Below are 144179 nucleotides of genomic sequence, written 5' to 3' on the forward strand. Positions count from 1 at the left end.
CGACTTTTTGTGGTCACAGCTCGACAACATCAGTATATCTGAGCTTTAGTTGCGACAAGATGGCGCTACATGCCAGCGCTCAAAGTTGTGATAGAAAAATTTGGCGATCATGCGATTTGGCACACGTCGCTTATTTTCTTTGGCGCTCAAATCCTAGTGGTGTGTTCACAGAGCACGTTCTTCGTTCTCCCATTCGTAATGCGCACTCTCATTCGTAATTAACTTCGAATTACTTAATTTGTCATACGCAGTTTTGAGAGCGAATTACCTCATTAGTAAGTAATTCAGGCCGCGGCCGCCGTAGCCGAATGAGTTGGTGCGTGACTAACATTCGGAATTCAGAGAGAGAACGTAGGTTCGAATCTCGGTGAAACACCAAAATTAAGAAAAACATTTTCCTAATAACGGTTGCCCCTCGGCAGGCAATGACAAACCTCCGAGTGTATTTCTGAAAAGGCTCCTCAAGGCTCTTCATTAAAAAGCTCCTCATAAAAATATCTGCCGTTCGGAGTCGGCTTGAAACTGTAGATCCCTCCATTTGTGGAACAACAACAAGACACACACCACAAATAGGAGGAGGAGCTCGGCCAAACACCTAAAAAGGGTGTACGCGCCAATTATATATATATATAAGTAATTCAGGTCGTTTTCGATTCGCCACTTCTCTGCTCGCTATACTTCGGCTCTGCTCGATGGACGAAAAATTTGCATACGAAAGCAACAACAACGACCACAAAGTTATCGAGCAGAAATCACTACTAGCGAGTATGATTATGCCCCATAAAACTCTATTTTCAATGCTGCCAACTCTCTTTTCTTATATTAGGCAAGCTTAATTGGGCTGTGTTCAGACACGACAATTTTTGTTGTAACGGGTCGTAACTTTTGGTAGAGAGTCGACGGGTAGGGGAGAGGGCACCGAGTTGCTCATTGCTCGGCAACATGCTTTGTGTTCTCGTTATTCTCAATGTTGTTGTCGATTGCAGACTAAACACAAAATCAAATGGAAGCAACTCGATTAGACGTGTCTGGACGCTGTTTTCCTAATACTCATTAAGTGCTTCCAACCAAATGCCATTTTTGGCAGCTCTTTTCCAGTGCTGCCAACGCATGCTTATTTATGCCAGTTGCTTCTCGCTAACGGATGGAAAATCGAAGAGGGTTTCAATCGGAATTATCTTATGAATTACGAACTAATAATTGCCTCTATAATTTTAAACGGAAATTTGTCGTTGTTACTCATCAAGTCAAAACGAAATAGTAAACCAAAAGAAAGAATGATAGTAAATAATTACCAGAAAAAGTATATTTTACATCAATGAAAGCAAAAAAAAAGAGAATTTGGAAAACGATTATTATATCGAGAAGGAGTGGAGGAGACCACCTCTATGAGAAGCAGTTCCAGTTTATCATTAAACTCTGAAAGTTTAACCTGGAAGAAAGTTAGATCTTTAAAAAGTTTATTTGGACTTTTGAATATTTTAATATAATATGGCGAGTTGTTTAGAAAGCAAGTTACGTGTGGTGGGAAAATAATAAAAATCCAACTACTTCAGACGAGCTAGAGGCCAACATTCAATATACTGTTGCCAATTCCAATTATTTACTTCTGGATCATAAATGAATAATTATAGTTATAGAGTATGTATATATACATACATACATACTTGCTATTTTTGACAAATGGTAGTACTTACATTTTTATGCCGCATCCGAACGGCAGATGGATTCGATGAGGAACTTTTTCATGGCATTGCTATTGCCTGCCGAGGGGCGATCGCTATTCGAAAAAAAAATGTTCTGTCATTTGATGCCTAATGCCCGGGGTTAGTTACATAATTATAAGCACCCAATATTCAGCAGCTGATGATCTAATTTTGGTTATATTAAGTTCAAAAAAACTTCCTTCATCACTCACTTAGAAGTTTTCTGGGAGTAAAAAAATGCACTTTAAAAATGAAAGTTGTTCAAAAACAGAGGTTCAAATATCCTAGCTTTTTTTGGCTTGTGCATTGATGAAATGAAAAGAGCCCCAGTGATCCCTAAAAGTCCGGTTGTTCCTCTAGGCATGTATGCTGTAACTAATGTCACAAATCCATATAATTTTTTTTCGGTGAAGCAGATTTCGAGATACCGATCGGTTTTGGATTAAGGAAATATAAGGAAGGTCATAAAATCTTCTAATACCTACATTTTCGTGCTTAACTGCCAATCCGTAATTAAAAAGCGAGTTTTTTCATACAAAATTTCTCTCAGATTTTGAGGTTATAAAATAATTCTATAATCTAATTTTCTGTGTAATATATCATTATTTTTACGAGTGTAAAGAAAAACGCCAAAGTAAGAACTAAATAAAATGGATACCGGCAAAGAAAACAGGTTTGTAGACATAATTCTAATAAAAGTGTTGTTAGGTATTATTAAGTATTTTAGTATATAACAAAAAAAGAAGCGTGTGTCCATAAATGTGTGCCCTCTTATTACTTATTATAAAATATAATATTTAAATTCGCAAGCGGATTGCTGCTATAATTTTTAGAAACGTCGTTTACGGATTTCCTCCATCTGTTTATTATTAGCAGCCAATTGCGCAAATAAATTAGCTATTCCTTCTCCTCGTCTTTTCTTCATATCGTTAATAATAATTAAACAAACCAAAAATACCGAAATATTCCACCAAAATAATTTCTATGAAGAAAAACCTTTCACAACAATATTGACAGCTGATTGTCAATTTTGCAGGTAATCTGCCGTAAGTGAACGGACAGATTAATTTGGTGGATTTATTGGTAATTAATGCATATGTGAACGTACTTTTAGGCTTTGTTTGCTCTCAAGAATCTACTAACGATATTGAATTATAGCGAGCTCGGTGTGAAGTCCTCTTTTGCAACTTTGTATATTATTCACAATGGTTTTCTAGGTCGTTGGCAATGCGCTGAAATCGTGTCGAACGTCAAACGCGCTGAATAGCTGAATGTCAAACGACAAGTGACAGCTGTCAGCTGTCCTTTCCTTTCTTTCCGGTGACTGCTACACAAAAGACGCTAAAGTATGTAAAATTTGTAAAATTTAATCGTGTAAAATCTATCTAATCGTTTTGGCAATGAGTGCAATTAACTTAAAAGTGGTTGTGAAATTTATTTGCATATTAAAGAGATATGCAGATTAGAGTGTTCAAAATATATTAACTGCCTTTTATCATTCATGTTCTCATCGGCAAAACGAATAACTAAAACTCAACCCATAGATTTTGGAATTGAAATAGTATTGTATACTTCATTGTTTCTCTTTGTGTACGTTTCAGGATGTTTATGCCAAAAGCTCATCGTGTCGCTATCTATGAGTACCTCTTCAAAGAGGGAGTCATCGTTGCCAAAAAGGATTTCCACGCTCCCAAGCACCCCGAGCTGGAGACTATTCCCAACTTGCATGTAATCAAAACATTGCAGTCATTACACTCACGCGGCCTGGTAAAGGAACAGTTCGCATGGAGACATTATTACTGGTACTTGACCAACGAAGGTATTGAGTACCTCCGCAGCTACCTGCATTTGCCTCCAGAAATTGTGCCGGCTACATTGAAACGCCCAGCTCGCTCAGAGACAATGCGTCCACGCCCAGCGGCGTCTACTCGCACTGGCGACTCTTCCAAGACCGGTGAGGACCGTACAGCGTACAGACGTGCGCCCGGTGGACCCGACAAGAAAGGTGATGCTGGTCCAGGTGCTGCCGATGTTGATTTCCGTGGTGGTTTCGGTCGTGGCGCACGCCCTCAATAATTTAGTTGTAAAACGATGTTACAGATGGAAGTTTTTATTTTAAAGTAAATAAAAAAAAAAAACAATCACGGAAAAAAGGGTTTTTTTTTTTGTTAAAATATAGTAGTGAACGAGTTTTTGTGCGATTGATATTCAGCTTCGAATGTTTACTCGTACATTTGGACACCGTGCACATTTTGAGAAAAAAGATTAAACAAAGTATGCAGCCATTTAAGAGAATGAAGAGCAAATCAAAAATGTGCATGATGGGCTACATCATCTACATACAGTTTGGCGCGCAATGTGACGAAGGTATCATATATTGTTTGTGAAATTGTGCACAAGTTTTATCAAGGGCGATAATGCAAATTCAATTACCTCACGACTAAGAGTCTTCTAAAAACTAGAAATTATTTTTTGAAGTGTAAACAAACGCTACTCATTTACACATTTTTTTAGATCTCGGGAGGGGGGGGAAATAATTATAGACTATGGCTGTAGTACCGATATTGAAATTTCACTTCGGGCACTAGCTGACTGCATTTAAAGTATTAAGAAATAAGCATACTAATTTTCCACAACAATACTGCGAGATTTGTTTTGCAGCGTCTCCTTCGTCTGGCCCGAGCTGGCATATTTTTTGCTTTTGTTTCCTCTCCATTTACCTTATCAGAAGTTTGCTTCGTATTTGTTTGTACATTTGTGCACATATCTACAGCAGCGCCATAGCACAAATGTCAAAATGTGGTTTGTTTTCTTGTAAACTTCGCCATTTCATTGAACGGATGTTTATCGACAAACGTATAATAATCACAATTGTGTAAAAGTCATTAAAAGAACAACATTTGGTTAAAATTATTATGAAAGCTCAACGCCGAGAATATTAATAACCACATTTTTAAACCACTAATACAACAAGAAGTGATGGGCCAAGTGCAGTCAATTAGCGATTGCACTATACCGGACACCGTAGATGCTGTGCATATGCAGGTGGTGCGACACGCCAAAGTTCTATCCGAAATTAACTCTCTGAGCTATGAGGATTTTAAAGCTTGCTTGGATAGCCTAAATGCGCTGTAAGTAAATTGCATCATTTGCTTTGCGATTCACTTTCTGAATTTAACGCTTGCAGCTCTCGTAAGTGCATCGATCCCAACGGCAAACAGCTTGTATTCCTTGTAAAACGTGGCACGGACACGTCACTATTGTGGAAAGCCACGGTTAAAATTGCTTGCATCAAGGTGGATCCTGCTACGCGGAAAATCGATAGCTATAAATTTTTGAACTTAAAGCAATTTTTGTGCGTATTTAGAACATTCCAATCACATTTGGAAAGTTTAGTGTCGAGTGAAAATCAAGTGGTAAGTAAAGATAATTTATTAACCAAACTCCGCATGACATTTAAATACTTCAACTTGTGCGCGTATTGCAGGATTCACGCCGTAGCTCACTTTCCCAAACACCCAACGACGATGATACAACTGGCGCATCTTCGGTTGGAGGCAGCAATTTTATTACAGCCTCAATTTTAATGGAGAGAGTAAACTCGCTTGTAAATAATAGGCATGGTTCAAGTAGTGAAACTTCAAGTGGCCTGAATAGTCCTACGTCATGTTCGCATGTCGCTCATGTTGATGAATGCTCAATTTGTTTGGATCGGCGTACAGAGGTCATATTGCCATGTATGCATAGCTTCTGTACACCCTGCATTGAACAATGGTTTGTGTATTGCATTGCAACCTGAGCAAAATAATTTAACATACATATGTATTTGTACTTTGCTAGGAATGTCAACAACAAAACATGCCCTATTTGCTCTGAAACACTGGACAGCACAGATGAAACTTGGGTTATGCCTGATATACCTGGAGTAGAAGAGATAAACGAGAAGATATGTGCTGAATTCATGAATTTGGCAAAAAATTAAAGAAATATTCCAAATGTGCGTCTATACATAGTTGAGCGGCATTTTTTCGCCAGTATTTTCGCTATTGACGAAAATAAATTAAGAAACAAAAAAGCAATTTTCAGATTGAATAGAAAAAGTAACTCAAAATGTCCAAATATGGAATGCATGCCAAACAACTTTCAATGGTCAGTCCCGTGCTACGAATTTACCAGCGATTTGAAATTAAACTGTGACTACCATTAATTTAACAAAATCTAAATCAAACTAATTTTTTTTTGTTTTGGAATCTTAAATGTTGTTTTTCTTGCACATCTGGAGGTGCAAACTATTCCCTATTAAGTATTTTGAATCCAATATTTAAACCATAACATTAACATAATAACCAGGTTGATTTCATTTAACTTTATTTTACACATATTTAATACATACGTATGCTCACCCTTGCCTTACCATCATCCCACAAAGAATTATACTGTGTAATGTTATTTGCTACACAACAATTTAATCATGTACTGCTTATTGACAAATTTGCATATATAAGTATTATACACTTGTGTTATAAACTAGTTTTTTCTCTTGTTGGAACAATAAATAAGATATTGCGAGACATACATTAATGTTTAAACATAAAGTACTACAGCTATAATTACACGCAATTAAAATTAAATATTTATTAAATTTATAACAATATCAACTATGTTGCTATTGTTACTATAGAAGAAGTGGTGCTCGGTTTGTTAGAATTGCAGCTGACTGAGCCGCATTTGGCGTTGGATCAGTTGGCGCGTCGTTTAATTGTAACTTTACCCTTAGCCAAATGGGACATGCTAATTTTAACTTTGCTGTCATTTGTTTTTTTCACCCACACCTTCAACAGATAAATAAAATGTTTGCTATAATAAAATTTTGTAAAACAGATTTTAACTCGAATGCTTACAACTTCATTGCCGATGGCTGTTATTGTTGCTGCAAATTTTACCAAATCCTTTCCTTCTACATATACCTGTTGACCTCGATGGAACCATCGGCGCTGATATAGCAATTTGCCATCTTCAATACGTGTCTCAACACTAGGACTGACATTCGAGTTTGTGGTTTCGGCTAGCATACCTCCGTGTTGTAGGCTACTAAATGGGCTGCCACCTATACCATTTTGTTGCGTTGCTATAAGTAATTAAGCAAAAAATCAATTTATGGGTTTATTCTATAAAGCACTCACTTTGTGCTAGTGGCTTGCCTCGTAGTATCGTTTTCACATCGATTTCGATTTCCTTTTCGTCCAACAAGTACACAAGTAATTGACCGGTTGTAGGTTTCCGCCGCTTCTCGACCACCGGTACTGGCTCATTTGGGCGCCGTCTTAGTTTACGTGTAATAGTGGGCTTTATCTCCGTCGAGTCATTTGTTAGTTCTAAATTATACCGTTCATTTTCGATAAGCTTCTTTCGTTCCTCTAAATCAGCTAGAATGTTCTCCTTTAAGTCGATCTATAAGTATGGATATTGATGCAAAATCATTACATTTTTGTTTTTATAATAACACTTTGAAACACTCTTCAAAATCTCTTTGTGATACTGATGAAGTGACAGCCCATGACCGGATATAAACGGGGTCTTTTCCTTAGAGTAGACCAGACTGTCGTGGGAATGCTTGTTTATTATATTCATACAATTTACCGGACAATGACTCTTACCTTCTTTTCCTCGTACTCCTTTTGCCCTGCTCGTCGTTCGGATTGGTAGTCCTTTTCCACGCACTCTTTTAAATATTCTCTGTAGATGTCATTGAGCCTCACACGTTCTTTGCATTGATACTCAAGCTTTTTCACACGTTTAATATAGTCGGGATGCGTGAGATACCTCAGTTCCTCCCGCTGTTTGTTTAATATGGCTAGCTTGTGTTGATACACTCTACATTTACAAAGAAATATATTAAAATTTTTAATGAATTTATAAGCAAACACCCTTTATATTAAATTTTTACGTACTGTTCCTTCAGCTCATGATTGCTGCCACCATTTGTTGTGTTTGTAGCATTGCTGCACCGACTATGATTTCTAAATTCCGTTTCACTCGCGTCGTCCGTGTCTGCAAGTATTTTTTAATTGTTTTAACACTTTTGCAACAAATATACATATCGTCCCCTTAGTATAACAATAGCCTATGTGCTCATAGGCTATTATTTTTTTATTGAATTTTTGGATTCTCCATCGTCGATTTTATAGTGGTCAAAATTTTGTCAAATTCTAGTTCCACAAAGTGGGTCAAAACGTCAGTCAAAAAATAATAAATATTTGCAGACATAAGGAGATTTGAGTGAGAGCTACTTTCGACAAAAAGTTTGAAATTCATTTTCACAAAACATCAAAAAATTTATAGGCTATTTTAATACTAAGGGGACGATATGTAAAATTTCTTTAATTACCCTCTTCACTATCATATGCATTTTGATCGTAATGGTTGGACCGCGAATCGTCATTATCCTCATAGTTGTCGTAAAATTGGCTTGGGTACCCTGGGAACGGCATATTTTCTACATTTATTCGCGCTTTCCTTTTATAATTTTTAATTTATATATTTTCCTTGGAGATCTTTAATAATCTGCAAATGTCTCACAAAGCATAGATAACTAGATGTGAAACTTATTCATTTTGAGAGAGAGCGCGCCCATGAGGACGTTTCAAAACTTGGTAGCACTCACACATTATGGGATTTTGAACAGCTGATAGGCGAAATGGCTGGCTACCAGAAGAAACGCGCCAAAAATAATTGACGAAAACAGTTCCTTTTTTCATAGTGGAGAAATGACGCGTTGAAATGTTTATAATTATTTGTCTTTAAATTAATTCAATTGAAACGTAATAATTTAAATTGAAGGGAGTTTTAGAATTTTTCAAAGCCTTTTATATCCTTTTCAACTTCTACTTTAATTAGTCTTATGCACATATGCATATGAATACATTTTACTCGTACATACATGTACTTTTATTGAAATCTGTATGTTGGTTTATGTCTGTAAATTGGTATATACGTAAATATTCTATGAGTGAAAAGCGTAGGTAAGGGAATTTAATTTGAGTTTGAGTTATTTTACGAAGATTAAAAGTAATCTGCTTTAACTTATTCAGTTCGTTGTTTGAGAATTTTTGTTTTTTGTTACCCACTTTCTGTGTTATATTAAAAAATCGCAATAAGTCATGTTTTTAATTATAACTTAGGTTTTTCGGGTTCATAACTTTATTATTATTAAATTACTTATGAATATCCGTTTTAAATAATTTCATTTACATATAAATTTTAAAATTTTTTGCTTATTTATGTACATATTTCATACGGATTGTGCTTATTTTTAGTATATGTTGGGGGTTACGAGTGATATAAGGCTATTGGGCAACCGCACACTAAATACTAACCTCAATGGTGGTATGGAAACTAAAAATTCCAGACCTTTGGTTCAAAAATACCCAATTCATGTTTCTACCGGTGTGGCAATATTGGAAAATGTTATAAAAAATGCACATTTTTCAGCGCTCTCACGAGAAAAAGAGTTTCACATCTAGTCATCTATGTCACAAAGCGAGAAACAAAAATACAACAAAATTGGCTGCCAAGCCTTTTTTTGACGTTTGCCTGTAAACATCGAAAGTAAAAGTTTATATCTTGATAGGCTAGGCAATATATTGCCAATGGAGACCGTTCATTACTTGTCATAAGAATTACCTGGTAGTTTGAAAGGCCAATATTTTATCTCAATGAAATGTTCATCCATAATGAAATGTTCATTGAAATTAGTCATTTGCTCTATCTTGTTTTCCGCTATTTTAATTGTTTCCAAATCTCTTTTGCAATAAAAACGGATTGACTAAAAACTTTGATTTTTTCTTGCGTTTGAGGCAGTGCTCATAAATTTGACATTTCTTCTCATTTGACAATCAATGTTGATGGCAAAACTTAACTGGCGGAATTTCACGGCTGTGAAGTTAGTACCAGCCTTAATTGTAAGTAGGGGCATTCCTGGGTAAGTGGGAGCAAGATGTATTAAATAATACGACGTTTCAATCGCAGTTTACTTTTGGGTATTTTGCTGCTAGCGTGTTAATACTATATTTTCACCAAAGACAAAATCAAGGTTTACAAGTTTTGGGTTCGAAAAAAATGTCAACTGTTTCCACTGCGTGTTTCATGGAGATTGTGTATAAAGTGTAAATAGTTTTTTTTTCAATCCTGTGTATGTATATATATCTACATTTTAGACACCGGCGGCCATTCAAATTGCTCCGATATTGACAAGCTGCAAAATATTGTTGCCATGTTTTGATAAGAATAGAATAATAAAAGAGAAAAATGACGGAAATGAAGTAGTGATGGAATTTCGATATGAAATTTGTATGTTATTTGACAAGTATCAAAATACTGGTGTGACTGGTGTTTGCCCTTAAGGGGTTATATACGGTTAGAAGGCCGAAAAAAGCGAATTTTCCAGAATTTTATCTGAGAAAACTTTTAAATTTATTGATCTCAAAATTTGTAAACATATTATGTTATCTTTTAACTGTACTTTAAGACTTAGTATTAGGAGCTCCTTTCAAACAAGACGTTTTGCGGTGGCCATTATATCTCTGAACTGGATCCTCTGAAATTAAAAAACCTTAAAGTAATAAGCAAAAAAAAGGCGCTTACTCAAAAAAAAAAATCGATTTTTAACCAAACTGTCGGCCTTAAATTGTTAAAAAAAAAGTTATCGGTGAGGAAAAATCTGCTATTAATTACTAAAACATATATTTAAGAAGCTCGTGTTGAAATTTGAGACTAATCGATTTAGCCGTTCTTTTCGAGTATTGTTGGTCAACGACTTTGAAAACACCATTTTGAGAAAAACGTGTTTAAAGTTTGAAAAGGACGATATACAATTTTCTGTGCGTATTTTTAAATATATGTACATTAAGAAAATAAAATTAAAAAAAATCTACTTTTTTTTATTCTAATTCTATTTAACCTCTTAAACACGCTGCCACTTAAACCCAAATGTACGAATGATTTTACCATATTGTAATGCAACGGAGCCTTGGGGAGAAATTAAATATTGCTTCACGCTGTCCATATTTTTCAATAATTGTAATAATAACTGTTTTGGAAACCATTTTGTCGACCAACATGCTGAAGTGGAAATTTCCCAATTGCTCGACACCAATCCAGGGAGGAAATATATGAATGAAAACCTTAATTATATAGTTAGTACGAATGCAGTGAACGCAATTGCCTGGCGATTTAATCCGCCGTGCGAGCACCCTCCACCAACCGATCAAATATATTTAGCTAACTAAAAAATCTGTAGTGTGCGGCGGCTTCAAATACATGATGGTAAGCGATTTTTTATTTCGCTTGTAGTGATGCCACCTATTTACGCACAAATAAAAGCAATGTTGCACTAGATGATGGTTCATAATAATGTATAAATTTCATTAGAAAAAATATAAAGAAGTATATAAAAATTCTGATAAAGAAAGTGTGGGAAAAAAATTTATATGCGCCGTTTAAACTAGTCCTGCACCCAAATTGAAAAATTTTTTTTTCTCTTCCTCTCCTCCCTTATTTGCGCTCACAAATAAATACCATACATTGCAATCATTTTCATCCACGTTCCATGTTCATTCACAGCGGACAACGTGAAACTAAAATCGTAAATCCACACGTGTCTGGCGAAATCAATTTAAGCCGATTGTTTTGATTTCTTTCTCGTCTGCGGTCTGCTTTATTTGAGTGGGACATTTCTTCGATTTTTTTCATGTGTGTCTCTCTATCGCAATTGCAGTGTTGCCTAGTTTGGATATAAAAAACACTAAAATGCTAATTCAAAGAAAAGAAAATACCAAATTTTTATTAAACTACTTAAAATACTTTGTATACGAGACAAATTGTTTTTACTTTCTTCGTTTTTTTAAATAAATGTGCTATGATTATGTACAATAGATTAGAAGAGTTTCAAAAATGCATTGTTGTATTTAAGATTTATGTTAAGAGAATTTCTTTAAAAAAAGACCCAAAAGACTTTTTTTATCTGGTATTTTATTGTTTTATTCTTTCACTATGACCTCTACGGCTTTACTTCATATTTATTTAATTCAAAGGCTTTTTAAAATTTATAAAAAAGTTTTAAATGTTAAGAGGAGTTGACGAGAAGAAGATCCAATATTCTTGCATAAGGAGCAAAAAAATTGATTTGCATTTAATTTTATAAGAATCAACAAATTTTCAACAGCACTGAATAATTCACAGCATAACAATTTTCTTATTTTAGATATAAAAAGCACGAAATTTATTCTTGAAACAAGATTGCGCCCAAGGCGAATTGAGTGAGTGCGTGACGACACACTAGTCTAGTTGTGCAGTGTTGCCAACCCTTTACTCTTCTTGAAAGAAGATTGCGCCCCACAGAGAGTGCATGACGTCCCATTGGCCGAGTTGTGCAGTGCTGGCAACCATTGCTCTTCGCAATAAATTTAGTGCTTTTTTATATATCAAAATGCAAAAATTTTAAAATTGATTTGCATTTAATTTTATAAGAATCAACAAATTTTCAACAGCACTGAATAATTCACAGCATAACAATTTTCTTATTTTAGATATAAAAAGCACGAAATTTATTCTTGAAACAAGATTGCGCCCAAGGCGAATTGAGTGAGTGCGTGACGACACACTAGTCTAGTTGTGCAGTGTTGCCAACCCTTTACTCTTCTTGAAAGAAGATTGCGCCCCACAGAGAGTGCATGACGTCCCATTGGCCGAGTTGTGCAGTGCTGGCAACCATTTGCTCTTCGCAATAAATTTAGTGCTTTTTTATATATCAAAATGCAAAAATTTTAAAGTTTGTGTTTGTTTCTTATTTTTAATTTAAATCTATTGAATCTACAAAAGAGTGTTAAAAAGGTCACTCTGAGATGAATTTTGTGGTAATGAAAATTGGTTGGGACTTGTTAAATTTGATATTTTGAAAGTGTAAATTTAATTTTTTGCTCCTTTTAAGGTTATGCAAGAATATTAAATGCCCTTCTCTCAACTCTTCGTAACATTGAAAACCTTTTTACACATTACACACGTTTGAATTCACTGAATGCGAATTAAAACCATAGTGGTGTAATCGCTTCATCCGGTCCTCAATCCTTAGTGGGATATAGGGCATCAAGAGGTGTATTCACAGTAAAAATAAGCATCAAAATACTACTGAAGAAACTATAACGGCATTTTTACAAAAAGAGTACCTTATCTTGTCACATGACCTCAAATTTAGCAAAAAAGTCGTTCACTTAACAAAAAATCATTAATTAAATTGTAGGTACCCATTGATCTAAAAATGAGCTTCGTCGCTGAGCACAATTTTTCGACTTTAAACTTTCTTAACAGAACACTCATTTTTATAATAAAATTCAATGATTTGTAAGACGATTCATGGTTAAATTATACTGGATTGCCCATATTCGACGGACCCATGTGTTTTTTTTAATCAAAGAAAAACACAATTTTTTTGATGTTAACGATAATAATCATTTTATTTGGTTCAAGTAGATTTGTTGACATCACTTTTTGAATATGATATCTCTCAAATGGCCGCCTTGAGTCCGTACGGCGTATTGTGCCCGTTTTGCAGCATTTTTCATAGTTTTAGCTAACATTTCGGCTGGAATAGCGGCTATTTCCTCACGGATGTTGATCTTGAGCTCTTCTATGGTCCTTGGCTTATTAATATAAACCTTTGATTTTAAATATCCCCACAAGAATAAGTCAGGTGACGTTAAATCGGACGAACGTGGTGGCCAGTCAAAATTGCAATTTTTCGACATCAAACGACAAGGAAACAATTTCTTCAAAAAATCGATTGTGGTGCGAGCTGTGTGTGGTGGAGCGCCGTCTTGTTGAAACCAGAATTGCCTCATACGCTTTCGACGAATAATTGGCATCACAAAAGTGGTTATCATATCGCGATAACGCTCTCTCTTCTTCTTCTTCTTCTGACTTCTTTTGTTGAATGTAAATTTCAACAATTTGGGAGCGCTCGCGTGCCGTGTACTGTTCCATGGTAAAAATCTGCTTGGACTGACGCTTTCAACGCGGTATGCAAGGCGAATTTATTATAGGTGACAGCAAGCACATACATACATTGTGTAAAATAAGTACCCGGAATTTATAATTTAAACTCTCCCGGGAATACCTGACACTTCAAATTTGGTTTTTTCATGTTGGTACACATGTCCTTGAATGCACAAGCCTTATTAGAACGGGATCTATTACTTAGTGTGTTTTATTCTGCAGTCAAAGTGAGTTGATCTTTTGTTTACTTGGCGAATTTTACTATGGATTTTTGCAAGCATCGGAAGGAGGTCTCTGAAGACATGGTTTCCCGAGCTAATACGGACCCTACGTTCATGAAACGCATAATAACTGGTGATGAGACATGGGTCTACGAGTACGATATGCAAACCAGTCAGCAATCGTCTGAATGGCGCTTCGAGAACGAGTCGTATCCAAAAAAACCACGCCAAAGCCGGTCAAAAGTGAAGGTTATGCTCACGGTTTTCTTTGATTACCAAGGCGTGGTGCACTCTGAGTTCCTTCCAGAGGGCCAAACGGTTAATAAGGAATATTATTTATCCGTTTTAAGGCGTTTACGTGAAGCCATTCGCCGTAAACGGCCCGAATTGTGGAAGGACAATTCGTGGATTCTGCACGACGACAACGCGTCATCGCACCGAGCCTTGATTGTACGCGAATACAAGACCAAAAACTTAATAAATACTATCGAACAGCCACCGTATTCGCCAGATCTCGCACCCTGTGACTTTTTTCTCTTCCCAAAACTAAAATTGCCACTTCGGGGAAGGCGTTTTGAGTCGATTGAAGACATTAAAAAAAATTCGCTAAAGGAGCTGAAGGCCATCCCGGCGCCGGCCTACCAGCGGGCCATGGATGACTGGGTTGTTCGTTGGAATATTTGTATCGGCTCAAAAGGAGCCTATTTTGAAGGCGATCCAACAAATAATGATGAATAATATGAAAAAATGTGTTTTTTTTTTAAATTCCGGGTACTTATTTTACACAATGTATAAGTAAAACCCTACATGTATTTGTTGTTGCGTTTGGTCCAAGCAACACGTCAAAATCAGCAAGCAAATGTAAACATACGAATGTAAACATACCAATACATACAAACAAAGCATATCATTTTGACGTAAGCCATACCTACGGTGAAAAATTCAGCTGGGTGAATGCTGTTACCTATAATAAATCCACCTTGGCGGTATGTCATTAAGCGATCTGACGTCTTTGTCAAAAGATACAGTGTTGCCAGATGGGTCCGTCGAATATGGGCAACCCTGTAGACCGAACTGAAGATGATTGACAGTGAAACAAAACACGAAACGTGCGTCAGCTGTTTAAACCAACTGTTTAAAAAGATAATAGCTAAAAAATCACCCATTATTTAGTTTGACAGTAGTCACGCGTGATCTGTCAAAAAACCACATTGGAAAAAGTACCTCCAATCTATCACCTTTTATTTTACTTTTCCTCTTGACCTTTTCAAGGCACCATTAGAAATTAAGAAACGCACAGATTTTATATATTTTCTTCGCATTTTATTATTTTGCATTTCTTAGTTCAAGTACATTTTAATACTTTTCTTGCATTCTAGTTGCATTTAAATTTATAATCATTACTTTCTAACTTATACATACATACAAGACTTTTGTCGAAGAATTTCCACCGACAAAGCAGTGCAATTTCGTGCGCTTTATTCATTTTGAATACGTCTTATTGTAATTAGTATTCATTTTTTTTAAATTAAATTTGAAAACATTTTATTTCTTAACATTTTCACACACTTGGTCCATTTGAATCCATCATTATGCTTAGCCTAGTCTAACTATGCTAATCGAATTAATTTTTGTTTGCAGCGCATTTTTTCTACGGGTTAAAAAATAAATAGTGCTTAAATTTATATGAAAGTGTATTGATGTTTGTCACTCGGCGTCGTCATTTCACTTGAGTCCATCTGATACTGCGTTTTGAGTGATTTACTTCTTTTTATTTACTTGGTTTTACGTACTATTAATATCGTTTGCAATTTAAAGAAGAGTAGGCAGAGAGAAGGCAGTATAAAAATAATAATTAATATGGAAATGTTATATATTTCAAAGATCAGTTTTTTTGATAACTAAATGCAAACAGCAATGAGCGTAATCAACTTTTTTCTACGTAACTTTTACATTTGTTAAAATCAGTATTTGTTTAATAACATTAATCAGTCGGTTGAAGTGTGACAGTGTTTTAATGCTTAGAAAGTACGTGTGTATGTATGTACCTATGCATTTATTTACATATAAATGCAGATAAATTTGACTTTTGAACGCCTCTCGAATTTAAATTTAGTTTTAAATTTTAAGTTTTAAAATTTAAATTTTAGTTCCATGATTATGAGTTTGAAGGCCATTTAACCAATTTACATGTGCATACATATATATGTATGTATGTTTCTAGGTATGTTTTCTTGTACATAGTAAGTAGGCATACACTTGTTAGGTTTTTAGAAAAAATATATTTGCGTGGCCTACGTTCATGGCTCTCAATGTGTGTGTATGTGTTCTTATATAAATACATCTATGAGAAATTCGAAAGTTTAACGTTTACAACATTATATCTAGCATATCATTTGCTTACTCACATTTATTATATGTTTACGTGCTCTTATGTGCTACCATAATACTCATTTAATTCTAAACTCGCTTAGTTGCTTTCGTTTGTTTCTTTTAATTTTAATTTCTTTCAGTTTATTTGTTACAACATTTTATTTTACATACGAGGATTGCATTCACATCTGTAAGTTGTATGTGTGTGTGTAGGTATGTATGAAGCTTGATTTTTATATGTGAATGTATGCGTGTACATATATCTCCCTATGTGTGTGTGTATACATACATATATGGCCCTAGAGATTTTACTATAATTTAATTACAAAGTAAAGAATAACAAATTTCATTCAAGTAAACAGCTATAAAGTGAATACTTCAAAATAATGCCGAAATATAGACAAATAATTGTATTAGATATATTAAAATAGTACAGTACCCTATACAAATGCCAACAGATTCCATTGGAATGCGTCGAGAGATAATATAAAAGCATAAGTATAGTTAAAGGTTCACATACTACTTCGTACATATGTAAGTAAGTGCGAATGTATTTTGATGATTTCGCGGTTAGCTACAACAATTTTTTCTAACACATAAAAAACAGTAGAAGCGAAAGCATCTATACTTAAGATACACTTATCTATGTTAGTCCATATACATATGAAAAATTATGTAATGACAATAAAAGCACTTGGCGAACATACATATAAACTAGAGATGCACTTTGTGTGAAATTAAAATTATAAAAAAAAATTATTATATTTCTTAACGATTACTCGTATTTACAGCTGCCTAAGTCACTAAATTAATGAGATTACATTCACTTAAAAATATATGCCAATCATTTATTAAAAAAAAAAAATAAAATAAAAAAATAACTAAGCAGCAGCACATTAATATTAATAGACTACATCATTGAAAGATGTTTTGGCCTAGCTTCTCCTACAATTTGTAGTGTGTGCCTTGATATTGTTCTACAAACGAAGGACACTACAGAATAAATGTGTTCTGCAGACCTTTTGTTTTTGAGAAGCTTTTCATGGCATAAATGCACATGGAGATTTGCTACTTGTCTGCCTCAGGCAACTGGCATAGAAATAACTTTTTGTGCTTTTTAAACGAAATGCGCATAGTACCAAGCAGATACTCACGCATGTACTACTGGCATGTCACGCAGAAATGGCCAGCAACGGCGACCGCCTTGCACATTACCTGTACATGCATAAAATATAATATAATATAAAACGAAAATACTTTACATACTTAAACTTGAGCTTAGATTACTCTGCTCATCGGAGTTCGGTGACATGAATGAAATATTTGCAGACTGTTTATATAAGTATATAGTTACATACAATATATTTTTAACTTATGTATGTCAAATAAGGCTCATTCTTTAATCGCTGCCATGCAAGAAACGCTTAAATGAAAAAAAAAATTTCACATTTTACTGAGTTAAGTTTGTTATGTGGAAAAAAGTTTCAAAAATATATTTAATTTACTTTTTTTGTTTAAAAAACTATTTTTATGTATCAGACTTTTATTTGAAAAAAATTCTAAAATATTAATAAAAAAAATTTTACTAATATATGATATATTATTAATATTATATTGGGTATGAAAATTAGTTTCCGCCCTCGTAAAAGAGGTGTCGCTGCTGATACTATTTTTCTGTTCGCTCTAGTAATATACTGGTGATTTGAAGGTGTATATGTAAGGTCTCGATCACAGTAGTTGACATGCGTTTGAAGCGTAAAGACCTTTTTTTATCTGACGTCAAAACTGTCTACGTTCGTCCCGAACAAACAGCATTCCCGCATCATGCTTCATTATTACCTTTTAAAGAAAAATGCAGCTGAAACGTGTCGTATATTTACGTGTCCAATATTTACGGTAATCACGCTGCATCAAATACAACTAGTAAAGAGTGGTTTCGATGCTTCCAAAGTGGCAATTTCGACGTGAGTGATAAAGATCACGAAGGGGTACCAAATTCGAAGATACTCAACTACAACGATTATTGGATGAAGACGCATGTCGAACCCTTGATGATATGTCTAAAGAGTTGGATGTTGACAGATCAACCGTCAGGAAATCTTGGCTCACCCGCCCTATTTCCCAGTCATTGCACCTTCGGATTACCATCTGTTCCGATCAATGCAGTCAGCCCTTATTGGAGCGCGGTTCACTCCTTACGAGAGCAGCGCAAACTGGCTCAATGAATGGATCAAGTTAAAAGAATTCGAATTTTTCGTCAAAGAAATCCGTATGCTGCCTGAAGCATGGAGTAAAGTTATAACGTTCAATGGCACATATGTGCATCACATAATATCAAGTATTATTTACAATAATTATTTAAATAATTCGTAACTTTGGCTAGGAAAGGACGAAAACTTGATCACATACCAATATGATTATATAATATAAATTTAATATTGATCAAATTTTTATTTTATTTGTAAGCCGTTTTTTCAACCCTAGCGTTTTATCGACACATGGAAAATACCTTTTCTAATTTTTTAGAATTATTTTAACATTTTTATTTACGTTCTTGTATGGCATGCAATTTTGAAATTTAAAATTTTTGCCTTTTGCCTTTTAAAATGCCTTTAGAGCTATTTGTTATACATACATATTATATATGAAAAAAATCAATGACGTAAAACACTGAGGGTGAAATATCAATACTTCAATATTTAGCGATGCTGTTAGGTTTGAGCTGAAGTTACTATAAATTTATGGCGTGTAGAAGCTTTTTGGTTCGGTTTCTAATTTGCGCACATATTCAAAATTATAGAGACCAAATCTTAAGGCCACCACAGCCATAGCTTAGATATTGGTTGTAATTAAGTTTTAACTGTAAGTACAACTTTCTTAAAAAAAAAACAAGAAAAATATTGCTGTTTTCTCCTCGTCAGCAATGCCAACAATCGGTGCATTTTTTCGACAAGAAAAACATGTTTTTAAAATAAATATGCTCTCAGATCGTTAAAATTCTCAAACCTCACCCACCACTATAACTCCCGTTTGATTTAAAATAATTTAAAGTCTCTAGAGAGTAGAAGGTCTATATTATCACTGTATTTTGCTTTTAGTGTAACTCAAGCAGAAATTGATTGTTCATCTCTGTTACGGAGCATCTCTGTTACTAGAGCTTTACGCAACTCTCATGCATTTCATCTTAAATTGCTTAACACGAATTATGCGCGTTTGCTCCTATTGCCCGCGCACTAATAGAGTTCAACGAGATCTCGAGTTCTATTCCTTCACTTTTCGGAGTAAAGAATGAATTTTATGAATTTCTAATCACTTTTTTTAAATAATTTATTTAACTATCTGTAGAAATTGAAGCTCATATTAGCTTTAAGAGGTATATAAAAGCTATTATTATGTTTTAGACTTGAATTAAATGATATGATAGGAAAATTATCTGCTGTTCCAAGGTGAATTAAATTGTAGGATGCTGCAACTCCGTTTATAAATTTATAGTCAGAATGAGAGGTTTAAAGTTTTTAATATCTTTCTTAACAAAAAAAAAAAAAAAAAATATGTGGAGTGTTTCTTGTTATAAAATAGACAGTTTTTCCCTGGAACTGCTTATGCTATGGTACCGAAATTCCATACAGTTCGATAAATTATGCCACTTCAGTCGTATTTCCCAAATTTTTATGGGATGTTTAGCTGCTACAATAAAACGAATGCCGTACTACGGGTGAAAACCAATAAGTAATGGAAACGGTGGCGTGGCATTTCTCTTAACCTTTTTGCATCACCGTTCGAAATGCGCGATTCACTCAAAATACCTTGAGTCGCCCCGACTTTTACTGTTTGTTCTAATGGAAAGGAATGTTATTTTCCTTATCTATTTTCCTCAAACTCAAAAAACAAAAAAAAAAAAAAACAATTTATTGCGGATTATTCTGTTATTGGTGATAAGAGAGAGTTTCTGTTCGCGGATTATTCCGTTGAATGATGCAAAGGGGTAAATCTCAAAATAAATGAATCAATGGATACTTAAAAATCTTAGTTCTTCTCATGGATCTTTACCAAGGTTTGAAAAAAGAAATTTACATATTTTATCAATAGAAGCAACTGTAATTGGATGAAACCAACTACTTACAGCGAGCATTGCATCGACTACGGGCGATTCTATTTATACATAGGTATAGTAATAATAATTACACAACCTTCAACTGCAAATACTTAATTCATGCCACTCCCTCCGACCTATTGAGTTTGATTTTAATATAGCATAAGAAACCTTGTCTAACCTTCACTTAATTTTAATTTTTTTATATGTATTTTTATTAACTTAAAATGCAAAGTTACGCTGTTATCACAATTTATCATTAGAGTTTTCTAAAATATATGTAGTTAAATTCTTCGATTTGTATGCCCAGCGTCGTAATATGTTATGCGGGGAGCAAATGAGAAGAGCTAAAGCAATTATGTAGCGCATTACTAACTACATATTGATTTTACTATTTAGTGGTACTTTTAATAAAATAAATTATTGTATCAAAAATATCGGCGGAAATCAACTTATTTATATAAATAGTTACACAGTTTCATTTGCACACAGAAGCACATCTATTACACGAAGCCTAAATTAAATGGTAATTTAAAAATAAAATTAACAAATAAAAAGTAAAAAAAAACTTAAACTACATAGTTACACAAATTATGCTATACATATTAAAAAAAACGATTAACTATGAACTAATTAATGCTACACTTTGCTTCTTACAAATTAAAATTGTCGGGTCACATGAAAACTATACAATTAACAGTTAAAACTGTTGTTTCAAAACACTTTCAAATTGCAACAGACCAGTCAGTTTCATTACGCATACATAAAATTTAAAATACCTTAAGTAGTCTTTTAAGTTTTTGTTTTTGTTTTATTTATGTGTTTTCTTTTTAATAACTAGTTTCTTGTGTGTGTTTGATTCAAAAGTGTTTTAAAAAACAGTGCACTAAATACACACGCTCAGCTTGTTTTGTGAGTTGATCAACACTTTAGTTGCCTATTACTTTTTGCTATTTGTTACTCGCTATTTTAATAATTTATATTTAATTTTTAATTTAAAACTCCGTTGATTGTCAGACAAAGGAGGAAAAGCCAGGCAGTGGAGCCCTCGACCTGGCCATATTATTCACAATAATTTGACCACCATTGAGACTCATCACTGCACTGCCTTCCGGTTCCGAGTCGGTGTAGCTGGAGTAGTTGCGCACCGGTTTCTGTTTCTTCCACGATTGTCGCAGCGAATCATTCACATTGGCATAGTGATTGACGAACGAGTGCGGATCGGAGCGCACGCTCTCGTTCTCACTCTCGGAGTGCTGCAAAAATATAGATCAGCAAACACAGAGGTGCAAGTGTGCGAAAACGACGTCGAAAACAAAAGCATTGTTAATGAGGTGAAATGAAAGGAAAAGAAAAGAAAATTTAAAAAATGCGTTAAGTGGCGTTCTTAAACAAATATATATTTATAAGTTATTTGAATGAAATGATTCTAAATTTTCTAAAAGCCAAAACAAAAAAAAAATAAAAATTAAATTTATAATTCGGCAAATAGTCGCATTCAACTGTAAAGCTAGTGAAGTTGGGCATTTGTTGTTGCCAAAGCTTAAATAACCTAAACCGCATATGTACATACTTATCTGATTTCCAAAGGATTTATCAATCTCAGCTTGAAAAATAAATAGATATGAAGAAAGTTTAGTTGAATGGATATTTCATGCGAGGAGTCCAGTGTATTGGGCAGGTGAATGCTAGTTGATCGTTTTAAGCTCTTTTGTGATCATATTGTAAATGTTTTCAAATAAGGTAATACTTTTTTTTAACCACATATCAAATGTACGTTGAAAATCACATTTTTAAAAACGTCAAATATGAGTGACGCATAACTTCACATTTGGGATAAGAAATCAATTTCTATCATTATTTTTATTTGAGACTAATTTATGTAAAAATACGCGACTTTCGTAATTGTTTCCAATAAGATTTATCACTTAAGAATTTATAACTTGTGGCAAATTTGTCTGAAAACCCTCCTTAAGTAGCTTTGATAGCCTCATTAGACCAACAACATAACACACAGACGGACATGTCAGACAAAAATCACTTAAAAATAAGTGCGAACTCTTTCATAACTCAATCCTAAGCTGCGTTGAAGCAGAGTATCTTCTACAAAAAACAAAAAGTTGTCACTTCTAAAAACTTACTGTGTAAGCACAGCTACTTATCAACTAATCAAACACTACTACTTCCTTTAAATCAATGTGTAATTCTCACCTGTGATGCCTCGGAGGAGCTCACCTCTGACGGCTTCTCCGTAACGCTACTATCATCGGGATTCTCATCGTAGCACTTCAAGCTCTCCTCATCGCTGTGGTATGCCACAGAGGCCGGCGAAGGACGCGGTGGGCTTTTTCCAAGTTGTAAATTTGTTGGCGGTCGATTAGAGGATTTTTTACCCAGTGTGCCCAAGGCGCCACGATTCAATGTGCCTACACTATTTAGTGTACCAGTGCCGACACCGTGCCGTGAGCGATACAATTCTAGCGCTAATTCCTGCCTTTCATCAATCGACATGGCCATGGACTCCTCGAGCGTTTTTTGTGCCTCCTCTGTAGGCGGAAAACATTGTTTTATTTTATGAAAAATATATTATAAAAAAATTTATAAAACTTACGCTTATATTTATAACTTTTGCTCTTCACACATAGCACCGCAATGACCATAATGATGATGACAATGGAAGTCGCCGCCAAAGAGACCATAAACCAAGTTTGCCGGTAGAATGGTTTGTGTTGTAAATAACCATATTCGAGATGCAGTTTCGATGGCGTCAAAATGGAATCTTTGGAATAGGCGGGGAAAGAGATGCCATAACGATTGTAGGCAATCACGCGGAATGTATAGGCGGTGGATGGCAATAAGATTTGATAGCTGATTGTGAAATCTTGTATGGTGCCGCTATTCGTTTGTTCGATTGTCTCCCAGCGGGAGTCGTCTGTTAGGGTAAAGAGATTTTTTGTTTTTTATATAAAATTGATGATAATAAATGCAGCTTTAAGTGATGGTTTGAAAAATGTGTATTTAAAGTAAACAACAAACAAAAAATATATGTTTCAGATTAGCACTAATAAGATATGTACAAGCATATGTTATGTGAGATTGGTGTGCGGAAGTAAGAAGAAGAACTAATTATTTTGTATTTATCTACAGCAGAATTCCGAAGTTAGATAGTTACTATTAATAGAACATACTAGGTTAACGGGAAAGTCGTTCTAGATACTTAATTATTATGTAGGTACTGAACAGTCAAAAAGACCTACCACACAAACTTTTGAATTACGTGAAGTAGGAAGCACTAAGTGAAAAATCGTAAACCCAATATTTTATCACTCAGTAAGTTTAAACTGTCATGGTTTGATTCTAATTTTACTCATGATTTTTATTACTTGACATGCCCTTTAATTCAAAATAGAGAGTGGTCGTAAGCAAAAAAAAAAATGTATAATCTTTTAAATTGAATATCTCGAAAACAGTTGAGGTATGAACATCATGTCATAAACCTAAATAAATAAAAATGACCTAAATAATAATGTGTTTAAGTATCTAAGACTCATTTCCGGTAGTCCTGTATAAAAAAGCACATTTAAGAGTTTGAAAACAAACAAAAAATGTATTATTATTTATAGAACTTATTTCATGCTAGCTCCTGTTTTATCCTTGTACACTAAAACTATAGCCGAATGGGTAGGTGCATGACTACCATTCGGTAATGAACGGGTTTGAAACCTCAGTTGGACACACCAAGTGAAGCCAAGTCCTTCTCCACCTGATCTTTCCAACGCAGAGGAGGCCGCCCTCTTCCTCTGCTACCACCAGCTGGTACCGCATCGAATACTTTCAAGGCCGGAGCGTTTGTATCCAATCGGACGACATGACCCAGCCAACGTAGCCGCTGGATCTTTATTCGCTGCGCTATGTCTATGTCGTCGTAAAACTCATTCAGCTCATCGTTCCATCGTCTGCGATATTCGCCGTTGCCAACGTGCAAAGGTCCAAAAATCTTACGCAGAATCTTTCTCTCGAACACTCCAAGCGTCGCTTCATCGGATGTTGTCATCGTCCAAGCTTCTGCGCCATACGTTAGGACGGGCATGATGAGAGTCTTGTAGAGTGTTAGTTTTGTTCGTCGAGAGAGGACTTTACTGCTCAGTTGCCTACTTAGTCCAAAGTAGCACTTGTTGGCAAGAGAGATTCTACGTTGGATATATATATACCGTTTTTAAATAATTACATAGAGGTGGTTCAACATTCGTTATTGTGGCACTGACTTATGGTATGAGGTAAAGTTTTTAACGGTTATATAAATGTTTCGATAACTTCAAACCACAACCAACTATGTGTGTGCCCATCGCCACCAAGCCGTTTCTCAGCCTGTTTCTCTCAGCCTATTAGCGTTTAGGTGACGCTCATAACAAACAGGCTGAGGTGTGTGGATTTTAGTTGCCTCATAAGGCAAGCATACATTACCGCGGGTAAATTCTAACTCCCTAATACGCTGGAGGTCTCTTTGTGAATACCCTAATAACATTTTTTTCATAAGGAATTTTTGGTAGATTTCATTTTACGTAAATATTTTGTAAGCCGAATTTTTTGCAGAAATCGATAAATTAATGAAAATATTTACAAACGGTATTTCATAGAAACGCCTATATGTCAGTAGTGAATAATTCCTAGACGGTATCTTTTATTGACATTTTCGAAGTATACAGACATACAATTTTGCAGGATAGAATAATTAAAATTATTGAAACTTATTATGAAAATGGTCGATCTTTAAGGGGTTAGGGTTAGTTAGAATTTTCGAAAAATTGGATTTTCTTAAAGTATAATATCTTAAAAATATTGTGTGAAAATTTGAAGTGAATCCGACAAACACTTTTCGAGTTATTCAACAATTAATAAAGGGCGCTCCGCAGCGTTCGCAAAACTTTAAATGCGTTTTACTAAAGTATGTTTTTGAAACTGGTGATCACTGTAACTTAAAACCCGCTTGGTAGATTTGTATAAAATTTATACTGCTTTTGAAAAACATAAAAAACGCGTGCCCGATCGAACGATTTTTTTTTCAAAATTTCGTTTTTTTTTAATCAATTAATTGTCGGTCAAAAATCTGAAAAATGTTTCCTGAGGTCGCCACTGTTATTGAAAAAATTGTTAATTTTGAAAAAAGCTTATCTATTAATAAAACTAATTTCTCTTGTCCGATTGATTTTAGATGCATCTCCAAGGACTTGTGATGATCACCGCAAGGGACTTCTGCAAAACTTTACAATATAACTTTTATGATAACTTTTACAATTATTAAATTTTTTTTTGAAATTATGCTAAAGTCAAGTCGAAACATAATGTAAAAGGTGCGCCGTCTTTTATGCCGTTATGTAGACGCTGAATAATTTTGTCATTTACCAACAGATCGACTTCAACATACATATTTTCGATACGTCAATTCAGTACAATTTCAACCATGGATCGCTTTACACCGAAACAATCGAAATCGACACTATAAAACCCGAAATGCTTGACAAGCTGATGACAAGCGCACAAAAAAGATTGCAGTTTGTGGTTGCTAATAAAGGTGGCCACTTGATTGATATTGTATCCAAAAAATAGTTTTAATAAATTGTAATAACCAAACCAAATAAAAATATCTCACTTATACAAATCAGTTGTTTTTTTTTTCAAAGTTATTCAATGTTTTCATACCGAAATAAAATATGGCGCATCCTGTATTAAAGCTATATTTCTATTTTTGTCAAATAAAACAATTGACTAACCCCTTAAGAACAGCATATCGTAAACTTCGCGATGTTTTTGTTGGAAATAATAGTCCGAATGAGTCGACAATACAAAGGTTGGTGAAAAAATTCAAGAAATTGGTTCTGTCGAGGAGACTGGTTTTTCGAATCACAACATTCGGATCGAGATAGCTGACCTCAATTCGATAATGTGTGTGTGAGTCCATGGAAATTTCAATTCTCGTATGACAGCCTGTAGACGTGCTCATGGTAGACATTTAAATGATGTAATTTTTCATATAAAATTTTTAAGCGCCGTATTTCGAATTAAAATAGTGAAACCGGAAATAATCTACGTTTTTACATGTTTTATTTTAAAATAACGTCTAGGCCCGTCTTTTGTAAAACATTTTATTACATACACATTTATACCCTATATGAATGGAAGTTTGTTGAAAAAAACTCAGACCAGCTGGAATATAAGTTTGTGAATAAACAAAATGGGCTGCACCTAGTCCTCTCTCAGGACCATATACTAAATTTATTTTCTGTTGCAAAAATGTTGTTGGACAGATTGATTAATAAACAAAATATTGAAAATAAATAATATGACTTGAATTTAAATATTGTTAAAAAAGTATTGCACTTTAAATGAGAAGTGCTGATGTGCACTTTGTGATCGCAATGTTATGCACACACGCAGATGGTGATTATGAAAAACACTTACATAAAAAAGTTAGATACAAACAATTATTTCCGCGGGAATACTTACAAATAAAGGATGGTTCTCCTCTTTCTACTTAAGCGTTTCGTATAGGTTTCGTAGTAAATATTAAAGGAATGAGAGAATAGAATATTTGCAAATTAAAACCAGTTCACCAAATATACAAAATTGCTACTAATAAATTCTATGGAAAAATGTTAGTTAACATATCCTTAATGCAACTATGAATACATAATTTTAATCAACCTCTTATAAATAATTTCTTTAACATGCCATTTTTAATAAAATTATTAATGTTCCTGTTTGATTGATTATTGTATTAGTATATCATTATATGCATATCATATTTTTCTACATCATTACATTAGTAATGAGTCATGAGTCATGAGTATACCATATTTCTGTACTTAAAGTATTCACTATATGAAGTTGGTGATGCAGTTCGTTAGATGGTAAATTTCCAGTAAACTTTTACCGATCACTTTTATATAGACTAGACAAGTGCACGAGACTGAGGCATCTGTGTATAATTCAGGCAAGTTCAGGAAATGCTGTAAAAAATTTGTAAGCAGCACAATTCCCAACAGTATCGAATAACACTGTGGAACAAATTCAGGTTAGCAAAAATTAGGTCCATTCTGAGAGTGGCGGGTGAAAATAGAGGCGAAATTAGAAGACCCGTATCGCGCCGTTTTTTTATGTTAGTTCGAATTTTGTTTTAATCGGCCTTCGAAGTTTGCAGTCAAAAATTTTCGAAATCAATTTTTTCAAAAATTGTAATTGTTGCACAGGTCTCTAGCAATAATTTGGCTTTTACAGATTGAAAAAATATCAATTAGTCGACGAGTTATAGCCAAAAAACCATATAAACAATTTTGCTCCGATTTCGAACTTCGAAGGCCGATTAAAAAAAAATTCGAACTAACATAAAAAAACGGCGCGATACGGGTCTCTATTTTCACCCGCCACTCTCAGAATGGACCTAATTTTTGTTAACCTGAATTTGTTCCACAGTGTAATTCGATATTCAGTGAGCCTCACCAACTGAGATAAAATAGGTTTTCTTGTGAGGTTGCGGAAATTGTTAGACAAGTAACCGGCAAGTTGCAAAAATAGTTAAATTATATATTAGGTGCGCAACTAAGTTTTCGCTGTTTTTTAATGAAAATACAGCTTTATTCTGAAAAAATGGTTACAAGTGAATCATCTTTCTGGTAGATCTCGTATACCGTCGCGGTAAAACTGTTCATCTTTAGAGGCTATCCACGGATCAAGCCATTTTTTGATGTCTTCATATGAATGGAACTGCTGGTCAGCTAGACCATGTGTCATCGATCGGAGCAGGTGATAATCAGACGGCGCAATATCTGGAGAATATGGCTGGTGGGGTAGGACTTCGCATTTCAGTGTTTTCAGGTAGGTTTTAACGGGTTTGGAAACGTGAGGCCGAGCGTTGTCTTGCTGTAGAATCACTTTTTCATGCCTCTCCTCGTATTTCGGCCGCTCCTCTCGCAGTGCTCGGCTCAATCGTATCAATTGAAGTCGAAACCGATATCCGCATTAGTAACTTGCTCCCCCCAAATACATATCATAACCTTCGTAGCGTGAACATTCGGCCGAGGCGATGACGTAGAAGCATGACCGGGCAGTCTCCATGACTTTCTTTTCTTTGGATTGCTGTAATGAATCCATTTTTCAGCACGCGTCACGATGCGATGAAGCAAACCCTTCCTTTTTTGCCGCTGGAGCAGTTGTTCACAGGCGAAAAAACGACGTTCAACATCCCTTGGTATTAACTCATAACAACCCAAGTCCCCTGTTTCTGAATCATTCCCAAAGCATGCAATGCTTGGAAATGGATTGACTGGTAACTTCTAATGCTGAAGCAAGTTCTTCTTGCGCTTGACACGGATCCTCATTGAGCAATGCCTCCAATTCAGCGTCTGCGAAGGTTTTTGGCCTTCCTTCACGCGGACGGTAGTCAACATTAAAATCACCGTATTTGAAGCGACGGAACCAATCTCGGTACGTTGTTTCACTTAAAGCAGCATCTCCATAAACTTTTTGTAGCTCTCGATGAGAAAGAGGGAAATCACCACTTCCCGAAAATGACGATTATTCGGCACAAAATCAGACATTTTCACAAAACCCAAAGTATATGATACCAAAACAAAATCACTAATGTGTCGAAGCAGTTTGTTTACCATATGTCTAAGCTTGGTTTATGACGCTTAGGTTATGTTAGAATCGACTAGTACACACTGCTGGCGGCATCTATTGATAGTTGCGCACCTCATATTTAATTACGCACTGAAAATACGCAACCTATATCCAACACTAGTAAGGAAAAATATCGATTAATAATATACATATGTACTACTCCATACTAAATCTAACAAATGCCAATTTAATGATTAAACCGACGGAAATGGTCTTTTGGAATTCGCACAGAAAAAAATCCATAACAAGATGTATAACCTTATATAAATCAAATATTTCTTATCCGATTTGTATAAGTTGGGTATCGTTGGAAGTGCTATAAGGGGTTAGGGGTAGTCAGAATTTTCAAAAACTTGGATTGTTTTTTGCATTTTCTTAAAGTATAATATCTTAAAAAAATTGTTTGAAAATTTGAAGTGAATACGACAAATACTTTTCGAGTTATTCAACAATTAATAAAGGGCGCTCCGCAGCGTTCGCAAAACTTTAAATGCGTTTTACTCAAAAGTATGTTTTTTGAACTGGTGATCACTGTAACTTAAAAACCGATTTCTAGATTTCAATAAAATTTATACCGCTTTTGAAAAACATAAAAAACTCGTGCCTGATCGAAGGACTTTTTTTTTAATTTCGATGTTTTTAAACAATTAATTATCGGTTTTTTTCTCGAAAAATATTTCCTGAGGCCGCCATATTGTTAATTTTGAAAAAAAAGCATCGATTAGGCAGAAGATTATCCACTAATTTCTCTTGTCCGATTGAATTCAGATGAATCTCCAAGGGCTTATGATGATCACCGCAAGGGACTTCTGGAGAAATGGGCTCCACAACAAACAGCGATAACTTTTACAATTATTAATTTTTTTGTTGAAATTGAGCTAAAGTCAAGTCGAAACTTGATGTGTGTATTAATGCTATGTTTTTATTTTTGTAAAATTAAGCAATTGACTAGCAAAAAGAAATGATTGAAAGTCATAATTTTTTTGGGCCTCTGACTACCCCTAATCCCATAAGCCAGACAGTATTTCAGTTTTATTATCTTAAATTTTATTTTTCCCACAAAATACTTTTTTAAAAGGCTATACTTTTTAAATTCAAAAATTTCCTTCCATATTGAAACAGTATAATTTACATTAGATATTTTTCGAGGTGGAGTCTCGAAGATTTCCGAAGCTATGTCTATTTGAAAATACATTACCAAATCACAAAAAAAAAGATCGAATTTAAAGCAAATAATTTCCCGAGAAAATTAAGTTAATTCTAAATGTGATTCCAAATAATTTAATTCAAGCCTTCCATGCGCGCCTTAAAAATAGAAAATCCATTAAATATATTTTTTTAACTAACTTTTATGTTTTCTCCAAGTTGGAGTCTCAAAGCTTTTAGAAGTTATGATTGTTTAAAGATACCAAACACAAAAAGAAAATAAATCGAATTTAAAGAAAATAGCTGCGCAAGAAAATTAAACTCTTTCTTAATTCCATTTGAGTGTTTGGAAAGGATTTACTTTCAAATGTCTTAATCTAAAATCCTCCATTCTATCCGCGCTATTAAAAGGAAATCATTAGTAATTTTTTCAACTAATTGTTATTCAAAAAATAAAATGTAATATTTTTCCGGTTAGCAGATAAACGAAGTCTACACACTATCCCCATTTATATTCAAATTCGACCTGTTCCACATTATTATACAATATTTTAACTAAATATTTCTCCAATTTTGTGTCCAATCAATTTCTCCGGTGAGCTAGTCGTCATGCATACTTAGCTCCACTAATTCACAACAATTCCCAGCACAGGAAAAAAATCCACTTACCTCGTTTTTTCGCTTCAATATAATAACCAAGTATTGGACCACGTCCCGATGGACCATTGATCCAATGCATTTCTACGGCGCTTAAGGTCTTTGTTAGTATTAAATCGCGTGGTGCCACAGGTGACCCTTCCTGCGGGCCAGTCGTTACATTTTCGCTAACAGCCGGCCCATATTCTATCGTTTGTGCGCGCACTGTGAATGTGTAGGTGACTTCCTCCTCGAGATTTTGCACCTTCAAGCTTGTGCCGGATACTTTTTGTTTGACTTGTTTGCTGAATTCTGTAAGAATTTTAATTAGTTTTGATTGAATTAAAAAAAAAAATTGCAATTTCACTAAGAAACTCACTCTCGTTCTCCTCGGTGGTCTCGTAGGTGACCAGGTAGCCTAAAATTTCGCCATTAGGAAATCGCGGTGGATTCCAAGACACCTTCAAGCTTTGCATTGTAATCTCTTCAAATCGCAAATTGAGTGGCGCACTCGGTAGTCCTTGCAAGGTTTTAACAGTGATAGGTACCGAGCGCGGTCCATCGCCAGCCGGATTAAATGCTAGTAGCTGTATGCGATACTCAGTAAATTTGTCTAAAAATACTAAACTATGCGATGTGGCTGTGGCTGAGACCACCTCAATCTCCTCCTCCCACTTGCGTCCCTCTTCGAGCTTTTGTGGGGAATCGATGACCAAATAGAAGATTTTGTAGCCCAACAAATCGCCATTTTGCATGCTTTGCTTAGGCGGCTTCCAGCGCAAACGCACTTCTGTGCTAGATATGGGCGCAGCATCAACTGCACGTGGTTCACCGGTTGGTACCGCTTCGCCAACGTATACTGCTACAGGCGGTGAAGCAGGCCCGGGACCTTGTGAGTTAAAGGGCAGCACAACGATCTCATAATTGCGATCCTGTTGGAGATCTGAGAGTACCACATTATTGACATTAATACCCATTACATCAGTCTTGGGCGTGGCTTGCAGTGCAGTTGGGAAGTCAGCCAATTGTTGATAGAGAATGCGATAGCCACCAGTTGCTGCATCGCCATTCCACATTGAAGTCTCCAAAGCAAACCATTGTACACGTACCGAAGTGGTCGTGATGGGCACCACTTTCAAACCGGATACGCCCGAGGCCGGTGCAGCAGGCAATGTACGCACGACAATACTTTCTCGACTGAAAGCAGAGGGTCCCAAATCATTGGTAGCTTGTATCCGGAATTGATATGTCGTGTAAGGTTTTAGATTCGTTGCTGTGTAAGAGGTGAGTGCAGGATCTACACGCTCTGGTAATAGCGACCAAGGACCATCGTTCTCACGCATTTGCACGGTGTAGTAGCGCAGTGGCGCGAAGCCATCGCGTCCTGGTGTCCAACTGAAGGTAATCTGATGTGCTTGCACTTGGCTGCGTGAGATCTGTGGCATCGAAGGCGGTTGCGGGCGTTCGCGATTGTTTGTTGTATAGACGAGTGCCGAAGCGGTTTTACCCCAACCGAGGCGCGTCTGTGCTGTAACGCTAAAAATGTAATAACGCTCGGCGAGCAGTTGCGTCGCGCGGTATGTACGGTCCGAGGGAGGGAATTCGCGGCTGTAGTTTAAGTTAGCGCTACCATTTAGCGAATATGTAACCTGATATGCAAGAATTTCGCCATTAGGATCGTCGGGCACGTCCCAGATGATGCGCGCCGTCGAGAAAGAAACATCAGGGAAGCTGACATTTGATGGTGCGCCGGGTGTATCTTCAAAGGTTTGCACTCGTACTGGTGGTGTGCTCAAGGCACCATCACCGAGACGTGTGAAAGCGAGTACTTGTATGTGGTAGACGACGAACTTTTTCAATTCGGTAAGTGTGGTGGTGAAGGAGGCATTATTGGAGATAGTTTTGTGCAACACTTGACCGCCTCGATTTGTGGCTGCATAGAAGACTTTAAAACCATCGATCTGACCATTGCGATGTTGTTTCGGCACCTCTCCCCAACGCACTACGATGGTTGTAGAAGAAGTGGCATTAGCCTGTACATCAAGTGGACCATACGATGGTACAGCCTCGCGCGTACGCTCAGTAGCTATAGCGCTGTGCCTAGGGATGAAAAGATAATTTAAAATATAGATGTAGAAATATATAAGAAACATAAAAACTACATGCGCTGTTTTTTTACAGAAACACTACAACAAAAGACTGAAGCCATGTGTTTGGCGCATTTTATATACATAGTTCTTAAAATATACTACAGCTCATTTCACAACGTAAGAAATCTTTGCATATATAAGTTGAAGTTTTTTAATCCTTTACTGGAATATGTTTCAAGTGGTATCTAAAAATATTACTTACTTTGAACATCCCACATCGTTGCAAGCACTCATAACCACGTCGTATACCGTCCACTCTTCTAGTCCCTCCAAAACATGTGAATTGGCAGTGTGATCATCGATCATGACGCTCTTAGCTTGCACACGGGTATCACTCTCCACTTGACGATATGTGATATTGTAGCCACGTGGATTTCCAAACCATTCTGTTTGCTGTAAAGGAATCCAACGCACGCGAAGTTGTGTGGCACTCATCGCACGCACTGTTACATTGAAGGGTGGATGCATTGGGCGAGCTTGTATCGTCTGAAAGTCCTTAGTAGACTCTGAAGGGTGCGAAGTACCCACCACATTTGTAGCGCTCAGCCGCAAACGATACTGCGTGAAGGGCATGAGCCCCGTGACAGTGAGTGTTTCCGCGTCAGGATCGGATATTTCGCATACTGTAAACCAAGTCATATTGCGCGCAGTCTGTGCCTCTACTTTCCATTTTGTGATTGATGAGTTGCCATCGAAACCGGGTGTGAATTGGAGTACGACAGAGAAGGCTTCAATGTTTGAAAGTGCTAAATTCGTTGGTGGGTGTGGCAACACTGGTTCCACACCCGATTGAATAGTGGCCGTTTTAGCTGGTCCGGCACCAACTTTAGTCCAGGCGCGTATTTCAAACCAATAGTGTGTTGTGGCCTGCAATTGTGTGACTGTCAGTTCGGTGTCTTCGGCCGTGAGATTGACAGACTTTAATGTATCGGGACGATCCTTTACTTGGTAGCGCACGCTGTAGCCAGTGAGAATGCCGTTTGAGTTCTTTGGTGGTGACCACAGCACCTTCACCGAACGATCTGATACATCGTCAAAGTGCAATGCCATTATCTCATCAGGTACATCTTCCAGCGTCTTCACGTGCACTTTAAAGCTAGGCACACCATCGCCGGGATCGGTAAAGCACAGTACGGTAATGTTGTAGTCCGTAAACTTATCCAATCCAGTCATTATTGCTTTCTGTTCTGCCAGTGGATCGAGTAAACTTGGCGGTACTGTAATCATGCGTTCTTCGATATCGCGTGCCTCCCCATCAATCATTTCAATGCGCCAGGCTTGAATTTTATAGCCTTGGTTTATGCCATTTATTTGCTGCGGATTGGGTGGCGTCCAAGTGACAAGTACCGATGTCGAATTTATTGCGCTAACTTTAACAAATGTAGGTGGCGCTTCGGGCACACCCTCCTTAGTCTTAATCTTGGCGCCGTCTGTATAAATACCAACACCCATATTATTGTACGCGGCAATTTGTACGATGTAGTCCTTCCATGTAATGAGCTCTTGTATTAGGAAGGTCCGTTGCGCTTCATTGGTTATATTCTGATATGTCCAGGGTACATTGTTGTAGCCAAAAAGCCGATAACGTAGTATGTAACCAAGTATCTGTCCATTACGGTGCTCCTCGAGTGGTGGCTGCCACTGGGTAATAATTTCCGACATCGAACGCGCCGAACCGACGAAACCGACTGGCGTACCCGATGGCGCTGTGAGTGGAAGCGAAAGTATTGTAAAATAGTTTCGTTACAAAGATAGAAGTCATAGAGAAAATGAATTTTAAAAGTGGTTTATTTGATGTACCTCGGTGAAGCGGTAATTCTACAAATTATTTTACACAGCCGGTATTTTTTTAGGCGCATAACGACAAAGAGGGATACAATAGCGTTAATACATTAATGTTAGCGTTATTTTTTGAAAATAGTTATTTTTAAATCACACTAATCTGAATACAACGAACGGAAAATCTAATTTCAAAAGCGTATTTAAAAAAAATTAACAAATGAAATAAAAAAATAAAAATAAGTAAGACATTGAAAAATGAAGCGAGGATATTTCAAATTCTTTATTGCTTAATCTCCACCGCTAAAAATATTTTGGAGCAAATAAAAACTTGCAGCATGTTTTCAATATCAAATTTTCATTAAATCAATTATAAATATTATACTTTCTTCGTCAAAAAAAAAAAAAAATTATTTAGTGCTGAAGATTTAAAGGATGTTCAAAGAAATTTTTGTAAGTACACAAACTAAAGCTTTTGTGCGCCGAGGTCTACAGTGTTCTCTATATAAGCATTATACCATCAAATTTTAATCAAAATTTCATAGTTATATAGATAATTCTTAAGATTGAGCACAATTATAGTATTTAAATTAAACAATATTTTAATTTAGTTCACGCTTGCAATGGTCTGAAATTGACAGCAAAGTTTTATGTGAACTAAAATGTTTCTTATTTTCTAGTTTCAATATGATAAACTTTTGTGCCTAGTTGGTCGCTCAAATACCAACTGATATGCCATATGTGTTAAAGAAACTCGAAAAATGCCCAAGAAAAGCTGGTTGTGTAAAATTTTCTTATGTGGTACTCAGTTCTTAATAACTTTGCCACATTTATAACTACTATTTCTTTTTAAAGAGCACAAGACAGTCCAGGTTTTAAACAAAAATATATGTGTGCTTAAGACCAATCTATTACAGGTGAGAGCAGTAGACCCACTGATTTGTTTTGTTTCTTTCTTCTTGTAAATTAAGATGCCAGCACAAAATGCCATTCTATTTTACACTACATTACTTTCTTTTGTAGCAGCACTTTTATTTACAAAACGTTGTTGTTGATCTAGTGTCACCACCTTTAATATATTCGCCCTCTGTAGGCTTCATTATTACTCAAAGGAAAAATGGCATCGTTGCCTTTTTTCCTTTTTTTTTGCTTCCATAAGATTTTCAAATAACAAATAGCTCAATTGTTCTTGAGCATTTGCTTGAGTATTTCAAATGAATTCATTAATTTGACCGGCTTAGAAAAGTAGTAGGTTTTACAAAGTAATTCGATATTTTGCTTAGACAAAAAAAAATTCTAAAAATCTAAATTTGAAAAGTTAAAAAAACTAACTAATTTTTAAAACAACTTTTATAAAAACTTTAAAACAATATTTTTTATAGAATCAGTACTCGTACGGTATGTCACATAAGCACGTAGTCGTAGACAAAAAAATAAAAAAAAATCTTACATATGAGTATAATATACGGTATGTACCCAATATATTGACTTATCGATACTGAAATTTTATTGCAAAAATAGTCATATATGGTATATGTAGTAATGTCTCTATAAGAAACGAGTATTTCCTGTCATCTTCGATGTTGCTCTCCACAATTTCGACTCCTAGTTCTCTACAGAACTAAAAAAATTCTCGGCACTGTTACTGCACATTTCATGACCCACTTCACGAAACTTCAACTTGATTCGAGTCTAAAAATGTGCAATGGAATGAATATTCACTCAACAATGGCTGTTTGAAAGAACGCGTTACTTAACGCAAAATGCACAACTTCTCGCAAAGTTATTGGCGGATCATTTGAACTATGAGTCAGAACTATTTTTAGAAGTCATCGTTCTTATAAACCTATGCCCTTCATTTACCCACTTGTTCATAAAAAGCATTTCTGAAATTTTTCAGCAACCTCTAATTTTAGCCTAACACATTTCATCTAACGTTACTCTAATTTACTGATCCCTTCCAAATACGCTAATTTATCGAGGCCATCAAAATAGACATCTGTTTTCTATGTACATTAAACTCTATTTCAACGCCGAACCATTCCTTCAAGTTATGAAACAGGTTGCTGATAAGTTGAAGAGTGCTTAGTCTGATGAATATGCTGGAAAAAGCAAAACAGCATTTCGTAATTTGATTAAATCAATTTTCCCAGTGCGATTGCGGACTTGTTGCCAATGTATTGCAAGTGTTCTGGTGAACGATAACTTTTCCTTAGCCAAATGCTGCTGTATTTGAATCGATCAAACAGCTTCGCATAATATGCGTCAGTGGTTTTAATCCTGTTTAGGTAATGAAATTGTATAATACCTCGTGCATAAAAAAAATCTGTATCCTTGACTTTGGTCGTTGGGATTTCGGCTTCGATATTCGGTGTGCTCATTCTGCACCCTAAAAATTCACGAGATGTTTAGTTGCCAATCAAAGAATATCATGCCGAGGCCTCTTTCGACCATTTCTGGTGTGCGACCAGATCTTTCGGCGGTACCTGCGCATCGAAAATGAAGGCGAATCTATTAAAGGTGATAGCAGTAGATTGCTTATTTTTCTTGGCAGTATATTTGTTTATTTTCTTTCGCCGTGTACATTAGGTTACCAGCACAAAAGAATGACGAAAAGCTGTTCCATTCGCACTATTGCCGTACGTCAGCCGTTCAACGTAGTTTGACCTTTGCTTTTTCTTTTTTACTTTAATATGTTTTGAAATCCTAATGTAAAAAACGTTGTAGCTGGACTAGTGCCACCACCTTTAATGAATTCGCCTTGATCGAAACTGAGTGAAGCAGTGGTTCCAGACGACAGCGAAAGCTCTCCTTGTGTCATTTCCATGAAGTGGAAAATAGCGTTCGGGGGAAAATAGGACAACATAAGCACTAGACTTTCACTATTTTTGTTTTTTTACGAAAATGCTCGGCAGTAGCCGTTTGCCACATTTTGAGTTTCTTGGAATGTGAAAAAAAACTATCCTAAAGCGCAAGAAGCTCACAAATTGCCGAATCTGCCTTAGAGCTCTGTTAGTCAATGACTGACGTATCGCAGTCCCCCACCACAGCCCGTAGAGAATAGAAAATTGAGCAAAACTTATCCCGTGGGAAACAACTGCGTTCTTATAGTTACATATTTACACAATACATCGGTTTGTGTGCTTTTGTGTTTAGTTGTATTGACACAATGTCGCTATTGATATACACACTTTTTCACACATCCGCGTTATAAGTTAAAATTTTTCATTGTTTAATAAACCAAAGTCAAAAACCACCAAATGCAAATAGTTCATTTATCTATAATTACCATTATCCAACATTGTTTTTAAGTTATTTTAATAAAAATCATAATTTTTCTAAGTTAATTTGTAAATGATTTCGAAATGTACTGTTTGGCAACACTGTGTGGTGAGAGAGTAATCAGCTGACAGGATTTTACGAAATATTCTAAAATCCTCCGATAAAATCTACGAAACTACAATCCGGAAGCGTTGTAATTTTTCATTTATATAGGGCTCTCATTAGTTTTATCGCAACAGCTGACCCGATCCTGCGTTTACGTCGGTGAGCGTGCGTAGCATTAGACTTAACTTAGTTTTCGTTTAAACTCAGAGTCGTTACTTAGCACATCATAACGATTCTACCAGCGATATTTTCATTGCCCATGTTTACAATATTTTGCTTATTTGCTTGCTTTTCTTTATTTGCGCTTTGAAGCGTTGCCACATGTTTTATATTTGCAAGGAAAATCAATATGTATGGCATATTTTCAGGCGTCTTATTAATAATAGGTGAAGAAATTATGTGGTAGCATGATTATCTCACGACTCTCTTTGCACTTCGAAAATTGACTTAGGAATCTAAAATCTACAACGCTCTAAGTTTTCTAAGTTAAGTTGAGTTTTGGCTAACAAGAGACACGTATAGCTGGCATGATAGCTTGGCCTAAGTTACGTAAAGTTTTATCTAAATCTTGACTGACACAGCTTTTAGTCTTAGCTAACATAGCTGTTAATCGAACACACAGCTATAAAGGGGTTTTCAATAAGGGCGGGTAGATGTTGAAATGGAATAAAATGGCGTTTACTGTGTGGCACGTAGCGCCGTCCTGCTGGAACCATATGTCGTCAACGTTTGCGTTATTGAACACTCATTTTGATAATAAAGTTTTATCATTTGAACGTGCTGTTCAATCGTGTAACTTGCCATGATGATTTGGCATAAACAACTGAATAATAAACAAAAGATTTGACAGATGTCACCAAAACAAAATGGCTGCCACAGGGCGCCAAAATCGACTCGCGCCAATTGAAAAACCCTTTAGAACAAAAACATCAACGAAAGTATTTCCCTTTGCATGAAAAAGAATTGCAGTACACCCATTGATGACTACATGACTACTCTTATGTGACAGACTGTAATTTAATTGCTTGCCGCCATTTTTAAAGAAAAATATTGACGTTGATAAATATATAGACTACAAAAACTAAAATCAAAAAATTTTGTTTTTATGCAAATTATATTTTATGCATTATGTGTATGTAGTAACACAATACTGCCAAAAATTTGGAGAAATGGGTAATTGGTGATTAATTTATACATATATATGTGTATTATTCAATCTAAATTTAATCCTTCGGAAAAACTTAGGAAAAATTATAAAAATCAATACGAGTGATTAAAAAACAAATATATATATATATATATATATATGTACATATGTATGTACATATTTTAAATATCAAAAATTTCTAATTCTTTTTATTTACTATTTATAAGTGTAGTATACAAACTCACCTTCTTGTGGTAGTTCTACAATATTGCTCGGTTCTGATGGTGATCCCTCACCAACACGATTCACAGCACTCACTCGAAACTGGTATACTGTAGCCGCTTTGAGGTTCTTCAACAGGGTCCAACGGTGTTCCGCCGAGACGTTGCTCAGTTCCGTCACCCAATTGAGTAAAGGTTCAGGAACTGGACCTACGAATTTTTCTGTGATTGTTAATGATTTAAAGACGAGATAGAGCGAGCGAGAAAATGACAGGTGTGGCAGAAAGAAAGAAATAGACCGAGCGGTGTGCGAAAGAAGAAAGGAAGAAAGAAATGTGTTGAAAGAAAAAGGATTGTTGTTTGGATATAAAGAGGTATTAGTATTGTGGAATAGAAATTATACAATTTTGTGTAAAAGTTAAAAAAACCAAACCCCAAAGAAAATTAATTATATATAAAAAAATTTGAAATGTGCCAATATATTTTTACAAATGATAACGCAGTGAAGTGATGGTTTGAAAAATATGAAAAATATGTAACGGGTTTGCATGTAAACATTTTGAGTCCAATTGAAAAATCATAAATTTCATTGTGAGTACACACAAGTATGTGTGTGTGTGTGTACAGGTAAGTGGTAGGACGGTGTTAAGAATCAAAGTCAAAACGGTTGCAAGGATAGAGAAGGTATATTTTATTTGGTAAAATGCATTTTTGACCCAGAAAACCAATGGCAGCAGAGGCACGCAGATGACAGATTTGTGTGTGTATATGTCCATACAGTAGAGTTTATAGGCGATTCGAAAGTAGAAATGCATTGTCGTGGTTGCGCGTGCCAGAGTACGCGCGTGTGTATGCAGTGGTGTAAGTATGTTTTGTTTGTGCAAAAGAAAGAGAGAAAATAAAAACATAGTTTTGGTTTGTGAAAATTTTGTATTTTCTTGTTGTTTGTGTAAAAGGAATATTGCACACGTTTATATTATTTAATGAACAATCCTCAGAACTTTTCCACAAATTGCTGTTTCACATGTACCTGCTGCTTTATGTTGTACTTGCATTGGTATAATTGAAAATGAAAATTAAAAACGAAGCATTTTACTGTGGCAACTGCAACTTTTGGAAAATATATGAGATTCCTTCTCCGAACAAATCAGACAAATGGTTGCTTACGGCTAAGTCATACACGCATAAAATGCTCATGTATTTTTTTTTCATGTACGTGTATGTATGTGTGTTATGAGTTCTTGTTTAAAGTGCAAAATGCTGAATAATGAAAAGTTTGATTTTAATTGGCCTGTATTTTGCTTCCAATTTTTGGTTTATTGCACTAATACATTTTCTATATAAATACAGGGTGCACTATCTCATCTAACAATTCCCAAACGATTGGCGTAATCAAGTACGGTTTTGAAAGGCCGATTGCGTACACTTTAACACTAAACCTACCATGACGAGTCAAATGACCCATTTTAAACTTTTCTTGGAAATAACATTATTAAATCACCGTTTGCCTTCACGACTTTTATTAAAAAATATATCGAATGTATTTTTCAAGATTTACTCCTCTCTTGCTAATTGTTTTACCTAGAAATATATGTGATCTTAGTAATGCATATACCCCCTCATCGTGGTTGGTCTCCTTGCCGCGGGGATGGGGCTTAAATGAAGGCTAAACTCCTTTTAGGAATTTAACCTGTCATGAACTAAGAGGGAAGCTCTGTATGGGGATTGGTCGAACACCCTTACACGATACTGCGTGTGCGATGCTCGTCCAACCACCTATACGGAGAGTACCGTACCAACACATTCCCAAGTCAAGGTGTGCTTGGAATCGTGCCGAGGACTGAATGGTGCAGGGAATTAAAACATGTGCATCGCGAACGGAGTTTCCCTCTCGAATACCTGGCCGCCTTCGAGAGTAACTGTGGCCTTACCGCGGTAAGGGGCGCTGCCGCGGGGGACCCCATTACTTCCCCTAAATACTCGTGGGTTGTGGAGCTTGACGTAGTCAGGCGAAGCAACCGTAAGAAACAGATGATATGAACACACAAAAAAACGAACAGAACAAAAAATTGGTGCCGCGCTGCGACACAATACCATCCTCCGAGGAGGATACCCTGCTGGCCTCTAGTCAAGATACGGCTGAGTCAGCAAAGAGTAAGGGAAGTACCAGCCATAGCACACCCTTACTAAGCAAGCAACAACAACAACAAAAAGTTCTACCACAAACCTCGGAAAAGGCGGCGGACGGCACTCAGAGAGAGAGTCAGGCCGCTAGAAAACACAAATCCGAGGGTGCCCTCATGAAGTCTCGCTACACGAAGGCGAGGTTCGTTCTAAGCAAGATTGCCAAAAATGAACTCGCTGGAGCGACTGACGAGCGCGACGCGGCCGACAAACTAAAATACCAGCAGGTGGTTAAGGAGTACGAAGACTTCTTATCCAACAAACCCAAGGAGGACAACAAGAAAAAAGGCGATGCGATGAAAAGGAACAGGTCACAGGACGTGATCGACCAGGCACCGAAGAGACCTAAGGTGTCCAGCAGCATCGAAGAAACAAAGCAACGACCGTTCAGTGAGGTGGTTAAGGATAACCTCCTATATGCACTGATCGACGAGACCACAAACAGCGGCAAAGTGGTCCTGCAGAAGTGGGGGCAAGTGGAGGCCAAACTGTCCAAGCTCGTGTTAGACAAGCATGTGGTTGGAGCACAGGGCGGAACTCTCCCTTCCTTCGATTCTGCAGGAGTACTTCGCGGCTGTAGGGTTATCAAGTGCGACGACGACTGGTCAAGGGTTGTCCTAGAAAGGTGTGTTGCTGAGATCAGCAGCACACTGGAAGGCTTAAAACTTAAGCTTATTCCGGCCAAGGACATCCCCTGCCCTCATCGCGCTCGCATTTGGCTGCCGGTGATGGACTTGAGCGGTGCAGAAGTGCTGAAGTACCTGAAGTCACACAACCCTGCGGTGCCGATGGACGACTAGGCAATCGTGAAGGCAGAAAAACCGCAAAAGAGCAGCATGTCATTCGTTCTGCAGATTAACGATGAGTGCCTGCCAATACTAAAACAACACGACAACAAAATGCGGTTTGGTCTAAGAAAGGCCAAACTGAAAATTTTCAAAGCAGACAGCAATGAAAATGAGGAAGACCCAGATGAGGCAGACAACAACATACAGCTAGAAAGACTAGAAAAGCTCGACCTAGCTGAAGACGACAATAAATCCGATGCCTAGAGCCATACAGGTGAATCTGCAGCGCTCGAAATGTGCTACAGAGAACTTGGATGTCTTCCTCAGGGAAGGGACATCGACATCGGTTTCATACAGGAGCCCTGGGTCAGAGACAACGAGATTAAGGGGTTCCAAAACAACAAGAGCATCAACATATTCTACAACAAAGCAGACGGTAAGCCACGGTCATGCATAATCACTAAAAAACACTTAAAAGCTTTTCTGTGTTCTAATTTTAGCACTTCCGATTTTACGGTGGTGAAAGTGGAGCTGCAGAAATCGGCGATATACCTGACATCGGTGTATATGCCACATGAGAAACCGGCGCCGCCAGACGAAGTGGCTCGATTCCTGTCAACATTGAACAGCACGGACAAACTATTGATGGGCTGCGACGCAAACGCAAGAAACGAGCTTTGGGGCAGTTCAGAGACGAATGAAAGAGGTGAGTCACTTTTCGAATTCCTATTAAACACCAACCTAGACATATGTAATGTAGGGACCACCCCAACCTTCACTTTTCCGAGCTCGTTAAATTTTCCAGGCTGGGAAGAGGTCTTAGACATTACCCTATGCACAAATAATAATTCCCAAATAGTCACAAATTGGAGGGTATCCGACAAGAGATCTTTTTCAGACCACAGCTGGATCCTCTTCGATATCAATCTTAAGCTTGAGAAACCCCTCCCATATAGAAATCCCAGAAGAACAAACTGGCATACATTCCGTAGAGTGACCCAGTCTAAACTTCAAAACTTAAATAGAACCATAACGTCAAGGGAAGACCTAGATGAGAAAGTAAGAGCTTTCGAAACTTCCCTGACGAAAGGACTTGAAGCCTCATGTCCCGCCACATATGGCAAAACAACCTATCCTACCTGGTGGAATGAAGATCTAAGTAAACTCAGGAAAATTACAAGAGAAATCTTCAATATCTGCTACAAACACAAATACTTCAAACCCTACAAAGACTGCCTTAGGGAATACAAGAAAGCAATCAAAGAGGCTCGGACAGAGGCTTGGAGAGATTTTTGTAGTTCCATAGAATCGACCAAAGATACGGCCAGACTAGGCAAGCTTCTATCCAAGGAACACTCCTGCCCTTCCTACTTGAAGAAAGACAACGGAGAGTGGACAAAATCATCAGCCGACACACTAGAACATCTGGTAAATACACACTTCCCAGGCAACACAGAATATATTGAGAACAATACTGACAGTGTTCAAACATCCAAACTATCACCCATTATAATCAACCACATCGTATCCCAAGATATGGGCGATAAAAAAACTTTGAACCATATAAGGCAGCCGGTCCAGATGGGATATTCCCAGCCATGCTGTGGAACACTCGAGAAACGACGATTCCTTGGCTGGAGGCTAACGCTAACCAAACAGGCCAAATACCTAGGGGTTATCCTGGACCCCAAACTCAGCTGGAAGTCCAACGTAGAGTACAGGGTAAAGAAAGCGAACATAGCACTTTACACATGTAAGAGAATGTTGGGAAAAAAATGGGGTCTCCAACCAAAATTATCCAACTGGTCCTATACAGCCATTGTAAGGCCAATACTAACATATGCGGCACTAGTTTGGTGGCCTGCAACAGAAAGGAAATACAACAAAACTAAGCTGAACAAGATACAAAGAACAGCGTGTATCCTAACTACAGGAGCGCTTAGCACCAGTCCTACTGAAGCGCTCAATGTACTAACACATCTATTGCCATTAGATTTACACATTAAAACAATAGCTACTTGCAGCGCGGTGAGACTCAGAGACATAGGAAGCTGGACAACAAGGCCGTACGGTCACAGCAAGATCCTCCTACAGGGACCCCCGCTGCTCAAAAACGGATCAGACTACACAGTCCCCGACCTTAACTTCAAGAAAGGCTTTACGGTACGCTTTCCACCGAGAGCCGAGTGGAGCAAAGGAGAGGTGATTGGAAGACACGATATCGAAATTTATACCGATGGTTCTAAGATGAACTGTGGTGTGGGAGCTGGCTTCCATTCGGGGCCACTCAACCTATCTCAATCAATTCGTCTTCCTGATTATGCCACCGTGTTCCAGGCAGAACTTTTAGCGATCAGAGAAGCATGCAAATCCCTAGAACTCTACAAGGTAGTTGGTGCAAGAGTAGCTATCTTCTCAGACAGTCAAGCAGCTATTAAGGCCTTAGACTCCAACTACATTTCATCCAAACTGGTCCTACAGTGTAGAGAGGAGCTGAAACTGCTCAGCCACAGGCTTGAAATTACCCTGATATGGGTTCCCGGTCATAGGAACATACGAGGCAATGAGATAGCGGATGAGCTAGCAAGAAAGGGCTCAACACTAGACATAGCAGAGGCGGTGGCAGTTTCCACCCCACTGAACACACTAAAAGCATCTATTGCTTCACACTATCATGCTTTAGCCGAAAGAAGATGGAAGCAAATACCTACATGTATCACAACAAAAAACACATGGCCGTCATATAAAATCCAAAGGACGAATGACCTGTTAGGATGTTCTCGGCCAAACATTTCACGGATCACTGCAACCCTTACAGGACATTGGAAAGTAGGGGATCATGCAGCTAGACTTAATCTACCCTTCAATCCTATCTGTAGAAGCTGTCAAGCGGAAGGGGCGAAGAAAAGTCTGTTCCACTATTTATGTGAATGTCCGGGACTAGCCAGGGCACGACTCCGATCCTTCGGTAAGCCTTTCCTACAGCAAATTAAGGAGATCTCAGCCATCGAGATAAAGGATTTGCTCCTATACTTGGACCTCACTAAATGGATCTGACTTGGAAACAACAAAAAAAAAAAAAAAAAAAAAAAAAAAAAAAAACAACTCATCATTTCACGAGATAGTGGTATTAAAACGGTGCTGGTCACTAATTAGGAGCATTTCAGCTAAGAAATGTTCAGCCACCTCAACAACAACAACAAAAACAATGCATATAACATTTTAAAGACGGGTCATTAACCCACTTTGGTAGAAATAGGAATACATAAAGTATCGGTGGGTTTAGTGTTAAATCATATATAGTTATATATAGTCGAACAAAAGTCACCGTTAAATGCCCTGTACAATAAGCGCCTCATCACTTGTCTGCTCGCTATGTTTGGGCTCTGCTCCCTTGATGAAACATTTGCATGAGAAAACAAAAACAAAGTTTTTGTGCATTTATTTCTCTCGCTCTTTTTTGGTATTTGGCAAATTTCATTAAGCTGCGTTCTTGCAAGGAAATTTTTGTTGCTTTAACTTTGCATGAGAACACAAAGAGTGATGACAGAGCAGAAGCATCACAAGTAACGAGTTGAAGCAACAAAAGTTGACCTGTATGAATGCGGTTTTACTAATATTCATTAAGTGCTTGTAAACAAATGTGAATTTTGGCTGCTTTTTCCAGTGCTGCCAATATATGTTTATTTATCTTCGCAACTCGCTAACGCTTGGCGTATAGAAGGCGCCTAATATTTGAAAAATTTAGTACTTAGAATTCATTCAACGTTTATTTCTGTTAAGAAAATATTTCAAACTTTGCCGTATTTACGATAAACCTAGAAGAAATCCCCTGATAAGCAAAAATAACCAAATGAAGCGACTTTGTTTTGCAAAGGAGCACAAAAGCAAGACAGCCGATTTTTGGGAGAAGGTAATGTTCTCTGATGAGAGTAAGTTTTGTGTTTATAAATCGGATGGATTTGTTTTGGCCCGGAGGCAGAAAGGCGATGCACTACAAGAGAAAACTATTCAGACAACTGTTCAACACTGCGAGTTTGCTGTCATGGTGTGGGTGTGTAAGTCAGGGGCTGACTAGCTGGGTGGTCGTATTTATCGAAGACATAATAGAAAGGACACTATAGCTGAACATTCTTCAAGAAAAGTTGCAGAAAAGTTCTAAAAAATTAGGCTAGAATTTTACTACTATTTCTAGCGTGACAATGATCCCAAGCAAACAGCGAAAATTGCTCTCTGGTGGATCTTGTACTTTTTTTTGTACTTAGAAAAAATATAAACACTTCTGGATGAATGGTAAAAAAGCTGGTGCATTCGATGCACAAAAGTTTACAAGATGTTATAAAAAATAATGGCGAACATACAGTTTAATAAAATAATAGGTCTATTTATAAGTTCGTGCGGTTTTACAACAGATGGCGTAACTTGATTATTATTCCATCGATCCACATTTCCAAACATTCATTGGAGAGCTACTGTCGTAAGGCACAAACGTCAGTATAAGTTTTTTATTTGAAGCGTAAACAACAATATTTTTACCACACTTGAAAATGTCGAATTTCGTGCCAAATAATGTGTTTTTGCGGGGAATTCTTCTTCATTATTTTAATATGAAGAAAAAAGCAGCCGAAAGTCATCGTATCTTGGTGGAAGTTTATGGTGAGCATGCTCTATCTGAGCGAACGTGCCAGAAGTGGTTTGCACGCTTTAAAAGTGGTGATTTTGGCTTGGAAGACGAAGAACGCGAGGGTGCGCCGCCAAAGTTCATGGATACCGAATTGGAGGAATTGCTCGATCAAGATCCGGCTCAAACGCAAGAAGAGGTTGCAAAAACTTTGGGAGTTGATCAATCAACCATTTCCAAACGTTTAAAAGCCATGGGAATGATCCGAAAGGTAGGCCATTGGGTGCCGTATGAATTGAAGCCAAGAGACGTTGAACGCCGTTTTATGGCATGCGAACAACTGCTTCAACGGCACAAAAGAAAGGGTTTTTTGCATCGAATTGTGACTGAAGGTTATGCTGTGTATCTGGTGGGACCAGCTGGGTGTTGTGTATTATGAGCTACTGAAACCGAATGAAACGATTACGGGGGATGTCTACCGACGACAATTGATGCGTTTGAGCCGAGCACTGCGAGAAAAACGGCCGCAATACGCCGATAGACACGACAAAGTTATTTTGCAACATGACAATGCTCGGCTACATGTTGCACAAGTGGTCAAAACATACTTAGAAACGCTCAAATGGGATGTCCTACCCCACCCGCCGTATAGTCCAGACCTTGCGCCATCCGATTACTATCTCTTCCGATCGATGCAACATGGCCTGGCTGACCAGCACTTCCGTAATTACGATGAAGTCAAAAAATGGATCGATTCGTGGATTGCGGCAAAACCGACCGAATTTTTCACAAGGGGAATCCGTGAATTGCCAGAAAGATGGGAAAAAGTAGTAGTAAGCGATGGACAATATTTTGAATATTAAATTTGTAACCATTTTACGTCAATAAAGTTTCAAATTTCGAAAAAAAACCGCACGAACTTATTCATAGTCCTATTAACTTCAATTCTCATAAATGAAACACGACTTTTGTCCAAAAAAAATTTTTACTACAAGCAGCTAATTATTATTTTTGTAAATAAGGTCAAGCTAGAAATATTTTTTTAAATAGATATGATGAACATAGAATGAATTGTAGCTTTTATTTAAAATACTAAATTTTTCATTTCAATTGCTTTCTGAGTGTGCTTTTTTCTCAAACATTGTATAGGCGAAATTACGGTGTCTTTCGCCCATCTGTACACATCGAAAGAAAATAATTATTGTGTTAAGGCTGTCACCTTAATTCGTAATTTTGCATCAAATTTCTTCGAAAACGAGTCTGTAGCAGATCACTACCAACACGCATTACCAAGTCCGCGTTCCTAAAATGAACACATTTAAGCTGTTAGGGAAAGTGCTATCGGAAATCCTGATGCCAAATAACAGTGGAAGATTTTGAAGCAAAACCTTCAAATTATGAACGTTCGAAAAAATCGGTGTTTCTAAAAACAGTTTGTTTTTTAGTTGGTTAATCACGTTTTTCAATCTTTTTTTTAATTTCGGTCTCAATCGGTTTTTTTCCTTTTAAACATGTTTACGTTCCCCAACAGTGTATTGTAATTACTTTGCACAGCTTGGAGATAGAATCTCTTTTGGCAACAAGTGCTACTTTGGACTAAGTAGGCAAATGAGTAGTAAAGTCCTCTCTCGACGAACAAAACTAACACTCTACGGGCTCATCATGCCCGTCCTAACGTATGGCGCAGAAGCGTAGACGATGACAACATCCGATGAAGCGCCGCTTGGAGTGTTTGAGAGAAAGATTCTGCGCAAGATTTTTGGACCTTTGCACGTTGGCAACGGCGAATATCGCAGGCGATGGAACGATGAGTCATACAAACGCTCCGGCTCGCAAAGTATTCGTTTCGGTATCAGCTGGTGGTATCAGAGGAAGAAGGCCCTGGAAAGATGAGGTGGAGGACTTGGCTTCACTTGGTGTGTCCAACTGGCGCCGGTTAGCACGCGAAAGAAACGACTGGCGCGCTTTGTTAAGCTCGGCCAAAATCGCGTAAGCGGTTATTGCGCCAATTAAGAAGAAGAACAACTTGGAGATAAGATTTAAATTTTTGTGATGTCCGAAAAACTTCAAAGTGACTACTAAAATTTTTTTTGGTGATCTGGGAGCTAAGAAAAATCGATAGTGAAGTTGATTCCAAATATTATGCCCCCGCAGTAAGTAAACTTAAATCCCACAATTTAAAAAAGGAAATGAAAATTAAGATTAAGATGGCGCACCCTGTATATAGTAATCTAAGTAGGGAAAAGTATTGTATGTTAGGCTGCAATTTAAAAAGTTTGTATACTACGCAAATGGAAAGACAGGTAGTGGAGAGTAATGAAAGTTCCTGCTGGTATTAAAATTATTTCCTCATTTCCTTACTATTGTTGCTGAATTTCAAAAAAGCCTGTGCAACTTAGTTTTATTATCTTGGCAAAACGAAAAATTTAAAAACTTTAAAGTTTTTTTAGGTAAATTGGAAGAACTCTTTGTATTTATGAGAAATACATTCATATGTACGTAATGTGGAAATTTCATTAAGAACATTTTTCTTTTGTTAATTTACACTTTTGATGGGCATTTATATTCTTTTCGGAAACTAGCGATGTCGATACTTTTTCTTCTACTTTTATGCTAAATTTGGTTTATATTTTTTTACAGTTATTATGTTATTTCTCACCAAGAACTCAACTTCAGTTAACAGGCCTATTAAGTTTCAGCTTTATGAAGCGAAAAACAATGAACGCAAGCAACGATGATTGTTAACATTTGAGCTTTGCTGACAACAGATGGCTAAAAGAGTTGTGTGTATATTTATGTGAAGATCGTCATATGCAAACCTCATATTTTTGATTTACTTTTCTAGCATTTTTTATTCTGAAATAATGGGAGTATTATTCTGTTCGTTTGTATAATATTTTTGTTGAAAATAAAGGAATAGCTCATTTCCGGTATGAAAATTCGGATACACAAAATGTAATTAATGATCACTATTTTGTTTGTAAAGTTAGTCCCTGCTCCGGCGACGCCTGAGAGTATCCTATTAAAAGTAGTGCGTTCCCGTTGGAGTAAGGTTAGCCGTTTTATCAGGATTTAGTCAGAAATTACAAGAAAATAAATTTCAGCAGGCAAAAATGCTGTAACTGAGGGCACTTTAGTGAGAGTAATTTACGTTTTCTCTCAATCGCAGAAATTCGCTAGGAAACGTTTTTATGTGCTGCTCCTGTTTTGGCAAAGATATATTTTTTTAATATTCAGTATTTAAATTGTGTATCAGTGTATAAAAAGTAATGCCTGTTTTCTGAGAACTTCTGATGTAATTTGGTATTATGCGAGGTGATGTTACAAATTGATATTGGAATGAAACGAAATGATAAAAATAAACATGCAAGTGTGTGCACGTATACATGTTCTTCCAAATAATGAGGCGATGCTCGTGAGATATCCTTGTGTGTGATATGCTGATAAGAATTTGAGGTTTTTCATATGAAAAATATTTTGTAAGTAACAGCATCCAATTGTAGGTTCACAGTAGACCACATTAGAGGTCGCAGTGCACTATGATCCAATAAAATTAACTAAAGCTAACTAATTTTCAGTCCTTTTTGAAGTGGTGAAGTATGTGAGGAATGCCCTATGGCAGCCTATAAATCATGCAAATAATAATTATTACCCACTGATTCTAGTACCTCGGCCTCAGATGGAAATTAAAAAGTAGAATCCTCTCTCGACAAACAAAAGTTAAGTATGCCCAAACTTCATATTGTACGAGTATGGCGCATTAACATGGACGATGTCAATGCCATTCGAGAGAAATATTCTACACAGCATCTACAATAATTATGAGAACATCCACGATACAAAAATGAAGGAAGTTCCATTTAGTAACATTAGCAGATACTTTTGTTGTTACTACGACATATTAAATGAAATCTAGTGAAAGGTTGACAATTGTAATACAATTTTTTTCAAACTGCCTTTAAAAGAAGTTGATGGAAGTAAATTTACATTTTTATATAGTTTTTAATACATATATCATAATAGTATATCATGTACTAAACTTGTTTTTAATCGACTGAGAGGACTAAAAAAATATTCAATTTAATGATGCCACAAAATTCCCATCTCGAAAAGATATAATTATTCTTAACTTAAGCTTATCGCAACGCTTTTAAATAAGAGGCTTCAAAAACCCCTGTATCCGTCAAAAATTCAAGTGAAACTACCTTCTTTTTCTTATCATGGGAACATCTATCTGTGACTCTGAATAATGTGATTAAAATTTTTGTAAGACCAACTCTTAGAGAAACTGGGCAGCTTAGACACAGTATCGTATTTGTATTCTTCACGGATGGCTCAAATAAATAAAACTTCAACCTTCAACCTTATTTTTTGATCGACGGTCCCAAAGAATAGGTACTGGGGAATAAGTATAGGGAAATAAAGTAGTAGATTTAATATCGAGGCTATGGCTTAAGGCCAGATAAAATAAGTTTGAGTTACTTATCGTTTTTTATTTTTATTATTACATATTTGCTTCATTTTAATATCAAATTCCGGCCAACTCACCACAAATGAAATTAACTCAGGTTTAGACGAATTAATGATGGGCCTGCTACATGTCGGGCTATTCTAAATAATCTGGCTACACGGTGCGCCTCGAAGGTTGTCTAGGTCCCTGGACACCAAACATTGCTGAAAATTGGATGGCGGACGAGCTAGCGAGAAGGAGAAGTGAACTTCAATCAGCCAATTCTGTCCAGTATGTGGACGTTCGTTTATCTTCAAGCAAGCGTTGAATCAAGTCGGCCTACATCGCGCAGGCAAACAATAGATGGGCACGAATCCGAATTTGAAGGAATTAGCTGATTTGCTGACGTAATAGGGATAATGTATATATATAATTGGCGCGTACACCCTTTTTGGGTGTTTGGTCGAGCTCCTCCTCCTATTTGTGGTGTGCGTCTTGATGTTGTTCCACAAATGGAGGGACCTACAGTTTTTGAGCCGACTCCGAACGGCAGATATTTTTTTATAAGGAGATTTTTCATGATAGAAATACACTCGGAGGTTTGCCTGCCGAGGGGCGACCGCTATTCGAATTTTTTTTTCTTAATTTTGGTGTATCACCGAGATTCGAATCGACGTTCTCTCTGTGAATTGCGAATGGTAGTCACGCACCAACCCATTCGGCTACTGTGGCCGCCGGATAATGACAGCAGTTAGTTTACAACAAAACTGAGATTGTGTTGGTGATCTAAGAAAAACTCAAAGCAGCCACTGCTCATATTATTTCGCTGCCGTCTGAACAACGGCTAATTGGAAGCGCGTAGGAACACGTGGGAAATGAATAGTTACAATTCTGCCGGCAAAACCCCCGTGACGTAACAGTCAAAGCCACTCTTACGATTTGCTTCGCCAAACCTTGTAATCTATCATCCTTGCGAGGTAACCAGATCGCCCGAGCCAAGCATGAGAGACCACAGAATAAGATCCCTCATTAATCTAGTATCATCACATGGGAACACACCGGGAAGGTATAGGATTTCTCTCTAATGATTCCTGTATCATGTACATAAGTATTATATTTCCAGACGTAACGTATTCATTTTTGGAGCTTTGAATTTTTGGAGCTTTGAATTTTTGGAGCTTTGAATTTTTGGAGCGAGCTTCAAGCAAAAAAAAGATAGTTAGGATTGATCTTACAAAAAGAAGAAGTAAGTCCTTGAATGGGACCATTGGGACCTGAAGTTATATTTATTAAGTTATATCATATAAAACTTTCAAAAAGAACTTTTTTGAAGAGAATTTTACCTTTAAACCGCAATATGGTAAGCTGAGATCTGATGTGTTGCATATATCGCGAAAAGAGAGTATTAGGATCCCTTTGACTACTTGTAGGCAGCTCCTAGAAAGGTAGTTTTGGCGTCAGCTCAGCGAGCGCGGGCAGGTACATAAACTTGTAAGATCGCGAGATACTTCTGGCTCTGGGGTGCATCGGAAGCGCTCGAGCGAGATTCTAAAACTAAAAAAGCCTCAACACTCGAACTTTGAGGGTGACCTTACAGCACTTTGTCTGCGAAGTATACGTGATGTGAGAGACTCGAAATGTATTCGAGTCCTTTTTGCGTTAGCTGTATGGAGGATGAGTTGAAATCATCTCCTTAGCTCCTGCAGGGCTAAGATCTCGGCACCTTGGCTCTTACTTTTGTGCTACACCTGCTGATCTAGCAGGCCTAGATATTAACCACCTAATAAATTTCGTCAGTAGCATGAAACGGTTACACGACCGTACATCATTCATGGTTCGGTCGTCATTCATTTTCAGAAATTTGTTCGCTTTTTTCCATTTATTAAGTTTCTATTAAATTTTGGTTTCTCATGTAAAGAGTAAAGGACCGCCCTGTTTCGGATACGAAATGCAAAGCACTACAGTTCAACGTTTGCTCTCCATGTTAAATAAATAAATAATTGGCGCGTGCACTTCTGTTGGGTGTTTGGTCGAGCTCCTCGTCCTATTTGTGGTGTACGTCTTGATGTTGCTCCACAAATGGAAGAACCTCGTAAAGTATCGATTAAACAATTTAAACTTTATGCTTTAAGTCGACTTTGAACGGCAAATTGTTTTTATGAGGATCTTTTTCATAGCAGGAGTTTTGGCATTGGCATTGCCATTGCACTCTATTAGCCAGAAGTTCTGAGTTGCTTTGTTTCTTCGTGGGCTTTAGCGTTGCATTTTTGAGTTCATCTATAAACTTTTTCTTTAATTACAGAGTATGTTTATATAGGAAAAAGTGGTGAAAAGGAAAGCGTACAAATACATACATACTTCTATACCGAAAAGCCTTTTCAAGGTTATCGGCCAGCTTTTGGCACATCTTCGAAGTATTGCATTACTCTTTAGTGACTCAGTTTATTCTATATTTATTCAAGCGGCACTTTTAAATGAACTTCTTGATTCCAGCCTATTGAAATACCAGCAAATCATGGTCAACACACATTCAGAAATATTCACACATTTTTGCAAAACCAAGTGAACTTAAACTTAGACAACTATATACATAAGTATCTGCACTTGTTTGACTATGTATTTGTGGAATATGTGTATTTTTGTGAGATATTTGTGCGATACCCTTTGAATTTACTAAACATATATACATATGAATAGGCCATCACCCTGTACAATGATCAGGTTGCAATCCACTTTGAAGTAAGTAAACTCATATAATATATAAATGAATTGCTCTGCATTTAAACTGGTCTGCTTAAAACTGGTTATATATGTATATACAAATAGCACATGACATTATTTACTTATGGTACATAATATTATTTACTCCTTAGTATATTTGCGCACTTACCTAGTTCGGAGACTTCACGCCGCTGTATGATAAACTTTAATATTGGACTATTGCCATCGAATCCCGGCGTCCATGAAACGTTGATAGTTCGTTGGTTGGGCGCATCAAGGCGCGCCACTTTCACATTGCTCGGCGGGAATGGCAATTCGATGACACTTAAACGCGCCGAACGCGTCTCATTGCCGCCTGGCGATGTCACCACACATTGGTATGTGCCCACATCGGATGCGCGCACTGCTTGTATTTCGAGTGTGCCGTCCGATTGTACGCCGATGCGTTGAGAGTTACTGATTGCTGTCGGATGACCTTCGCGATACCAGTCGACGTTATACGGCACGGTCGGATCGCTGGAAACTTTGCATTGCAGTGTCGCATTGAGACCCAGCAGAACAGTGGTGTCAACCGGTGGCTGGATGATTTGTGTGCGAACTGTGTGTAAATAAAAATGCGGTTGCCAACAAACAACCGATGGAAGTAAAAATAAGAAAAAGAGAAAAAAGAAAAAAATAATGGAAAAAATATTAGAAAAGTTTTGCAGCGGTTTTGCCTCTTCGAATTTAAATGGAAATGTGAAAACGTTGCTGATGGTAGGAAATTGAATTGCACGCCTTGGCCTTTTTCTGTTTGCTCTGCGTCCACCACACAATCCTGTACATTCTACTATCAGCGGCTTTGCAAAGTTTACCAAGATTTTTAGGCCTTTTTCTACCTTCTTTTGTTCCCCTTGGATTGAGGCTGTGACCATTACTGCGTGTGTATGTACATGCATGCATTTAGCTTCAAATACAACTATAAACGTATATGCAGTTTCATGTATTTGCAAACTACCGTTGCAAGTGCAAAGATTTTGGTGTGGGTGTTGGAGTTGCTTTACTGATGGCAGAGACATAGATTTTTCTGGCGATGAGGTGAAGCATGTTTGTTTCCATTTGCGCTTTTGCAATACCAATGCAAGCTGTTTGCATGTGAAAGTATTTTGCCAGCGGCATGAAGTTATGAAAGTTGAATAGAGTTTGTGCAAATTTGATTTGCCGCCTGGCTGACAGGTGGCTTTGAAAGCGATTTATGCCATTTAGAATTCCGTTGATGGCTGCAGCAAAAAAGTGCTGTAGCTGTATATTAATGAAAAATCGATTACCGTTAAAATAAAAATAGTGTTTTGAAAAATTTCAAAGGAATGAATAGAGCAGCAGTTTATATTAGTTAAAGAAATTTCTGAACTTGATGAAACCCTAGAAGTCTTCGAGCTAAATTTATTTAACTACAAATAGCTTATTCAGCGTCTAAATTTAATTTTATAATTAATAAAGTGGGAAACTCTTGGAAGTACGCTATGGAGTTCGATCTTTATTTTTTAATTATCATGAATAATGGTTTTCTGAGGGTTTTACCGCCACTTTTCTTAAACGGGGACATAAAAAGCGCTGATATATCTATATATTAGTTCTGGGAAAAAGAAATCCATTATTGCCCCGGTAGATGGTTGGAGCGATCGATATCTCGTAATGTAACGGTCAAACAATTTAAAGTTTGTACTCGCTCTTAGGGCGACATCTGACACTAAAATTCTTTGTTTGCTGTTTTTTGTTTGTTCAGTTCATTCAGTAGCGAGTTACAGAGTGTCAACTTTGAAAGTCAACAAAGATAAAATTCAGTACATTTACAGATTTTCTTTGATAAAGGCGAAAATGCAAGCCAGACCGCTGGAATTGTGAATGGCGTTTATGGTGCCGATGCTGTAACCACTTATCACGTGCAATTTTGGTTTCGTCGATTACGTTTAGTCATTTTTGATGTTAAAGAAAATGCTGATAATGTCGAAAATGCCAATAAAATCACGGAAATAGTCGAAGTGTACCGGCGTGTTAGTAGTCGTAGCATCGTTCAGGAGGTAAACCGAACATGAAACAGTTTTAAGCCATTTGCTCAAATTTGTTACGCAAATATAATGAATTTCTCACTCCTCAACCTAATATAATTAGCGTTTAGATCCCTTGTTGGATGTTTGACCGAGTTTTCTGATTTCCTTTTCAATTTTTCAAATTGAGTAGTTCGAAACGATAGAGTTTATTTGACCGAATGTTCATACGAGAATTTGAGTCATCGATTGGCCACCAGGGGGCAGCACCCGCCACTGGTAATGGTTTGGGCAGCTGTAACAGCAGATGGGCGCTCTCCAATCGTTTTTATCGAGTCATGTAAATGCGAAATATTATCGTGAAAGTGTTCTAGAGGTTGCTTTGAAGCGGTGGGCAGACAAACGTTTTGGCAGCAGACCATGGACGTTTCAACAGGACTTGCCATCGTCTCACAAAGCTCGAGTGAACCAAGAATATCTAAAAAATCACGTTCCGAACTTCATAATGTCCACACAACGGCTTTCAAATTCACCAGACGCGAAGCCGATAGGTTATCCGAACTAAAAGATTCACCAGTCTCAAGGCGCCGTTGTCCGCGAGTGGATCTCAAGACCATAGCCAAGACAAAAGGTGGTCATATCGAGCAAAAGTAAATTCATTCTTAATTTTGTATTATTTTCATACATTTTTTACTTTGAATTGAATAAAAGTAAGTTCCTAAACTAAATTTATGGACTTTTTAATTGGTTACACTTCGAGTGCCGGACTCTATAATCAGCGGCTCCAAAAAGCAGCGAGTAGTAATAGGACTATCAATAAGTTGGTGCGGTTTTACAACAGATGGCGTAACTTGATTATTATTCCATCGATCCACATTTCCAAACATTCATTGGAGAGCTACTGTCGTAAGGCACAAACGTCAGTATAAGTTTTTTATTTGAAGCGTAAACAACAATATTTTTACCACACTTGAAAATGTCGAATTTCGTGCCAAATAATGTGTTTTTGCGGGGAATTCTTCTTCATTATTTTAATATGAAGAAAAAAGCAGCCGAAAGTCATCGTATCTTGGTGGAAGTTTATGGTGAGCATGCTCTATCTGAGCGAACGTGCCAGAAGTGGTTTGCACGCTTTAAAAGTGGTGATTTTGGCTTGGAAGACGAAGAACGCGAGGGTGCGCCGCCAAAGTTCATGGATACCGAATTGGAGGAATTGCTCGATCAAGATCCGGCTCAAACGCAAGAAGAGGTTGCAAAAACTTTGGGAGTTGATCAATCAACCATTTCCAAACGTTTAAAAGCCATGGGAATGATCCGAAAGGTAGGCCATTGGGTGCCGTATGAATTGAAGCCAAGAGACGTTGAACGCCGTTTTATGGCATGCGAACAACTGCTTCAACGGCACAAAAGAAAGGGTTTTTTGCATCGAATTGTGACTGGCGATGAAAAGTGGGTCCATTACGACAATCCAAAACGTCGGGCAACGTATGGATACCCTGGCCATGCTTCAACATCGACGTCGGCGCAGAATATTCATGGCCTGAAGGTTATGCTGTGTATCTGGTGGGACCAGCTGGGTGTTGTGTATTATGAGCTACTGAAACCGAATGAAACGATTACGGGGGATGTCTACCGACGACAATTGATGCGTTTGAGCCGAGCACTGCGAGAAAAACGGCCGCAATACGCCGATAGACACGACAAAGTTATTTTGCAACATGACAATGCTCGGCCACATGTTGCACAAGTGGTCAAAACATACTTAGAAACGCTCAAATGGGATGTCCTACCCCACCCGCCGTATAGTCCAGACCTTGCGCCATCCGATTACTATCTCTTCCGATCGATGCAACATGGCCTGGCTGACCAGCACTTCCGTAATTACGATGAAGTCAAAAAATGGATCGATTCGTGGATTGCGGCAAAACCGACCGAATTTTTCACAAAGGGAGTCCGTGAATTCCCAGAAAGATGGGAAAAAGTAGTAGTAAGCGATGGACAATATTTTGAATATTAAATTTGTAACCATTTTACGTCAATAAAGTTTCAAATTTCGAAAAAAAACCGCACGAACTTATTCATAGTCCTATTAATTTTTATGAGCTTAGCTATTTGAGGCGTGCGCATGAAATTGTTCAATAAATTGAGGGACCTATAGCTTTAAGCCGAATCCGAACGGTAAATATTTTTTATGGGGAGTTTTTTTCATGGCAGAAATACACTCGGAGGTTTGCTATTGCCTGCCGAGGGGCGACCGCTATTAGAAAAAACTTTTTCTTCATTTTGTTGTTTCACGGAGATTCGAACTTACGTTCTGCGAATTTCGAATGTTAGTCACGCACCAACCCATTTGGCTACGGCGGTATTAACGATACTGGGAGAAAATTGCTAGCCCAAATCAAGTATTGAAATTTGTATCCTTTGATATCCTCCAATCTATTCGAAATACATTGAAAATCAAAACTCTTGGATGATAATTTTGTAAAGCACATTCTTGACATGTTCTAGAAGGATAATTGAAATCGAAAGTTTTCGAAATCTTCTTCTAATTTATGCCTATGTATTTACTTAATGCAAACCTTTTTAAATACATATCGGCCATTTACTTCAATAGCGTCATAACTCAAAAAACCGAAATGTCGACACAGCGTAAAAGAAGAACTGGTGGCCATTTTTGCATACTTATCTAATTTCTTCTTCCATTATGACTTTATTGTAGGTAGTGAGCGATTAGTATTGTAATTTATGCTCTATTAGAAAAACTCCTGCACACCAGGTGAAAAACCACAGATTAACTAAGTATTCAGCCCTAATACTGAAGTAAGTATACTAATACTGTCTTTATGCAGAAGCAAAATAAGTAAAGCAATAAAAAACGAGCTTGCTTTCATAATTTTCACTACAAGTCGACATGGTTACCATGGTCCAAATTGCATAAAATTTTGCATATATTCGGACAGTTTCTAATACAAATCCAATAAAATGATATGGTTTATTTCGACAGTCTAATTTATGTACATACAGAGATACTGTACATTTGCCTATTATTCCTAAATTTAGAATCAAATCTAAACCTCAAAAAGTTGCTATTAAAGTGCAGCTTAGTGACACAGTATATGATTCGCATTAAATACATTTTTTTCATTAACAAAAATCCTCAACAAACAAACAAAATAAAAGTTATCACGCCCATGCTGTGTTCAAGTCGCTAATTAAGACCGTCGGAATCAGTAGTTATGACAACTAAAACAATTTGCTTGGTTTTCTCATTCACAAGGTAAAAATAAAGTTCGCAATAATATTTATTTAGAACTAAGAGCAGCGCAATCAGGCAGGGAGTTTGTTAGGTGTGCAGCAGGAGCAGGACCAAATGCAGGCCGTAAGCTGATACCGGCAAACTACTTTATACGCAATTACAAACGCAATCGTAATACATACAAAACACAGTGATAATTTTTCTTGAGGTTAGCGCATTTAATTGTTGCCGCTGCCTCTACATGCCGCATACTTACCCAAAACGCTTAGATATGCCTCGCCATTGACGGTGCCCGCCTCATTCGAACGCACGCACGTGTAAAGGCCAGCGTCCGTTTCACGTACATTCGACATTAATAAATCACCCGATTCGAGAATTTGTATACGACTGGATATTTCAACAAGTTGTGTTTCTGTTGTTGTTATTGTTGTTTATATTGATGCAAATCACAGCCATGTGTACAGATAATATTCACAAAGGAGGCAAAATAATGATGCAGATGATGAGCGTTTGTTGGAGGCGCCAGCAAAACCAAATGATGCATTTACAGAATAGTGCACAGTACGCAGTGCATTGTTATTGTTAGCGTAGTTAAAATGGTACAAGCATTTTTGCGAACCAAACCATATGCGTGTATGTATCAAAAAACCAATTAAACGGCAGTCAGCAGAGGCGGGCACAGAGACAGTCATGATCATATTCACAATTTCACGAGCGCATTAAGTATTCAAAGTGCGGATGAAACGGATGTTGGACGGGCGAGGATGCACGTTGCACAGGTGGAAGGATATTGCAATTATAGTGTGTGCGATAATTTTGTAGTTGTTATCATTTTGGCAAAGCATAACAAGCATAAAAACGCACAAGTCCCGCAGTTGTGTCAGCAACGAACAGGACAAGTATACAACAGTCAGGCAGGCAGGCAGCCAAGCCGGGCACGGACAGCAGGTGGCAAGTAGTGCGAGTAATATACATTTTGATGTACAGCCAATTGTTGGTGTTATTGCGGTTTCAGTTGCGTTGTTTTGTTTTTTGTTTGGTTTTCGTGAAATTAATGCGGTGGTTATGTGGTAAAAAGGATTTCAGCAGCAAATTTTAGCATTTTAAAATACACATTGCCACATTTTGGTTGTGATTGTAGCAGTTGTTGTTAGCGGCATTATTGATGTTGTTGGTTGCGTTGGTTGGTTGGTTGGTAGTTAGTCGCAAGGGAACACACAAAATTAGAAAAGGAGAACAAAAACAAATATTTCATTAGTATTAGTAGACATACAATATTGAAGCATGCACATTTAAATAACTTTTTATTGGCTAATTTTGGTATTAAATATTTATAAATATTATAGCATTAAGCACTTATAATTGCGGTGCAATTTTCATAATATTCGAAAAATGGTCAAGTAGAAAAAATGTGATTTGATCACACACTTTTGTTTTGTGGCGCTCTAAAATTTAATCGTAAATGTGGCGCAATGAAAAAGTTGCACTGGCACACTTTTTCATTTTTATTTATCATTTTTGAGGTTTCCAGAGGCCATTTGAGTGAACATTTGAAAGTACAAAAAAGTGATAATTTAATTTATTGTTATACGATTATTTTCACATTTCGCTACGATAGGGGTATACATTAGGATGCGCCTTATTTTCCAACTTTCTGAAAATAGCCGCGTCAGCTCATCATTCTATCAGCTAAATAGCAGATGCGTGAGTTTTAAAATGTTTTTGTTTTTTTTTGGTCGCGGTTTAGGGGTCGGTTCTACCACATGTCCCATATGAATTAATAATATGCTTTCCTACCAATTATCGCATGCGAAACACTTGAATTAATTGAACATATTTAATAAATAATGCCATTCAGAGTTTACTGACGTAGCGGTTAGCCTTTCTCCGCAAACAGTGACAGTAATTGTGATCAAAAATTTTGAAATTTTAACGAAAATTCGACAAGTCTTATCTTTAATATGATCTTTATTATGGAATGAGCCATATTTTTATAAAAAAATAATTGAAATTAAAATATAAATAAATAAATATAATAAATGATTAAATAAATAGAAAAAAAAAAATCTCAAAATATTTAATTAAATTTTTCATTCCGTAAAAAAATAATTTATATTAAAAGATAAATTAATAAATACTAAAGGCTTCTCCAAATAACTTATTAAAAATTTCCCTTTCATAAAAAAAATAATTTAAATTAAAAAATAGATAAATAAAGCTCTCAAAATAACTTTTTAAAATTTTTCGTTTTATAAAAAATAATTTAAAGTAAAATATACATAAATAAATAGACAAAACTTGTCGAAATAACTTTCTTAAATTTTTTCATTTCATAAAAAAATAATTAAAAGATAAATAAATAAATAAATAGAAAAAAACTCTCAAAATAACTCATTAAAATTTATTATTTTATAAAAAACTAATTTAAATTAAAAGATAAATAAATATATGTGACCTGGTCTATGAAAAGGTAACTTACGTGTCAAAAAATCATTTTCCACTTTCTTGTTGATTCGAATAGTGTGTGGAAGGCTCTTTAAAATGGTGAAAACCAGAAAGTCATAATTTGTTTAAAAGTTTGTTAAAAGTAAAAAAAAAAGAAAAGTACAAATACGAAAATACAAAAGCTAACTTATTTTTTAAAACGATTTCTGCGATTTGCATTAACTTTTTCCTATTTATTTATATATAAAAAAAATGTTTTTCACTGCTTCTGTGATTTTATTGATACTGTGATCTATGCTGAAGAAAATAAGCCAACCCGGATTGAAAAATATTAATATTTAAAAAAGTTACGAGGGTTTTTAGAAGTTTAAACTTTAACTGCTGTTTTCTCGAAAACTTGTTTTCGCACGTAAGGTACCTTTTCGTAGACCAGGACACATATACACAATACTTCGGAAAATAACTTTTTAAAATTTTTCATTTTATGAAAAAAAAAAATTCATATTAAAAGATAAACAAGTACAGAGTAAAGACTTCCCAAAAAATTAAAAAAAAATTTTCATTTTATAAAAAAAACTAATTTAAATTAAAAGATAAAAGATAAACTTCTGAAAATAATGTTTTATAATTTTCCATTTTACAAAGAATTAAAATTACAAAATAAATAAATTAATAGACAAAATTTCTCAAAATACCTTTTTTAAATTTCTCATTTTATAAAAAAACTAATTGAAATTAAAAAATTGATAAATAAATAGCAAACATTTCTTAAAACAACTTTTATAAATTTTTTATTTCCTGTTAACTTTCTTAAATATTAGGTTCTTTGAGAATGCGAAAAAATATCTTAGTTTTTTATGTTTTCGAATAGAGTAAAAATAACAAAAAATCTTATGTCAAATAAAAAACAGCCTAATATGTAAGGTGGCGCAAATGAATCACCCTATGGGAAGATATGTCAATGATATTCGACACTTGTGAACTAGACAGCTGCAATATGCAAATAGACAAAAATTGGGTACCCAAGGCTAAAGGTCAAAATCAAGATTTCTATCTCTCAAAATCATTGTTTTTATTTAGTGCAAAAGTTATTCAAAAACAAAATTAGATGATTATGTATAACTTAACACACATATAATATATTATGAGTCCACGACACATTTTTTTTAATTGAGTGCATTTTCGTACTCGACAACCATCACCGCAGCGTTTGAAATTTGATTTTTTTTTTTGTATTTTGAGAACCACAGTATCATGCGTGATGTGTCAGAAATTTTATTAGACATTTACCAAATTGGAAGATTTTCGCTTTTACTCTTTATGGACAAGTTGAATGAAATCCTGTACGTTAGGTGGACCACCCTTTGGTTACCTATATTCAAATATAATATATATGTATATAATTGGCGCTTACAGCCTTTTAGGGTGCTGGGCCGAGCTCCTCCTCCTGTTTGTGGCGTTCGTCTTGATGTTGTTCCACAAATGGAGGGACCTACAGTTTCAAACCGACTCCGAACGGCAGATATTTTTTATGAGGCCACCGCTATTAGAAAATAACATTTTCATCATTTTGGTCTTTCACCGAGATTCGAACCTGCGTTCTCTCGGAATTCCGAATGGTAGTCACGCACCAACCCATTCGGCTACGGCGTCCGCCTATCGCTATATTCAAATATTATAACTTTCCTTATCATGCGGGAAAGAAAAATGTATGATAATTGATAGCCTATGGCGTATGAGTAACATTTCAAACTGCGATTGCTTAACAGTGCTGGGTTTTGTGCGTTGGGGCGTATGAGTGTTAGATATGCACGTCATTTGGTAGCTTGTGCTTCTGGATTAATAGATTTCGAACTTGCATAGAACAATTTTTTTACTTTAACTTAAATTTAATTAACAAGGATGTCAGCAGTACTTTAGAAAGTTCCAAGTCGATTTAAGTGGTTTTGCCGAGAGCCCACATATATGCAATGTATCAAACAGAGGTCGGCATTGCGAGTGTGTTGGTGAGCACAGATTAATCGCACTATGAAGATTAATCGAAATATGAAAATAGCTGTAACTGTTTGTATCGCCAAAATATCGTTAAAAATATGCCATTTTTCAATTGAATTGTGCGAATTAATTTGGCACTGGCTACCCCTACCCTAATAGGCCGTAATCGACTGCGTTTTCGTTTTCGATTACACGTTTGATCACTAGATAATCCAGTCTTGTCCAGATAAATATTGAAGCATTTTAGCTCCTTTATTTATTTAAAATCGAGCCTCTGAACGTTAACATAGATACATAGATATTTTAACATACGAGTACATACATACATTAGGAAGGCTGAAGAAGCGGCAAACAAGGCAAAATAACTTATAACTAGTAATGTTTACTTTATTCAGCTTCGCCGTGTACCTTGCTTTGTTTCGGCCGCATGCAGTGCTTTGCTAAGTCACTGGGAGCTCTAATGGGTCTATGTTCGATGGAATTCTGTAGTATCGTTGCTACTTCATTAAGCAGTGTTGCTCCCTCTGCTTGTATTGCAATATCTACTATTTATTTTTCTAAATGAAAATTACGAAAATGTGTATGTGTGTTTTTGAAAAAGAAAATAGTTCCATTTCTATTTCAAAAAAATTAAGTAAATTTTCGCATACAATTTTCCCTCTAACAACACATAAATATTGTATTGTACATACACTCAGAACATGGTATATAACCCATCACAACTTTGCTCATTCATGTAAAGATGAAAAATATCGTCTAATGAACGTCTGAGTGGTTGTACTTCTAATGTTAGCCAAAAACGTCCAAAAACTTTTGCCACTTCACTTCAATAGACGAAATAACATAAAACTTTCATACATATGTATGTATATGGGAATATAAGAACGTACGAGCGCTAAAATAACCTGCATATATACATTTATGTAGGTATGAAAATATTTTGTGCGCTTTTTCCGAGTTATTAACTTAAATGCTAAGGTATGCCGTGTAAGTTGGTGTGTGTGTTGTAAGCCTGTTTGGCGATAAGTGCAGCTTTTATGCCCACATATCTCCACATATATGTGTAAGTGCGCACGGATACATACGCTCAGTTTTCGCGTCGACTTACCGTTGTAAATCCATGTGATGTTGGGATTTGGTGCACCAACTGCTCGGCACCAAATAGTCGCGTCCTTGCCATCCAATGCGGTTACGTTTTGTGGCGGTTTCTCCATCACAGGCGCAGAAGCTACGGGAGAAAAATAAAAATAAAAAACAGAGTTAAAAGAGTTGGGCTAGCACAAAACAACAAAAACAAATAGCTAAAACGACACAAAGTAACACGAGAGTGCCAAAACTGCAAAAAATAATTTTCGCGCAGTGTTTGTTTTATAAAAAAAAAATCCAAGCAAATAGTGTTCAAGTACAGTTACAGTGCATAATGGAAACAAAAAAAAAAACAACGAGCCCATACGTGCGGTAAGGTTGGGGGTGATCAAGGGTGTACAATCAAGTGGTTTATGTTGGCGCCAGCTGGTCAGCTAACCGGTAAGCCAGCAAGCCAGCCAAGGCAGGCAGCTAACAGACCAGTGTCGGGCCAATTATTCATTTACGAACTTTGACCAGCTTGATAGGCAAAAAAAGGTGTAAGTGCAAATAAAAACATACTAGGTGCTTTGTGTGCCTACCTCAGTGTGCTGCAGAGTTTACTTCAACCATCATCAGGCAGGCAGGCCACTCAAATTGTATGAAATGTTTTTTAGTGTAGTAAATATGCAAAAAGGGACAATCCTTGGGCAAATATGAGTACAGGTGCTAGCGTATGCTATATGAGGTTGGCAGGTAGTTTTGTTTGAGTGTTTATTAGGGTGGTTAAATGTTTTTTTTTCCACTTCGTTCCAGCAGATTCAGAGTCTACACAAAATTCGAAGAAAAAGTTAACTAGAGCAAAAGTTGGCTTGAGAGCAATTTCGAGCCCCCGAAATCTTTAAAGAAGAAGAAGACAAATCATTAATACGAAGTTAATATGGCGATTAATATTGACTATGAGTGCTGAATGCTATTTTTTTTTCGAACAAACTTGTACACTTGGGGATTTATTGGTGCGAAGAATTTATTTTTGACATCTATTGATTATTTCATGAACCCAATGATGGCACTACAAAGCAAATTATATTTAATTTTTTAATAAAGAATCTTTCAAAAGTGACGCCTAGATGTCAGTGGTGAATTCTTCTTCTTTGTCAAGTAGATAAATGTAAAATTTTACACGATAGACAACGCATTAAAATTATTCAAGCTTACGATGAAAATTATCGGTCCTTAACACTTTATCGACCGGTTGTGGTTGAGGCTGCCACTCAGTAAGTACCGGCTAAATTTTCACTATGCATTGTGTTGTGCTTATTCCTTTTGTTTTAAAGTAATGGAATTTTAACAACAACAATTTTAGTCAACAACTCAAATCTGGTTATGAGCCATATTTTGATTAAAATTAGAAAGACCTGATATGATATACATTTTAACATGTTTTATTTTAAAACAAAATCTAGGTGCGTCTTTTGAAATAATCTTTATTATAATAGAAAAAGTGGCGGTATGTATATTTTTTATACGTACATCAAACGAAAACTTAAAAACAAAAAAAACAAAAAACAATTAAATTTTACTATATTTGAAAAAATTAATAAAAAATTTTTTTTTAAGCAATTTTTTTTTTTTTCAATTAAAAAAGTTTTTACAAGTATTTTAATTTTATATCCTCTCAACTTTCAACAGGAGGTGCCATAACTTTCTCTCAATTTTCGTACTAGTTTCTTTTAAAATTTGCTTGGCTCGAAACCGATCTTAGAGTTATTCTCTAGTGGACTTTTTTTCTTAGAATTCCATGTAGAATCCGCATCTGCCAGGAACGATGTCGAACGATCATTCCATACAAACTGACCCACCCTACTGTATATATGTATGTATTAAGTGCATATGCATATTTATATTTAAGCTACTATATATTATATTATTTAAAGTGATATACTATACACATACATAAATATTGCATGGTAGTGGGAAAATTGTGTACCAAGTGGTGATGAAGGTATTAAAATGTTGGCATATCTGTGGAAATTCCCCGTATGTTGGAGTAGCATGAATATTATATTTAAATACATATAAATATGTATATAACTTTTGACTGGGTTGATACTTGCGTGTTAACATATGTATGTTTTTTGCTTTCGTATACAAAAAATAAATGTTGAGATGTTTAAGTGAAGTGAGCTGTTCGCCACGGGCACCGACAGCACAATTTACATACAAAATATAGGCACACACATTGCTTAATTGCAGCCAACAAGCCAATCACAAATTTTTTGAACGTAAAAATGCGTATTATTTTTTTAAATAAGTAGAGAAAACATTTTCAGAAACTAACAGTAGAAACAGGTGAGTGGAAACACAAAATGAACGAGTCGAAAAGCAAAAATCTACCTGATTTATAAGCAATGAATGTAAGCTAAATGAATGCAATAGGGACACAAGGGACGAAAATAAGTAATTGAAAATAAGTAACAAAATGAACCATTCAAAACATTTTGCCAACAATTTCAACTCGCATTTTAGCGCCGTTGATATATCGGGACTCGCTTTTCACTGCTAAGAAAACCATACCATCCGCTTCAAAAATGATTGACCGCGGTAGATATTTACTTATACAAATATTTTTATTCAGCTGCTAATGTTTTCTGTGTAAAAGAGCAAACTCATATCTTTCTTGTCTTGAGGTCAAAACAAAACTTGCCGGTAGGTCATGTAAACTGCACTCCTCGAGTCATATGGGCGAGAGTAGGGCCATTGTTATGTTTATTATTATTGGCTTTGTTATTATTGTCAGCGAATTTATTTCACTTGCATGGGTTTTGATACAACTTTTTCATAAGCCCTATTTTTTGTTGCATTGTCACTGCCATTCAAATTTCGAGTCTCTACTTCACCGAGAAGTTAGTTTAAAACAAAGAATATTCTCCTTTACGGGATTTTAGTCTGATGGACGGCTTTCAACAAGACAACGCCTGTTTCTGGCTTCAGAAGGTTCAGCACATGGCGCTTATATAAGGGGAAGTCCAAAATAAACAAGGCTGGCGTCATAAAAATGCTTTTGATAGCGCCATCTTCTTAATGAATTAGTGCGTTGGAAGTTACATCTTTAGCTGACTTCCAGTGAAAGCTTGGTGACATCCGGTTCAGTGGAAGCGATGTTATTGGGTCTAAAGTGTCAGTTTGTTTGTGTTATCGGTACAAAAATGAGTTTCGAACAAAAAGCTAATATCAAATTTTGTTTTAAAATCGGTAAAACTTTTATCGAAGTATTTGAATCAATGAAAAAAGTTTATGGCGATGATCGTGCCAGAGTTCAAGAGTGGCTTACACGTCTCACAGATGGTTGTGAGGACATAAATCACAATGAACAGTGATCACCAAAGTCAGTAATCACCGAAAGCTCCATCGAAATTGTTCGTAAATTTATCAAAAATTAACCGAAATCATCGTTAAAATTCATGGCATCTGAGTTGAATATCTCCAAAACATCGATTTATCGCATTTTAACTGATCATTCGGGTTTACGAAAGATCTGTGCACGTTGCATTCCGCACAAGTCAACTGAGAACCAAAAATTGCTCAGAATTCAACATTCGAAAGACCTCATTAAAGAGGCGAGAAAAGACGCGAACAACAATGTAACTGCTGATGAAACGTGATGTTTCCAACATGAACCTGAAACTAAGCGTCAAAGTGCCGAGTGGAAAGCCCCAGATAAGCCACCCCCCCAAAAAATCGAGGTAGAAGAAGTCGATAATCATATGCTTTTACGATTCCAAGGGAGTTGTCCACAAGGAGTTCGTGGCAACGGGCCAAACCGTCAACGCAATTTTCTATCTTGGCGTTTTGAAGCTTTTGTTGCATCGTATTCGTCGAATTTGCCCTGAATAGCGCGAAGGAGGCAGCTGGTGCTTATCGCATGATAATGCACCATCTCATCGATTCACTCCTATGACTGACTTTTTTGACTTGAAATTACATTTTAGCCATCATTCACTCACCCCAAAGCTCCTGTCGTTTCTATTTTAGCTCAGTCTTGTTTATTTTGGAAATCAGCTTGTATGCATCACTGGCGCTCTTAGAACCACACCATCTGATGCTCTGAATACTATTTTCTTTTTATCTCCCTTAGATTTAGCTGGTCAACAGAATGTAGGAAACACTACTGCTAATCAATGACGCGATTTAAGGATCGGATACTTGAATACTCTAGTAAGTTGTTTACTACCAGAATTCCAGCTAGATGTAAGTGGATCGACAATATAACAAATCTCGTCGGAAAAACTGGCTACGGTTCTTTACTGATGGCTCAAAGCTTGACCATAATGTTGGCTTTGGTAGCGTATTTCAGGCTAACATTTTAGCCATTAATGAGGTAGCTGTCCGGTTAGGCAAGAATGTGAGTACCTTCAGAGAAATTATATTTACTCCGATAGCCAAGAGGGCATTACATTTTTTTGGTGGGGTCGTCTGTTAACGAGATGGAAGAATATTTCCGAATCCATTTGATATGCGTGCCTATAGGTGACATGGCATAGTGGCATACCGGGGAATTGTAAGGCAGATAAATTAGCGAGAGTGGGCACTTACTACTCGCTTCCCTCTTGATATGGTTGATTGTAGGTATACCCCTCTAAACATACAAACTGCGTGGTGCAAGCAGCATTGTCACTTCAGGCAACACGAGATGTGTTGCTAGTCTGACATGTAATGCTACAAAAGGAATTTGGCCAAAATTGGATGCTAGGCGCTCAAAGGCGCTACTTAATCGTCCCAGTCTCATAGGTCGAAATGTACAAAGATTAAATGCACATCATTTCTACAACTGCAGAAAATGCAAGAATATGGAGGCAGAAGAGTCCGTTAGACACCATCTCTTTTATTGGAAAAAGCGCTGCAAAATTTGTATTATATTTGGATGCAGGATAACTTTGAAGGGCGCAAAATAGATATTGTTGATGAATAAATGAATATTATTCGACAAAAATGAAAATCCACCTTTTTTTAATAATCCTCTTATGCATGGCTATTCACATATTGATAATTAACTAACGGGACTGAATTTGCAATAGAATAAGTACGCACGATTAAAATGATTTAATTAAATTATAAGTCGTATATGTAAGTATATTTGAAATGCGATTATTGTCGAAATGCAAAAGAGAGTATTTAAAACATTTTTAAATACTCATGCGACATATGGCAAAATCGAGTTATGAGCGATTCCATGTAAAGTGAGGCAAGTATTTTGGACATTGGGTACATTGTACTAAATTTTGGATAATTTATAGGCTTGAGTATAATAATAAGTAAAATGATTTTGTTTTTTGTAAACTTAATAATTATGAGAATTGAGCAATGTTGAAAATTTCAGTAAGAATTTTTTATAGTGAAATATTTTTTGTCTCTTTTAACTTTTTTATAAAGGGCCCGCCATCTATCGTTACGGATTTGAACTAGGTATTATTTGAAGAATGGCAACACTTAGCTGTCATCTGGTTTGACAGAAAATTAGTTTTATTCTTCCGCTGAACGAAAATGGTTGTGTATACGCTCAAAGAACACTGGGAAATATTGCGACATTACTTTGAAAATCATTTTACTTTGAATTCATGAAAGATGAAGACTTTTACTGAAAAATCATCTCTTCGGATGAAGCTCATTTCCATCTCGCCGGGTATGTTAACAAGCAAAATTGCCGCATTTGGGGCTCAGAAAACCCACACGCACTCGAAGAAAAGCCGATGCATTCACAACGAGTCACTGTTTGCTGCCGATTTTGGTCGAGAGGCATCATTGGTCCATTTTTCTTCGAAAATGAGCGAGGAGTGGCCGTAACCGTCAATGAAGAGCGTTACCGGGCCATGTTGAGCGAATTTTTGTTCCGAGAAATTGAACAGGAGGATATTGGTGGCATTTGGTTCCAACAAGATGGCGCTACTTACCACACAGCGAATGCTACGATCAATCTTTTGCGCACTGTCTTCGAAGATCGCTTTATCAGCCGAAATTCTTATATCGTTTGGCCGCCTCGGAGCTGCGATTTCACGCCGTTGGATTATTATCTTTGGGGTGCCGTCAAAGACCAGTGTTATGCCAACAAACCAGCAACAATTGATGCACTGAAGACCAACATACTCGATGTCATAGCTGAAATACAGCCGCATACAATCGAAAATGTGTTGAAAAATTGGACCGATCGTATGGGATGGTGCATGGCTAGCCGAGGCAGCCATATGAATGAAGTTGTGTTCTATCATTAACCGGAAGGATTGTACTTCAAAATAAAAAAACAGTTTGGAAAAATATTGAGTAGTTTTTTTTATAGCATTTTTAATTCCGTAAAGTTATATGGCGGACCCTGTATTTTTGGAAAGTTTCAGGATAAAATATACTTTAAAAAAATTTAAAAAAAATTATTTTACACAAAATTTTACAAAAAATGGTTTTATTTAATATTGGAAATTTCGGTAAGAATTTTTAAAATAAAATATTTTCGGTTCTTTTTAACTTTTTTATATTTTTTGAATGTTTTAAGTGAAATTTAAAATACACTTAAAATATTAAAAAAAATTATATCATTTATTAAACTTTTTTTTTGTTTTTTTTTGAATGTTAAAAACTAAAATATCTTCAGTTTGGTTAACATTTTCATAATTTTTTGTTTAATGTTTTAGGATAAATATAATAAAAAGAATTAAATTTTTTTTGTTTTTAACACCCTCTCTCAGATTATGTTCAGTAAACCCTGCAAAATTTGATCATGTGATCCGAGTTATGAATATACAAATACGTACAGAGAACGAGTGAAAACTCAGTACAAAATAGTACTCTAGCGACGCGCTAGCTAAGCACCCGTACTCGTATATTACAATCGATCGTATACTAGTCGCTACGTATATTAGTAAGTAAACAAAAATTTTATACATTTAATTAATCTTAAAATTATAAATTTTGTTTCAATATTTATTCAGTCTACTTCTTATTTACTCATGCGTACAAATAAAAGAAATTTTTAGAAGAATTGAGTGCTCAAAATCTTGGATCACTTGACATGGAATCACCTGGCTCCTGTGAAAAACTGGCGACCGGCGACGACAGTGTACAAAATGCTTGCAATTTCAAAAAAATATATTCCACAGAAACTGCAAAGAAGTTGTAAGTGCATAGCACAAAACGTTGAAATTAATTAGCCTTGGGTGGTGCTGAAAAACAACCGACAAAAAATTATAAAAATTCAAATAAATATTCGCTTAGCGAAGTTACTAAAAACTCTATGAAACGATTTAATTAATGGAAATTCTAAAACGTTTTTCCTAAGCGTGGGTGCACATAGTGGAAAATACGCTTTAGTGATGAAGATTGCTTGCGCTTAATAAGACAAATGCAGGTGAGGGCAACCAACCGTGCGTAATAATAATAACACCTACAGTGGAAAGCAAAACTGTCCGGATGTTTTGCATTAAGAAAGAAAGGTAATGAAAACAATACAAATATAGGTATATTATTAAATATATGTATTTTTTCATTTAATTGAATATTATTTTAAATTATAAAGCACAAAAATTCATATATTTGCTTCAAGAAAAATAGAAAAAATTAAAAAAACAACAATTCCATTACTCGGACACTTTTGCACCGATTTGTGTTATACACATTTCACGATATTACTTTGTTAAAATGTAACGGTATTTGTTCCGTTATTTTTTTTTTCTTGTTGCTAGCTCGTTGCCAATCTTTTACTCCTGTATTTTTGCATTGTTGTTTGACCTGTGAAGTGATTAACTTGATTTTAAATTCAATAAAACAAAAAATCTTTAAAAAATCTTTTAAATGTGATAAATTGGTTGAAAAATAATAATTCATGCCGTAAATTGCTGAAAAGTTAAATTTAAGTAAATCTACGGTAAATGATATAAAAAAATGATGTAATGAAGCTTGCAATAATAACCAAGGTGGTCGACCAAGACTGCTTTCTGATGATGATGCCCGGCAGATTGAGCGTTTGCTACATGATAAGGCCATCAAGACTGCAAAAAGTATTGGCAACGATGTCAGTTCCTGGACGGCCAGACGCGCATTAAAGAGAATTGGTTTAGTAGCCAGTGTGAAAAAGAAGAAGCCAGCACTTTCCGATAGAAATGTGAAAAGACGCCTTCATTTCTGCAAGGCCCACGAAAATTGGACGGGAGATGACTGGAAACGGGTTATTTGGAGAGACGAAACGAAAGTGAACAGATACCAGTCTGATGGAAAAGAATATTATTGGCATAGGCCGCATGACCGCATCCAAAAGCACCATGTGAAGGAAACGATGAAACATGGTGGTGGCAGTATTATGGTGTGGGGATGTTTTACCTGGTGGAACATTGGACCTTTGGTGAGAATCCAAGGTATAATGAAGAAGGAGGATTATTTGAATATTCTCCACACAAATTTACCGGATTTTGTTGATGAGAGTGCTTATCCGGCCGAAGAAGTTTTTTTTCAACAAGACGGGGATCCGAACGCTCGGCTAAATTAGTTTCCACCTGGCTACAAAACCAAACTTTTAGGACAATGGAATGGCCTGCACAAAGTCCAGACCTGAATCCCATAGAAAACTTATGGGCTATTGTTAAGAGAAAGCTGGGAGCATATGAAAACCCTCCGAAAAATGTTGACGAGCTTTGGGGGAGAATACAACATGAATGGCGAGCGCTTGACCATAATATCATCCAAAAGTTGGTAGAGAGTATGCCAAAACGTATTGAAAGCGTAATTAAAAATAAAGGCCTTTGGACGAAATATTAAATTGGCAACATTAATTGATTTTAAGCAAATCCCGCAATCAGTGCAAAAGTGTCCGAGTAATGGAATTGTTGTTTCTTAATTTTTTCTATTTTTCTTGAAGCAAATATATGAATTTTTGAGCTTTATAATTTACAATAATATTCAATTAAATGAAAAAAATACATATATTTAATAATATACCTATATTTGTATTGTTTTCATTACCTTTCTTTCTTAATGCAAAACATCCGGACAGTTTTGCTTTCCACTGTACGTATACTTAAGTATGGCTGCCATATTAGAGTGTGCATGAAAAATAAAGCCACCGTATTTTTTGCGGTTAAAAATTAAATCAACTCCAGTTCATCACTTATTTAAAATCTGTACTAATTTTATTTAACGACATTTTAAACTTCCATTTAATGTTGCATTACATATGCGAATGCAGGTTTTCGGTTCTATGTACAAGAAAAGTGTGCTTCGGCAGGACAATACTCTTAGATGCCAATCTCATGGCATTCAGTCAAATAGAATTTTTTCGATGCTCTGTCTGGTTCATCTGGACATACTCAAATGTATTTTGGGAAGATCATATGCCGATTGCTGAGCTGTAAGTTAAGGTGTCGAGTGGCGTTTAGGGAGGCTAGGCCGTGCTGTGGTCGATAATTGCGAAAATTTGCATTTATTGTTCGACTTGGTTCATGTTAAGAAAAGGTTTTTCTTTTATTTTTTAGCATTACTTTTGGAATTTTCGGGTGTTTCCAGGTCCCTATAAAAAATAGTTCAACTTTTTGTTTAATACATAATCAAGTATCAAGTCTGGCAATTTGAGAAGGGAAAATAAATAATACAAATCTGTTAAAATTGTTTATCAAATTTACAGAAAATTGATTGTTTCCCATGGGACCTCAAAGGTTATTTTCAAATGAGATCGAACGAAATTCCGATTCCATTTTCGATTCTGCTCATATTTGGATACAAAATAGAGAGTGTAAAAAAGAGTAATCCACTTAGAGGTAACGGATTTTAATTTGAAATAAAACAACGAAAACTCAAATTGATTGTGTAATCTTTATTATAATATTTTTGTGTAGAACCATTTACTAAATTTATTTTTTAAAGATCATCCCTTTCAAATGTTGGCCACAACTGCGCCGTAACTCGGCCATTCGTAAACACCATTTTTGAATGACTCGCTGTAGGACTTCAGCTGATATCTCGTGAATAACTTTAATAATGTTGACTTCCAATGATTCAATCCAAGCTTGTTTATCCACAAAGCATTTAGACTTTACGTACCACCACAAATAAAAGTTCAAAAGTGTGATATTACACGGCCTTGGTGGCGAATGCTCCGGTCCGAGAAGAGAGATAAATTGCTGAACGAAACGGCGACGCGGTAAATCAATTCTTTCACGGGCTGTATGACAAGTAGCGCCGTCTTGTTAGAATTAAATTTTGTGAAGCTGACGAGCTTCAATTTCCATTCATTTAGCATCAAAAAGTCGTTTATCATTGCCCGATAGCGTTCGTCATTCACTGTTACATTGGCGCCAGACTCGTCTTTGAAGAAATATGGACCGATGATTCCTCCAACACATACATAGGTTGCACTAAACGATTGTTTTTAATAGATATAGCGGCAGTTCTTGAATGGCCTCGGCTCAATTATGGCAATTTTGCTTATTGGCGTAGGAATTAAACAAAAAATGGGCCTCATCGCTAAATTGGCCTGAGCGCGCGATGAACACTCTTCACAGAGTGTCGATTTTCGCAATACAATTGTACGATTTGTTAAAATTGTTGACGCATAAGCCTTTCCATGATCAAATAGTAATGAATACTGAAACAATTATGTATTTAGTTTGACAGTAGTCACGCGAGATCTGTCAAAAAAACCACATTGGAAAAAGTACATCCAATCTGATCACCCTTTAAATAAGTAAAACTTAATTGAATTTAGAAACACAAAATGGAAATGCATACAAGATAACTTAAAAAATAACAAGGAATGCGAAAATTTATCAAAAGGTTTATATAAATCAGTATAGAATTCGTTTAAAGATTCAAAAGTGTGAATCGATTAACATCGGGAAACAAATCCATACTGGCTTGCCGAAATCTGAAATTTTGACACCAAATACAACTGAATGATACTCTCAAAGAGTTTTGATGTTAGATAGCTTAGTAATGGGTTTGTAGACTTGAAATAAACGAAATAAATAAGTAGATAAATAAAGCAAATGAAAGGATATAAAAAACTGCACTCCAAAGAATTTACAAAATTTCTAAATTTGACGCAGTCCAAATATATATATATATATTTTTAATATTTTATTTTATTAGTTGACCCGGAATTGCATAATGAAATTTGTAATAACAAATTAAAGAACATTTTAAAATTACTACAAAGGTATCCCTCACCCTATTGGTGCCTGCACAACTGAAATATTTTGCAAGAAGTGATGCAATTAACCAAATCATAATTTTTCTCCCTCAACCGCAACACTTTTTCAGTATGAGGTACCTTAATATTCTTAAATCAGTAAAAATAAAAAGATTAAAAAAGTAGATTGGAAAACATTCAAATGAAATTATAATTAGGAAATGCCTCAAAGGACAAACGCTAATTGCGTGTACGCTCTTACTATAAATTTTCTTCGGGAAAAGTGCAAAAAAATAAAACAAAGAAAAAATGCCAAAAAAATGTCGCCTTTAATTTAAATAAGTATCAACTTACGTTTGAGTTGGCAAAGTGGAGAAGTTTTGCGTGCAAATTACACACCTTCGTGAAAGGAGTGTAGCGAAAAGAAAATAAAGGGACATGTATATATATATGTATTTTATTTGTATGCATGCACGTAGCAGCAGTTTATAAAGAAATAAAAGTAAAACCGTGGTAAAACATGCACTTGAACGAAATGAATGGACGACAAAACAATAAAGGATAAGGTAAAAATACGAAGTCACAACTGGGGCAATTGCCTTAACGAGCTCACTTTTATAGCTCCGTGTGTTTGTAGCACATAAGGATTATTTAAAAATATTTATACATATATATACAATTTGTTTTTCACTACTGTGCGAAAGTTGGTTAAAAATGTATGCACTTCATTTGCATATCAATACTTTTTCCATACAGTTGTTCATAAATACCAACGTTCGTTAGCGAGGCCAGATCCGTTTGATGTGTGGTGTGTCAAAAAGCGAAGGGTACAAATTAACAATATTACATGCCCTTAATGAGCACCTGAATAGTTTGCATTTTGCCCTTCCTCTACCTTTGTTTCAGCGTCAATAATAATGTGAACAATGAATGAAATGCCGCCAGCAATAACAATAACAAAAGCAACGATAAAAACAATCGCAAACTTTGGGCAGGAATTGCAGAAAAGTTTGTCCTCGGCACGGTGGCAAAGGGCAAAATTTATGGAAAACCGCAAAATAAAACTTAAATTGTGGTTACAATGGAATAACTCAGTGAATTTACAGTTCATTATGAACACGAGAGAGCGAGCGAAAAAAAAATACGAACAATGCAAAACAGGCATATTAAGTGAATAAACGTTGTTGGTCATTTGTGACGATTCATGAGTCGCAACAACAGTTTGACAGACAATAAGCTGGCAGTGTAGCGCAATCGATTGACTGTCTGCGGATGGATGGCTGCCTATCAAGCATCAGAAATGCTGCTATAAATCGGCAGGGTCAATGGAGCAAGTGAACAACATACAAATGGGCATATCCAAGTATAAATATGAATTTTCATTATGAATTGACGTTATCTACATTCTGTCAAAAAGGTATAGAGAATTGATAATTGAAAAAGCCTGTTTAAAGGGATCAAGTCAGACAGGAAAAAGTAATCATATCTCGGTATTTGCAGATAGAGGTCAGATTGTTGGTGGAAAATACTCTTGGTATAACTTTGTAGTATTGGTATTAAGCATATATTCGAACATACATATATTTTGAATCAAAGAAAAGGTGCCACACCTACCGAAAAAAGTTGCGGCAAATCCATGGGTTTTTCTAGTCACTTGAAATTTGCTCTTTCTTGTACTAGAATGTAAAGGGCTATAAAACTGCATGCCAATATTCTAAAAAAATTTAGTTAAAAAGTTGAAAGGCTTGATGAAATTTTGGAAATTTTGTGCAAAGTTTGATATTCTACGTTACATGGTTTTTGTTGTAGGGTTTATACTTTTTATAAAAAAATTAAAGAATATTAATGAATAAAATACTGGTGCGTTTACATACAACTTTGCAGATAAAATCGTAGAGGTACGAATATATAGCGATTAGGGTAGTGTTAACGCTCTCGTTGACTTTTTCCTGGTTCCAAAACTCAAATTATCACTTAAAGTTTAAAAAATGTTTTGAATATTGGATTATTCGTTGGTGTTGAGTATTATTTCGGGACATTTTACTTTGAGTGTCGCCCCACTAAACTTAGAGGAATAACAAATGTTTTGCTTTATTCACGAATTATTGACTGGTTATTTTTTGACAGAATGTTTAATTTATAACGAAGTAACCATTCCCTTTGTGCTCGTGCTTAATCACTTTCCGCGTATCAGTCCTGCTACGCCTTTTCCTTTAACAGATGTTTGTGAGGGCGCACTATGAGCAAATGTACAGTGGTGTTTGTAATATTTAATACAAAGGCAAGGGAATAAGCAAAAAATGAAGGAATAAAAAAAAGAGAATAAAATAAATTGAATAGAAATAATAAATATTAAAAAACTAAGTAAAAGGAAATAGATAGATAAATTAAAATAACATAAAATAAACTGTGATATAATACAATAAAAAAGGAAAATATTATAATAAAAATATAATACAAAAAATCAATTAACTGCAATATATAATGGAATAAAGCAATACATCAAATAAGAGTAAAATTCATAGCGTAAAGTAAATTATTATTGATGAAGTAAATAAAATTTAAATAAAGTGGGCTAAAATAAAAACGAGGTAAATTACAAAAAAATGTACAAAACAAGCTAAAAATGTTAAAAAAAAAATTTAGTTTAGTTAACTAAACTAACTTAACTAAGGTAAGAAAAAATAAGTCGCAAAATATATACAAACATTAATCAAACAAATAAAAATCAAAAAATAAAATAGAATAAATTGAATTGAATTTTTGATACGAGTAAAAAACAAAAAATAAAAAAAAATTGAAGCAATTAAAAAAATTCATAAATTAAATAAAAATAGCAAATATGAGATAAAATCAGATAAAACCTAGAAGATACGATATAGTTGAAGCATATAAAAGCAATGAAATAAACAAAAAATCAAATAAAATAAGAAAGGAACAAAATTAACTAATAATGTGAAATAAAAGAAAAATATAAAAAATATTAAAATTAAATAAAAAGTTTAAAAAATTGTGATATAATAAAATCAAATAAAATAAGCTCATAATATAAAATATATATATATAATTGGCGCGTACACCCCCCTATTTGTGGTGTGCGTCTTGTCTTGATAAAATACAGTATGAAAAATGAACAAAACAAGTGAAATAAAAGAATATAATAAAATTATATAAAAAATACATCTAAAACAAAAATTTATAAAAAATTAAAAAAGTTGGGAGTTAATAAAATCAAAATCATTAAATAAAATAAAAAATATTACTGAAGTAAATAAAATAAAAATAAACACAATAAAAAAATTAACTAAAAAATTAATAAAATAAACTGTAAAATTTAAAGTATAAATATAAGTAAATAAAAAAAAGCAAATTGTAAAAATAAATATAGTAAAATAAAAGAATTTTAACTAAAAAAATAAAATAAATCGAAAAATATACAAAAATGAATTAAATATTTCTTACGGAGAAATCTGACAAGAATACAGCGAAAGCCATCACATTAGCTTATTTTGTTTCTTGCTCACACATAATATACTTTTTTTATTTATTTTCCCCCCCTAATAAAGGGTGAACAATACATCGATTTATGTTTAAAAACTCAGTGAAAGCCTCGCCTAATATTTTTCAATTATTAGGTGCGCAACTAAGTTCTCGCTGCTTTTATTCTGAAAAAAAATGGTTACAAGTTAATCATTGAAAGTATTGCCCAACGCTGGCTGCTACTTTTTCCCATCTTTCTGGTAGATCTCGTATACCGTCTGTTCATCTTTTGAGGGTACTCACGGAGCAAGCCATTTTTTGATGTCGGCATATGAATGGTCAGCTAGACAGTCAGGTGATAATCGGACGGCGCAATATCTGGAGAATATGGCGGATGGGGTAGGATTTCCCATTTCAGTGTTTCCAGGTAGGTTATTCGGCAACGTGAAGCCGAGCGTTGTCATGCTGTAGAATCACTTTTTCATTCCTCTCCGCGTATTGCGGCCGCTATTCGCGCAGTGCTCGGCTCAATAGCATCAATTGAAGTCGATACCGATCCCCAGTGATGATATCGCTTGGATTTAACAGTTCATAATAAATAACACCAACTTGGTCCCACCAAATACATAGCATAACCTTCGCAGCGCGTGAATATTCGGCCGAGGCGATGACGTAGAAGCATGACCGGGCAAGCCCCATGACTTTCTTTTCTTTGGATTGCTGTAATGAATCCATTTTTCATCACCCGTCACGAGGCGATGAAGATACTCCTTTCTTTTTTGCCACTGGAGCAGTTGTTCACGGGCAAAAAATGACGATCAACATCCCTTTGTTTTAACTCATAAGCAACCCAAGTCCCCTGTTTCTGAATCATTCCCAAAACATGCAATCGCTTGGAATTGGATTGCCGGGTAACTCCTAATGCTGAAGCAAGTTTTTCTTACGTTTGACACGGATACTCATTTAACAATGCCTCCAACTCAGCGTCTTCGAAGGTTTTTAGCCTTCCTTCACGTGGAGGGTCGTCAACATTAAAATCACCGTATTTGAAGCGACGGAACCAATCTCAGCATGTTGTTTCACTTAAAGCAGCATCTCCATAAACTGTTTGTAGCTCTCCATGCGCGATGCGCTTCAGCCGCCGTTTTTTCGAACGAAAGAGGAAAATCAACACTTCCCGCAAATGACGAGTATTCGGCACAAAATCAGACATTTTCACAAAACCAAAAAAAAATCTCTAATGCGTCCAAGCAGTTTGCTTACCATATGTCTATGCTTGGTTTATGACGTTTAGGTTATGTTAGAATCGACTAGCACAAACTGCTGGCGGCATCATTGAACTTAGTTGGGCACCTAATATTTTTGCTTTACTAAAATTTGCTCAATAGTAAAATTTAATTCATAGAAATTGCTGTCTCGGCTAGCGCCGCAGTTATCCATTTTGTTAGCCCTATGCTCACATTTGCGATGGTTTTGGCCCCGGTTTAAGTGATAGAGTGTCGGTATAATAAAATTTTAAATTTTAGTAACAAATCCACTTTAAAAATTTAAATCTGAATACATTTCATTAAAAAAAAACAAAGTATAAGGCCTTAAACTGTAAGGTCGCTTTATGCAAGGGAAAACATCAGGGCGCAGAACACAAATAGGGAAGAAGCTCGGCCTGGGTGTTTGGTATAAAGGGTATAAGCGTCAATTAGATATACCAAATATATAAGTATATTCTGGACGCCATTGTATTCCTCAATAGGCAGTACAATTTTGTCTCAGCTCTTTCTCTCAAATCTTGACAATGTTGTTGAGTTGGCAATTTACCGCTTTTATTGTTTCGCCACAGTTTAGATTAGCTAACTGTAGTTGTTACTGCTATTGTTGTCCAGGTTTTGTTTGCCATTGATGTTGGTCAGTTGCATTTTAATTATGCCTCCATTCGCAGTGGACACCAGCATAGCGCGCCAGTCGAATGACCTAAATTATTGTGGCTAACCAAGCATATGGGCAGCTAGACCGTCAGGCAGCCATCAGGTACTACAATTGGTTTAAACGTGGGCCCAACGTCGGTATAGAGCCTAGCTGTCTAATGGACCTTTGCGGCGAACGCGGCGGGTACATGTTCGCGTAAAGCAAAATTGCACGCTTTTAATTTTTAGACTCCTTTGCTTGATTGCAAGCCACGCTCAATGCAAATTAATCTTGCCTCTGGAGTTGTTTTCCTGGTTGGAAAACGTGTCGTTGGTAAATGAATGGGTTTTGTTATGTCGTTTGTCGGCGCAGAGTGCAGCTTTTGAAGTTTTTATTAGTGGTAGAAAGCGCTTAGCAGAGAGCATTTCGAGCTCTCAACTACACATAACACTTGTGAACACAACCACATAGGCATCAAAGGGACATTGGCATTTAAACAGTAGCCGCCTAGTTTTCCCGGTAAAACTACACCCACTGGATACCGGTATATTTGTGTTCTTATCTACACAGGTGTATGTAGGTGTGTGTGTGCGTGCCTACATAGGTACGTTCATTTGTTTGCATGTCCGCACATAAATGCGCATTAATCATTGTATACACGATGGAACGGTGGCGTGTAAATACCACACAACTAATACAAAAACAAACACTAGCAAATAACAACAAATTGACTCGAATTGTATGCTTCATTGGTGTACTGCAGCAATTGATGGCTGCAATAACGCTACAGGGGCCAAATAAGGTCGAAAGGCGGACGATAAACTGGCTGTTTTGAGAGTGCATAGCAAGCGACGGACGAATGCATTTTGCGTCATTTCCTTCAGATGTAGGATGTAGTTAGATGCAAGTGGGGTTTTTGAAAAACCGATTTGAATTTATGCTCGCAACTCTTTTTGTTTATGATGGAATTAACTTTATTTATTGTGTGTAAACATGTTTGCTCGCAAAGGACCCATTTAACGTTTATAAATGTACGAGTGTGTGCAAACTCACACTTACACATATTAAACATAAATTTTTATTACGTTGGTGAGAAGCGAACAATGCTTTGCCATGTACTGTACCATTTTGTTGTTGTTATGCCAAGCAGTTTATTCAACTTTGACGTGCAATCATTCTAAACGACCGCCATATCTGCCCTTTCGCTCTGAGTTACTTAGTGGGCAACGCCCTATCTGGTCAATTGACCACAACACATTGCCCGCTTTAACGACAGTATTCACACCCGATCACGACGGAATGACTATAGTGTTGTTCACACATTTCTATATATGTAAACATGTCCATAGTGTGTGGATATTATAGGATATTAACAGTAAAAGTAGTAAACATTTTGTGCCCCCGGGAATGCATGTATGTACGTTAGGGTGCAACACTCTTCATACAAAAAAACAAATCGTTAGCGTTTTTTCACAGAATTATAAAATGTACTAATTTTAAGATTTCTGCCAAAATAAAAGGTGGCGCACAATGAATCACTCTATTCGCAGATTTATAATTTTCACAAATGGTGTTGTATGTCAATCATATTTCACATTTGTGAACTAAGATAGCTCCGCAAAAATATTCAGATTTACATGAGATGGACCGAATTGAAAATACACCCCGCGACAAAATTATCGCGTAAACCTTTTGACCAGTTTTGCCTATTTTTCTCTCTTCTTTTGTGAAGGTTCCTTATTTTTATATGAAATTGCAGCTCATTGCCTAACAAAAATTTTATATAATATATTGAAGCTCCAAACTTTATATAAAAATTAGAAAAATTGTAAAAATGTTCCTTCTAATTTCACGGTTTTATTTAGAATTTTTACGAAGATTTCTTATTAAATTTCAGTGCAATAAAGCGCGATTTGAAGTTGGTTGAGTTTTTATAATTTTTTTCTTCGACGGAGTTAAACATCTTCTGTTTATAACAAATGCACATTCAGAGCGGGGAGAAAAATTTAAAAAAAAAAACAACTGAAATTTTTAGCAATTTTAAATTTTCATTTTATTACACCTAAATTTAATAAGCTATGAAACTGTTTACCAGAAATCTTCCTTCAAATCCTAAAAAAAACGTGAAATTAGAAGGAAATTAAAAAAAATTTTCTAGTTTTCGTATAAAGTTTTGGACTGCAATTCATATAAAAATAATGAAAATTGAAAAAAAGAAAAAGAGAGAAATAGGCAAAACAATTCAAAATGTTGATGCAATTTAATACACCTTACAACTGCATACGAAAAATCTTTGTAGAGATTCTAATTAAAACCAAGGAAATGGGATGTATAGTTTGTCGAATGTGTACAATTTGTGTGTCAAGTGTTACGATTAGATTTATATGGCTTTGTTTATAAAATGAGTTCTACTTTTCTAGTCAAAAAACTAATGAATATTTAAAGCAATAAGGGAAGAAAAGTAGTAGCAAATTGGCGAAATGTGCCACCATTTGTCATGGCCTGTACCTCCCAAAATTTCATCATTTTAATGCCGTTGATAAAATTATTTAACATTTTTATGCATAACTTCTAAGAATAAACTCTTAAAATCCTCTGAGGTGATTTCTTGAAAAAAAAACATTTTTAAAAACTACTTTTATTTATAAAATACTTGATTTCAAAATTCCGGTGGAAAAACCGCACCCTAATGCATATTCATGACATGTCAATTTAAGTACTTTGCAATTCATTGCTGAGATTGACTTCGTAATTTTATAGCGAGTGGAATATGAACCAATTATTTTCTAATATAGATATTTAGCAATGCAATTATTTACATGGGAAACATTGTCTGCTCACTTTTTTAAACCCAACTCAAGGATGGCCACGTAATATACGGCCTCTAAGACTAATATGTAAGGGAAATGATTACTGATTCCTTCTACTGAAGTCGAAGGACATCACAAATGATTCCAAAGCGAATATCGAAGATGTTTCGAGTTCAAGTTAAAGTCATTGAAATTTAGCTTTCACAAAAATCTCTACTAGCTACCGAGTTTAGGTTACTCGGCTAGCTTTGCTTTCATGGTACTGGTAATCTATAAGTATTAGTTTGTGGAATAAGTTCGTACAGTTTTTACCTAAGACTTTTATTTAAACAAAAAACAATAATTATGTCAATCAGTTAATCAATTATATATTCGCCGTTGCTGTTTACAACCTCTTCCCACCTCTCGACCAATTTGTTGATGCCGTTTCGCCAAATTCTGCCAAAATTCGCTTGATCTGGTGTAAAAGAAATTGTTGAGCCAGTTTTTAAGACCTCTTTGTTATCGAAGGTAACGCCCTTCATATGGTTTGACAGTGAGCGCAAAAGATGGTAATCGGTTGGTACAAGAACGACTGCTGAATGACCTCCCATTCGAGCTTTTGGAGTGCGGCTTTGACGAATTGTGCAACATGTGGCCTGGCGTTGTCGTGAGGGAGTATAGGTTGTCCATGTCGATCAGGTCTTTTCAGTCGAATAGCCTCATTTACGCGGTGTAGCTGGAATATGTAGAGCTCCTTGCGGACCGTGGCATTCTTTTTGAGCATTTCTCAGTGCACCGTGCCCTCCTAGTCCCACCAAACACATATGATGATCTCAACTCCCGTGACGATTCGGTGCAAAAAGCGCTGTGTATGGCGGGCGAGATGCTGAGAAGCAATTTGAAGACGACTTTCGTTGTTTCTTTTGGTTGAGCTCATTCGGTAAATCCCATTGAATGAGGGTGATTGAGAATAGTTTTATTGTCGCAGTTAATATTTTCCCCCAACTTACGACTGGTTTGGCGACCGAGCGTTCTCCTTCAAAAGTGGCTTGAGACGTTTTTCATCGAATTCAACAATTAGGTAGCAAACAAATCGTTATGAACTAAAAGAAACAATAAAAGCGCTATAAACTTCTGAGAATAGCAAACTGGTCAGTAAAATCTGGCAAGTCATAATGAGTCGTTTAACGCTAGAACAAGGTGGGCAAACTCCAAATTGTGGAAATTTACTTAAAAACAAAAAAAAAAACGTAATCTGTTCGCGAAGGTCATAGAGCACTGGGGGCATCAACCGTCCTTATTTCTTTCGAATTGAGGAAGGAGCTGCCGTTACGGTAATAGCGAGCGCTATCGAGATAAGCCGAGATTTGCAACTCAGCGCGCTTAATAATCGATTTATTAGACTGATCGAATATACCATGTAACTCGTAGCCCTGGCGGACATGTACCGGATATCATGTTAAAAAAAATAAATGTGATGATATTTACCAGATTTTACTAAAAAGAATTCATTTCAAGCATTTCTAAGCATGAGAATTGAACTAAAAGTGGCAGTTTTTGTTCCTTTAACTCTTTAAATAATTGGACTAATTGACACTTTGTTATTGCATTGAATTGAAATTGATGGGAATACATTTTGGCCGATATACTACCATAAATACAGATGACTTTTCTAGTGTTTTAAGTTATTTTTAAGAAATAACATACAATAAAATTAAAATAAAATAAAAAAAATTTAAAGCGATGTTTAACCACGAGATTCCGTCCCGATCTGCTTTTACAAAAATTATGCCTTTAATGCCTGTAGGCCAGAGACCAAAAATAATCATTACTTAAATTTTCAATAAAAAAATCAGAAGCTACCAAATAAGGAACAGATGGAATATACATATAAATATACATGTATGTTCGTATATATATGTAGGTTCATATTTTTGTATGCCCTTTATGAATCCTTTATGATTTAAAAAATTTGAGCGATATCTAAAAAAATATCATGAAGAATATATAAATATTATTATTTTCTTTCTTCTATTTTTAATCAATCGTGCAGCAATCGATAATAAAACTCATTTATTCAGCATTATTATTTCTCTCAGAAGAAATAATTAAAAATAGAACTCCAAACGAAAAACCCCAAACGCCATACCTTATTTCGAGTAAACAGTTTTATAGCCAATTCTGCCATATAACGAATGCTTGATATTGTTTTACATGAATACGCAACACCGTCACCATAAAAAATGTACATATAAAAACTCAACGACATTTTTGAACCACTTACAACTTGCATTTTATTCAAGGGGCTATAAAACTGCATACTCGTAATTTTAAGATAAAAAAGTAAAAAGGTTTTTGTTATTGAAAATACTTTCAGTACTTCAATCAGTCTCAACCATAAGCGGTGGTCGGTGATGATGGTGTGAAAGTGTGAATTCTTGTCCTTTGATTAATGAATGAAGTTAAGTTAAGAGGGCAGCTATTCAGTGCTCACACATAGACCAAAACTGGTCTCTAATGTTGCATATTAAGGAGGAAGCCTGCTTTAGAGGCTTCAAAAAATCGATTTTTTCGTGGATTTTTTTGGGAAGGAAAGAAATATTCGATTGAAACGAAACTTTCAGGTTTTATTGTTATATATTTCAACAGTCTTCTCAGATTTGCCGACGCGGCCAGGTAATATATACGCTCGTATACCTGCTCAACGCTTGCTCATAATTTCTTCTATAACTCCGAAAATATTTTGAATTTGCTTCTGAAAGGACACATTCTTGTATAGTTTGGGAAGACATTTATGCAAAAAAAAAACAAAATCTATTTTTTGAAGCCTCTAAAGCAGGCTGCCTCCTTAAGAGGTAAGCTTTAGACACAATATGTACATGTTGCACTAAATTGTTGATCCCTCATTCGTAATATCTCTTAGCAAAGAGAAAAACCCAGAGCCAATACACCTTGGTTGGTTGGTTGGTTTAAGGGTGACCCCGCATCGGAGTGCCACATAGACCGCAAGTTGGGTCCGCTGTGTTGCCCTAGAGCTCATTATATGATTTCCCCACCTAACCGAGATTTTTACTATAGATTTTGGTCCAAGATATTAATTCGTTTCGAGAATTTAATGAGAGATTCGATTTTCAGGTCCGAGAGTACTGAAAGATTGTCAATTGTTGGAGAGCCTAGAAGAGCGAGTCGACTTCTGGCTAGGCCGGGACAACTGCACAGCAAATGCCTGCTCGATACTTCCTCATCATCGTCCTCGCAGTATCTGCACAGGTCGTTTTGAGGAACCCCGAGCCGACGTGCGTGAGTGCCCAAAAGGCAGTGGCCGGTGATAAGAGATGTTATATGCCTTAGTTCGTGTTTCGAAAGACTTATAAGGGTTTTGTGTGTTTCAGATTGTAGGATGGCCAGATTTGTCTGGTTGTAACGCAAGTAGTTTCCACTCGCCACCTCCACCACCAATACAGCTTAGTTCGCAGAAGCCTAGTGGTGCCACAAAATATGTTCCAGATCACGCGCAGCATTTTTTTTCGGGTTGTATAAGCACGGCCTAATTTTTGTTGACGTTCAAGGTGTTAATGCATGCCAAAGGGATACCGACTTGAGTATTATTGCTATGTCTTCTTCAGTGCTGAAGTACCTGTGAGATGGGTAGTTGTGTGACACGCTGACGGTGATGGTAGGCTTGCACCGGTTTTGGCCTAACATTCACTTATTTTTATTACTTTGTGCCCTTGCACTGCACAAAGCGAATTGTGCTGTTGTTGTTATTGTAACAGCATAAACATTTCCGTTGATTGAGGAATGCTGCTGGAGCGACAGCCCTTGGTAGGATATAAAACCCGGTCGTTCCGCTAACGCTGAACAGACTGTCGTGAGATCTGCGAGTTGGTCATCGCAATTGTTATTGCCTTAATGGCTGCCTGACTACACGCATCAGTGCAAATATTCACTGCAGAGTTTAAAGTGGAAATATGCGGAAATTGGAGAAATTAAACCTTGTTTAGCAATTTAATAGCTACTGAAAATTCGTTAGTTATGTAACTGTTCATTGGAATTATCACAGTTTTAAAAATTTTCCATTTTGTTTACTCATTTATTTACGCATTAAAAATTAAAATGATTCTAGCCTTTGTGTTTAGTACTTTTGCATAAATTTTGAAAATCTATAAAAAAATAAGAAAAAAAACAAAGGTCCTATTTTATTGCCTTGTTCTCAAATTATTGTCGATTTATTCAGTCATGCCTTGTGTTTCTATCTGATTAATGAACGCTCTCCCTGTCAAATAAAATTACCATTAGCAAAAGAAAAGTATATCCTTTTCACACCACTGTTAGTGCTCAATTAGCTATGAATGTATGGATGTATACCGACTGCCCCATGTTTTTATATTTATTTGCAGATGCATGCACTTAATAGTTGCTTCCTATTTTGCAATTGAACTTAACGCGATGTTTGCTTGTGGCTTTTTCCATTTACTTCAATACCAAAACTACCATTTTTTTGTTTGTAAAGCACACTTGTTTCTACACATTTTTATCACAGTCCGTCTGCGTGCTTTTGCGAAATTAGCACAGCAATGAGTTTTGACTTGAGAAAATCAACAATAAAAGATTGCCGAAGAAAAGTTAGAGGAAATAAAAGAGCACACACACATTAGAGAAGGAAATAACGAATGAAGCCATGGGGTGTATTTAATTATCACTTGAAATGAAACTTGAACCCTTCAAGTGTTTCAAATTCAATAGCTTAAGTGCAGTCAAGCGAACTTCGACTTCGTTTCTGTACCCGCCGCACACACGCAGACATGCGCATCCTTCCTACATCCCACTTTCTACCTCCTACCGGCACCGTCTGATTGCATTTTCCAAGTGCTTACACGCCGGCCTCATTTAATTTCGCCGCTTTGCGCCTGAACGACAGTGGCAAATGAAATCGAATCGAATCGTGAGCAAAAGTGAAAACGTGCTTATGTAAATAATTGTGCAGCTCTAAGGCGCGTACTTGTAACAGACTGGAAAATATGGTACTTCATGCCTCAGCGGTCGTCAAGTGAGATATGGAGCTGATAGTGGTCTAAATAACAAGAAGAAGAATAAGAATGGGAGGAAAAGCGGCACGTTGGTTTGGGTTTGTGGAGTAAATTTTGTTGAGTACGATAAAATTATTTTCCGTTCGAAAATTACGAAATTATGTGATTCTACCGGCACATAAACGATTTGAAGACCGCACTTAGCTGTGAGGGGTGGGTGGCTAAAGGTAATCTTGTGGCTTGCATTTGTAACAGCCGTACATACAAATACATTGCAAGCAGCCATCGCTGTAATATGCATTCATATTTAAGCGTGATTTTGCTACTGCGAAGTACAAAAAACAAAGAAAAAATAAACAAGATGAAATAACTTTAAAGAGAATAGAAGGAAGCGCACTCAGCCATTATTAGCATCGCATCGCTAAAGTTGATACTTAAAAACTGGTTAAACAAACTGGCCTTATTATCAGGGCATCGGGTTAATATCAAAAATTTTCATTCATAATTTCTTTCTTGAATATTACAGTTTTTCTCCTTATAGTATTTCTTAGACGAATCTAAAAATATGGCGCGCAAGTGTACTCGTATACTCGAATTGGGCAGTGAGCGCATGCCCAACTTTCATAAAAAATAGTCTTAAAAAATAGTTTTTAGTCTTAAAATACACAGGATGCGTACGGTGTTTGAGGACAACTTGGCAGTACAACTTATTAGCTTTTATTTTGCAGAAAATTCAATGAAACTTTACGAATTTATTGCACAACATTAACTTTCCATTCAGCCACATTCCATTAGCTGCAAAAACATTCTCGATACAGGTGCGTAAATGATTTCATATCCTAATCAAATGCCCTCTATCCATATTGCCCAAAATGGCATTAATTGCAGGTTTCAGAGAAGAAATGGTTTTATTTGGATCTTTACTGACTTCACGCTTAACTACGCCCCATACGTAGTTATCAGGCGATTAAGGTGTGGGGAGTTAGGCGGCTATAAGATCGGTGTTATGTGGTCATGAAATTGTTCAGCCATCCAATCTTGTGTCGCCATCGCTTTGTGTAAAGAAGGAGCAGAGTCTTGCTGAAAGATGTATGAACTATCACCGCATACACTGTCAATGCAGAGTTTCATTGCTGTCTCTTGAGCTTCGATACTATATGCAGCAGAGGTCATTTGAAATTCTTGAGTAAAGAATGGATGCCATATCTTTTGCTGCTCACAACATATAAAACCATAAGAGAGGCTTGAAACTTCGTGTGCATGACAAAAGTTTTTTCGTCATAAAAAAACCTTGTATTTTCTGCGTTTCGCAATAGTTTTGCATCGCTGCGTGATGCTTCTAATTCAAGGCAAACCGTATTAACGAATGGATGGGTGCATTTAAGAAAATTAAAGAATCGGTGTGATTTGCGACGAGCGACGATAACGATAACTGCACTCCTCTTCATTTCTTGAGTTAAATTGTCACCATCCAGTTCTTTTCTGCGGCCGCCGTAGCCGAATGGGTTGGTGCGCGACTACCATTCGGAGTTCACAGAGCAAACGTCGGTTTGAATCTCGGTGAAACACCAAAATTAAGAAAAACATTTTTCTAATAGCGGTCGCCCCTCGGCAGGCAATGCAAACCACCGAGTGTATTTCTGCCATGAAAAAGCCCCTCAGCTTGAAACTGTGGGTCCCTCCATCAAGACGCACACCACAAATAGGAGGAGGAGCTCGGCCAAACACCCAAAAAGGGTGTACACGCTAATTATATATATATATATATATATAGTTCTTATCTAAAAAAGCGCAAAAAGAAAAATAATGGCTTCGGGGAGTTATAGACATATAACGTGCAAGAAGCATGTTGTCTATAATAATAGTGTATACTTCAAAAAATACGATTTTAGAAATTTTATGCAATTTCACTTGACTTCACTTTCACATGATAGGTAACATTGCAAAATTATACGTTTCCATTGTAAATTTATAGCGCAATATTACAGCGTTTCTCCATCTCCATGTTGAATTATTAACATCGGTTTAGCCATTTTTGTCATTTGAAAATCTCCGTATTTTACTCTATGCCACTTCTTTGTTTGGCGTAAAATGCGCATTTACTTACTTTTCACTTTCCACTCCTTAAATGTTCCACCTTCCATAATCCTCAAGTCCGTCTGCCTCTTATTCTGGTCTTTAGTTGTGCAGTAACCGTACGCCACTCCACTCCTGCTGTTGTTGTATGTATATTATGTACTGTACTCGGTGCTATTTGCTTCAAGCAGCGCATTTAAAATAGCAAAGCATGAAGTGTAGCATAGCTGCAAGACACTTGTTGCAAACGTCGCTCAGACTTTGTTATACGAGTATGTATGTATAATTAATGCATGATGTATGAGGTATGAGGTGAGAGGTAAGAAGAGCACAATGCAGTTGTCGCAAGTGGCTTCAGAGCCAGCTGGTGGGCCTTTATGGGTGGTTCTGTGGCTAGTTGACCTGAGTGGTCGGCTTAAATGCTTATAATTGCACAACTTAGTCTCCAGTGTTTGGGTGTTGATAAGCAATTTAACCCACTAAATGTCAGAAAAGCGGCTGACTTGCTGCACACTTAATGACATTCAAGTGGTAACAAATGATTTATGTATTACGTGCTGATTGACGTAATAAACTTTACTAAAGGGGCTCTGAAGTTGTACACACAAATCAGTATTTAATTCGAAAAGCAAACAAATTATTTTCTAGTTCTGAATTTTGCACTTCATTGATACATACACCTGTGCGCACAATAATAGCAGCGCGACATCTTGTACAGTTTTGGCAACTTATTTATATATTTTTCATTGTTTTACAGAAATATAGTTCAAATTACACAAAAGCTATATAATTCAAAGTTTGCAACTTTGTAAAAAATTATAAATATATTCATCAAAATTTCGAAACTTTTTTGTCGGCATTTAAAAAAAATCTAGGAACGCAGATTTTTCGGCCTTGTTTTATCAGTTTGAGGTTTGAGGTGGCTCAAAATTAGCGTTGATTTTTAATAATTTTCCTCCATATACCAAAATTTCGTGTCTTCGTTTAATGGAGGAACTTCGCCACATCGCTAGGGGAAAAAATTCTGAAAAATCAAAGCAATTTTTGTGCCTACAGCTTTAAGCCGAAGCCGAAAGCAAATGGTTTTTTATGAGGAGCTTTTTTATAGCAGAAATATCGGAGATTCGTCATTGCCTGTCGAAGGGCGACCGCTAATAGAAATTTCTATCATTTCCCATGTTTCATGCACGGACATTCAAACATACGCACTTTCGAATGGTAGTCACGTACCAACCCATTCGGCTACGGCTGCCGCCAATCCTTTACTGGATATTTGGTCGAACTCCTCCTCTTCTGTCTCCGAACGTCAAATGGTTCTTTATGAGGAGTTTTTTCATGGCATGGTTGTATAAATAAATAAAATAATAATAAATAGTCAAAGTTTGCAATATTTCCCACTGCTATTGTTGTGAATAGAGGTGTATATATGAGTTCTTATAAGCATATGTGTTTTTCAATAATGTATGAAAGTTTCCACAATTATATATATGTAGCTTTTTGTAGTGGCTGGTAGGGTGGAAATTTAACTTGTCACACCTATTATTAATATATATGTCTTTCAAATGCTTAAGAGAGTCACCTTAAATCCTTATTTAGGGAAAAACTTATTAGGAGCCAAAGTCCTCTGTTTCCAGACCCAAAATTCTGTTTTGCATCATTGCAGGGCATTGCTAAAGCATGTAAAATGCAGTTTCGTGTTCTACTCCTCAGAAGTTGCGGCTTTCACACGAATAATTTTTCAGTTTAGTCACCCTGCAATATACAGTCTCCCTTTTCTGTGCTGATTTCTAGGCTGTTCTTGGATAAGCCCATACCTTTAGTTAGATCGAATAAAAACGATTTTTTTCCACAAAAACATTAGTTTACATCCAATTCCTGGGCAAGATCATTCTTTGAGCCCGAAAGCATTCCTGATAAAAGCAATGAATCTGACTAATGATTGCACACAAAGTATACATGATTTGAAAAGCTTTTCTTATTATCTTTTTATTTCATATTGTAACTTAGATGATTTGTTCATACCTAGTTCACAATGAAACTCATTGTATTCTGGTTTGTTTGTGCATTGTAGACAAAATTATAGCTGTCTATGCCGTGTGTAGGCTGAGAGAGGGTTAATTTCAACTAAAAGCAATCTAGGATTCTTAGGAACTTTGCAGTTACTTACTTGACATCTACTAACAAGTGCACACTCGCACTGGATTCTACCAGAACCTCCTCTATCCACATCCCCTTAAGGTAGGAATGGACACGGTGCAGTAGCTAGAGGCAATTATGAATTCGAGAAGATAATATAATATATTCCGTGCGTAACGGATGAGCTGATTAAGAAGGGGGAACGCGTGGTGGTTTTCCCGTGCAAGCAAAACAAATACAAAATCCTTAGGCTAACTGTGGTCTGCTATTGGGGAGGTGGGCAATAACCTTAGCTTTGAAGATAACGACGTCTTTTTGGCTCAGCGTGGATAGGAGGCACCGGTGCGAGCTCCTAAAGTCACAACTCTCAAGAGTGAAGCGTGCCCCAACCGGGTAGTAACAAATTCAAATGTCTGGTGGTTGAAATGCAACATCCAAAGTTGCTCTTCTTTCACAAAACTAAAAGTAAGGTTTAATGGCTTTCATCTATTCCCAATGCTTGCTGAGATAATGGGATTGGATATCAACCCCTGTTAATTTTATTATCAACCCGTAACTACTTAGTCGCCATTTAAATGCCAATGGTTCATCCTCATCAAAATGCAAGTGCCCAAGTGAGTTATATTTTCTTTGGAGGGAATTATTTAACCTTAGCTAATGTAGACTTCAGTATAGAGCTTTACTTCACTTTCAACGAGTTTCATGCAATTCCAAGGTGATTTATTTTTAGAACCAGTTAGTGCAAGTTTAACTTGAGTGCCGCCTAAACTAAGTTTAAACTATTTACTTGTAAGTAGATTTTTAGTTAGGGATTTTTCTACCTACACACTTGTTTTATATCTTTGGAAATAAAATTTTCTGTTAAAATGTAAACAAAAGGTTAGTAACATCCGAGTATATCCGCCGAACGAAATGGATTGTCTTACGCAACGATCGTCCTGAGCAACGTAGGGAAGTATTGCAAACTTATTTTCAAAGCCAATATTGTGCAGACCAAACAAAGCGCTCATTTAAGAGAAGTCAACATCATTTTTCATCACAGCGGCTATATTAACAAGCAAAACTGCCACATATGGGGTCCGAAGCCCATAACTGACGTGATCTTGAAAAAGCCGGTGCATCCTCAGAGAGTATCGCAATCCCTTTTTATTAGTCGTCTCCGCGATGTCAATTAGCAACCTCGCAGCTGCAATGATTGAGGTATGACGCCATTGGCAAAAATTATAAAACTTCCGATGGGGTGATGAATTTTGCGCCACCTTGTATATGTATACGCTATAGAAAGAGGCTACCACTTCGGCCTTAGGATCTAGTGTGTTCTAATTTTTTCTGAGAGTTTACGCAATCTGCTTTTTAAGACTTCTTTACTTCTTTATTACCGCACTGCATGCATTCCTGTCCGTCCTGTGATTTTAGTTTTTTGTTTTTGGAATTTTTGACAATAAAACTTATTTGACTTGCTTGAAACTTGATTGACTTTTCATAGAAAAGTTTTATATTTTTAACGTCCTTTTCATTGCGATGGCTTCTTAAGTCACAGCTATGAAAAGTTAATAGCTTAAATATTTTATTAGATGCGAGTACTAGCAAATTAGTGCTAAGACGGCACTATCCACTTTAGCAATGGCTCACAGATATTTAAAGTAGATCTGGTTAAGGAGAACATAACATTATTGACTCACGCATTAAACTAAATGTGATGAGTATAAACGCTGCGACAATACGAACTTACATACTTAAGTTTAGCACTCAGGAAAAATGAGTAATACAAAGTTTTTAAGCTTATTTGGCAAACAATCGAATTGGTTAAAAGGCATTAAACTTTGATGCTATTTGAAAATAAATCGATCATGAAATGCCAACTTTATTACAATATAAAGTATGTCAAACAGCTTATAGGCTTGTTTCAGTAAGGGGGTATACTTTGCCGGTTTGAGAGCTAACAAATGCACAGCCAGTTCGTTCGTAATGAAGCTGCTACTGCTGCTGCTATTTCCTTTGCGGGCTGCGGGTTGTATCTGCGCCAAAAGCACTCAGATGGACAACCAATTTGAAGACACTTTCAAACTCAGAGTCGACCAACTTTCGGTAAACAAGGAAAATTTACAAAAGAGATTGAAAAGAAAACTGGCTGGCTGGACAACTGATAAGCAGGCTAGCCTGTGCTATAAATTGTTGGTGCGGAAAAAGTTTGCACAATAAAAAATGTTTATAAATAGTATAGGTATGTGTGTGTGCGTATGAGTGTTACAGTGCTTTGTGGGGTAGTTTTGCTTCCGTTTGGGAAATCTGCCTACAGCTCTAAAAGGCTGAAAATGGTTTTACTAACTTTATATTCTATATGAATAAATATATATACCATATATACATATATATGTGTAAACATACGTACCTAGGTTTTTGCATACTATATCATTCATCAATAAGTTAAAAACAAGTAGGATACAATTTGTTAAATGTATAGCCGCCAACGTCAATTAAATAATCACAATCTAACTTTTTTTGTGTTCGACTGAACTGTTCAAACTTTGTTCAAACTCCGGCTAACTAATTAGCAATGCAGCGGTATACGCATTTTTTTAATAAGAAATCTAAATTTCCGCCACCACTATTAACCACTGGCTGCGGCCGGGTGAGTTTGTTAGTCACTATCATTCGAAAGGCACTAGGTTCGATGGTCATTTTGGCAACGAAGTATCATCAAATGATTGGAAAAGTTTCTACTTATAGCAATCAGCTTCTTCTAATAGCGTTTGCTGTTCGGAGGCGGCATAAAAATGTATTTCCCACCTCCGCGTCGGCGTTAAGAACAAAAAAAATGCAAGGGTTATAGTTAAAGTTTATTTTGAGCGAATTTCGGTACAATGAAACACTTTTTTTACCATTCTAAATAACGCGAAAACGGTTGTTTTTTTTGTAACTTGGTTATCTGGCATACGATTTCAAAAAACAATATGTCAATTTTTCCAATTTTTATATTTCATTTTTTTGCTACTTTATTTTTTTTATTTCGTTCTTAAGCCTTTTTGAGCCCCGAGGCCGTTTTTACATTATCCCCAGTTGAACCCCCTAATATAACCTTGTCTTCATGAAACTCAACTTGAAAATATATTGTAATGTACAAGTGTTTGTTTTTGAACTGCTTTGCTAATTCATGAAGAAAAATGTTGAAGCACTACAAACTAGTATGATGTATTTGGCTAGAAAGATATTCAGACATAGATAATGCGAATTTAGCCAAGGCATTGTGGAGCACCTCTGACTTGTCCATATACAATTTGGCCATTTTTCTTTATTCTTTCAAGGAGTTCTGCAATAGCGTGGAATTAGTAATGCTGTCTAATAGTTTAACATTCAGGAATCCAATGAAGTTTATAAATCAAACCAGATTATTATTATTTTTGTCGATATTGCCATACGTTTTTGAAGTAGAAGGGCATTTTTCGGCCTTACTCGGCCTTACTCTTAACTTCTTCAATGATGCTTTTAATATGATTTTTTTTATTTTTATTATATTTTTTATAAGTTTTACTACTCTTGTTGAAGGTTCTATAGTAAGTTATAATTATCAAAAATATGACTCACTACATAGAAATCGTATGAATAGTATCTTGAATGCGCCATATGCGTTTTTTTTGGTGGGGAAGGTAGGGTTCAACACCCAGAATATTTCAACAATTTTAATTCAATATGACAATTTGTTGAATTTTGTATTAAGTGTGAAGGTTTAAATTATATGGTTTTTGATGTGGCATAACTTATATTGCTATAAAAAAATAATATAAAAAAATAAAAAAAGGGGGAAAAAAATTAAAAAATTGCTATTACAATTTTTAACGGGATATGCACCAGACGAAACAATTGTAAGATCCTCTAAATTGTTTATATTTTTATTAACAGTTTAATGCTAACAACAATGTTTTTATAATAATATTAAAATTTTTAATGCTAAATGTTTTAAAAATATCTAGACATAAGCACACATTTCACGACACTTAAATTAATTATTAAGAAAAGTAAACTTTATATATACAACGAAAAAATATAAGACCGATGTTATTATATAATATTTAAATAAACAAATAGAATTCTTGAGGTTTGTTTCTAATTTGAAGCTTAGTTATTTATGTTGAATCCTTCCCTGATTATAACTTGTCGAAGTCATCGAGGCATCGATTTGATTAAGTTTTTGATATAATAATCAATTTTTGATAAATTTTGGACCATTCGACATCTAGTCGCACTTCCCGAGTCCTATTAAACTGTCTTCCATTTTTGAAAACCGATTGAAAAAGTATTGCTCAAAAATTTTCGATTAAGTTAAGTGCAGGGCTTCATATTACATCTGCCACCTCTAGATCTTTTCTGCAAATACTCAGCTTTAAGGCTCAAAGCGAGCTCACAATGGAGGACTGTCACACATGGATATTCAACCATCTTAGACTCCTACGGATATACTCAGTGACTGTGACTATCATCCTCCCATTCTTTGCTTCGAAAGGAATTTCCTAATGAAAATCCCTTCTAAACTGGGCTGGCTTGAAGAAAATCCAACACCGAACACACCCGTTAAGATCTACACGGACGGATCTAAAATGGACACCGGTGTAGCAACAGGGTTATTTTACGAAGAGCTTTCTATTAATGAATCCTTTAAACTACCGGATCACTGCAGTGTTTTTCCAGCGAAAATAGTCGCTATTCATGAAGCCTTAAAATCGTTAAAGATAAACAGAATATCATCCACGGATATCTGCATTCTATCAGACAGCCAAGCTGCCCTACGATCCCTGGATGTATTCCAAACAACATCAGGAAGTGTCTTACATTGTCGCCAATCTCTAAATGAGATGGCCAAGCCGTATCGTATAATCTAATGCTGCTCCAGGCCACAGGGATATACGAGGGAACTGTAGGGCAGACCAACTTACAAGGGAAGGTACCGGTATGCCAGACGTAAGTAATTTTATGGAGATACCTCTCGCAACTTGTAAGCATCTCATTAAGGATGCAGTAATTCTACAAATCAAAGATGGATTAGCGTTAACACCTGTGAAATTGCTAGGCAAACATGGCCAAGGCTAAATTTACGTCTGTACAAGAGTATTATAAAACTGAGTAGACCCCTTAGTAGGGGCTTTCACAGGACATTGTCTCATAAGAAATCATGCAAGGAGATTAGGCGTTTACACTCATGATTTCTGCTGCAGGAATGAGAAGTTGGAAACAATTCAACACCTTTTTTGCAATTGCCCAGCTCTAGCCAGAAGCAGGAGCCGATTTTTAAAATCCTACTTTTTAAAGTCATCTATGATCTATACACTTTAGGTATCAACAACCATTAGCGCTTTGTCAAAAGCTTAGGATGGTTTAATATGGAGAGGGAAATGTAGCCCAGCCCCTGCGGCTCACAACGGGCCCATTTCGTGGTCTAAGTGGCATCTCTGTTTCTATGTGCGATGCGGCTGAAAAACCTAACCTAACCTAAGGTCAGGGCTGCAAGCAGGCCTTTCTCCCCCTCCTCTCATTTTTCTTCTGTTTATCAAGCCAATACGTTTGGGAACCATCTGGTCGGTCCAGATTGATTTTTTGTTTTCATCGGGAAAAATTACTCTTTCCCACTCATCCTCCCAAAATTGATACTTTTCTGCAAATGTCAATCTGGCATGTTTGTGTCGTGTGGTTAACTCAGTACCTAGACCTAGTTTTACATATGCTAGACTAAAATACGCTTACAAAATTTGTTGCACACGACGGGTAGTAACTTCCAAATTAAGGGTATGCTTAATTTCAGCAGGGCTATTTGATTTAAATATTATAGCTGAACGTTTGATGTCCCGCACATCTCTAGCGCTAAGTTTTGGAAGCATTAGCACTTTTATTTCAAAGGCAAATCCACAGCTTTATTTCTTTTTTAATTGTAGCAATCTCTTGCATTGTAAGGTCTCTCTTTTTCTATGCTAAAATCTGTGCCTGCTCAAATTCAGACATAGCTTGTTCGCGCGACGTGTTAATTTACATTGTACACTTTCAAATCAAATGCAAACGCTTTTGGTCTAATAATGATTTCGTTTTTACAGAACAAGAATTTGCGCGTTACTAAAATACCAGTAATAAATACGGAATTATTTGCGTTATGAGACACCGTTTTAAACATACAATTAACGAAACGATATTGAGAGATTTTTTATTATTGATTTAAAAGAGATCATTATAATCATCTTGGTTTTATAATTTTTTCGTGTGGTGTATATACTTTTTTGATGCTTAAAATGCTACAAATTGAAAATTATTTTACGGAAGGCAATAAAAGTGATGAACTGAAGAACACAACTGATTGATGATTTTTAAGCATGAACAAAAAAATGTACAGAAAATTACGTTTAAAACAGCAAGCGACAAAAAAGGTATTTGTTAGGCGAAGACATTCACAGTTCATTAAAGTGGAAAGCTAAAAACAAAAAACGTATTTCGAACGCCCTTTCGTTAATGCCCCAAAACCATGTCATATATACAACATCAATCTACAGAAAACATTTTCTTTTCTATTTTTCGACCCTCGTCAAAACGAAGATGATATACCCTTTGTAAGTGTAAGTGTTTTGCGAAAGATCTTCCTTTTAAATTCAATAACGAAATAAGTTTGTGGGTTGGTCAGCATTTAATAAACTTAAAAGCGGTGTTAGCCAAAAATAGGGACGGTCTCCTAATTTTAAATTTTCATACTATGCGCATCATGACTTTGTTCGAACTAGTGAAAAATGGGTTTGAGCAGCGTTCACCCGCTGCACTTACCCATTTGAGGCGCTTAAGGGCGAAAAGCAAAAGAAACAATGACGATAGTGACCTTTTAAGTTGACTAGGGTTTCTTATGGAGTAAGTTGATGGTTTCATTTGTGATTCGCGAGTAAAGCGGCTTTTTGAAGATAATAAATGCTAATTGTGTGGCTTTTGAATATTAATAAATTATTAATTTTTAGACTTACATTACATGTACGGACATTTAGAAAAAATATAGAAAAATATAAATTAATTTAGATTAAAATTATCTGTGCTTCTAAAGAACTGAGATTTGAATATAATATCCTGCTTGTCCGGCAAATATTCAGGTCCTGCCCTATCGACCGTAGCACTGAAGTTAGGGCCCACTAAAGCCTGTATTTACCCGGCAGAATTTAATGTAATGAACCACTTTAGCACGCCTTTTATTGTTTTACAAAAGCAGCACAGCAAACATTTTAAATTTTCATTCGAAATGGTCATCATTTGCTTTTGAACAAGCTTTCCAACGAATAGGCTATGCAGCTATCGCAGCACGCACGGTTTCCATGGATATTGATGCCGTTGTTAGAACCAAAGATTGTTTGAGATTCTTCAAATTTCTGTTCGGTCTTCGACAGGCTATATTCTCCAATTCTGACCAAAAACTGTATTCCAATGGATTCAGATCTGGACTTTTAGAAGGCCAACCGTCTACCGCTATGAACCCAGGAATATTCTGCTTAGTCACTGCTGGATGGTTTTTGCCTCGTGAGCTGGAGCGGAATCTTATGGAAGATCCAACGCTCTCCATTGAAGAGGTACTGCTCAACTGCTTCACCACACCTTCTAAGACATCTTCCTCGTACACTTTCGTCGCGTCACGCTTTATTCGCCGAAATGAAGAGATGTAACGCCTTTACAAGATACTCGCCACCAAATCATTACGAAGGCTGGGTGGTGGTCACGCTGAACTCTTGGTACAACATTTTTTGAGTCTTTAGAAGTTTTAGCATCGATTTTGCCATTTTGCCTATTAACATGAGGATAGAACCCATACCGTTCCATATGAGGCAATTTATTTACTGATTTTAAGTTAGATCAACTTACTGCTGGGCCAACTCAGCTAATGAATTTTTATTTCAATGCATGCTCGTATGTGTCTGCACATCTACAGAAAAGCTTGTATTTTAATATTTCTAATTGACACTCAAACTGGGACATCTGATGGATGTTTACCAGAAGGTGAACGGCAAATAAGTGTTCTGAGCAGAGTTGCTGGCTGAGAAAGGTGCTTGATTTCTGATTTAATAGCTATAAAAACTACTTCTGTAAAGCTCTGGTTTCGAATTAAAAATGTAGCACTAAAGTAGCACAGATGTATATGAACTTCAAAACTAAACTCCCTATCACGATATCAACTTAGACTACTGACCTTCAGGTACTTATGGTACATTCTCAACCAGCGCCAGAATACACCGCCACAGGGAAGAAAGTCGAATTTTTTTCTACTTCTTCAATTGACCAACCGACTATAAAGACTTTCCTAATTGGACTCTCATATTCCTGTTATGAGACCTTTTAATTTCTGGCAAGCAGAAACATAGTAACTCCATGTAGGCCATTGCGGGATTGCAGAAAATAAGGCCGCCAACGAGCTGACCAGATGACGTTTATTCATTGCCCATGTGAGACCGCAACCGATTTGTTGTCTTAGCTGGTCAACGCCTAAGAGACTGATATATGAGTGAGTAAGATCTGGGGTGTAATAATAAGAATAATAATAATTGATCTGAGTAGTCAGGTAAAACTTGCAGGACTAACTTAAAATGGTTTCGGGGTACCGGTTTAAAGTTGCTAGGAGCTTAATCTCACGGGTCATAATGAAAAGTGTTCCTTTGTGTGCAGTATAGCTCTATTCCAGGAAAATACGTACTATATGTGGAAGACGATGAGAATTTTCGACATATGTTATCCGTGTATACGAGCTAGATTCTGCGTATCATCATCATCATTGTTAACTGGACAACCCGGATCGGGTCTTCTCCTACTGTAGCATATGCCTCCAATTGTTTCGGTTTCGTGCCTGTGTATCCCATGCCCGAAATCCTATAAGCCTGCGTCTACATCGTCAATCCATCTAAGCGGTGGGCGGACCCCTTCTTCTCTGTCTGTGGCAGTTACCGCAGAGTATTTGTTGAGGTGGGTAATCTGTGTTAGACCGCAATATGTGACCTACCCATCAACAGATTGATCAAGATTGTGGTTATCATAGATGAGTTCGCATATAGTTTTCCGACTTGATGATTGTAGCGTTTCCGCCACTCACCTTTATCACATATGGCGCCAAAATTTTTTCTTAGAACTCTCCTCTCGAAAATCAGCAGCTTCTGTTAATCCGCATCACTGAGTGTCCACGTTTCACTACCGTATAGTAACATGGAAATAATAATTGAGCGATACAGTGAAATCTTTGTTTTTCTGTTTAGGAGGCGACTCTTTAGGTGTTGACATAGCGAAAAATAGCAGCAGTTGGCCATAAGTTTCTGCCTTCTGATGCTGACTGTTTCGAATGAGGCTACCGAAAATTTCGCAGCCTTTCTTAGAGCGTCCGACATCGGAATATTAAATAGCTCCGATCCGAAATCACAGCCCTCCCTGTGGTATTCTGATACTCTGGTAGCTTATTTAGGCTCAGATGTCAGTTGGAATCTGATATGTTATGGGAATATTTCAGATACAGAGAAATTTAAAGTAATAGATAGATAGATTTATAGCGCTTTGACCTCATGGTCCTCATCACAATATCTCATCCTCTACTCTCAGTTTCCATATTAAACTTAAGATAGAACTAAGTTGGGATTAGCGTAATATATATGCCTTTATTCTGACTGCAATTGATCGATGTTCTCAACCTTCTCCGCCCTATAAGACCGCATTTGAGGAAAATGTGTATTGGGGTCTCTTGAGATTGGTCGCAGAAACGACAAGAGTCAGGGTACCATATCCCAATCCTGCGCAGATGATTGCGCAATCGTCAAGGGCCTGTGAGATATATATTCAGTTTATCATTAGTGAGGGAATTTAAATGAATATCCTTCGATCAAAATCGCACTATCAACCCTTGACAGAAAATCCCTTGTAGAGAAAATGTGTACTGTAAAAAATGAACTTTCAAATGGAAATTTCGACGATTAATAAACAGTGAACGTGGCGATAGGTAATCGTTAGTTAAAAACTACTTTTGGGATTTTGGGTTCTACATATACAAACCAGTTCTGTAGCTGAGTGAATTTGGAGCGGCATGTCGGCAATTTAGCCAAATATGGTGTCTTCAACTGCATGTTTCATGCCATAGAAAATGTTATTTACAAAACGTTCGCTAATTCACAGCTAGCGGAAACCTGAAAGCATTTCTACGACGTTTGCTTAGAAACGAGTTTTGTGATATAGAAGCACCCCATTTTAAGTGAGTTATTTTATTTTAGGGTCAACATTGAACTAAGTACGAAAAATTGAGGCCCTAACCTGTCAATAATTTATATTCATATGCGTATATATGTATTCAACACGAGCTGTAAGAAGTTAAAAACAACTCAACAACAAGCGTTACGAGACAACATTAGTTTGTGTTAGGAAAGTTAAAGCTAAGGAAAAATGGAAAGTAATTCTTAAAATGGCAGCTTCTTGAAAAACTTATACATTTTTCATGCCAGAAAGCCATGTATGAGTAATTGTTAAAAGTGTGACGGAGCAACGCATACCAAGTAAAAAACATATGTAGTTAAAGGATAAGTAGAGCTAAGTGAAGCATGGTTGAGTCTGAACAGTTTGAGATGCCACAGCCATACGAGGGGTGGGCAAGGTATGTATGAAATGTAGTTTATGAACTTTAACTGTTGCCAATTGGCGACGAAAGAAAGACAATGAAAATATTGCCATGTGCTGCGCCACATTTATCTCAGGTGGATAAGCTGAACTGAGCTGAGCTGAACTGAGAGTTGTGAATTGCACTTCCTTTGGGTGGAGGGCGCACATACGGTATGTATGTATTTATGTATGAATGCAAGGAAGTAACAGAGAATAAAATGTGTGCATACGTGGTCAATGCCTCACGTTCAACTGCATTCTTTTGGGATGAAGCATTTATGCTGCATTTAAATAAAACAGTTAAAGCTAGATGGTGCTGAGAATGGCGAATGAATCCGGTTGAGAGAAAAATATATGAGCGAGGCGAAACGCAGGAGGAGATTCATGACTGCAGCCAGTAACCGGTTGAAACATATGTTTGTATGTGTGTGCATATAAATACGTGTGCATGAATTCAGCTGAAAATATGGTCACATCATCTCCCAAATAAATTTACATCCCCATGCACATGAGATATACTTTCAGGATCTTACTTATCCGGATAATTTACCTTCCCGCATTGTACTGATTCTTAATTTTCATATTAAATCTCTTAAAACGACAATGGCATAGCAACGGAAAGTGGAATGAAAGCATTTCAACCTACAAAGTATACGAGTATATGAAAATTCATATGCTAAGGTAGACAAACTGTCAACCGCCATCCACATCAACCTCCCTACCTATCTACCGTAAGTAACATATCCGAAGTATTGTGCCGCACAATTTGTGTGACAAAGCGAAAATGTCCTTAAGTGACAGTCAAGCAAATAAAATGAGTGCAACGAAATGTGAGTAACATTATATGGTAATTTCGTGGCCACGTGTATGCGGGTGAATCTATCTCATTATGTATGAAAATGTAGGCATGTGATTTTGTGTGGCAAGCCATAGTGACTTGTGCTTTCTTTACGAGCCACTTGTAGGCAATTTTCGGAGTAAGTTCCTGTTGGATAGTTTTAGTGGCTATGAGTGGAGAAAGAGCAGCAATTTTGTGCACATTTTCAGGTATATTCATGTGGCACTGTATAACTATGGTAATTAACTATTAATTAATGAGCAGATGGCGTTGTGGTGCTCTTTTCACAGGAGAGTGCCCATAAAGCGCGCAAAAAGTAGGAAGAGGATGTAAAATGAAAATAACTTATGGGGAATTTAATTACTTAATAAATATTCAACTTTATGTGTATACCTTTCGATTTTATGCCAAAAACTTTAATTATATCTTATGTTTAAAAATTGTACGGAATTTCTCTATTGAAGCAACTGCATTAGGGATATTTTTAATATCTTCACAGACCTTTTGGTTTTAATTTTTTTTGTGTGTATAATTGTGCATGCTACTAAATAAAAAGACAATTATTTTGAGTGGTGGAAACCTTTCATTTGATCGTCATGAGCTCCACTGCTTGTCTGTTTGTATATCGCAGCTGTCTAGTTCATAGGGGTCAATTACGATTGACGTACGACGCCATTTGCAAAAATCAACTATCTTCCGATAGGGTGAATAATTTGGTACCACCTTGTATACGAGGTGTGTTCAAAATATAAGGCGAATTTTTAAATTTCGCGGGCTACGTACACTCCACTTTCGATTATTATTTTTTTTAGCAACATAGCAGGTTTAGTTTGTTTATGAGAGCCACAAATAAGACAAGTGTTTTGCGTGTTCGGTGATTTTCTGCTATCGACTCTTGGCTCTCTTGGACTCTTCCATTGGGACAATTTGGCTTTGGTTTCGATTTCATAACCATATACCCATGATTCGTCACCCTTTAAACAAATCTTCATCATCGTTGACGTCATTCAACCATTCCTGGGCGATGCTCATCAGACGTTATTTTTGGTCAAAATTCAGCAATTTCGGAACGAGCTTCACGAACACGCTTTATGCTCAAAATTTCCGAAAAAATTAATTTGCTCTGGTAAATAAAAATTGTGATAATAATAAATCACCTAAATTGTATGCAATATTATTTTATGGTTAGAAATATTGCTCACCTCATAAAAGTAATACGCATAAAAAAAACGATGGACCTAATAACAAAGACGTTGGGTTTTTAAATGTATGTAAGGACGACATGTAAGCGGCCGCCGTTGCCGAATGGTTAGTCAGTGACTACCATTAGAAAGTGCAACAAGTTTTTTCCTCTTTTAGCGGTTGCTTCTCGGCAGATAATGGAATGTCTCCGAATGAATTTCTGTAATGAAAAAACTCCTCAAAAAAAAACATTTGTCGTCCGGAGTCGGCTTAGAACTGGAAGCCTCTCCCTTTGTGGAACCACATCAAGACGCACGCCACAAATAGGTGAAGAACCTCGACCAAACCCCCAACAAATATTACTAAGAAAAGTTCATACTATCGGACTACTATCAAATCTTTTGATATTACGCTCATCTGGGCACTTGACCCCAGTGAAATTGTAGAAAACTGCGGGGCAGTTGAGCCAGCTATTTAGCGGCTGTGAGGTTGTTTCCCTGCGGAATGAGAGGATTGGGATCTCCTTGACTACCTGTGGTCTGCTCCTTGTAAGTACACCGTGTGGACAAGTACACACATTTGTAATGCCACAAGATCCTTCTGACCACATCGTTCTAAGGTTAACAAAGTCTTGGCTCTCAAATTGTGTAAGCGCGCTTACAGCACATTGTCCCGAGGTATGCTTGCTGTGAGATTCGACATTACTTTGAGGATCAGATGTATGGTGAAATCAGCTCAACAGTTTATTCTTAACTGCCCTGCTTTCACGCAGCTAAATTTTAGGTATCATGGCTCTCACTTCCTTGCTGTGCCTGCTGATATAGCAGGCCCGGGTATTAGCCACTTGATGATTTTCATCAGTGTAGCGTAACTCAGTCATCATTTGGACGCCATCTGCAAATCAACCCCGCACCCCCTTTTTCTACTTTCTCCTATTTTCTCCCTATTTTTCCCCCTCTGCAATGGTACAACAAAAGAGGAATTTGATTTTTTTCGTCCAAGTGGGCACTCTAAAGTAACCTAATATAACTCAGAAAAATTTTGTGGTATTCACTCTTGGAAAAGTTTTTACTTATCATCAATCAATAGGGCTCACCCGATTAATTTCAAAGGATGTGCGAGCAGATGATGCCGCGCAATTATCAAAAACCCCACCAAACAGAGACTTTATGGGCATGCATTTAGGGTCAGAGTATCTAGCGCAAATTGCTATCGTCCCGAAGTGGACAATTTTGCTTGTTTTCATTTGTGTTTGTACAAAGCGATCCCCATCGCTAAACATGATTTTTGTTTTAGCAAAATTTAGGCCAACATTTAACTGTTGTTAGACTCAATCACCGACCACCCGGCGGGATCTGTTATGTTAAGTTCTTGGGTTAGTTTGATTTTATACAGCTGCAGCCTCAATTCCTAAGAAATTTAGTGCTCCGGGCTTCTTTTATATTTTAAAACCAGCAAAATGGTGCAGGTTTACTAATAATTAATGATTTTTTGCCCAAGATACAGACCATCCCTATGTAAAATCGGTCTCTGAGTACGAAAATCTAATTATATTTTTTTTTATAACGTAGTTTTCGAGATGTCGCCAAACAACAATTTTGGATTAACAAAGAAAAGGTAAATCATACAAATTTCTAATGCTATAAACTAAACTACAAAGGGAAGTATTTTTTGCATCGGGGGAAATAATCTATTCATTATCAGAACTCTGAATGTAAGAAATCCTATGCGAAGTCCGGCCAAACCGACATATCTACTCCGAAGCCGAATATCCGTGGTTCGGAGCTGATGCTGTGTATTTGGTGAGATGAGAACGGTATGCAAACATTAATGGGGAACGATACCTGATAGCGAGAATTGAAAAAAAACTGCTGCAATGGGCGACCAAGCCCGAGTCATTGATCTCCCATCATGACAATGCTTGGCTGTATGCTACGTAGTCCGTTAAAACCAATCTTAAAAATAGCGGACGGCAAGTCTTACTTCACCCTAAGTTCAGCCCGGATATTGTCCCTTCTGACTACCATTTGTTACGATCAATGCAGAATGCTATGCCCTGATATGCTTCACTTTGATGAGATGAGAAAAAATTGTAGTTCTGGCAGAAACAACTTTGTATAAAATATGTGTACGAGTAAAATTTTTTTAAATATGGACGCAAAGCTAGAAACAAATCTCTAAAATATAGTTGTACATTCATTGATCTTTGTACATTGCATTAAAACAAATATTTAATAACAAATGCATGTGTATAAATTATCATTTTGACAAATACATATGTATGTATGTATGTATGTGTATGTGAATTGTTTTTTAAATTCTTCCACCACTGCTACTTTGTTAATGTTAAGCTTAAAATTTATAAAAAACCAAAACAATTTCTTCAGAACTAAACGTTATTGTGCATGCAACCCGGCAATTAATATCTAACTCACTACAGTGAACTCGAAAAGTATAACGCCATTTTCAAACAAAAGCATATAAATACAAAAATTTGTGTAGAACAAGACGCAACTACTGCTTACAAATAATAGAACGTGCGAATGAATGAATGGAAAGTTTGGATGTGCAGGTATAGTATTATGATAAATAGCTTTTAGGGCCCATACCAAAGCGAAAATCCTTGCGGCGATAGCCAGTACTCATGCCAGAATGCGATGATGATGCTCTTACACGCTGGATAATACGCGGTTGTGCTAGACGCTTGAAGCGTTGCAACAAACTGCGCACGTACCCTTGCGATGACGATGATTTACACTTTTCAACAAAATGCACCGGAATTGCATTCGGTCGATTATTATTAGCTGTAGACATGCGCCGTACACTATGCCTTGAATTAGTAGTGGAAGTTGTAGTAGTTGTGGTTTCTTTGAGTGGTGGTGGTAGTAAGCCTTTATCATGATTATCCATTGCAGCTACCGTTGAGAATATCGAACGGAATTATTAGTTTGTTCGAGCATTTAGTATGAGGAAAATATATTTGGAAAATATTTGTTAGTTAATTTTAATTTTTTGTTTTGTAGTTTTCCCACACGAACAAATGCAAGATATTAACGAGGAAGAAAGAGAAGAGAGAGCATATGAGAGAAATATGAAATATCTGTATGTGTATATGGGAAAGCATGAAAAGCATTTCGTGTTGGACAAACATATTATACTACATATAATATATATACATATTTATGTACAGAATGAGAATGAGTTGTGGATGTATTCATTTTCTTGTTTGATGTTTCTTAGATGTAGATATGTATGATATGTATGAGTATTCAATGCACCACAAATTGAACTCTTATTATTAAAGATATTTCATTGGCTTTGCAGGTACTTACATTTGACACGCAACCAAGTGTAGGCGCTCTTTTCACCTGCCTCATTGCTGGCGAGGCATTGAAACATGGCTGCATCTTCTAGGGTAAGTTTCTTGATGATCAGTGAATTATCCTCCTGAAGTGTGTATCTGAAAAAGCAATTTGTGAAATACAATTACCTGTCTGCACATAAAAGCTATACAGGGTGGTTCATATAGTAGTTTCTTTTTATATTATTAAAAAAAATTATGACAAATATCCAAACATTTTGGGTATATTATTGGTTTATTCGAAAGAGCAACGCGCCTGCGTTGGTGCGGGACTACCATTCGGATTTCAGAGAGAGGACGTAGGTTCGAATCTCGGCGAAATGAAGAAAAAAAAGTTTTTTCTAATAGCCCTCGGCAGGCAATAGCAAACCTCCGAGCGTATTTCTGCTTTGAAAAAGCTCCTCATAAAACACATCTGCCGTTCGGAATCTGTTTAAAACTGTAGGCCCCTTCATTTGTGGAACAACATGAAGACGCACGCCACAAATAGGAGGAGGAGCTCGGCCAAGCACCCAAAAAGGGTGTACGCGCCAATTATATATATATGTATATTAGGCCGGGTCGATTTGTGGGGTGGCAAAAAAATCGCCCATTGCTCTCTGAAAATCATATTCTAGGGATCAAAATAAGAAACTTTGCCGAAGGAACCATACCTCTAAAACGAATTCTAATGTCCCCCAATTTGGGTCGAACTTTTAGAGTCTTTTCTCATGTAAAGGCCAAAAATGGTGATATTTTTAAATGATTGTATGGGGAACCCCCCAGGGGAGTTCGAGGGGGTGTGCGACTACCATGGGTGGATCGGCCGTCCAAAGTTAGTGGGGGTCGGTCATACATTTGGACTCGATTGGAGCACTCTAAATGAGTCAAAGTGGGATTTTTCGTTCGACCCAAATTGGGGGACATCAGAATTCGTTTTAGAGGTTCCTTCGGTAAAGTTTCTTATTTTGATCCCTAGAATACGATTTGCACAGAGCAATTAGCGATTTTTAAATCGACCCGCCCTAATGTATATATAATATTATATATTCGAAAGAGCAAACATTCCCTTTCTTTATGGACCAGGATTCTATTCCTGTGGTAGCCTAGGGAAGCTTTGCAGTAGCGCAACCTGTTAACTTAGTTTTAATGGCTTAATGGCACGATTACCGAAATTGGAGCACAAATTTGGGATGTATGACATGACGAAACCAAAGATCGCCCAATTCCATGTCTTCAATTTACGATCAGAAAAGATGTGTGTTATGCCTTTGTAGCGCTCACCATTGACTGAAATGGCGTTTCCATCAGCATTTTGAATGAAAAATTGGCCAATTATGCCACCGCTCCGTTTGCACTAAATTGAGAACCTAAGAGAATGCATGGGCTTCCCAAGAATCACGTGTCTGTTTTCCAATCTCCAAATATGCGAGTTTTGCTTGTTAACATAGCCGTCGAAATGAAAATGGGTTTCGCCGGAAAAGTGGATTTTGACTTCCTTTAAATAAACGTATGTTGCCGAATACAACTTTAATTTGCAATACTTCTCAAAGTTGGTGAGCGTTAAGTGATCCATTACGTTTCACGGAGACATGATGCTGATATTCTGATAAGATTTCAGCGGGGAAGAAAAAAAAAATATAATACTACTTATATATCGACCACCCTGTATACCGTTATTGCGGCTTCACTTATTCTGTACACAATGCACATATTCTAGACTAAGTTTCAATTTATTTCTAACAGATGAGTTATTATTTTCACTATGCATTCTTACGTGCCCAGCGCTGCCTGTATCATTATTTATCTAAACTTATTTAAATGCATTTTTTTTCTTTATTAACTTGAATACACCGCCCTGCCACTTTCCCATACTCACTTTCCATCATTTGTATCGACGAGTTCGGCATTTTTGTACCACTTCATCACCGGCATTGGATCGCCTACCACGTCACATGGCAACGTCACCAGTGCACCAAATTCACCAAACGTTTCTGTGCGCATTTGTGTGAAAAAGGTGGGAGCTTCCAACACCTCCACTTTAGCGCTAACTGTTACTGTGTCATAGCCACCGCTACGTAGCCGCACCTGACACGTATACTCGCCCGAATGTGTTAAATTAGCAGCAAGCAGGGATAGCGAACGATTCCAAGGATCATTGAGTGTGTGCGGCACACCAGCATTCTCAATGGGTATACCATCCTTTAGCCACAGAGTCTCCAATTCATGCAGGGGTCGCGCATTCGCGATACATTCCAATACGGCCACCTGTTCGCCACGCTTCACTTTCATGTCTTGCGGATGTACAACAATTTCAGGTGCTACCTCAACATACGGATCTCCACTCACGTTCAATTGTATGAAAGCGCTATTCTCCTCCTTGCCCAACTGGGTGTTTATGGCACGAGCACGATATGCTTTGCGATCATCCTCGTCTGCGCTGAGTATTATCAATTGATTCGATTTTGTTACGGCATATTTGATGTCATAGTTCAGCGGACCTTCAACCGTTTGCCACATCACCGAAGGTGGCGGTTGCGATTCGATGGGTGGTAAATCAAAAATTGCCGGATGACCTGACGTCACCGTGAGATGGCCAAGTGTAGTGTTCTCGAAGATGCCCATATCTGAAATTGAAGGGAAAAGAAAGAAATTGTCAGTAGTGAATAAAGTGAGGCATGGTAGGGAGAAGTTCAGAAAATTAAGTTACTTGTAGCCGTGAAAACGATGTCAGCGGAATCGCTTAATTGGTGAGCGGATGCTGACTGACGGGATAAGACGAACAAGAAATAAAAGTAGCAAGAGCAAAGGAAACATAAAAAATAAACGCTGAGAAACGAGCTTCACTTTAATGGCACTAAATCAATTAAAGGTCGCCGTTTCCAAGAATTTATTAAGGCGGTGAAAAAGATTGTACTAGCAGACACATAAAAAGACGAAAGCCGTAAATGAAATACAATAAAACAAGGGCTGCTTATGTAATCGGTCTGCCAGTTTTTTCTTCTCGTTGCATTCTAAATTGTCAACTTTAGCTCCCGCCAAGCTCGCTCTCAAATCCATTTATGTGACATACAAACGAACAAACCTATGAAGAGTGTACTAATTAATTTATTTGTCAAGACACCGCCTTTCCCTAGTTTTAAGAAAAAATAGTTAGTTAAAGTGTGTAACTCTGCCAAAAATTAATTCTCGCGGTACCCTTCGACAATATTAATTACCAAATGTAGACATATACATATGTACAGTTATTATACAGTTTTTTTTTAATATTTATAGTTAATCGTTAGAGCTCATTGTCCAGTCTGGGCTTTGATGATCTCTGTGCGCTTAATAACTGGTTGAACAAATTACATTTACTTTCAGCACTAAGACGCAGACTATAATTTTCCAAAGATTCTTGTTCTACTGAACGTGAATCTGACCGTAGAATAACCACGACTCATCTTATTTTCGATATAAGGTTTAGCCCTTTCCGTTCGCTAGTCTTCATAAAAGTCGGTGCCGCCATCGGCAATATTACGATATGTTAAAAGGAAAGGGAAAATTTCCGGCTTTACCATTAAACACAATAAATCTATATTTTCTCATATCCCTATATCCCTATATCCCTGTTTTAAATCACTAAGGGTCAAATAACTCTGAAAAGCTAAATTTGCTTCAACTATATTAGTTGGTACTCCCATCAGAGAAATTTGCCCATCCCAAAGGGTAAACAAACTTAATTCGCTGAGCGAACTGCCTTGGATGAAAGTTTGCAGCCAAATTACAAAAAACACTGCAGTATATGCCATTAGATTGCACAGAACCAAACGAACAATGAAGTTTGTATTATTTACTTTTAACTTTTGCACTCCCGCCGGTCGACTTAATCAGCTATTAGTGAAAATCTAATCAATTCTTCCTCGTAAACGTTAACTTGCTGAAAAATCGGCGATTCATATTTTCACCTTTGGTGCGAGTTTCGTTAAAGTGCTGTTTTGACGATGATGTTCATAGTGATTAGCAATAAATCCACAAAAATTCATCTACCCGTTCACATATGGCAGGAAAATTTACACTCAGCTGTCAAAACTGTTGTGAAAGGTTTTTCATAGAAATTGGTTTGGTCGAATATATTGGTGTTTTTGGTTTGTTCAATTATTATTAACGATACGGAAAGAAGGCAAAGAGAAGAACTAGTTAATTCGATATTACATTTTATAATACGCAATAGCAGGCCAAAGCCTATATGGTCACATCGGCAGCAATTGAGAGTATATCAGCTGTTTTTTATTTATTAGTAAATATAACAATCGAAGCGTATTCGTGCATTTTTGCGAGACACGGCGAGGTCTGGGTGGTAAACACACCTTTCAGCATCGACCAGTTTTTAAGGAGTGCTTTAGTACGAGTCATGTATCCTTTGCCTTTTTAAGTAACAAAGTCACGTCCATTGCAAAAACTGATACAAGGTCCAGAAAATGTATCCTTTTAGATAAAAGTATCGCGATAGCTTTACAAGCAATCCTTGGCTCCTTAACTGAATACAAGACGATCGGCAGACTATTCGGAGTATCAAAAGGAAGCCTATGCAATGTTTTTTGTTCTACGGTCTGAGATAAGCTCGTTTCTAAATATTTACATATATACTCACAAATGTACGGCTGTGAATAGCTGATGCAATTTCCCACAGAAGAGAGGAAATTTCTGGGTTTCAGCCCAAAGAGCTAAATATAGCTACAACCGTTTGCAGAGCAGCCAACCCAAGCAAATAATTTTGACTTTAAAAGTATTTTTTACGGATAAACTCTATGCAGCTTTTCTGCCTGCCACCTTTTTTTGAGTTTTTCAGTCAGCTTATTATGAAAATACCACCTTTTGGCAGCATTCCTTATGCCGATTGTTGCGTACCTTGAAAATATTTTTAAGGCACAAATGCACTGGAGTGTTACTCTTATTTGTGTAATGTTAGCCAATAACACTGTGTAGCAGCCATCAAAAGACAAGAATGCGGTTTTGCTAATCAAGAAAGACGGAAAACTTTAGAATATTGTACACTTGTTCGTTAACGTCACGTTTACAAAGTGTCGAAGTTTTCCCAATTTGGCCTAAGTTGATCTAAATTATTTTTAGTCAACTACATTTACTATTAATATTGTCTTTAAGGTTCTATAATAAAATTTAATGGCGCATATTTTTCGTGAAATATTTTAGCCTAAAATGTCTTACCTGCGTGGGTCACTTCGGTCCTTATTTTTTAAATTCTGAAAAGTATTAGGTTGGTAGTTTGATTACTGACGGCAGAGCTTATCATCAGGCGCCCAATTAAGTTCCCTGAACACTGTAGTATTTTTCGAGCAGAAGTCTTTGCGGTAGGAAAGGCTGCCGAAATAGTACTAGCAAAGACATCGAGCGATTCCAATATAAATATATACGTTGACAGTCAAGCGGCAATAAAGGCAATAAACTCATAAGAAATTTCATCTAAAGACGTTCCTAGGAAAAGGCAAGCCATAGAGAGGCTAACCGCAGACAGACGTTTACACATCTATGGGGTACCCGGACATAAGGACATTGCAGGAAACGAAATTGTAGATGAGATTGCCAAAAGCGCTGTTTCCAGACAATTCGAACAAGAAAACGACATACCGAAATCTTTAAATATGGTATACAATGACATCGCTACATACATGAAAACAAGGATAGACAGGAGTTGGAAAAATGTAGCCCCTTGCAAAACCGCGGAAATCATGTGTACAGAGAATGCGGACAAATACGCCAGATTCGTACTAGCCTTGTCTAGAAAGGAAATCAGAACTATCGTAGGTATACTGACACTACACAATTTGTTAGCGGCCCACGCATACAAGATGAGAATTGTAAACAATGATAGCTGAAGATTTTTCAATGAACTAGAAGAGAGGGAAACGCTAGAACACCTTCCATGTTCTTGCCCTGCATTTGTTATAACCCGAATGAAATGTTTTGGAGCTTTACAATATGAGAGGGTAGAATGTCTCTCTGGGTTAGACTCGCAAAAGACGCAAGCTTATTACAAGAAGTCTACTACAAATAATCGTAAGGGTCAAGCTCCATTCGGTACCACTAAGGACCAATAGATTTATGTGATGGCTTTTAGCCAGCCAGGTAAACCTAACCTAACCTAATATGCGCACAGAGATCATCAAAGCCAAAACTGGACAATGAACTATAGCGATTAACTATAAATATTAAAAAAAACATCAAAAATATATATATATATATATTTTGAATTCTCTTCACGTTCTCCCAAATTTGAAATTAACATACAGTATGGGGTTGGCCGGTTATGAAATTTTAGACGAAATTGGTGTTGCATTAAAACAACATTACGAAAATAGTTTGAATCATATCGAAGTAATTTTCTATATGAAATATAAAAGTCAAAACACAATGAGCGTCAACGCCATTTGGTAAATTTAAGGCTCGTTTACATTGTGACATTAACTTTTGCTGCATCCGGTATTTTAATTAATGTTACCTCTCAATAATTATAGAACAATCTATTCTACTTGATTTTCATTGCAAGCTCACTGTTGCGGTAGCATATCAAGCCAATTTATATTAGAGCATAGAACGTAGTATTGTAGTTAGTGGGGCTTAAGGGTAATTATACGTTCTCTCTGTGAATTCCGAATGGTAGTCACGCACCAACCCATTCGGCTACGGCGGTCACCTGAATATACTACTGACTCAATAATTCATTTAGGAATTCATAATAAATCATCGCAAAATTACATTTTTTTAATTTGTAAGTCAAAATGTTAGATGTAACTTTATACTAAAAAATACCAATATTTAGTATAAAAATATTGAAATACACTAGTGTTGCAATGGAGTAATACATAAAACGCAGACTTCGTATTCCCGCATTAGGAATTTGGAGTTTTGCTATTATTTATTGTTAAACCTTAACTATTGTATCTGACCACACCCTTTATTATGCAGTTTTACTACCTTTTTAGCTATTAAATGACCAAAGCTGTTTTTGCGTGTAAAAAGAACTTTGTCACACTAAAGAAATTCCCAGAATTATGTTATGACGCAGCTGCACACAGCAACCAATTTAATTTCCTGTGAACAACATGATGCATTTAAATTGAGTTCCTTTGGATACAGCACATTTAATTAAATTCCAGTAAATAGAAGAGACATGTACGAGTTAATAATAAAGCCAGAAATGTCAATGCTGACTAGTTAGTTTTTTACAGCCGTACTAAAGTACTTCACACTTTTTGCCGTGCGCTTTTATTACTGCATGGAAATGAAGAAATTTTTAGTGCTAGGCTAGAGCCAGTTTGTGACTCTTCGAATTCTAAACTTCATCAGCCAGAACAGGCAAACGAGAAACTTTTACTGGTGCACTATGTGTGGAAAATGTTCTAAGCCTTTCCACTAAAAAAAGGAAAATGGGTATATAGAATATTGAAACCAAGCTGCTTCTTGTGAAGTCTAAACCCAAAGGAGTGCCCGAATTGACTTTCGACTAAGAGAATGACAGCAGTTGAATTAGTTAAAAAATTATGCGATTTCATTACAACACAAGTTTGAGAATCAAAACTTGATACTTTCAATTTACTGGCTTACCCTGCGTTTTTTTCTTCCAAGTGTTATATTTGTTAAAGGGATGACAGAGGCCTACAACTGTATAGTCGAGTGAGTTGGCATTGAGAGCAAACACATGAGAAGGTAGATCTCGCAAACTAACGATCGTCCACGAAGGACTCGAGGTAATGCGGAGTTTTACAGCATGCATAACTCGCGGAGTACACTCCCAAAACTCAAGTGATGAAGTTCCCTAGAGCTCACAATTGCCCAGAAGGATCTCGCGGTCTTACAAGTTTGAGTACTTGCTCATATCTAGCTGAGTTTACGCGAAACCCAAGGTTTTAGGAGCAGATTACGGACAGTCAAGGGGATCCCAATACTCTCATTTTACGGGGAGACCACATCACAGGTAACCTAACTCAAACACCCACACCACATCCCGCAACAGCAGTTTCCTGTACCAGGTACCCATTTCTAGACATTGTTAGCAGTCGTAAAGACAAATATAGTCCTTACGCGCAACATTAGAAAAAAATAAAAAAAAACTTCAGTACTAGCAGTACAATAGTCAGAGCAAGACCCACAAACAATATTAATAAAAGATTCGTGAAATTCTTGCAGAACAAAGTACTTGGGTCTATATATTTTTGTTTGACGGTATTTGATTTAGGACTTTTTTATCGGCTTTTTAATATCGGAATAGGGGCATGAAAATTATGTATTTAAATTCAAATTATTCTTTATTTTTTGTAATAATTCGACATTGACAAAAGATTAAGTTTTTATCATGGGGAAGTTCTTAAAGGAGCACGCCTGCAAATTGTAAAAAAAATGACCACCTAAATCCTTAGTCGGTGGTTGCAAATTGAAGTCGGTATGTATAATCGTCCCGCCAGACAGACTATGCGTGCAATAGTAGACAAACTAAGTAGCAAAATACTCGTATTTGGTAATGAGTGTTCTTCTGCCAATGAGACAAACTACCGTTGGAAGTTAAAAATGAGCTAAATCAGTTAATCCCACATCGTTCACAGGAACTGGAGAATTCTAAGCCAACACTGTGTGAAAATATGTGTCGGCTTCGACCATTAAAAGATCAAATTAACTCCGAAGTGCCAATACTTCTTCCATTGCGCTCTGAACCGCATTGTGTTATCTTCCTATTGAAGAACTGTATACATCAGCGATATAGGAAAGTGATTCATTAACTTTGGAAATATGGCAAAAATAGTTTTAGGTCTATAAAAAATAGATAATAAATTCAGCAAACTGCAAACTGAGCTAAATTTGGGCTGGTGGAATTAAAAATTTGAATGAAATAATGCAGCCTCAATGTTCATTCGAAGCGTTGCTTGATTATGATCAAGGACATTTTTCCTAAATTAAAATTGAAATCGAATAATTTTTGCTTTTTTGATTCTGAGACGGCTTGAAAGTGTTACAAGCTTTGACAAAGGCAATTGGAATCACGAAGTTACAAAAAATGCTGAATATTGGAGTTTTTGATTATTATGGTTATGATTATTATTGATTATACATTTTCGTTCTTGTTTCTGTATACATAAAATATTATATTATAAAAGATTAGATTCCGAACCTCTAAATCAAAATAAATATTTCTTTTATCATCTAGAGTTATGAACTCAACTCAGCTGTCATAGAACACTTTTACATATTTCTTTAAAGATTTTTTGACCCTTTATCCTCAGGTCAGACCTGGAAAATAGGGAGGATGAACTCATACATACATACATTTGCCGGTGCATTGTCGTGTTCGTTTTCCGTGGTAAGAAAACATCGCATCCATCGCGCGATTAAATTTTTCATACGCCAATGTTCAGGAAAAATGTTATTGAAGCGCTCAATCAATATTGCGCTCAGCATCTTCGGTATGACAGCGTCTGAAGATCGAAACAAAGCGAGGGGTCGGATTCAGTGGTCAGGAAAATCTCAAATCATTCCGATATATAGAACCACTATTTCACTGCGCGAAACCTTCAACTTTCTCTCACTAAATCGACCCTCTGCATGAACGAGGTCAAACTGCAGTTAATGGTGAAAGTCGACGACATATTAATGCCGACAGTAACAACCCTACACTTTTGGAGGTCTTCTTCGAAACTGTGCTGTCCTTCTCGACATATACAACCGCAATTGACGCTAAGGTTCAAAACCGTTACAAGGCCATCAAATCGGTAGCCGGTAACATTTAGAACACGGACAAAGACATGTTGGTGGCGACATTTAAAGCAATTGGCCGGTCTGTCCTGAATTACGCTGTGCTTTTCTGGCCGCCTAGTATGAGTGATTCACAGTGGATAAAGCTACATCTCCCCTCCCCTGCAGCAGTGCAACACTGCAACGCTCCCATGCTCTCAGTCAAAGAGTACAGCAAGATGCTCAGCAAGATATTTCTGCTAGAGCCAGAGCCACCTCTCATGCGAACAATACATAGACAGATATTAAACGACATTCATCAGGAGACCGGTGGTGGTGAGATCTTCCTAAACTCCCGACTCCCGAATGACGTCATCGGAGTCCAACAGCCATCCATCGCAGACGATGAGCTGCGTCAATTTGGTTCAATTGCATTGTGGGTATTGTAGCAGGTTAAATTCCTACCTATCCAGAATCGCCCCCAAAATTCTCAATATTTGTCCGGTGTGTGAAGGTACCCTGCATGATATTAACCACCTATTTACATACCCCCTCAAATCAACTCACCTAACACCCTTCTCCCTTTGGACGATACCCGTTCCGGGCTTACCGTTAGATGAAATAGATGACGACGATCGGTGACTGCACCGTATTAGCAGGGCTCGATCAACTGTTACAACAACAATAACTGCAAACGTTTAACGGTTCACATCGAAGGGGCAGATGTGGTGCATTTTTCAAAAACTTTTACGTTCGATATTTAATCCAAACTCGAAACACATATATTCTCTTATTATTCAAATAGCTAAAGTTTCTCTTACAAATCCGCAATACTATGAAAACAAATACATTAAATGCCATTCAATTTAAAATGAAGCCTTTATAAGATTAGCTTTGAATGAAGACGTACAACATTTCATTTCAGCGGCGATATTTCTACTCGAGTCTTGGATATTTCATGCTATTACTATGGAATAAAATATTGATACTAAAATGTACTTATGAAACTTAATAACTAATCAAAGAAACCACGTTATTAACGCCAACATAAAAAGTTATCTATGCCCGTGGAATAGCACGAGAGCCTTAATAAAAATATTTTATTTCTACTCTCTTGCCTATTCGTATAGAAAATCTTCTTCCTTAACTAAATTGTATTTTTTATTGAATCCATTATTTGAAGTGATTTTCTTTTGTCACACAGAATGTATTATCTTTTGTTTTCCGTTTTCATATTAAAATGTTTTCTAGCACACTCAGAAGTATGTATTGTATACTCACAGGCAACTTCGATGTCAATTTTTTCACTAAATATCGAGCCAGCATCGTTTTTTGCTATGCACTGATAGCTGCCGGCATCCTCACGACGAGTTTTTTGCAGTCGATAATATTGGCTGGAAGAGAAATCGCCAATTGGTATGCCATCCTTTAACCACCGATATGTGGGCTGGGGATATCCTGCAAATAAAATAGATAAAGAACTATTCTTAGTAAAAAGTAATAGAGCAGCAATTGAATGAGCATTTGAATTAAAATAGAACAGCAATGCGCACATTCTGGGTGCTGTGAATAAAGAGGAGCCGGAGAAGAGATGAAAACTGAAAAGGACAGGAAAATAAAGTGTCTAATTACTTGGCACAATACGTAGGCTGTTGTGTATTGGGTTTTTGTGGTATTTGAATGGAAATTAGGTTTTCTCCAGATAATGTAAAGCCGTGCATTTGGGTTGAGCTAAAAATAAAGTTATACTGTCACTGGCATCCGCGAGAAGGACAACTTATTTGTTTAGCTATGTATATATGTTGGGTCGTGCATAGCCTAAGCCATAGCCCCTTATATCTATAGCAAAAGTTTAGCTGTTGTTATCCTTCTTGTAATCCATTATTTTTAAGCTTAGAATATTCAGCCGGTACTCGGAACTTACAACAAATTGAAAATTATACAAACGGACATTTAAAGGATTACTCATTGTTTAATAGGCAGCCACGCTAGAAGGTTAGGACTACCTTACTTCGATTTCTGTAGAAGCTGTCTAAATACAGAAGAAGAGGAAACAGTCAGATACCTTTTATGTGAGTGTGAAAGCCTAGCTAGGAGAAGGCTGCGCACACTCGATACAGCATTTCTAACCGATGTAGCGGATATAGCCCATCTAAAACTAACGAAGCTCTGCTCGTTTATTAAAGCAACCCGATGGTTTGAAAAGGAACACGTAGAGTAAGGATAAGCTCCAGTGGTATCACAATGGACCTGCCGAAGGTCTAAGTATGTCTTACGACAACCACCCTACCTACCTACCTACCTACATATAAAAAAATTATAGTCATTACTTAGCTTTGAAAAACTTAATACAATTTTGTGAATTTTGAATATAATAATTAATTTTGACTGTTATATAAATAGTAATAAGTTTTGGTATTTTTGTACTATATTGTAATTTAAGGGATTCATATGTTTAAGCGATAAGGTTGATTATCTTTTTGATGTTATACGAGTATAAGTAATTTGAAATGTATTTCCATTGACCCTCAACTGCAGTTTACGCTCCGGATAAACATGGCATTTAAATGTCCAATCTGTCATGTAATTGATTTTATATCACAGCTCGTAATCACTGAGACAAAAAGGTCATGGCTAATAAAATTCTGTGAAGTAGAATTTTTCAACGAAAAAGAAATAAATTATATATTCGAAATATGTAGAAAAAAAGGTTAAAAAAACATGACGCATGCAGAGGACTCTGTTTACACAAAAATACAGACAGCTCTGTTAGCCATCTGTTGTCACCAATACTTTGCACTTAGAAATGCAGTCAGCTCTGTTCGCAATCTGCAAAGCTACTCTCAAATGTGAACTAAAATCATTAGCTTGAGTTCTCTGTGTTAGTTCGTTTCTTGACTGCAGTGAAGTTTTTGATGAAAATAGGCCATTATATTAATATGAAATAATATTTTTGCAATTGAGTTATATACGTATGTCTGTACATATATAGAAGTGAAACATGATTTTGCGACTTTTCTGATTGACTTCTGTGCCACGTAACAGTCTTGGAAATCTCTGACTTAGTACATGCCTAAAATAATGTTAGTTGACTTTCTTCAATTTAAGGACTGCAGCTGGAGGATTTCGCAATATTCTTCCCACATTACCTCTTACGCGTATTCCTTTATATATTAATTTAAAAGTATTTTATACTTATATTGATTACAATTTAAGGGTTACAAGCTAATGTAATACTTATAAAAAAGTTATTTAAATTTGTACAATAATTCAATAAATTTTTTCTATGTTATACTGTTCCATATGTCAGTGGTCCGAATGGACTATTTCAAGCCGCATGACCGCTGACTTTCATATTCAGAGCCGCATTGCTTAGACCGTTGGAAAGAACAAGTTTCCAATCTGTTTTATTTTAGCTATTTCATTTTATAAGCGAAAGGAAAGGTCTATCACTGTACCTATACTAGTGTGGCAATTTCATTAACCGTTTTTTTTGTCGGCCAAAAAGGCGTTCTCTAATGAACGTATAAGGATAAGAAGATGCCACTCACAGTACGCTCATAAAACCAGGTTAGGAGATCTCACAACCCAGAAAACTAATTAGGACTAATTAGGGTCAGTTTGGAACCAGTCACTTTTCGAGTTTTGTGAGCGAAAGAGGGTGTAGAAATTAACTAATGCAGCAATAGAAACATTTTGACATATAAAAATCTTCTATTTTACTTACGTTGCTTCTCTCTCATCTTTATATCTCATACCATATGAAAAGTGTTTTTTGCTTGCTTTTATCAAAGCCAGCTATTTTACGCCAAAAAAAACGTTTCACCATAAAGTGCTGAAGTTCATTAACATTTTTCTTAATAGAGTGTCTCAAAAATGAAATCAACAAATTGTTTCACAAGAAAAATCTCTAAATTGAGATATCAACTAAAAATAGGAGTGTAGGTAACGTATGATGAGGAGACATAAAAATATCAACGAAAATTTTAGAAACATTTGACAACCATAAATCGGCAGAAGTTGATAAAGTTTTGCCCAATACATTTCGAAATAATTGGCGTTCATGAATCTGCCAAAAAATTGCTAAAATTAGTTGACAAATCTACTACATTTAAATTCTTTCAATTGAGCTGTGTTTAGGGTTTTTAAAATCTTAGGTTGAGATAGCCAAGCGGCAATTAGGGCCCTAGGCTCTATTATGGTGCATTCGGAACTGACCAGGGAATGCCTGGTATCTCTCTCTCGATTGCATCAGAATTCTTCGATATAAAGATAATATGGGTACCTGGTCACAGTGACATTATTGGAAACTGCGAAACCGACGAGCTGGCCAGACAAGGGACCTGTGAGGTAGTGTGCCCGCGAAAGGAGAGGATCGGGATCCCCTTGACAATCCGCGCTCTACTCCTGGAAGGATGGGCTTTGCACCAACTCAGCGAGCGCTGGGAAAGTACACGAACGTGTAAGGTTGCGAAGTCCTTCTGGCCACGTTTATATAGGAGGCGTTCGAGGGACATTCTGAGGATGAAAAAATCTCATCTCTGAAATTTCGTGGGCATCCTCACGGGGCACTGTCCGCGGGGTATACATGCCGTGAGACTCGGAATTACTTCGAGCCCCTGCTCCTCAGCTGCCCAGCTCTCGCGGGACTAAGAACCAAGCATCTTGGTTCGCACTTCTTTTCTGCGCCTGCTGATATAGCAGGTCTTGAAAACAAAAAAAACTGATAAACTTCATCAGCAGCATAAAGAGGTTAACACAACCGCAGACTAGTTACTCAACCTTCCCCATCCCTTTCTCTTTCATCCTTTTTCCTTCGCCTCTTTTTCCCCTCTTGCAATGGTATCACAAAAGATGAACCAAGCTTCTTTCGTCCAAGTGGGCCCACTCTCTGGGCAACCATCACTACCTAACCTAACCTAGGTCGAGATCTATTAATGTTTAAAATTTAGCCAGATCTATGAAGCGAACTCTATGAAAATTCGTCTTTTCGGATTTACGCATTCCGGTGAGGTCGCAAAGTGTCCACACATTATGGTTTACATGAACTTAAAAAAATAAAAATAATTTCGTATTTGTATTTTTGTTCCGCTTCAGCCCACCTGTATTGAAAAACCAAATAAAACAGTTTTGCATTTTTCTTATTTCTACTGGTTTCATACTGAATTTATTTTGGTTGAATTAATTTGCGTAAACTATGATATTTTTTTGTTATTTGTAGCAATACTAGATATTTTGGAAAATATTGTAAGCCCAAACCAGCAGATAAGCGACTATAAAGAGAAAGAGGTGATATGCCCCACTTAACGCATTTGTTACTTAATAAAAAATTTATTTGCAACGAATTTACTCACATATCCATATACATACATATGTACATAATCCTCATGAACTCATCAGTTCCATAAAAATATTTGTTAGGAATAAAATGCAACGTTGACAGAATCAAGCAAGCTATCATACTATTCCCACATATGCAAGCAAATTTTCCATTCTATTGTTATTCAATTTTAAAATTTCGTATTGTAGGCATCAGTGTGCAATAAATAAATATATATTCGTATTCATATGCACTGTTTGATATCCAAACAAATATTATAAATTATAAATAAATTTCTATGTAGAAAATTCAGTATGAGTGCCTTCTCATGTAAGAGTATGTCAAATAATGAAAGCTCAGTGGAATTTATTGTCGTCTGCTAAAAATTTATTTATAAAACGATTTATTCAAATACATTTGGTACATATGTATGCATGTGCGAGTATACACAATGCTAGTTTAAATGCCGATCAATCAATTGAAAATAATAAAACTGAACGAATAAGTGGAAATACAATACGAGAAAGAAAAGAGACAAGTAAAATTGCTTTGGAGAGAACGGATATTACCAACTGTCTATATTAACACCTACACCTACACTTAGGAGTGTTGCAAACATTTGCATGTGCACATACATACATATGTACATATGTGTTAACAGATATGTAGAATGTAGTCGGTTTAAGGACTATCAACATTTGTTTGGGACTTCCGTCGTCTGAGACAACCATTGAATAATTCGAGACGTTTACACAATAAAAGTGTATTAAAAGAGCATTTTAAGTTGGTGTATGTTAGCTATTTTAGGAATATGCACATCCATACATTTATACATATGTATGTATGTATATACGTATATAATCGTATATACTGAGAGCTAAAGTTGAATTGCCAAGAGCTAGTAGAACATCTTTTCCCAACTATTAAAATTGAAAAAAAAATTCAAAATTTCAATTTCACTGTAAAAATATTTCTTGTAAATGTCAAAACATGCCAAACATGTTTAAATACAAATTTGTGTCAAATAAGTGAGTGTATGTTTGCAATTGAAACTACTATCCTTGCTAGCTTTAGTGCGGCCCTGGGCAATCAATTCTTACTGCATTTGCCGCATGCCTTTTCTAAGCATGCACACACAAGTACCCTGCAGGGAAAACGTAAACTAGTGAAACACATTTTTAAACGATGGCCATATGAAAACAAAAGGCTTGATGTAACAGTACAAATTTAGAAAATGAAGTGCAACAAAATATTTGTAAAATCATTTAATTTTCCAGCGTTTGAAATAAGCTTAAAAGAGAAAGGGAGCAACTAACATACACCAAAAAATATGTTTAAATTTACTTGATTGAGGTCGAAACACATTAGCATTTAACTTTTTGCTTGCTCTAGAGTGAACTAAATATTATGTAAGTGCAAGGTAGCGTAAAATTTATGAACCTTTTTCGGTTTTGAATAACTTTGTTAAAATTATTTGAAGTGATGGAAATCATTTTACTTTAATCAATGTTATTAAAATAAAGAATACAGTACAATACGTAAGAATATATTTTCTATTTAAAGATAACGAATATTAGAAAATCTCTATATATCCCAGTTGGCACAAAATGAATCACTCAACTTTTTTACGAAATAAAACAAAATGATTTTGAGTTATGGAAGCTTTTATCCTGTTTGTCTATTGCAGCTGTTGTAGTTCATAAGTGTCAAATATAATAGACGTAGAGCTTCATTAGCAAAAAGTATAAATCTTCCGATAGGGTGATTAATTTTGTGCCACCTTGTGTAAACGAGAGTTCGAACTTGGTTAAGTTGCCATAGAATCTTAAGTATTTTAAAGGACTATACGGAGTTAGGCAAATACTACCTACAAAAACAATATTTTCGTGTACGCGAATTCTCTATAAAAAAGGTATATGGGGAAGTTGTTCAATACGGCCAGGCGAAAACATTAGCCACTTCAAACTTGCACTTTATTATACTAAAATTCGATGGGTTATAAATCTGCATGCTTTTTTTCCTACATTTTTCTAAAAATTTGAGTAAAAAGTTGGGAATTCGTATCACGATTTTTTTTAAATTTGTTAAAAAGGAACTTTTGTTTTTATAAAGAGTTACTGAAAATTAAAAAAATATATAAAAGGTGTCGAAACTTTTAAAAATATGTGGTATTCATTATTTTGACCTTGAATTTATGTTTCGAAAGTGTAAAGTGCTTTTGAATGCGTGTTTTTTTTTTCTTTCCTATCCTCGACTGAATCGATTGCTCTAAATTTTTTGTTGAAAGCCTCCGCTGCGTATTTTTTTTTTTTTGATTATTTAACAATTTTATTTTATTTAAGCTGATCAAAATTTTGAAAATTTAAAATACCAATAAAAAATAATAAAACAAAAAAACGATAAAAGAAAAATTTAAAGATTAAAGCATAGTAAAAATTTTTTCGCGCAAGCTCATAGATATGTATAGATATGCTCATAGATTTTTTATATAATTATTGATAGGTAATTAATCGACGATTTCTTTCACGTGGTGAAATTTGTTTTTATTTCAAAGATAAAGGTAAGAAAAGGTAATTTTAAAACAAGAACTACACTATATTTTTCCGTTCGACAATACATTTGACGTACTCCCGCAAAATTGCTTCCCCGCGTAAGGTTTTTGAAATAATTATTCTGAAAAAAATGCTATTTTTAGTGATAATTGAGGTTATATCAAATCAAGAGTCATATTTGTTTAGTGTCGTAAAAGTATTTGAAGGAACAATCCATTTAGATTAGAATAAACAATTTATTGGTCGCTGAGGCATCGCCTGTTGACACTTTACAGTATTAGTGATGCTCGTAAGAATTCAAGGAACTGTAACTAAGTAAACACCGAAATACAGCAGAAGGGCTCTTCTGTGATCAGATTCGGGTTTAACAAATTAAGAGCCTTCATCAAGCTTCAGACCAGTTCTTGGTTCTGCAAGTAAAGTAATTTTTATCGACCTGAGTAATTTAAAGTCAAGACAATCGACAATCGAAGAGGGTTTTACAGAACCCAGCATTTGTTGAAAATTAATATACTGCGTTAAAAAATCATAGCACAGACATTTGTGGACAACTTCTGGTTCCTGATTCAAACTGAATAGTTTTTTTATGAAGACATAGTTCATTAAGTTACAAAAACTATTTTGAAAAAAAAAAAAAATTACAACTTTTCATAAGAACTTAACAATTTTTTATTAGAATTTTTTGGAAAAATGATGTATTCAGTTATGTAGCCCATTAAAAGCTGGTACAGTAAAGAGCAAGTTTGTAGTGGCTCAAAAAATGCCTTGATGCTTAACAATTTTGGTGTTGGGTGTTTTCTTCCACATAATATACAAAATTTAAGGATTCGTTATATGGAGAAAATGCACCACACCGCCAGCGCCGTCTTTCTGTGTAAATATTTAACTAACTCGCAGTTTGAATTTAATTCTAAATTTCCCAGTGTAGTTATTGTGCGGTTTCAATTCTTGATTAAAGTCCCAGCACAATGAATTTGGAAACTTCAAAAAAAAAACAAAAAAAAAACGTTGAACATATTTCTTCTAACAAAAATGTAATGAAGTACGGAATACCTACTTCATAAAGCAGTCAGAATTTTCCTATGGACATTTCCATAAGATAAACAAATGTCTGTTTATTCGCATTCATTAAACATTATATCAATGAAAAGATTACCTCCCTTCTATTTCGCGTTTCTTGTTATATCAAATATCATAAAATGCAATTACCACTCTGATCAAGCATCAATCAATAAAGTGAAAGAAAAGTTGTTCAATAACCACAAATTAATCATCAGAGAGTTGGCAGAGGAGTTGAACATTGCTTATGGATTCATTCAGTACATTTTAGTTAATTATTTGGGTTAGGCCCAAAGAAACTGATTTTCATTCCAAAAAGAACCGCGTTGATATGGCCAAAGACATGATTTTTAAGGCTGAGTCCGACTCGGTTAATAAGGATTATTATTTGGGCCTTATGGGACATTTATGTACGTAAAGCAATTCGCCAAAAAAGAGGGGTTTGAGGGGAAAAAAACTCGTGGATTTTGAAAACGCACCGCAACACACTGCCATCTTTATACTTGATTTTCTTTATCAAGAACGAAATGAATACCAGCCATCGAATTCAACTTATATGGCTCCTTGCCATTTAATTCTATTTGATTGAGTCAAAAAATCACAACGGGGAATGCGTTTCAACAGCCGAAAGGTTAGTTAGGTTGGTATGGTTGTCCAAGGAATGAGCACACTTGCACGAAGAAAAAATGGATTCGTCCTTTGTGATACCATTATGAAGGAGGTGAGGTGAAAGAGAAAGACCGATTGGAGTAATAGAAAAATTAAAGACGGATTCGATGGATATACCGAAAATAGAGTTCCAGAAATGTTTCGAAAGCTGGATCAAACGCTGGTATAAGTGCGTTGCAGTTGATGGGAGTACCTTTAAGGCGATAATATCACTTTTGAGGACTAAACTTTCATTTTGAAATTTCTGAATATATTCCGGGAACATTTTGATCAAGGTGGTATATCTTCCTTCACATTTTCAAAGGGTCGCTGATAAAATATAGGCTATTTTTTGAGACTAGAAACTGCTTGCTAAATAGCATCTGATCTAAAAATGAGATTTCACCACTGAAATACTGAAACCAGCATTATTATGGCCAGAAACTTCCAGCACAAAAAACCTTAGCGAAATCAATTTGAATCAACATAAAACAAATTAATTTTTTGTGTGGTGAAATTTCCACCCCGAATTTGGTAAGAAAAACACTCGGCGATTGCAGCATATTTCATACGTTTTTTCTTAACTTTCTCAGCTTATTTTACAAACGCGAAAAACCACTTAGTTCAAATAGAATTCAGATTAAAATCGCAATGAATTGAGTTTTTGCGTGGTGAAATAGGTTAGGTGAGCTAAGGCAACTGAGTGGGCCGATACAGGAGCTTCTCCTTTTCCCTACACTTATGTTATTTTACTATTGTATATACTACTGAACTCATATTATCTGTCCACTAGTGAAAGTGACATTAAAGGCAACTATTACCTACTCGTAACTATTTAGTGGACACATGCGCATAACTGCTACAAGTACCGAATGTATGGGGGGAAATACAATGAATTATAAAAAAGGCATAAATTTCTTGGCGATGTAAAACACATACATACATACATATGTGTAGTACAAGTATTCGTATATATAAGTAGTGTGACCACAAAATAGCCCAACATAAAATGAAATGAACAATACAATTTAATGGGTAATTACGAGCACAGGTAAAATGCGAAATAAATGGGAGCTTACTTTATTCCGTGAGCACAAATACATGCACCAGATGAGCACAGTTGCCATTTATGTGCATCCATATGTACATACATACATACATACATATGATAGCAATAGGTGTATTTCATGACAGCAGCCATTATTAAAAGACACAGCTGCCGGTCATTTCACATCTGAACGCCACAAACCCATTTTTCTTTTACCACTCATCGAATGCGCTGTGCACATAGCAGAGAGGCGTCTCCTTGGTCTCCTGTCGAAACCATTAAATATTCGTATACTAAATGTAGTATTTATACAAAATTTTAGTATTTGTTTAGTTATGTGCATATGTGTGTGTGTGTGTGTGTGTGTGCTGTTCACTTTTTAGTAGACGCTACTCTATTTTACTTTTAAAGCATCACAATCACTTTGTCAGCTCCTTGTCTACCTTTATTTCCCACTTTCTCCTGCATCGCACCACCAACTTCCTTTTTTGCATTTTCAATGCATTCAGTTTACACACAAATTGCTAGATATATTTTTTCGCACTACATTTTCCGGCTTCGTGCATAAAAAACTCGACTAGCGACAAAATGCAACGGAGGCGGAGGCGACAAGTATGGCCATTTGCAACTCAGTATCATCCAAATGAGAGGGGTGTGTGTTGTGCGAGTGTGTGGGTAGTAGGTGGATTCATGGATGTGGGAATAGTAGAGTTATTTGGGGCGCGGGCGAATTGCGTTGAGTTTTTTTTTTCTATTTGATCGTACATTGTAGTTGCCTAATGAAGACATGAATAAAATATAAGGTTTGCTAAGCTGCTACTACGCCATTGCTTCCTTAGCTACTGCTATTGCCGTTTCTGTTGCTGCTCAATACCTGACTTGTTCTGGCCTCGTCGTTGTTGCTGTGTGCAATCTTCCTGGCAAATTTCACAACTTTTGTGCTTAAGCGTTCTTTTAGCTTTCGTACTTATCTTTTTACTCCTTCATTATATATGTATATATTTTTTACTATTTTCTATTTCTTTTCATTGCAGGCGAATGCAATTTTGAATGGGTTTCTTAAGAGTCCGCCGTCATCGGGCGCTTATGTAGCTACGTCTACTCCATTTCCGTCGTCCACCTGCTGCTCTGCCAAGTGCCACATCCTATCCTACCTGCGACCGCATTAATCCATAGGTAACCTAAAAAGTTCGAATATCGCCTCAATTTCAGCTAAATGCAGCCATTTCTGTTGCAGTTACGATTAAGGATAAGGCAGTTGTAAGTATGCTGTTGATGCTGCTAGCGTTCTATGGTTGTGTTATGAGCACTGATGGTTTGCTGCTGCTAAACGCTACGGCCTATTTAGTTAGCAGCATTACATTATATTTGTATGGGAAAGTTTGCCGGCGATTTTCAATGAGTTACTGGCAAATGCTTTAAGTGATACTTGATACGTGCCAGATGCAACAGCAAAAACTATGGTTGTAATAGGGATGACAGTGATTGCATGCATGTGATGCGCACACGATTGCTTTCAGTTGCGCCTTGCAGCTGCTGCAGCAGGTAGGGTATATCTTTGACAAGGCCGCTGAGGTGGCCCTAATGGAAATAAGTAAAGCTTCGATATGCATAAATGCCTAATAGAAAATGAGTTAAATGTGTTTTCGGTGCGCATTTAAGTGGTGAAAAATGTTGTCATAAATGCCAATTATCCCATTTTGAAGAGCCCTTATTTATCGCGGCACCATCCAAAATAAAAAAATGGAGAAATAGCTAAATATTTGATGAAGGATTATACGCCATAAAACTAAAAGATATGTACAAGGTAGCACAAAATTAATCACTCTCGAAAAATTTAGAAGTTTTACAAATGACGTCGAACGTCAACTATATTTGACCCTTGTGAACTAGACAGCTGCAGTATACAAACAGACAAGCAATGAATTGTAAAGGGTTTTCCAATAACAGGTGTTATTTTGAATAGCCCGCTATTTTGGTAGATGTCACTTTTGAAGCTGCCATTTTTTAATTCCGCACTGTTAAAATAACATGCGATTAAAACACTATGTGTACAAGATCACGCTTTTTCCAACTGACGTCTTTTTCATAGCTATCAAATTCAGCAAGAATTCTACGAGGAACCACAGCCGCTTTACCTCAAGAGACTTCGAAGCCAGAAGCAGGTCTCCCTTACATAGAAGCCACCAATTGAAGGTGCGCACTTAGTTTCTCTCGGGGTTACTCTACCATTTCACGTGCATCTCAGCAACTGCGCCACACCAACTAGGTGTGCGAGTCCTACAACTTCCACACTCCGCACGCGTGCACGTATGTGAGCCAAAGCATTGAATGCTGCACGTTTTATATTTTAAACCGATTTCTTACAGAATTAATATAAAAGCAAAACTGTGAATAGGAGCTGAATAAAAATAATTCATGTGGAAGACAGGAGCAACATGGAGCCCAGCAACTTAGTTGGCAAAAAAGGCAGCCAACCAAGTAGGCAGAGAAGCAAGCTAACCGACTGGAAGGAAGGAAGCTGTGACTCTAAGGCTGTTGCTGCTAGTGGGAGTTTGTAATCGAAAAGTCGCACATGTTGCAGCAACAGTCGAATGGATTTCTCTGCGTTGCAATCATACAGCACCTGAGAGTTCATATGTGTGCATGATAGCGTGTTGAAAATTTCACTCAAGTGGAATACAATTTTTGTGGTTTGGAGCGAAGAACATTTAAAAAGGGGTTGTGTGGAACGAACCAAAAAAAAATAGAAAAAAAAAAAAATTAAAGAGAAAACGCGTAATAAGACCGAAACGAAGATGGAAAGAAAGAAAAAGAGAAAATTGCAGCTTTATGAAAAAATAGAAGCTGCAATAGCATGAAAATTGGAGATGAAAAGATAGGCGGCGTAGAAACGTCTACAGGGATTTCTGCAGTCAGTCAAAGTTCAGTTCAGAGCTAGCGTACTTAGAGCGCTATAGCCTTCAACGGTTTTTAGCAAATTCTTGCAGCAGCAATGGAAGCTGGTATTAACCTTTCACTTCAATTACATTTACAAAATTGTAGCAACTGCTAGTCATTTCACTGACTGAAGCAATACAGAAGCGTGCAATGGGTAAAGTATGCAGGCAGAGAAAGAATTGCTTCTATTGACTATGGCAGTAATTGTGCGATTTTTTTGTGTGTGTATGTGTTTTTTTTTTCAATTTTAAAATAAACGTACCAGAAGGAGCAATAGAGAAAATATTTCTATATATGAACACACACATATGTTTGCCTTGGCTTTCGTGCATTTAACACTATTGGAAGGGCATAAGCGCACATACATACATACACAAACACGTACAATGTAACTATTTGAATTCTGCATTTGTTTTCAATGCTCAGAGCCAAGCCAAATTTTATGTTTTTTAATCCTTTGTTGGCTTGAGTTTAGTTTGGCTTTTCATGTGTGCATCACACCTCCCACAATTATTCTCTGGAATGCCTTGTTGAGATTGGGATACATGTAAGTATATATATATGTATGTGTATAACCACTATCATGCGAAAGGCTTGTCATAAGGACTTAAAACAATTATATTAATATTTAGATTTTTTTTTAACTTTGATTGAAGTTATTGCAGCTGGCTTTGTTGTATTGCTATGTTTTAATATTTTCCAATTTAATTTAATTAAACAGACGTGTATACATACGTACGGTCTGGTTCTGTATACATTCGTACAGTCTGGCAATCACTTTTATTGAATAAAATGGTTTTTAAAGCAACCATTTTTGATCTAGTAACGCAAGGGTTTCTGATAATTAAAGTGAAGACTCGAAGATTAATATGCATCATATTATTCCATCTAACGGTGTTTCGCAACAGTAAAACTTCAGCAGTAATATTGTACTTGATTTATTTTTATTGGTCTCAATTAGAAACTCTCCCGAAGTTCGCAGCGTCTGACTTAGAGTGTCTGTTTTGTTCTTCAGGCGGTTAGAATATTTGGTCATCTTGCTCGTGGAGCTCACCAGATCTTACTTAGACTTTCAACTTACAGATGTACTCCACGTTTTCTGAGCTACCAATATGAGGGTCTCTCAATTTCACGATACTACCTAACGTTTCTGCTCAAAATTTCGAGCACAGCATTGGTATTTTCGGGCATAACACGAAAGGATGACCTTCCCGGAATTCATCGACGAGCGAGCAGCGACCACGAGCAAATTCATTGTGCCAGTTTTTTATGGTGCTAAAGGATGATGCTTGCCCACCGTATAAAGATTTTAGTTTATCGATGCATTCTAATCCACGTCGACAGCTGTAGAAATTAATCGCACAAAATTGTTCAAGGTTTCATTCTATTTTGTTGCCGTGACTAATTTTTAAAGCCACTATAAATAAGACTAATATGGCTCCCACATCAAAATGTTCTGAGTGCGTTTATGGTAAAATATGTCAAACTTCTCCAGGAAAACATCAGATGACGCCCGACAACTGTGCAGTGTCTAGGGCCAGATATATAAATAACAACCCTCGTATAATAAGTCTCAGTATGTTGTGATGTACAGTTATGGACCCACTGGACTAATGTGCTGAAATAGGCTTCTCGCTTCCATGAAGAGTTTAAAGAAATTATTCTTCCGGATATGGCAGCGAGAAGAGAAGCCTTCCAAGAGACCTTGTGCATTGCCTCTGGCGTCCAAACGTACAAACTACATTTTATGAAGGGGAAAAAATCCAGTTAGTTGTATTTGTACTTCAAACAGATACAACTTTTTTCTACTTAAGTAACACATCGGTCAATAAGTCCCGGGCCTGGATAAGAAAATAACAGTTGTTTTTTTTAATTCTTCTTTATTCATCAATGTAGTCCCCTTTGGCGATGATACAATCATTCCAACGAGTTTGTAGCTTTTCTATACTGTTTTGTACAACGATTTATCTTTGGCCTCAAAATACGCTTCAGTTTTAGCGATAACTTCCTCATTTGATTGAAATTTCATACCCCGGAGTATTTTTTGAGGTCAGAAAACAGCCAGTGGTCGCTGGGAACAAACTTAGACTATACGGTGGGTATGGAAGCAATTAGAAACGTAATTCGTTCAATTTGACCATCGTTTCCATCGATTTGTGAAACGGTGCGTTGTCTTGGTGAAAGAGGATTTTTTTTTTCTTCATATGGGACCGTTTTTCTGCGATTTTGTCCTTCAATTGTTCCAATAATTCACAGTAATAATCAGAATTAATTGTTTCGCCTTTTTCCAAATAATTAATGAAAATACCGACGCCATAACCTTTCCAGCTGACTGTTACGTCTTTGGTCGCTTTGCACGGCTTTCACCGGGTCCAGCCCACTCAGATGACTGCCGTTTCGACTCTGGTGTGTAGTGGTGGATCCATGTTTCACCTTTTCTCACATATCGACGAAAAAACTCAGACTTATTACGCTTAATAATGTCCAAACAGCGATATGATTCATCAATTCCTTGTTGTTGCCGAAACAGCGCGAGCAAACGCGGCACCCATTTTGACAACAGGTTTTTCATACCCAAATGTTTGTGCCTTTTGATATCTTCAGGATGTCAGCTATCTCTTGCAACTTCACTTTGCGATTGCCCATGATGATTTTGAGGGTTTCTTCAATATTTTTTGGAGTAACTGCCTCATTTGGATGACCAGGACGTTCAGCATCATCGGTGCCTGTACGGCCACATTTAAAGTCAGCATACCATCGTTTGATGGTTATTTCCGATGGAGCAGAATCCGTATAACGTTTATCCATTGCTTTGTTTAAGCGGTATTTTTTTCATAAGAAAACAATGATAAATCAACACACGAAATTACTTTGAATTCATTGTTTTTAAAAATAGCAGAAGTAGCGTCACTTAAATAATAAACCAAATGTCTTGAAATTGTGACAGTATACCTTTAGAGGTTAGCACTATTAAATAACGAAATCGATATGCTATTAGTGGCACCATCTAGAGGTCGGGCCTGGGACTTATTGACCGATGTGTTATGTTGCTAAACCGTTATTCTGCATACTCATTTCTAATAGTTGCGATTCTATAACCAAAAAAGTTTCATTTAAGTGGAATAAAGTGCAGCAAAGTGAAAAAACTCGCAGTCAGATTTAAATGTGCGTGAAGATCAAATTTATTAAATCACTTAAAAAATATTGTCTTGAAGTGTCCAAGCTTTTATTTGACGAGTCTTCAAGCGTCAACGCTTCAGCAGTTAGTTGTGCAACGAGTTCGTATGTAATTTTCTTCCCACTTGGCAATCGTGCGAATTTTCATTTATGCATTTCAGAGTGCGACTGACTAGCATTGCTTCTCGTGAACTCTGCCTGAACTCGCTGTGTACGAATATTATCTTCACGAATTTTATTGTTTTCACAGTTTCTTCTGAACTATGTTGGTGTGGAAAAGTAACTTGTGAAGTTGCAACTTTGTTGCGCCTTTTATGCATAAAAATGTCAAGATGATTTATTCTGATAGGTGCGGGCAACGCTTTCCCTACTTCTTCTTCTTCAAATTTGCTGAGGCTTGTGCCACTCTTTGAAATTCTTACTTTAATATTATTCTTTCTACATGCTTGCTACCTTATGTTTTCTGTAAAGCTGTATTCGATTTTAAGTTCTTGTGCCCGCATTCCGCCTTTCCCATTTCCGTGGCGCACGCAAAGGACTCTTCTACGGAAATAATCACCTACTCTACTATGAGTTGCAGTTGGCCACATTCTGATGTGACCTCTACATTCAGTTGCTAGAATAAACGATTGCTAGTTGGCCGGGCTGTCTATTTCTTGTCTGCCGCGTTAACAGGATGACAAGTGAACTTTGACTTCTCGCACTGCAGCACTCACTCCAGCCGCAAGGCTGCTTGGCGCTTGCTCACTTGGCTTACTCGTTACGCTACTTACCATAAACTAAATTTCCCCTTTGCAGACACGTTGTGTCCAGCCATGTAGCACCGTAAAGGTGTTGTGGAAAGATGACAATGGTGGCTTGTAAAGGATTCAATGTTCCTTACGATTGCACTATAAGCAATTCTGTGGAGACTACAGACGATTTATCAATACAAAATTTATTTACATCTTTGCGCCACTCCTTATTATCATTTTTGCTGCTTGACTTGCCTTCTGCCGCGCCTAAACTTCCGGATTTCGAAATTTGTATATTCAAGACAAATTTATTCTCTTCTCGAGTAGCGCAACAACTGCTTACGCGGTTTTAGCCGAGTTTAACAAAGCACGCCAATAGTTTCTTTCTCGTCGGTTAGCGCTAGTTTGACACAAGAAGTAAAGCCAACTCCTTCACCACCTGATCCTTCCAATGCAGTGGATGCCTTCCTCTTCCTCTGCTACCGCCATGAACACTTTTAGACAGGATTGATTAAGACAGATTAATTAAGAATAATATTTAACAGTCCCCATTTACGTCATCTCTTAGCGAGCTTTATCGTGGCCACTAAGTCATTAGCTATTGCCTTTATATTACTGATTAATTCAATGGCTATGTATCGACTCCTAGCAGCTTGAAACCCGAGGTGGATGTTCATGTTGTATATATTCAAAAACGACATAATTTCTTCGATACCTCAAACGAATGATTTTAAAGAGGAATTTCTTAAATTTGTATCAAGTAATTACTTCGCAAATTTTTTTGAAAAGGGTGAAAAATCAGTAGAGTAATTTTACTAAAAGCTTGTTATAAAGTCAGAGTATTGGAACCCAATTTTTTGGAAAGAAGTAGTTCTTTGACCAATCACAGTTTAAAAAAATTATAACTTTCTGAACAAATTCAGAGTAAACTTGGACTAAATGACCGCCATCTGTGCTCGCAACAGCTGTTCTATGAAAAATCTATTTGTTGTTGTTATAGCCGTTCATCTAGCCCTGATAGTACGGTGTAGTCACTGATCTTAATCGTCTAGCTCGTCTAAGGTAGAGGCGTGTTAGGTGAGTGGGTTTAAGAGGGCATCTGAATAGGTGGTTAGTACCTTCACATATCGAGCATATATTGAGTATGACGTGTTCAATTCTGGAGAAGTAGCAGTTTAGCCTGCTACAATATCCTCTTATGAGGTAGCTGATGGTCTTTGTTTGTGATGAGTGGTGGTTCCACTCTAATGAGGAAATTCGGCGTCTGGAGTTTGGGAAGGCGATACGGGACTCCTGATGAATAGCGTTTAATGTCTGTCTGTAATGACATACTGTCCTGTCTAGTGCGCTAAACCTTGATATTGTCCTTTATTTTGATGCAAAAGTTTGCTTATTCCCAAAAGAAAAGTGTTTGTAAGACCGACAGGTAATGAAATCTTCAGGGATTTAGAGTCCGGTTTTTTGTATACAGCTTTGTGCCTAACTCAATTTGAAAATTTCTTGTTTATGAAACAAAATAGCAAATATTATTGTCTTTTTATATAAGACATGTGTAAGTACGCTCTGCGAAGAACGATAGTAGATCAACATTTTTACCATTTTGATTATTTAACTGTTTTTAATATTCACTATTTTATCTCATTGCATAACAAAAACCATATAAGTTCAAGTTTCTAATTTTGTATAGAAATTACAATAGAAAAATAGAACAAACTTTTCATCACCATTCTAAGGTTTTTTAATTTGAATTTCTGAAAGTTGTTTGGTATGTATTTTTGTAGTCCATTTAATTTCGGTGTAAAAAAAGTTGCTCAAAAATTACGCCGACTTTTTATATATGTAATTTGTTTACCTGACGGAGTTGCTCATTTTCTTCACATAAAAAAGTGTCGTATATTTATTATATGTATGGAGGAAATTATAAGAAAAAAATTAGTATTAAAAATCAACGACAGTTTTCACCAATATCGCATTTTATTATCCTAAAATTGAAGAATTCGTAAAATTGCATACCACAAATCATTTTAGAAATACTAATTTAAACCTGTAGAAAACCTTTTTGTCATTTCTTTCATTATTAGAAATTTGCTCTGATTCTTAGAACTCGCATCCGATTGATTAGACGTAATTTCTGTTGGATGAAAAACAATTCAAGCGAATTTTACAAAAAAATGTTCGGTGGGTAGCTTCTGCTTGTAATGGGTAGTAGCAACTCTTCTCCACACCACTTACTTAGTTTACCAACTGAGTCAAAGTGACTCGCATTGTTTGTTGTGCTTGTCGTTTACGGTGTTTACGAGCTGACTGAACTGCATTGCGGCAGGAGCCGTGGGGTGCACTCTTTGTCTGCAAGTCATATACATATATAAACAAGCAAACATATCTTCTTCCTTGCATAAGTGAGAACGACTTCACAGCGCAAAGTTATGTTAGCAGCAACGTCACGGCATGCAGCTTTGGACGAGTATGAACTGGTGGATAAAATTGATAAAGTGGCTATAATAAATTTCTTATAAGGACACTGGCTGTGTTATTGGTGTTAACAGCTTGGCATGATTGTTTTTGTTATTGTGGCAGCAGCATTTGCAAGGAGCAAGCGACGGTTTTCCATGCCTGCTGCTGCTGCTATTTTGACTACTGCGATCACAAATTGCTAGTGTTGGTTGCGTTGAGCTGATAGTATCGAAACTATTGTCGAAGCATTTAAAATTTAATGTGGTTAAGTTCTTCTTCCTTTCGGATACCCTCAATCGACTCACAGTGCGAAATTTCTACTCAAGCACATTTTTTCGTAAGCATATGGCGATGGATGCCTAACTACATCAGTCTCATGATATGTAAGTATGAGCAAAAGTGTTCCTCCTATGTATTGGTATGATTGCGCTTGTTACCTACTTTGCGCCACTTAAGTGGAGTTCATTGTAAAGGTAGTAGAGGAAATCACATCAATTTGTTCCTTTGGGAATTGGAATGTGTAAATTTGTTTTCGATACATTTTGATTTGCATACACAGCATAGCATAACATATGGGCAATCACTTGCAAATTGAAACAAACACATGAATACGAGTACATAGGCATAAACAATGCAAGGAGAAGTGTTGAATGGCAGGTTGCTTGCAACTCACTTGTTATGCTATGCCTGAGTGATTAGACTCTTGGTGATGCTGTGATTGTTTTAATACATAAATTATTAACGGATATCGCCTCGAAATAGTGAAGATCAAGAAAACAGAAGTAAAGTAAAATGAGATGAAATAAAATAAAATATAATGAAATGAAATAAAGAGAAAATAAAATATATTAATATAAATTGAAATAAAATAGGGTAAATAAAAATAAAAATAAAAGTAAAAGTAAAATATAATAAGAAAATCAAATAAGATAAAACATTAAAGTAAAATGAGTAAACATAATAAAAAATAAATAAAATAAAATTAAATAAATAAAATTAAAATAACGAAGTAACATAAAAAAAAAAATACAACAAAAATAAAACGTAAAGCGAAATAGAGTGAGAAGAAAATAAAACAGAAAGAAATTAAGTAAAGCGAAATTCCACTAAAATAAAATAATAAAAATTAGTATAACGAAGTAACAGAAAATCAAAATAAATAAAAATAAAAGATTAAGTAAAATGAAATAAAAAAATTAAATAAAATAATATAAATTAAAATAACACATTTTTAAAAAAATATAATATATTAAAGCAAAGCAAAATAAAAAGAAGTGAATTAAACTAAGTGAAATAAAATAAAGCAAAATAAAATAGCGTAATATAAACTCAAATAAAATAAAGTATATAAAAAGGAATTGATAAAAATTAAAAATAAAGTAAAATGAAATGAAACAAAAAATACAACCAATTACAATAATTTCAAATAAAAAATTGTGCTAAACGAATAAAATAAGAAAAAAATTAATTAAAGTAAGTTAAAAATAAATTTCAAAGTAAACAAAATAAAATGACGGAAGTAAAATAAATAAAAAATAAAGTGAAATAAAATAAAGTAAAGCGAAACAAAGTAAGAAGCAAATAAAACAATGAAAAATAAAAAACCAAACACAAATAAAATAAAGTTAAACGGGTTTTCAATTGGCGCGGGTCGATTTTGGCGCCCTGTGGCAGCCATTTTGTTTTGGTGACATCTGTCAAATCTTTTGTTTATTATTCAGTTGTTTATGCCAAATCATCATAGCCAGTTACACGATTGAACAGCACGTTCAAATGATAAAACTTTATTATCACAATGAGTTTTCATTAACGCAAACGCTGCGCGCATTGCGCCCATTTTTCGGTAGACGTGGTGGCCCTTCCAATTTCTTATGGCCCATATTGAACCATTTGGACCTAGACGACATGTGGTTCCAGCAGGACGGCGCTACGTGCCACACAGCAAACGCCATTTTATTCCATTTCAACATCTACCCGCCCTTATTGAAAAACCCTAAATAAAATAAAATGAAATAAAACACAAATTTTAAATGAAATAAAACAATAAAGCAAAAAGAGTAAAATAAAAAGAAAATGAAATAAATTAAAATAAAGTAGCATAAATATTAAATAAATAAACAAAATAATAAAAAAGTAATTAAAAAAAATTAAATAAGAAAAATTAGAAAAGAAATACAAGAAATGAAAAAAAAAACTAACGTAAAAAAATAAAATAAAATAAAGTAAAGCAAACGACAGAAGAATATAATAACAAAAAATTAAATAAAATAAAAAAAAACATACTTTAAATTCATATAAAATAATGCTAATAAAAATATGTATAATATAATAGATAAAAAAATAAAAAGTAAATAAAATAAGGTAAAGCGAAACGAGATAAGAAGAGAACAACAAATAAAATAAGACAAAATAAAATAATGTAATTTAAATTCAAATAAAATAATGTTAATAAAAGTGGAATAGATAAAAATAAAAAATACAATGAAATGAAGCAGATAAAAAATAACATGAAATTGAAAACGTAAGTAAAACGAATAAAATAAGAAAGTGAAATAAAATAAAGTAAGTACAAATAAATAAAAAATTCAAATAAAAGAGTATAAATAATAATAAAAATAAATAATAATTAAATTAAAAAGAAAGTAAAACAAAATAAAATTAAATAAAATAAAAGCAATAAAAGCAGGTAAAATAAAACAAAATGAAGTAAAATTAAAGAAAAATAATCCATTTTAATATTAAAATTAATATAATATAAAATAGTATAAATAAAGTAAAATAAAAACTAAACAAATGAAAAAAAAAATTTAAAGCGAATATAGAACTAGAAAAAATTATATGTGACATGCAATATAGAAATTTGAAGCAAAACAAAAACCAAGAATTTTGGATACTCGAAAAGTTATGCCTAGCTAATCAGATAGAACCGACACTTTGAATTTTGAAAAACTGACATCGAACTCGTGCTCAGCGACCCTGGGAACCTTCTAGTAGTTATTTTTAGGATCGCAGTCACTGAACACCAGATAAAGGTAACGCAATTTTTTTCAAAGCTTCTTCTATTTGCAACTTCAATAGATGGCTATTGTAGTGTAAGATTCAAGAACTAATTTTAAGTATACAAGGTGATGCCCAAACTAAACAAGACTGAGCTAAAATAGAAACGACAGGAGCTTTGTTCTGATAACTTCGAGTTTATTTATTCAAAATAGTCCCCTCTGGCCTCGATACAGTGTTTTGCGCGATCGTTGACACGAACTTCTTTTGGAATCGTAAAAACAAATGAGAATCGACTTGATTTTTGACTTCTCTAAAGGCGATTTTTTGGGTGGTGGCTCATCTGGGGCCATCCTTTTGGCACTCTGACGCTTAGTTTCAGGTTCATGTCGGAAACACCACGTTTCAGCACCAATGTTGTAAAGGAAGTTCTCGTCTTTCCTCCCCTCTTTAGTCAGGTCTTTCGAATGTTGAATTCTGAGCAATTTTTGGTTCTCAGTTGACTTGTGCGGAATAAAACGTGCACAGACCTTTCGTAAGCCCAAATGATTAGTTAAAATGCGATAAATCGATGTTTTTTGAGATATTCAACTGCGATTTGCCATTTGTGGAACAACATCAAGACGCACACCACAAATAGGAGGAGGAGCTCGGCCAAACACCTAACGGAAGTGTACGCGCCAATTATTTATTTTTTTTAACTGCGATTCCATGAATTTAAGCGATGATTTCGGTCCATTTTTAATAAATTGACGAACAATTTCGATGAAGTTTCCGGTGATTCCTGATTTTGGGGCCGCCCAAGTTCATTGTCATTTATGTCATCACAACCATCTCTGAAACGTGTAAAATACTCAAATATGTAATATGTTTAATAAATCTTTGAATAAATGACTTTGAGTCTTCACTTAAAAATTCCCTTTATTTCATATCAGATCGCCACATAAATTTATTAATGGCGGCGCGGCCATTCTAAAAAAAATCCTTTGGAGTGATTGAAATCATTACGCGCTCTATTGCTTGTCTGTTTATGTATGTATATGTATGTATTATGCAGCTGTCTAGTTCACAAGTTTCAAATATGATTGACGTATAAATTTTCCTGTACGATGATTAATTTTGCGCCACGTTGTACTACACATTATTATTTGTGTCTTTTCAAGTCTTGCGATATTGCACATCAAATAAATTTATTTTGAAATAATAGTCGAGATTCACGCATGAAAAAAGAAAGTGTTTTCTATACAAAACAAAAAAAAAATAATAATAATTACAAAAAAAAAAAATATTTACTGCTTAAATAACTACAGCACTAGGACTTATTGGCGCGATTTGGCAATTTATTTGTTTATTATTTCATTTTAATAATTATTTCATAAAACTGCAGTACGTTCACCTACAAAAACAATACCTATACAAATTTTAAACTGTGTGCAAATAAAAAAAAATGCCAGAAATGCATCATAATTTATGATTTTTAACCGGAATTTCCGAAAAAAATTTTGGTGCGCAGTTTTATAGCCCATTAAATATTAGTTTAATAAAATGAAAGTTTGAAGTGGCTCAAATTCTCATTACTTTTTTATGGTTTTTTCCCATATGGAATGTGTAATTTTCTCCATCTAACAACATTCATAACATAACAAAATAACATTCTTTTTTTGTTAATTTGACGAAATATTTATAAATTTGCACAAAGTTCAAAGCTTTGATTTATATGATACTTCTCGTAGAATAAGCAATAGGTTTATAAAAATGGGTAAAAAAGAAAAAAAGGAATCAGAACTGGCCAAAATATCCCGACTACATTATTTTGTCCGTAA

The 144179-nt window shown here is 36.2% G+C and overlaps 4 protein-coding genes across 5 annotated transcripts; 2 read left to right on the forward strand and 2 right to left on the reverse strand.

Annotated features, from left to right (window-relative positions):
- Positions 1-2962: 2962 nt before the first annotated feature.
- On the forward strand, positions 2963-3859 carry LOC128858203 (40S ribosomal protein S10b). Its single transcript, XM_054094271.1, has 2 exons — positions 2963-3052; positions 3308-3859. Exon 2 carries the CDS (start codon positions 3309-3311, stop codon positions 3780-3782), a length of 474 nt encoding a protein of 157 aa, XP_053950246.1. The 5' UTR covers positions 2963-3052; position 3308; the 3' UTR covers positions 3783-3859.
- Positions 3860-4280: 421 nt separating this feature from the next.
- On the forward strand, positions 4281-6281 carry LOC128858202 (RING finger protein 141-like). Its single transcript, XM_054094270.1, has 4 exons — positions 4281-4837; positions 4894-5122; positions 5194-5480; positions 5547-6281. Exons 1-4 carry the CDS (start codon positions 4686-4688, stop codon positions 5686-5688), a joined length of 810 nt encoding a protein of 269 aa, XP_053950245.1. The 5' UTR covers positions 4281-4685; the 3' UTR covers positions 5689-6281.
- Positions 6058-8304, reverse strand: LOC128858201 (sin3 histone deacetylase corepressor complex component SDS3). Of its 2 annotated transcripts, none has more exons than XM_054094268.1 (6): positions 8095-8304; positions 7658-7757; positions 7364-7580; positions 6908-7157; positions 6608-6834; positions 6058-6538 (listed from the first exon to the last, which is right to left on the reverse strand). In XM_054094268.1, exons 1-6 carry the CDS (start codon positions 8195-8197, stop codon positions 6446-6448), a joined length of 990 nt encoding a protein of 329 aa, XP_053950243.1. In that variant the 5' UTR covers positions 8198-8304; the 3' UTR covers positions 6058-6445. The 2 variants fall into 2 exon arrangements, with proteins under 2 accessions (XP_053950243.1, XP_053950242.1); XM_054094267.1 differs by having other exon boundaries at positions 6890-7157.
- Positions 8305-17950: 9646 nt separating this feature from the next.
- Positions 17951-120792, reverse strand: LOC128858204 (protein sidekick). Its single transcript, XM_054094272.1, has 14 exons — positions 120709-120792; positions 111584-112331; positions 109697-109824; positions 108974-109279; positions 65179-65298; positions 59887-60042; positions 54517-54945; positions 39608-39805; positions 33252-34755; positions 31279-32999; positions 30933-31211; positions 23053-23373; positions 22653-22987; positions 17951-21697 (listed from the first exon to the last, which is right to left on the reverse strand). The coding sequence occupies exons 2-14, from the start codon at positions 112327-112329 to the stop codon at positions 21455-21457; spliced, it is 6486 nt and encodes a 2161-aa protein (XP_053950247.1). The 5' UTR covers positions 112330-112331; positions 120709-120792; the 3' UTR covers positions 17951-21454.
- Positions 120793-144179: the final 23387 nt, after the last annotated feature.

The sequence above is a fragment of the Anastrepha ludens genome, chromosome 3 (assembly GCF_028408465.1).
Source record: "Anastrepha ludens isolate Willacy chromosome 3, idAnaLude1.1, whole genome shotgun sequence".
NCBI classification, from domain to species: Eukaryota; Metazoa; Arthropoda; class Insecta; order Diptera; family Tephritidae; genus Anastrepha; species Anastrepha ludens.

Coding starts and splice junctions, on each gene's coding strand:
- LOC128858203 (XM_054094271.1), top strand. CDS start 3,309: ATGTTTATGCCAAAAGCTCATCGTGTCGCTATCTATGAGTACCTCTTC.
- LOC128858202 (XM_054094270.1), top strand. CDS start 4,686: ATGGGCCAAGTGCAGTCAATTAGCGATTGCACTATACCGGACACCGTA. Junction 4,838..4,893: donor TTGGATAGCCTAAATGCGCT/GTAAGTAAATTG, acceptor TAACGCTTGCAG/CTCTCGTAAGTGCATCGATC. Junction 5,123..5,193: donor TGTCGAGTGAAAATCAAGTG/GTAAGTAAAGAT, acceptor CGCGTATTGCAG/GATTCACGCCGTAGCTCACT.
- LOC128858201 (XM_054094267.1), bottom strand. CDS start 8,197: ATGCCGTTCCCAGGGTACCCAAGCCAATTTTACGACAACTATGAGGAT. Junction 7,758..8,094: donor TGCATATGATAGTGAAGAGG/GTAATTAAAGAA, acceptor AAATACTTGCAG/ACACGGACGACGCGAGTGAA. Junction 6,835..6,889: donor AGGCAAGCCACTAGCACAAA/GTGAGTGCTTTA, acceptor AATTACTTATAG/CAACGCAACAAAATGGTATA.
- LOC128858204 (XM_054094272.1), bottom strand. CDS start 112,329: ATGGGCATCTTCGAGAACACTACACTTGGCCATCTCACGGTGACGTCA. Junction 34,756..39,607: donor TGTAGAACTACCACAAGAAG/GTGAGTTTGTAT, acceptor TTCCACTCACAG/CGCCATCGGGTACGCCAGTC. Junction 23,374..30,932: donor TATTGAAGCGAAAAAACGAG/GTAAGTGGATTT, acceptor TTACCCTAACAG/ACGACTCCCGCTGGGAGACA.